The sequence below is a fragment of the Carica papaya genome, chromosome 6, assembly GCF_054855325.1.
Source record: "Carica papaya isolate Zhongbai chromosome 6, ASM5485532v1, whole genome shotgun sequence".
NCBI lineage: Eukaryota > Viridiplantae > Streptophyta > Magnoliopsida > Brassicales > Caricaceae > Carica > Carica papaya.
In genome coordinates, this window is record NC_142314.1 from 37,248,328 (window position 1) to 37,358,418 (window position 110,091).

General features: G+C 33.6%; 11 protein-coding genes and 4 long non-coding RNA genes across 25 annotated transcripts; 8 read left to right on the plus strand and 7 right to left on the minus strand.

Moving 5' to 3' along the window:
- Positions 1-4,339: 4,339 nt before the first annotated feature.
- On the plus strand, positions 4,340-5,940 carry LOC110809589 (uncharacterized). Its single transcript, XM_022035467.2, has one exon. It carries the CDS (start codon positions 4,595-4,597, stop codon positions 5,540-5,542), a length of 948 nt encoding a protein of 315 aa, XP_021891159.1. The 5' UTR covers positions 4,340-4,594; the 3' UTR covers positions 5,543-5,940.
- Positions 5,941-7,619: 1,679 nt separating this feature from the next.
- Positions 7,620-9,183, plus strand: LOC110809578 (uncharacterized). Its single transcript, XM_022035450.2, has one exon. It carries the CDS (start codon positions 7,862-7,864, stop codon positions 8,813-8,815), a length of 954 nt encoding a protein of 317 aa, XP_021891142.2. The 5' UTR covers positions 7,620-7,861; the 3' UTR covers positions 8,816-9,183.
- A 2,496-nt stretch (positions 9,184-11,679) lies between these two features.
- On the plus strand, positions 11,680-25,288 carry HUB2 (histone mono-ubiquitination 2). Of its 5 annotated transcripts, none has more exons than XM_088206693.1 (20): positions 11,682-11,923; positions 14,410-14,523; positions 14,628-14,789; positions 14,995-15,082; positions 15,197-15,427; positions 15,555-15,722; positions 15,930-16,120; positions 16,227-16,310; positions 16,405-16,524; positions 16,648-16,834; positions 16,911-17,071; positions 17,330-17,401; positions 17,825-17,901; positions 19,143-19,337; positions 20,746-20,818; positions 20,952-21,038; positions 21,173-21,310; positions 21,395-21,597; positions 24,587-24,752; positions 24,872-25,288. In XM_088206693.1, exons 1-20 carry the CDS (start codon positions 11,816-11,818, stop codon positions 25,001-25,003), a joined length of 2,757 nt encoding a protein of 918 aa, XP_088062819.1. In that variant the 5' UTR covers positions 11,682-11,815; the 3' UTR covers positions 25,004-25,288. The 5 variants fall into 5 exon arrangements, with proteins under 5 accessions (XP_088062821.1, XP_088062819.1, XP_088062820.1 ...); XM_088206694.1 differs by having other exon boundaries at positions 11,683-11,923; positions 24,590-24,752; XM_022035452.2 differs by lacking the exon at positions 14,410-14,523 and having other exon boundaries at positions 11,683-11,923.
- Positions 25,289-26,083: 795 nt separating this feature from the next.
- Positions 26,084-30,448, plus strand: LOC110809582 (6,7-dimethyl-8-ribityllumazine synthase). Its single transcript, XM_022035457.2, has 4 exons — positions 26,084-26,461; positions 26,569-26,649; positions 29,085-29,257; positions 30,134-30,448. Exons 1-4 carry the CDS (start codon positions 26,155-26,157, stop codon positions 30,326-30,328), a joined length of 756 nt encoding a protein of 251 aa, XP_021891149.2. The 5' UTR covers positions 26,084-26,154; the 3' UTR covers positions 30,329-30,448.
- A 1,754-nt stretch (positions 30,449-32,202) lies between these two features.
- On the minus strand, positions 32,203-32,991 carry LOC148253630 (uncharacterized). The gene is made up of 4 exons (XR_015812814.1): positions 32,772-32,991; positions 32,570-32,644; positions 32,417-32,480; positions 32,203-32,296 (listed from the first exon to the last, which is right to left on the minus strand). It is a non-coding gene; the product is annotated as an uncharacterized LOC148253630 (long non-coding RNA).
- Positions 32,992-38,692: 5,701 nt separating this feature from the next.
- On the minus strand, positions 38,693-39,624 carry LOC148253631 (uncharacterized). Its single transcript, XR_015812809.1, has 4 exons — positions 39,509-39,624; positions 39,295-39,375; positions 39,088-39,145; positions 38,693-38,965 (listed from the first exon to the last, which is right to left on the minus strand). It is a non-coding gene; the product is annotated as an uncharacterized LOC148253631 (long non-coding RNA).
- Positions 39,625-40,153: 529 nt separating this feature from the next.
- LOC110824902 (uncharacterized) lies at positions 40,154-57,528 on the plus strand. The gene is made up of 3 exons (XR_015821340.1): positions 40,154-40,335; positions 55,468-55,662; positions 56,572-57,528. It is a non-coding gene; the product is annotated as an uncharacterized LOC110824902 (long non-coding RNA).
- On the minus strand, positions 44,184-44,910 carry LOC110810080 (uncharacterized). The gene is made up of 4 exons (XR_015821339.1): positions 44,838-44,910; positions 44,649-44,729; positions 44,435-44,492; positions 44,184-44,299 (listed from the first exon to the last, which is right to left on the minus strand). It is a non-coding gene; the product is annotated as an uncharacterized LOC110810080 (long non-coding RNA).
- A 966-nt stretch (positions 57,529-58,494) lies between the features above and the next one.
- On the minus strand, positions 58,495-65,111 carry LOC110809126 (RNA-binding KH domain-containing protein). Of its 3 annotated transcripts, XM_088222727.1 has the most exons (9): positions 64,964-65,111; positions 63,256-63,564; positions 62,801-62,926; positions 62,627-62,666; positions 62,443-62,525; positions 61,128-61,205; positions 60,899-60,952; positions 60,600-60,734; positions 58,495-60,433 (listed from the first exon to the last, which is right to left on the minus strand). In XM_088222727.1, the coding sequence occupies exons 2-9, from the start codon at positions 63,532-63,534 to the stop codon at positions 58,667-58,669; spliced, it is 2,562 nt and encodes an 853-aa protein (XP_088078853.1). In that variant the 5' UTR covers positions 63,535-63,564; positions 64,964-65,111; the 3' UTR covers positions 58,495-58,666. The 3 variants fall into 3 exon arrangements, with proteins under 3 accessions (XP_088078853.1, XP_088078854.1, XP_088078856.1); XM_088222728.1 differs by lacking the exon at positions 64,964-65,111 and having other exon boundaries at positions 63,256-64,878; XM_088222730.1 differs by lacking the exon at positions 64,964-65,111 and having other exon boundaries at positions 62,801-62,976; positions 63,256-63,395.
- Positions 65,112-65,557: 446 nt separating this feature from the next.
- LOC110809093 (transferases, transferring hexosyl groups) lies at positions 65,558-71,575 on the minus strand. 4 transcript variants are annotated; one of them, XR_002538750.2, is made up of 9 exons: positions 71,162-71,575; positions 70,947-71,052; positions 70,042-70,134; positions 69,758-69,953; positions 68,501-68,679; positions 67,573-67,820; positions 67,116-67,288; positions 66,204-66,489; positions 65,558-65,904 (listed from the first exon to the last, which is right to left on the minus strand). XR_002538750.2 is itself a non-coding variant. In XM_022034828.2 (8 exons), the coding sequence occupies exons 1-8, from the start codon at positions 71,511-71,513 to the stop codon at positions 66,322-66,324; spliced, it is 1,503 nt and encodes a 500-aa protein (XP_021890520.1). In that variant the 5' UTR covers positions 71,514-71,575; the 3' UTR covers positions 65,558-66,321. The 4 variants fall into 4 exon arrangements, 2 of the variants coding, with proteins under 2 accessions (XP_021890520.1, XP_021890503.1); XR_002538749.2 differs by having other exon boundaries at positions 66,167-66,489; XM_022034828.2 differs by having other exon boundaries at positions 65,558-66,489; positions 68,501-68,667.
- Positions 71,576-71,834: 259 nt separating this feature from the next.
- Positions 71,835-72,978, minus strand: LOC110809117 (hevamine-A-like). The gene has a single exon (XM_022034847.2). The coding sequence runs from the start codon at positions 72,915-72,917 to the stop codon at positions 72,015-72,017; it is 903 nt and encodes a 300-aa protein (XP_021890539.1). The 5' UTR covers positions 72,918-72,978; the 3' UTR covers positions 71,835-72,014.
- A 10,826-nt stretch (positions 72,979-83,804) lies between these two features.
- LOC148253632 (Bifunctional inhibitor/lipid-transfer protein/seed storage 2S albumin superfamily protein) lies at positions 83,805-85,511 on the plus strand. Its single transcript, XM_088223437.1, has 3 exons — positions 83,805-84,287; positions 84,408-84,506; positions 85,198-85,511. Exons 1-3 carry the CDS (start codon positions 83,918-83,920, stop codon positions 85,332-85,334), a joined length of 606 nt encoding a protein of 201 aa, XP_088079563.1. The 5' UTR covers positions 83,805-83,917; the 3' UTR covers positions 85,335-85,511.
- Positions 85,512-94,991: 9,480 nt separating this feature from the next.
- Positions 94,992-97,387, plus strand: LOC110809580 (transmembrane protein, putative (Protein of unknown function, DUF538)). Its single transcript, XM_088223440.1, has 2 exons — positions 94,992-95,796; positions 97,083-97,387. The coding sequence occupies exons 1-2, from the start codon at positions 95,275-95,277 to the stop codon at positions 97,125-97,127; spliced, it is 567 nt and encodes a 188-aa protein (XP_088079566.1). The 5' UTR covers positions 94,992-95,274; the 3' UTR covers positions 97,128-97,387.
- Positions 97,388-99,199: 1,812 nt separating this feature from the next.
- Positions 99,200-102,395, plus strand: LOC110809579 (DUF538 family protein, putative (Protein of unknown function, DUF538)). 2 transcript variants are annotated; one of them, XR_015821824.1, is made up of 3 exons: positions 99,200-99,785; positions 101,507-101,560; positions 102,166-102,395. XR_015821824.1 is itself a non-coding variant. In XM_088223464.1 (2 exons), exon 1 carries the CDS (start codon positions 99,208-99,210, stop codon positions 99,781-99,783), a length of 576 nt encoding a protein of 191 aa, XP_088079590.1. In that variant the 5' UTR covers positions 99,201-99,207; the 3' UTR covers positions 99,784-99,785; positions 102,166-102,395. The 2 variants fall into 2 exon arrangements, 1 of the variants encoding a protein (XP_088079590.1); XM_088223464.1 differs by lacking the exon at positions 101,507-101,560 and having other exon boundaries at positions 99,201-99,785.
- Positions 102,396-104,940: 2,545 nt separating this feature from the next.
- LOC110809550 (Galactose oxidase/kelch repeat superfamily protein) lies at positions 104,941-108,550 on the minus strand. Its single transcript, XM_022035418.2, has 2 exons — positions 108,062-108,550; positions 104,941-106,837 (listed from the first exon to the last, which is right to left on the minus strand). The coding sequence occupies exons 1-2, from the start codon at positions 108,128-108,130 to the stop codon at positions 105,587-105,589; spliced, it is 1,320 nt and encodes a 439-aa protein (XP_021891110.2). The 5' UTR covers positions 108,131-108,550; the 3' UTR covers positions 104,941-105,586.
- Between the last annotated feature and the right edge of the window lie 1,541 nt (positions 108,551-110,091).

The following is a 110,091-nucleotide window of genomic DNA, read 5'->3' on the forward strand; positions in this document are numbered from 1 at the left end:
TGTATGCTCATTACTTATCATTTAGAGATGATGTAGTATAAGAAACTAGACTAGAATTGCATTCTTCTGAGCTTAGGGTGTAGAGGAGACTGAATGGGAAACGCAGGTAGTGAACTGGAATATTTGTATAGTTAGCGGAAAGTAGACTATTTTGAAATAAAAATTGTGAAATTGTGATCTATGATATTGATAGATATATAATGGAGAAAATTTAGACATTGAATGATTAAATTTATTTTTACTTCGTTTTGTGATTGTGTATGATTTAATGATCTATTTTCCAATATTATTCGCTGCAAGTATCTATTAATGGTATTATTACTAATTAGTTCATCCATTCTCTTTACATTCATTAAAATGTCCTGTTGTTCCCCTATATTTTTGTGCTTTGTATTAAGAGGTTGGTATGGATGATCCACCAAAAGGTGGTCAATAGCTCTTGAAAGACCTTGAGGATGGGTCGTGAAGACATCTACTACCATTGAAGCTTCTTTGAGGTTACGAATGATTTGTTGTTATTTGTCGAAGCTTCTTTGAAACAAACATGGATTATCAAAATTTGTTTTGATGCCTTATATGAGAGTTCAAGAATATGAATTAGTCTTTCTAAGTATTGTAATGTGAGTAAAGGCTTTGCTAGAAAACAAAGTGAGATTAGTACCATTTCTCATACTACTTATCTTAGGAGATTCCTCAATGTCCTTATTTTGCGTTTTATGACTAACCATCATGTTTATTGGGACTGCCTGGGTGGCAAACTCCTTGCTTATATTCGGTTGGTCATTCTACATTGGTTAAGTACATTTTGTTGGCCATCTCTTCTTTTACTATGCAAACTGATCTCTTGTTCCTCCTCGTTCACCTCAACTATAAAACATAAAATGATATGTTTAACTAAAGTTCAGCGGAGCTATCTATACATTTTTTAAATTTATTTTTTGGGTCTATTTTAAATCTCCTTCCCCTAATATGGTTAGTAAATTTAATTATTGATTTTTATTTTGAAATAGATATCACGTACTAACATTTGCATTATACTACAGAATTGGCACCTAGCACATTTTTGTTCTATAGGATTAGTAACGACTCTCGTTTTTAAATAAAAATAAAACAAAAAATTAAAATTAAAAAAGTGATCATTCTAAATTTTATAAAGTCATTTTGTCATCGGGTTCATACAAGTTGTTGCAATATAAGTTATGGTATATAATAAATTTTTAGTACATTATTATTAAAATTAAAGATATAAAATTTCGTAGATATTTGGAATACTCTCTAATGGATTTGATTTTAAATTAATCAACTATGCTGTATGGAGCACGGCGGAGCCGCCGTGCCGGAGTTGCGATTTGGGCCGAAAGAGGCCCTGGGCCCAATTTGGATTTTTTTTGGAACACGTGCAGGTACTGTTAGTGTGTTTCAGTTCCCCGGGAAAAATTCAGGGAAAATTAGGGACAGCCTGCAGGCGCACTGTGAATCGTATTCGGATCCCGAAAACAAGTAAGGACCCCTCACCCTATTTCCTATCACGGTATTAAAGTTCAAAATGATAAAACGGTATTTCTTGAATTAACGCATGTGTGAAATTGCTTAAGGTTGCTAATGGAGCCCGAGCCTAGTGTGATTGATGATTTACTGTTATTTGGCATGTTTTACACTGTTTTACAGCTTTAAATGCATTATGGGGTTTGATGTGTTCATTTTATAGTTTCGAATGCATATATTACTGTTTTATTAATTATGGGTTGAATGACTGAAGAACTGATACTGTATGTTGTCTGTTCGGCATGAATTACGATTTGCTTGTTTAAATGTGAATTGATGATGCTTATTGAGGAAAAAGGGAAATGAAACATTGTATAGACTGATAATTGTATGATGGGGTTAGCCTGACTAGATATCCTGGGAGATGGTGGACGGACCGGGTCCGTAGGGAACCCTACCGGGATTGTGGTCTCACATGCCGGACGGGGTATGGAGATCTTATGGTTTTGGCGCCCATACCGGACGGGGTATGGGGACGGCCCTGGAAACTGATTATGAATGTTAAAGATTAACGGGTAGCGGAACCCCTATGGACCCCCACGGATACTAGTAGGCTGGTAAATGAGAAAAGAGATATGTTGTACAATGATTGAATTACAAGAGGCGTGATAAGTGTTATGTTTTACAGCTTAGATTATTCAATGATTATGATGATGTTATTGTTTTTCTCATATTGTTTTCATGAATTCCACCAAAGTAAGTGGATGGTAAAGGTTTTCATGTTAATAAACGAGTTTGTTGTAAATTATGCTCCATTGGTCTTTTTGTGGTTTTCTACCCACCTTTATCTCCGTGACGGTGAGATATCGTGATGTTCTTACTGGGCTAGTGTAGCTCACTCCTTAATTAACCATTTCAGATCAGGAAGACATGGTTCCCGAGCCCGTTCCGCAGGAGGACGACGAAGGGGATGCCTAGAGACTCTGTAGTCATACGCATAGTTTATTTTCGAGTTTTCTTTCTTAGTTAGTTTAACCTTTTATATTTTAAGTACGTTTTTTTTTTGTTTTTTCGTGTAAGGGATGTTAACTGAAATTTTGATATCGCTTCCGCATTCGATATATTTAAATACTCATTTCTTTTTTAATATTTTCCGGGGCCGTTACACTGTATAATATTTTTTATTAATTAAATTAATTACTATATAATCTGATGTAAATTTTTTAATTTTAAAAAAAATCATCGTAGATTATAACTATTATTATATTTTTAATTATTTAAAAAATTTATTGAGATTTTTAATTAAATAAAAATGTAACTTATATTTATATATTTAAAATTATTTAAAAAATAAGAATATAACATGTGGTACTTGTGATTATTAGATAATAAATAAATTAAATTGATTTTTAATTTTAGTTTTTCAATTTCTTCTAGTAAACATAAACCAAAATAGAAGAGAGAGTTGCGTGCAAGAATAAGCAAAATTAAAAAAATTAAATAAAATAAAATCACATGGATAGTGGAATCAAATTTGTATATTTCTTTGTTAATATAATAATAATGTAATATTAAAGATAATTTTGTTTAATTAATTAATTAATTAGATTAAATTAGAAGTTAATCAAATAAGTTGGAGCCTACAATGCGTATCAATGAAGTGAAATTCCCACTAAGCCATCATCACCATCGCCATATATATTGGAGTTTGAACATGTCAAAAGATATATATATATATATATATATATATACATATAAATCTATTCATTTGTGTGTATTACAACTAATTAACCATAATCTAATTCATTGTGAAAATTAAGTTATACTGAATTATTTTATTAAAAAAATAATTTTACATGTTACAATTTTTTTTTAAAAAATTATAATTTATTTTTTTAAAAGGTAAATAAAGAATTAATACGGTTAGACCTTCCTATTCGGGACGAGAGATCATTGTAGGAGTTCCCTTAAAGCTCCGAGCCCAGATGGTCTCCGTACCAACTTCTTCAAGAAATATTAGAAGATTGTCGGGGATAGTGTTAAATCGTTTGTTAAATAAGTCTTTGAGGAATTCAATGACATTATTTTTATTAACTTTATTGACTCTTATTGCTAAAAAAAATAATTTTAATACTTTTATTGATATATTAATCTGTATAACATATTGTAATAATTTTATTTATTTTTTAAAATTAAATTGATGATTTACATTGCAAATCATCCGGGGGGTGAACCACCCCTACCATGTCGTGATGAATCCACGTAGCAGTATTCAAAGGCAACTCATCCACAATATGGACACTAAAGTGCGGGCACTAGCCATAAGCGGCGAGATGGTCCGCAACATAATTAGTTTTAGGGTAAACATGGGCGAGATGGTCCTGCCAATTCAGGGATAAGAGCTGTTTGACATTCTTTGTCAATGGAGAGTATTTCTTATTCTGACCGCTATCACAATTAACTAAATCAACGATGTATAAACTATCGACTTCGACAATGAACGTTCTGATACTTAGACTCCACGTAACGGCGAGGCCCTCAAATAGGCCGCGGAGCTCAGCTTTCGTGATGGTACAACTACATAGATTAATAGTTAGGCCTTTTATCCAATTACCTCTGGCGTCTCCGATCACGCCCCTTGTGGAGGCACGGTTACCGGGGCTCTTACAAGTACCACCACCGGTGCTCAAAATAATTCAAATATGTTATAAATGCATTTTTTTTTATTTGTAGAAGAAATTAATTGAAAAGAATGTGGAAAAATTAAAATAAGAAGGGCATAATTAAGTTGTTTATTAAATTTTGTAGATTTGGGTATTTTAGTTTGATTAAGCTGCCATTAGATTAAGAAGTTACAACTCAAACTTTAGAAATCTTTTATGGAAGAAGTCACTAGAGTACTCCTAGGTAATTAATTTAATTCCATCCAAACATGTCCCATTATAAGAACCCTTCCCCATCTCTGTCGATCTCCATCAAGTCATCAAAAGTTTCTCTCTCACTCTCTCTTCTTCCTCTTGCTCTTCTTTCTCCTCTAAGTACAAAACATACCCAAGAACCTACTTAGAGGGTCTTTTTGAGGAAATTCTTTTAGGTTAAAAAAGAGTAAATGGGTTCATTAGTGGGTCATGTTGCACCAGGAGTTGCCATCTTTTTACTTGGTTTTTGGCACTTACTTAACAACATAAGGCTCCATTATCTCCACCCAAATTCATACACTTCATCTCCATGGTTTCCCACTTCTAAATTCAGATATGCAGAACTATGTTTTATCATGGTTGGCACATCAATCTCCATAGCCATGGAGCTTTTCATTGGACCTTCAAGACACCAACCCTTTGACCCAGACGGCACCATCCCTTCTTATCACCTCCATAACTTTGAACACTCCTCTATCTCTCTCACCTTTTTTGTTTATGCAGTCCTTGCCATCCTCCTTGACAGAACCCCTAATCACCCTGCTAGAGACATTAATCTCATCAAAGGTCTAACCCAGTTGATTGGAGCTATAGCTTTTGCTCAACAACTCTTTCTTTTCCACCTCCACTCAACTGACCACATGAGTGTGGAAGGACAATACCATTTACTCCTCCAATTTATAATTGCAGTGTCCTTAGCCACAACCCTAATGGGAATAAGGTACCCTAAAAGTTTTCTGATCAGTTTTGTGAGGTCCATTAGCATAACTTTCCAAGGAATATGGCTTATAGTCCTGGGTTACATGCTTTGGACTCCTGGGTTGGTTCCTAAAGGCTGTTTTCTCAACTTTGAAGAAGGGCACCAAGTGGTCAGATGCTCAAGCCAAGAGGCTCTAGATAGGGCTAAGGCTCTGGTCAACATTGAGTTCAGCTTGTTTTTGGTGGGTATCACCATTTTTGCAGTGTCCTTTTACCTGGGTTTGGGTAGGATGTATGGTCTGAAAATTGTGGAGTATTCAACTGTCCAAGAAAATGATGAAGGGGAAGAAAGTGATAGTGATGTGGAGTCACAGAAGAGATCAAACAAGTTACTTCAGGATTCTAAGAGTTTAATTCATATGGGAAAAGCATCTAATTAAGCCAATTGGCACTGAAAGGTAAAAGAATGCATATATATATATATGGTGGTAAACGATATATTGGTTAGTGGACATGATTAGGTGTATGTTGGGCACAGGTTGGTGGGATTGAGTTTGTGTTTCATCTTATTTAAGCCTGCATATTCTATACATACATATATTTATATATATATATATATATTTCTGATTAATCATGAAAAACCAAAATATAAAATTTGGGGGTTTTTCTTTTCTTAAGTTGAAAAAAAAAAAAAAAATTGTGATAGTTCATTAATTGTATTTGTAATTGTTTGTAATTAATCTTGAACTTGTGCAAATTCCCACTTGCATATTTTCATTCTTAATTTCTTCTTCTTTATAAAAATTATGCAGAGATTAGCAGCAAAGTTTAAGATAAACTCTGTATGTATATGTGTATATATTTGTATTTTAGTAGCTAATTAAACTAATTAATCAATCAATTAAGATGGTGATAATTAGCTATATCCTCATGATATATATAATATTATTTTAGTTGTATATATATCTACATATATATATATATATAATTTTTAGTAAATTATTATTAGTTTACCAAAACCAAAATGAAATAAGGTGGCAAAATAGTAGAGAGAGTTGTGTGCAAGAAAAAAGCAAAATTTAAAAAGAATCAAATTTGTATTTTAGTTTAAGAATTTTCTTGGAAGTTGACTCTCGCAAATCTTTCTGTCTTAATATAATAATATAATACTAGGAATAATTTTAATTAATTAATTAGATTAGATTAAATTAAAAATATATATATCTATTGGTGTGTGGATATGTACAACTAATTAGTCATAATCCAATTCATTGTGAAAATCAAGTTATACTGAATTATTTTATTTAAAAAATAATAATTTTATACATGTGACATTATTTTTAAAACGATCGTACGAGTTTCCTTAAAGTTCCGAGCCCAGATGGCCTCCGTACCAACTTCTTCGAGAAGCATTAAGAAGTTGTCGAAAATAGTGTTAAATCGTTTGTTAAAAAAGATTTTCGAGAGATTCGTTGAAGTTACTTTTATTAACATTATCAGCCTTTATTACTTCAAAAAAAAAAATAATAATCTCGATACTTTTACTAATGTTTGGCGTATTGATCTCTGTAATATAACTTATAAAATAGTTGTTGAAGTTCTCAAAGTAAAATACGTACGAGAGTGTAATTTAATTCGAATTTTTAACCTGACGTAGAGAAAGAGATGTATTTAGGATTATCGAAAAAAGAAAAAAGATTAGTGACTTCGTAAATGAGAAGCGCGTGAAATTACATGCCATGTTTTCTTTGTGACTAAGAGAATTCGCCAAATTACTTCCTATGACAACAAAAGCCATAAAAACAGAAGATAAAAGCAAATCAATTTTGGGTTTTTGTTCTTTTGGTTTTTTATTTTTTATTCTTTCCCTAATTTTATAAAAGCAATTCAATTGATTTGGACATGGGCATGTAAATTACCAATTTGATCAAATTCTTTTTCAAGTCTTGGTGTATAAATCTTATCCTTCAAGCCACCAAACAAAGAAAGAGACATGTTCTTCACATGATTTATGGGTTTTTTTTTTTTTTTTTTTTTTTTCTAAAGTCAAAATTGTAATGATTTTTTTTTTTAATTTTAAAAATAAATTGATGAGAAAAATAATTTAAATATGTTGTAAATGCATTTAATTGAGTAATTAAGAAGTTGGGTTGTTCAAAATTTTTTTTTTTTTATTTGTAATTGAAGTTAATTGAAAAGAAAGTGGAAAAATTAAAATTAGAAGGGCTTAATTAAGTAAGTTAATTATATTTTGTAGGCATGAAGCTTGATCCCCAAGGCATTAAACAAATGAAAGGCATAGTTTTGTCATTTGGGTATCTTCCTTTCATTAATTTTGGGGGCAAAAGGAAAATGAAAATTGGGTAACTTATTAACTTTTTTGAACATAGCCAAATAACCCTATTTTGTCAACACATACAATATACAAAGACCCATATGCATATATATATATATATATATATATACACATATATAATAGTCATAAGTCTTGATTCCCAAGCTGCCATTAGACTAAGAAGTTAGAATTCAAACTTAGAAATGTTTTATGGAAGTCTCTAGAGTACACCTAAGTAATTGATTTAATTCTATCCAAACAAATCCCATTATAAGAGCCTTTCCTCGTTTCTCACAATCTCCATCAACTCTCTCTCTCTCTCTCTCTCTCTCTCTCTGTGTTCTTCCTCACCTTCCTCCTCCAATTACAAAACATACCCAAGAAATTACTTTGAAGAAATTCTTTTAGGTTAAAAAAAAATTAAATGGGTTCATTGGTGGGTCATGTTGCACCAGGATTTGCCTTCTTTTTACTTGGTTTTTGGCACTTATTCAACCACATGAGGCTCCATTATCTCCACCCAAATTCGTACACTTCAACTCCATGGTTTCCCACTTCTAAATTCAGATACGCAGAGCTATTTTTCATCATGGTTGGCACATCAATCTCCATAGCCATGGAGCTGTTCGTTGGACCAGAAAGACACCAACCCTTTGACCCAGATGGTACCATCCCTTCATATCACCTCCATAACTTCGAACACTCCTCTATCTCTCTCACCTTTTTTGTCTATGCAGTCTTTGCAATCCTCCTTGACAAATACCCTAATCACCCTGCTCAAAACATTAATCTCATCAAAGGTCTAACCCAGTTGATTGGAGCTATAGCTTTTGCTCAACAACTCCTTCTTTTCCACCTCCACTCAGCTGACCACATGGGTGTTGAAGGACAGTACCATTTACTCCTCCAATATGTAATTGCAGTGTCATTAGCCACAACCCTAATAGGAATAAGGTACCCTAAAAGTTTTCTAATCAGCTTTGTAAGGTCCGTTAGTATAACCTTCCAAGGAATATGGCTTGTGGTTATGGGTTACATGCTTTGGACTCCTGGGTTGATCCCTAAAGGCTGTTTTATAAACCTTGAAGAAGGGCATGAAGTGGTCAGATGCTCAAGTCAAGAGGCTCTACATAGGGCTAAGTCTTTGGTTAACATTGAGTTCAGCTGGTATTTGGTGGGTATCACCATTTTTGCAGTGTCCTTTTACTTGGGTTTGGGTAGGGTATATGGCTTGAAAATGGTGGAGTATTCTACTGTACAAGAAAATGATGAAGGGGGAGAAAGTGATGGTGATCATCATGATGTGGAGTCACAGAAGAGATCAAACAAGTTACTTGAAGATTCTAAGAGTTTTAAGCCAATTGACATTGAAAGGTAAAAGAATAAATACATATGTGTGTGTGTATACATGTATATATATATATATATATATATATATATATGGTGGTAAATGATGAATTGATTAGTGGACATGATTAGGTGTATGTTGGGTACAGGTTGGTGGGATTGAATTTAGGTTTAATCTTAATTAAGCCTGCATATTATATATATATATATATGTATATGTTTCTGATTAATCATGAATTCTTAAAGTGAACAAAGAAGTTGTGATAGTTCATTCCATGGGTCTGTAATTGTTGATAATTAATCTTGAATTTGTGCAGATTCCCACTTGTATATTTTCATTCTTAATTTCTTCTTCTTTATAAAAATTATGCAGAGATTAGCAGCAAAGTTTAAGATAAACTCTGTATGTACATGTGTATATATTTGTATTTTAGTAGCTAATTAAAGTCATTAATCAATAGATTAACATGGGGAGGGATAATTAGCTATATCCATATGATATGTTATATATATAATATTATTTTAGTTGTATATTATATATATATATATATATATATATATCTAATTGCTTGTTCTCTCAAGAAAGATGGCTGCGCTGTATATGCTTCATCAGCAACCTGAAGCAGCCCTGCAACTCGGCTTCAACTCAAACAATTAATTCATGGGTTGACTAAGCAATCTAATCCTAGAAAATGACATTATACACATATATATATATATATTATAGTTTATATATAACACATCCTTTCGTAATTACAAGAAAAAAATTGTTCCCTTTGATTTTTATTAATTTTATTATTATTAATTTTTTTATATTTTATGTTACTAATTATGTAATTATTATAATAATAAAATATATATATAACTTATTCAAAAACATATTAATTAATTTAAAAGTGATGAATTACGAATAACAATTGACGGGAGAGACCAAAGCCACGAGGACCACGTGAACGGGATTACAAGACGTATTTAGAGTTTTGTTTCGTGCATTATTTAATCCTCGGTTTATGATAAAATTAATATTATTAATTTATAATATTTGATTTATTATAATTATAAATTTAATTTATTAATATATTAATAAAAATATAATAAATAAATTATATTAAATTTATCATATTTTTAATAAAAATTATTTTATTATATATAAAATTTTTAGTCATAAGATATTAAAAATTCGATTTAAATTCTTTTACAATGAAATAATTCTCATATTAAACCTAATCTAATTTGTATAAATTAATTTTTTATCGCAATAATTTTATATTTTTTATAATTATAATATTTATTAAATATATATATATATATATAGTACATATAATTAATACTATATATAGGTTAATGACGAACTCGGGCTAATTAAACATCACAAACCAAACACCTAATCTAATTAAATTGCAATTTGGCCCTAAACCAACTCTTAATTAATGAAATATTTCTTTATAATTAATCTCTATTATTCTATATATATATAGCGTACGGGCCATGAGGTCCCAATTCGACGTCGTTTCGTTTCTAACCACTTACTAATCTATAGACCATTAGGCCCTCAACCTATCTTAATTAATAATAATACGATTATATAAATTTATGACCTTATTAAGTAGATGTTTGGGGCATTTATAAATTTTATTATAAGTTTTTAAAGTATCATTAAAATAATTATTAATTAAAATTATTATTAGTCAATTATTATATAGTATTTGAAAAAAAATAATATTTTAAAAAAATAAAAATTGTGTATTTGATGAAAATAATTTTTAAATTTCGATTATAATTTTTTTATAAAAATCGATAATGTTTTCTAAAAATTATATATAAATAGTTTTTTTGTATTTAAAAGTGCATTTTAATTTTAACTATTGCTAAAAATATGTTATCTTTTATATGTTTGATTCTAAAAAAATACTTTTAAAATATTAAATTTAAAATTAAAAGTTGAATAAAATATCTTTTAACTATCTGTTAATTCGATGGTCGGTACTTCACTTTATTTTTATAAAATATAATTAATACGTGTTGGAATTTTTTTTTACGTGAAGAAAACTTAAATTTTCATTAAATTTACTCATTCAAAACTTAACAACTTAAAGTATTTTTAAATAGGTTTATATCAAATTCAAATTTTTTAAAAATAATTTATTACTATTTAAAAGATAAATATAAATTAAATATTTTAAAAAATAAATTATCACTGATGACATAATTTTTTAAAAATAAATATGTTCTAAATTTAAATAAAGATAAATTTTATTTGAATTCAAATTAATAAATAAAATAATTTATAATTTTTACATTTATTTTCAACAATATATTTAACGAGTGTATTCGTTATTTTGTGTTTGTCTTATAATGTAAATTAATAAATTAGCCCTAAGCCTCGTGTCATGCATGAAAAATCGTTCATCTTTTTCTCAATTTATAACTTATAAATTGCTAAAATATTATTTTTTGATCCTATTTTTGTCTTTATAAACATTGTTTGTTTAATGATGTATACATATGCACATATATATATGTATATATATATATATAATATGGCATCATATTCATATAGTATAAATACATCGTACCACGTTAGTTAATGAAGATTCTGGCAAATTAAGGTTGTCCCGTTCAATAATATCAAATATAATATTTTAAAAACACACAAGAACATATAATTTAGCGAATGGAACTATTGAGGGTTGGCTTAACCGCTTAGCAAACCGGCTCGTGGATTTTGGACCGGACCGGGCCGTTTTGGCGGGTTCGTCAACGGCAAGTCTAGGTCCCAATTTCCACGGCGTCGTTTTATGAGGATCTTGGAACGGTGTCGTTTGTCTCTTTTAATTCCCCCCAGGCTCTGACAAGCTGCTTAATTTTCACGGTGGGATCATAAGTTATATAAACAGACACCATCTCTCTCTCTCTCTCTCTGCGTCTTTTCTCACTTCAGTCACTTTCCCTCTAGGGTTTGACAGAGGCGGAGATCAAGAGGTTCTCTTCTTGAGGGTTTATCACTTGTCGTTGGGTTCCATTTCAGTAAATGGAAGACTCGGAGCCTGGAAAACCAGACAAGAAGAGGCCTCACTTGAGTTCTGTCTCTCCAACCATGGCTCGTAACTCCCCCGCTTCTCCTCCCTTGAGCAAAAACGTAATCTCCTTTCTCTCTCTCTATATGTCCCTGTATATCTAATCGCTTATGTTTAGATGTTTTATCTTTTTATGCATTTATGTAGAGAATTGTGTTTGTAAGTATATATTCTGTTTAATTAATCTTTTCGTTTTCTTTTTGATTCTTGGAAATGAATTAATCAAGTTTTAGCGAGTTTAGGTGTTTGGGAGCGATCTTTTCTTTTTCTTGATAAGCAGTTGTTTGGTTTAATCGGGCTTGATGTGGTGTGTTAGAATATCGCTAGGAGATAAGAGATTAAATGGTTTTCTTAGATTAAACGTGTCTTGATTCATTCGTTCATTTGAAGATATATGTGAATAGATTTTGGTGAAGTATGTTTTTAATTTTGAATATGATTTTGTTTTTAAGGAGAATTAGTGTTGCAGTTCCTTGTTGGTTGGACGGTGGGGAAGTGGAGCAAAAGAAAAGTTAAACTTGGAAAAAGTTGTTTGGAATGCTTGTAGGGTTTTTATTAAGTAAATGAATATTTATTATAATCTGTTTGCATTTATTTGTGGTGTAGTAAAAATCAAGTTGACACGTCTCGATAGCAAATGAATAAAATCGATGGTTTAATGACATAATGAAGTGACGAAATCCATATTGCATGCACTAGTTATGTGTAGGTGGATTGCTAAAAGTGAGTATTTTTTTGTTTGTTGAGATGGTTTCGTTTAATACTATGTGGTAAATTGATTAAGTTTATAATTTGAAAGATTTCTTTGGAATGTTGACTTCTTTTCTACATTGCTCTATATTGAAATTGAGGGTACACTCTTATGGAAAGTGATTAAAATCTTCCAAACAACTAAATAAGGGAGGTATAAAGTCTTTACTGTTTTAAAAGTTTGGTTATAAGTGGATAACAAAGAAGTAATAGATTTGCATTTTCATTGTAATCTCTTGTTTTAGTAACATCATGACCTTTTTGAAGAAAATCATAACATAAAATAGTAAAATTTATAAATGGAAAATTGTTTAGAATGTTTGGTAATTATTACTTCCATAATGAGAATAAGGCTATATTGGTACACTTTGATATTAATGGAATAAAATGGGAAATCTAAGGAAATAATGATGCCACAAGGTTGGTATTGCATCTGCAACAAGTGTAGTTAGTAATAGGAAAATAGAAATTCTATGTATTTCGTTTTAGTGGAACATCTTTTTAAATTAATATTCGGATATGACGACATTTTAAATTTCTAATGAATTTTCCCCTAAATGCCCTTGTTTGAAATATTTTTTCTCCATAATTAGCCTCGTGCCCTAGGAACATCACTACTTATTCTTCTCATTGTCACTTCTTGAGAAAGTTTATGCGGCACCGATCTGGTTCTTCTTCACCAAACACAAGGATTGCAGCTTTTTATGCTCATCCATGTTCGTCAAAACTTCTGATCCCTTGTCTCCACATTGTCAACTAAAAGCCCCTTCTCAATATGCTGAAATGCACTCCTCTACATAAAGTTTCTTCCACTTTTTCGTGGAAATAAAAAGAGAAGACAATCTAGGAAACCCTTATAAGTTAGAGACTGTGACTCCCTCTATGAAGATCCGAGGGATCTTTCACCTGTGGAGCTCCTAAAATCTAACCTGTCTCCTTCTTAAAAAACAGAGAGAAGAGGGTTTCTTGTCTTGCTGACTTCCCTTGGTTGCATTGAAGGTCTGTGCGATAACCGAAATCTTCTTATGGAGAACCTGAGTGGTTGATTCTGTACATGTGTTTTCTTAGTCGATATGAGTTAGTTGGCCACAGTGGCGACTCAAAAGGTCACAGAATCTGTTGAGGTAAAATTGTTTGACATAACGTAGATGGGTATGTAATGCAATGATGATTACATTGTTTAGTTAAGAAATTGACATGTAATTATGAACGCTTTATAATGTTCTCTCTTCTTTTTTTTTTTCTGTACAAAACAAACTGATAAAGAATAGAATGTAAATTTTGTCTCCATTAGGAAGTTCATTAAAACATGCCAAACATGCTGTTAGATGCTTGATTCTCAATTTATAGAGAAAGATTGAAGTGGTATTCCACATTAATCTGGTTTATTTTAGGCTGTCCCCTAGCTTCTCTTATAAATTTGAATTGTGTGTATGGTAATTTACTTATATTCAGCTGTTCGTTACTGATTTCTTATGTTCTCTATATCTAATGAATGAGGGAGGTCTAAGTTTGTAGTCATGTCGTTTTTATTCTCTTGACAAGCACACAAATAACAGCTGGCCTTTACCACAAGTTGATCTCAGTGCCTTCTGCATAATCGAAAGGGTCTTTCCTGGTCTTACCATTATGAGTGTCAAGAACTGTCTTCGGCCAGTGCTATTGTGTGAATGGTCTATTTGAAAGAGGATTTCAGCCAGAAACTTCACTTGAGAGGAAATATTACAGCTATCATGATCAGAGGCCTTTCATCTACTCAAATAATTTTGATATAAGTTCTGTGTTTTGTGTGGTTAAGGTTCGGTATAAATGTGTGGCAGAGAGATTGATAAAGAATGAAAGTATTTTGTTATGCATCTTCACACCAAAACGTTTGCACAGACTCAAAACAATGGCGTGTATGCTTTGCGTGGTAGCTCATCACTTTCAGTTACAACTCTAGTTTCAGTTTTCGTTCTGTAGTTTCTGATACTGGTTTGTGACTACATATAGCAAAGATGATTTTGTTTTCACCAGGTTGATGCAGCAGTGCTCCAGCATCAGAATCAAAAGCTTGTTCAGCAATTGGAGCTTCAGAAGCAAGAGTTGCATGATCTTGAAACCAAAATTAGAGAACTACAAGACAATCAAATGGCTTATGATGACATGCTGATTATTGTCAATCAACTTTGGAATCAGGTCAATTGTCGTTTCTGCTTTTCTCTGTGCAACTTTAAGTGTTCTCTATTTAGCTCTTTTAGGATTTCCTTTGCCTTTTATTTTCTGTACCTCTGGTGGCATGTGTTATTTTTTGGTTATACGGACATGGGCGGTACCCCCTTAATGCCCTTTTTTAATACATCTACTAACTTCTATCTCAAAATTTTTTTTTTTGGTTATATAGTTGGTTGATGATTTGATCTTGCTTGGGGTTCGTGTTGGGGCTGGTCGAAATGTGATGCGAAACTTAGATCACAAGGACCATTATCAAGGTTTACTAGTTCTTTCTTCAGATAAAATGTCTTTTATAATTGAGTTATATGATCATTGCATTCAAATAGAGTTCCTCTCATGCGAGGAAAAAACTAACTGTATGGAAGCTTCAGGTTCAATTCCATCATGCGCTGCAGAGCAGATGTTTCTTTGTAGACTGCTAGAAGCTGATTCTATTGAAATTGCTGATAATGAGGAGATTGTTAAATATGTTGGAGAGGCCCTTGCTTCACGCCATTCATCTACGAGGGGCTTGGTGAAATGTCTGGAAGATACTATTTCTGTTCAGAGGGCAAAAACTGAGAACATAGCTGAGGCTTTACGTGGAGAGCTATCTGGAGAAGGTCAGGAGATAATTTGATGATGAGTTCAATTATTAATTCATTGACTTCAATATTTGGTGTGTATAACTTGGTTAACATTCTGTTGCTATAAATGTATTGATTTTGTTTACATGTTTTGAGTTATTAGGTGTTATCTTTCGGCTGTCTAAGATTGATTTTATGATGGAAGAGGAGGCAAAAAATTTGCGAGAGATGATTGATAATCTTCACCTGAAGCATAAAGAATATGCTGATGGAATCCAGGCTTACATAACCCGCGATTCAGTTGATCAGTCTGAGATTAAACGGCTTGCAGGTTTTTGAGAATGTTCTGCCATATTTTTTTTAAACCCAAGTTTTATTAGGATAGAATATTACATAGGTGCATGTGATGCTTGCAATTGCAAACATATGCGAACACTATCGAGTCTTTTGACAGCAATACAGTAGCTTGTCAATTTTTTGGTTGGTGTCTTGTAATGGTTCTGTACTTATCATGCATATATTTTCTTAATGCTGGAAGGTCAATTGGAAGAGAGCATGGCTGAACTTGAAGAAAGTAGAAGAAAGTTGATCAACCTGAAAATGCAGAAGGATGCAGCATCTGCGGTGCATTCACCTACTCCAATTGCCGGAAATGGAAATTTATCTCCTGAAAAACCTATTGATAAGACAAGCTTGCGGGAGTTGAAAGAAGCTATTGAAGAAACAAAGGTATTTATTCTTATGATAAAGATAATGCCCGTTTTCATCTCTCTCTCTCTCTTTGCTTCTGTTAGTGGCTAACCTGCCAGGTGATGTTACTGAATAAATTTCATAGATACTAGCAGCAGATCGTCTCTCTGAGCTTCAGGAAGCCCAAGATTACAATCTAGTCCTGTCCAACCAGTTGCAGGATCTTCAGGTTTATATGTATTTTTGAAATTTAAATCCTATTCAAAGGTTTTCATTCATTCTGCTTCTTTGTAAATCTAAGTTTTTGGACAATGTTAATGTAGAATGAAATCTATAGTGACAAGTATGTGGAATGTTCACGGCTGTATAATCTGCTCGTTGATAAGCTCCAAAATGCTGATGCTGAACTTGAAAGATATCGTACTCTAACTGATTCACTTGAGGTGATATTTTCATTGTGCTATTTTTCACATTCTTCACCGTTCCTTAGAAGCTTCCACGACAGGATTGCAAAAATTTTGCACTTGTACACTTTGTTTGGGTCTATTTTAAAACTATTATTTCAGGCTGACAGGCCCCATGTTATGCGAAGGGAGAAAGAACTGAATCTAAAAGCTGAGTCTTCAGATGCTGCTAGGAAAGTTGTTGACAATCCTGAGTCTAGAATTCAAGAGCTAGAGCTTCAGCTGCAGAGATGTATGCTTGAAAGAAACGAGCTAGAGATAAGAATGGAGGAAGCTATTCAAGATTCAGGTAAAAAAAATTTACGAAGTATGTTTTTTCTTGATTTGTGGGATTGTGGAGATTTAACGGGTGAAAGTTGTATCAGGGAGGAAGGATATTAAAACAGAGTTCCAAATCATGGCCTCAGCATTGTCCAAGGAAATGGGGATGATGGAATCCCAGGTGAAGCGATGGAAGGATACAGCACATGAAGCAGTTGCCTTGCGTGAAGAAGCCCAGTCAATTGAAGCTTTGTTAAGAAACAAGGTTTCCTGTTTCCTGCTTCCTGCATTTTCATTCTTATTATGGACAAGATAAATAAATTTAAAAATCGATAGTTTACAATTTTATTTACCTGGGTAATGGGATTGGATTCTTGGAATTTGGATGGTTTTAGATGTCATAAGCCTTGTGTATTGTCTCCACAGATATTAGTATTAAATCCCAGTTATTAATTTTTTTAGTAGAGTTGTTAGTATCACGATCTTTTTGTTGAAATTTTCATTTATCTTTCTGTTGAGGTAGATGAATGAAAAGAACCGATTAGAAGAAGAATGTGCAGCACAGGATCTGGAAATCAAACTCCTGAATGCTCAGGTGTGTTCTTATATTGTTTGCAGGAACATTTCTCCTTCCTAGTTATGACTATATAAACCAACCTTTTTCTTTTTCTTGGTGTTTTTCCCTGTCTATGTAGATCTTTTTTTTTTCTTTTGGCGTTAAGTACCTGCTTCCATTAATTCTCAAATGTCTTTGACTAAAATATCCATATTACTTTTAATGCTTCAACTTGGCACTTGGCTTTTAGTAGGTTACTTTGATATTTTTTAATATTTCCTCTGAAGTTAATAATATCCTGCCTTTACTATCTTGTTTTTGTATTCCTCTTAGAATGCATCAGTATATTAAAATAAGACAATCCTCAAATGTACTCAGAATTTTATTAAAACCTTTTAGAATATGGTGGTGACTTGAATGGCTGAATTACATTGGTAACTTGAGAGTGCTTTCATCGTGTAGATTGAGAAGTTGCAGAAGGAGAACTTGGAAACACAGATGATGGTAGACATGTACGCCCGTGGTGGTGATGATAACAGGTATTGGATGAACATGTAATTTTGCAGTCCATGGGCATTGGTGCCTTACATATCTTAAATTGGTTATTAGATAGTGTGGTTGGTGGAAGTTATATTTTGCTGATGTTTCAACAAATTATAATATGGGTTTCTTGAATTGCCATGTAACTGAATAAAGTTTGTTAAACAGTATTCTGACCTGCCTCTCCTTGGCCAAGAATTTTTTGCCCAGGGATTGTGGGTCTTGATATTAATTTTCAGAGCTTTTTTTACATGTTATGTTATTTTGATGTAGCTTGAGGGAGTTTAGGTCCAAAGCTATTGAATTTGAAAAGGATAAGGAAGATGATTTATTCCTTTTTTTTTGGCAGAGAAGAAATATTACTAAAGATGGAAAGAAGAAGATGATTTATTTTAATATTTAATGATCCGAAATATTTATGTCTTCTAGGCTGGATTCTAAATTTCTTTGCTCAGGAAATATATTCTTCATCCCAATTTAATAGGTTGCATTTATTTTTCTTTGTTGGCAAATTTGAGAGGTTTTTGTTATACCTGTCTAAAGTACTTAAGAGGGGAACAAGGGTTAATGTGCTGACTAGGTTTAGCATGCTTTTATGTGTCGTTTGCAAAATGATGTGCTGACTGATTGTCGTGCAGAATGAATGTGAATTAAGTTCTGTAATGGATTAGGAATTATGTTCCTTTTAAATTTAGAGTTTGTTGTAGTAGTCCGGAGTCTATTATTGTAATTTTAATTGTACAAAGATTTTGTTTATAGTTTTAATTGATTTAGGTTTTTAGTTTCGTATCGGGATTCCTTAATTATAGTTATATTAGAATTATCAATATCTTTGTAATACTCTTACAAGATCAGCTATTGATCCATATCAATTATGGTGAGAAATCTCGCTGTGTAATATATTTGTTTAACCCTATTTTCTAGCAGGCAAATTAATCCCTAATTTGTTTTACATCAAGGTGGATCTTTAGTAGTTTGCCACTTTCAGATTAAGACTGGAGATCTTGCAATTTTGCAATTCATTGGTTATAGTGGTGGTTAGATTGGGTGTCAGAAGCATGTTTGTGACTTGGTTTATGTGTGATTTGAGGTTACAAGTTATAGATATAAACAATCTTGATCCAGATATTGGTACTGATGTTTTTTCTTTTTTTTTATGCTTGAGTTTGGTTAACACCTCTGTTGAGATTGAGATATAACTCCCTAGTTAGTGTCACCTCTTGTTAACTCTTGGTTTCAGAGATGTGATGGAAATAAGAGAATCAGAACGGCGAGCGCATTTACAAGCTGAAGTCTTGAAAAATGCGCTCGACGAACATAGCTTGGAATTGAGAGTGAAAGCTGCTAATGAGACTGAAGCTGCTTGCCAAAACAGGCTTTCCGCTGCTGAGGCTGAAATAGCTCAACTAAGGGCTGAACTGGAAGCTTCTCAGAGGTTTGTTTTTCAGTTTCATGTTCCTTTGTTGTATTTAACTTCAAGGTTTTTAAATTTTGAGGGCATGTGATTCTTTTTTCCGCTTGCTTTATGGGGAGTTTGGACGGGTGTGGGCTATTGCAATTTTTTTGAACTAAAGTGAAATCCTAATTTTGATTGTCTATGCCTCTTTTTTTGGTCGTTTGCAATGAGTGTATTTTTCACTTCATAAAAAAAAAGGAATTGCTGATATTGCTTGCAACAAGGATGCCAAGGTGGAGGAGATGTATGACATTGTGGGGGAGGGAAGGGTGTGGGATGTGAAGGTGAAGAGAAGACTACAAGATTGGGAAATAGATAAGTATAGCAGCCTGTTATCGTGCTCGAATGATATGAAGTTGAACAATGAAAGAGATAAAAGGCTTTGGAAGCTGGATGAGAAGAAAGGGTTCTCAGTGAAATCCTTCTACAGCTTTCTAACTAAGAATGATAACAGCCGCAGCAAGCTAGCCCCCTTATAAGCAGATATGGAAGTCTAAAGCCTCTCCTAGAATGGCTTTTTTTTTTTTTTTGCGTGGGAAGCGGCCAATGAATGTATTTTGACTTTAGATAAGCTAAAAAGGAAGGGGAATGTTCTGGTTAATAGATGCTATTTATGCCATGCTGTTGAGGAAACATGCAACCATTTATTCTCTTGCCCAGTGACTTACAGCATATGGACCTCTCTGTTTTTGGGCTTCTAGGGTTAAATTGGGTTATGGCTGGTAGTGTGAGTAATGAGCTGTGGGCATGGATGGGCTTTTGTAAAAAGAAAAAACATTTATTCCTTATTCCACTTACTATATTTCGGGTGGTGTGGAAGAAAAGAAATGAGAGAGCTTTTGAGGGTATAAAGACTAACTTTACAATAATTAAAAATAGATGGATTCATACTTTTAACTCTATTTTGTTGGGTCATGACATCAAAGATTTGGATGACTTTGGTGTTGTCATGGACCAATTGATTTACATGTAACTATTTTTGTATATGGGTGGTACCCCCTTGGTACCTTGTGCTTAATAATACTTTCCTTGTATTTCGGGGAAAAAAAAAAAAAGAATTGCTACCAGCTGGACCTAGGTCGTTGAGAACAAAATCAAACAATCAGGTCGTCAAGGTAAAACGTTGGACTGAAAGTCATTGTTATTTAATGCTTGGCTATTATATAGCAGGGGAGCAATCTAGCTGTGGTTCATAAGAAGTGAGCATTATTCCAGGAGTGAACATCTGTCAGAACATAATTCCATTTAAAAGATTCCTGCTTATTCATATTTCTAAAAAGATACCAGTTTTTATTTGTTTGAAGTTTGGATATTTTCTCATTTGTTTTCATTCTAGAACTGTTCTTGCAATTATGTTATTTCTTGACAGTCCATTCTTTACCTTCAGGGGCGTATTAGAACTTACAGAGGCTATTAAATATAAAGAGAGGGAGTCGGAGGCATACATATCTGAAATTGAGGTGGTTTATTTACTTTGATTTTGTTTATTTTTTCTCCCCCTTGTTTTGGACGAGAGATGATTTTCAGTTATAGTGCTCAAGTTTTTCTGTGTTGGTGGTAATTTCTGGTTGACATCTTCACTTTTTCTTCCAGACCATTGGACAAGCATATGAAGACATGCAGACACAGAACCAAAGACTGTTGGAGCAGGTGGCAGATAGGGATCAGTACAATATCAAGGTCTCTGTTATAGGATTTTAACCCATCTTGATTCTTTGCTGTTAGACTCTGTTCTTCATTTGTTTCCTTCAAATTGTAGTTCAATGATGTATGCTTGGAATGGTTTTTCTAATTTGGGTCAAGGTGTTTATTAGCTTGTTTCTGAGAGTGTCAAGACGAAGCAAGCGCAGAGCTCTCTACTATCTGAGAAACAAGCTTTGGCAAAGCAACTTCAACAAATTAATGCATCTGCAGAAGCACTAAAAGCAAGGATTGCCCATGATGAGGAGCAGGCAAGGCACTCTTATGGTCTTAAAGCATTGTGGCCTGTTTTTTTTTTTTTTGTTCCTTTATCAATTGACTGTTTAATATTGCAGATGAAAGCTTGTTTAGCAGAGGGTTTTAAATTTATTCAAGAAGACAGACATCTAGCAATCAGCCTTGAAACTGCGAAATGGGATTTGGCAGATGCTGAGAAGGAGTTTAAGTGGCTTAAATCTGCTGTTTCATCTTCTGAGAAGGATTATGAGCAGATTCAGAGGAAGACGAATGATATCCAAACAGAATTACATGATGAAAAGTCAGTCTTTTCTCTATAAATTTTTTCCTAAGCAAATTATTATTGTTTTTATACAGCATTTGTCTACCCGCATTGAAATTATAGTTAGAATGCTGCCAACATTTTGCTGATTCTCACATACGCAATTTTGTTTGAATTTCTGGTGCTATGAATGAATTAGCAAAATTAGATTTCTGTTTTATTATATGTTGCTATATGCATTCTGCTGATTGGCACCCAGAGCAGCAGGTGGTGGCTGAGAACATGAAACTTTCGGCTGATTACTGTGTCTCCCTTTTAAAACTGATCTTCTCTACAGTTCCTCGAAATGGTCTCTATTGTTCAATTTTTTATTTATGCACAGAGGAAGGTTTTTTTTTTTTCAAATAAAAAATGTGAATTATATATTAATAAGGTACCAATAGGGGGTACCACCCATGTATAAAGATTTACAAGTCTGTTAGGGCATTAATAACATTCCGAAAATTCTCATCTCTAATGATGTCATGACCCAACACAAAAGATCCAAAAAGTTAAACCATTTATCTCAAAAGCTATATGTCCCTACTTCTATTCTCTCAAAAGGTCTTAAATTTCTTTCTTTTCAAATAATCCAAAAAATAGTCAAAGGAATTAATTTAGCAATTTCTTTTTTCAAGCCTAAATCACCCCACACCCAAATCTCTTCTTTTACAGAACCCGCTGCCACCCAGCTGAGACCTAAAAGACTATAAATCATGCACCACAAATCATAAACAGCAGGGCACCTTTCGCTTGGGAAGCCTGTTGGGAGTTGATTCTTACAATTGATAAGCTTAGAACTAGAGGACAGATTCTTGTGAATAGGTGTTACTTGTGTCTGAAGGCTGAGGAGTCCTGCAATCATCTGCTGCTTTGGTGCCCTGTCGCTCATGATCTTTAGTGCATGATTTATGGCTTATAGGGGATCTATGGGATCGTGGCGAGTTCAATCTGCGAGGAAATTTGGGATTGGGATGGGTTATATGTAAAAAGAAACATTGTAAACATTATTTTATTAACTGTTTTTTGGGTTATTTAGAAAGAATGAAATTCGAGAACTTTTGAGGGCAAAGTTAGTAGTTCTAATAGTATTAAAGATAGATGAGTGTATTCTTTTGAGACTATTTTGTTAGGTCATGGCATTATCAGTGATGTGGATTTTGGGAATGTTATTGATACTCTAACTCTTTTGTAAATCTTTTGTACATGGACGGTATCCCTGTTTTAATACCCTGTTAATACAATACTTCATATTTTTTATTTCAACAAAAAAAAAAAAAAACAGCAGGGCACCAAAGGAGCAAATGATTGCAGGATTCTGCCGCATTCATGCAAAGATAGCATCCATTAATCAATATCTGGCCTCTTGCCATCAATTTGTCAATGGTCAAAATACTCTACCTACTAGCCTCCCACGCAAAAAATTCTATTCTGCGCGGCACTTTCGATTTCCAGATATGAGTATATGGGAGATTGGGTGTGCTAACAGAGTCCTCCCACACAATATGCTTGTAAAACTATCTTACAAAAAATTACCCACTCGGACTTAGCTTCCATAGCAATCAATCTGGCTCAGTATTAATCTGTTTTTGGGACACAAGTGAGAACAGCTCTTCATATTCTCTGCTTTCCCAATCATTCAAATTTCTGACCATGTCTACTGAGCCCACATGTGCCTCCTCCACCATCTTATTTATGGATTGGGCAATAGCAAAGATCCTGGAAAACAGCTCCTCAGGCAACCACCCTCCATCCATTCATCCAACCAAAGTCTAATTTTATTTCCTCTTCCCAGTTTCCATTTTTAGTGCATTCTTTAAATCTTGCCCAGCCCAACAGGATTTTCTTCCATAAGCCTAAGCCGTGGCCCCTTATATTCAGACCAACAGCCCCAGTCGTCTCAAAGCAGCCCATCTCGCCTCAATGACCCTCCTCCAAAGCCTTCCATCTTCCTTCACAAATCTCCACAACCATTTCGCTTTCGGTGCAACATTCATTTCCACCAAGGATCCAATACCCAACCACCACTGTTTAGAGGTTTTTTGTTTCATCCCACTTAACCAAATGGTACCGTTTTCTCCCTTCCTCATCACCTCGCATGTGTGCAGAGGAAGCTTTTTGAAGTTATAGCCCCTCAGAAGAGTGTATGTTTCAATTTGACTCTTTTTAGACCCAGGAAGGTTGTTAGAAGTTTGCGGGACATTTGTTGATATATAGAGGAGTCCTTGGTTTTTGCTTCTGGAGGAGCTTGTGATTGAGTGCTAGCACTGCTACTTATTTAGGCTCCCAATTGTTATGATAATGGAGCTCTTTACCTTGTTCATAAAAAATGACTAGTCAGTGTCTTGGACTAGTTAGCGTCTTGAGGTTCTGCTGTACCAGCATTTTGAGTTATCTGTCTTATTGTTATGCTCAATTCCGGAATATCTGTGCTTGGCTTAGTGTTTTTTTTTTTTTAAATAAAAGCTTGGCCTAGTGTTTATGGCTTGATAATCTTCTTTGGCTGCGGATATTGTTCCTTGAGATTCTTCTTTGGTCAGGTGGATATGTAGCAATTAGCATTGTTGAATTGCATTTTACGGGCTTTATAATTTTTGACTTGGTTGCTGAGGGGTTATGCATCATGTAGCAAATAGATTTCAGACATTTAAGGTGCTTTTTTCCCTGGAAGAGTGGTTCCACCTGGTTGATATTTAGTGGAAGTTTTTTTTTTTGGTTTGCCTCAGAGATTGTAATTAGAGTCAAACTCCTGACCTTAAACTTCGTATTAGAGACTGATGCGACTGTGTCACAAAGACTTTGGCGTGCCCAATACACTTTGTTCTTCCAAGATGTAGACCTACTTGTATCATTGCAGGCCTCCAAGCTGTCAAACTGGAATATATTTTCATAGGCATACAGTTTATTTTATATGAATCAGCTTTATATTTTCCCCTTATTCGACACAAGTGAACTTGATTGTATCTTATCAAAATCATCTATGTTAAAGCAGGGGTGAGAGACAGAAGCTTGAGGAAGAGCTCATGAAATTGAATGCCCAACTTGCTGAGCTGACATCTGAGACTGGAGAGGCTGCAATACTAAGGCTCCAGGACGAAATAAAGAACTGCAAAAACATTCTCAAATGTGGGGTCTGTTTCGACAGGCCAAAAGAGGTTTGTTCTTCTAGTTCAAATGCATGTTACTTCCTTGCATCTCATTTTAGAATCTCAGGTTATTGGACTATCTTGTTGAAATATGCACCAACAGATTTTTCACACCTTAAATTTGGCAGGTTGTAATTCTCAAGTGTTATCACCTGTTTTGTAATCAATGCATCCAAAGAAATTTAGAGATTCGCCATCGGAAGTGCCCTGGATGTGGAACTGCTTTTGGTCAGAATGATGTTCGCTTTGTGAAGATATGAATTGAGTTTTCAGTTTCGATTGAGGAGGGAATCAAAAAATCAAACTACTCCAGTTTCTTTTGGGCAAAAAAATAATGGCATTTATGGTATCCTGAGGTTATCGGTTCTGTATATATCTGTATATACACACATATATATATGTATAAGTTCACAGTATTTACCTGTGAATATTTACACGGTAAATAGCTCACCCAGGTAAATTATCAGTCTTTTAATGAAAATAGTAAATATATATAAACTGTATACCAAACAGAATATAGTGTATTTTCTTGTGTATCGTCGTAATTTGAGTTTGTTTCGATTTGTTTTCGGAAACAAAAGTTAACAACAGGTGTCTGCTGTCTTTGAGCTTAATAATGTTCAGTTTTGATGTTGCGTAAACAGGATTTCGGTCGATATAAGGAATTTGTGTTGTAATGTTTAGGGTTTAGTATTTTCGGTTCATGTTTTATTAATTTTGTGAGAGAGGCTTCGTTCATTATTTTCTTATGCTTGTGTTTCGAGTTATGTATTTTTTATTGGTTATTTACAAATGAAGAGTTCGAAATTTTTTTATAGTTCTAAGTTTTTTTGAATGGGTTTGAATGTTTACGAATGAGTTATAATTATTGATGTCGGAGGAATGAGTTTTGACTCGATGGTTACTTGAGTTCGGGTTATTGTTCGAGATGTAACTTTTATGTTTTCTTAGTGCAAGATTGGGACTATTATTATTATTATTCAATTCTATTTTGGTCTGTGTCGGAAGTTGGAAATCAATCTTTACTTCAAAAAAACTCAAGAACTGATCTCACTCCAAAAATTTCAAGGTGGGTATAGTAAATATATATATATATATATATATAAATATAATAGTTCGTTTGATTATGTTTTGACTGTTATATTATTTCTTTTGCATCAACAAATATGGGGGAAATAGTAGTCAATTGGATTTCTGAAATTTCTGAAGATATATATCTGAAACATGATCTTCATTATTATCTAATATCATTATCTGGAACGGTGCGTTTTGCCATCAGCAATTGAAACGACGACGTTTTCAAGGCAGCTCAAAGGCTGCAGCTGAGTTACCCCGTAAAAGCATCATCATCCTTCGTCGGGTTCTTATGATTCCTGAGACACTTCCGCCATTTTCAGTGAAAAGCTAAGCAATGCTACTCTCTCTTGTGCACGCGACTTTTACACCCCTCCAATCCACAGCTCACTCCACATATTTCCTCCCAAAATCTCTCTTCCCTTCCTTCGAACATGAACCCACAACCACCCTCCGTCGATTGTTCTCTCTGACCGAGAAAAAATCACCCGATGAGCCCAACTCCAAGAAGCTCAATGTCTCCACTTCTGCCGTCAATGCTTCCTTGCTTGAGGCTCCTGTCTTGTGGGTCGGTAGGACTTGCGTCTTTTATGCGCTCTTGAAGGCTGGCTTAGCTGGATCTCCGGCTAACCCATTAGTCTCTGGTATTTTCACTTCGATTTTGTCTTGTTAAGATTTTCTAATCTGTTTCAAATTCTGATTTTTGAGACAAGGTTTTGGTTTATATTTGGAATGTTGATTGTTTGTTTAGATTTGGGAAGTGGTGCTATTGGAAGTGAGGATGGTGATTTGGGCTTCTCTAAGTGGCTTGAGAACATACGAGGAAAACCAGGTTTGTAAGGCTTTGTTTCTTTTGTAGATTTTAAGAATCACATTTAAAAAAAAAAAAAAAAAATTCTGATGGATTATTGAGTATAATTTCTACTTGTAATTAGTGGTGGATACATGAAGTGAATGAAGTTTAGTGGAATCCTCTGGAATTTATCATGACTTTTTGTGCGTTGTTTGGCTTTTCTCGACTCTTTGCAATCAACTTATTCAACTTCCATTATTAATTTTGATTGGCTTAATCAGGCTTATGGCAGTCAATGTTCTTTTTTATATGGGGTACTTTTGGGAACTGCCATGTTTGTTTTTTGAATAAGCAAAAACATGATTACTAAGTATTTACAATGCCGGAGGTTGATGCCTGTTTATTGTTTATCCTACTCAAGGAGGAGATAAAGCAATAAGGGTGTTTCTTTTTTATATAGATAGTTTAAAGTTTTAGGGTAAAGTATTCATCATTTTTCACCTTTTTTTTTCTATAAGAAAAATTTAAGCAATAGTCAGTTTACAAGGCTAAGCACGAAGGATGTTTTCCCTCGTTTGACTGCTTAGAGCAAAATCGAATTCAAGATTCACTTTATGATGTGCCGAAACAACTTATATCTTTGCAATTGTTTAAGGATGTTTTTGCCTGGAACATAAATTTTCCTCATCGGGAAAGAATAGCGAGTGTTTTCATTAAACCTTGAAGCATGTTCTCTCTTCACTTTGTTTGGAAAATTTTATATCTTGGAATTGCATGATATCCGAGTCTCCATGATTAGGACAACTCGGAGTTATATATGGATGATTTTCACTTAAGTTTTTTACTTGGAATGTAAATTTTCCTCGTCGGTAAAGAATTGTTGGTGTTCTCATTAAGCCTTCCAGCATGTTTTCTCTTTGCTTTGTTTGGAAAATTTACATCTTGGAATCGCATAATATCCCCATTTCCATAATTAGGACAAATTGGAGACATATATGGATGACTTTCACTTAAGTTTGATATTTAATAATGAGTTTGACTCAATATTAATCTGTCAATATACAGTTAAATTTTTGTGTAATAGGATGGTTTAAATTTTTTTTTTTTCTTTTGGAAAGAAACTTATTGATGGTTTAGTTATTAGAGAGAATCTTGATGCTTTAAGAGTTTGGCTTATTTCAAGTGATCAATCCTTCTATACTATAATAACTATGGCTCTTTTCAACTATGCCAAACACTCGACTTGATGCTAGCTTGGGATTTATGTCCAATACTTATGATGCAGATTAGAAACTTGAAGGTCTAGAACAAAGGTTTGATGATTTTGGTGATTTGAATAAAATGATAAGACTCATAGGCAAGAAATTGAAATATAATGGTTAGTTCTTGAATGCCTAAAAAAACTAAAACTGAAGATCTTGGTATAAAAAATAGCTTTTTTCCCTTCTCTTTTTGAGAGGTACTTGTTAATCATTTTTGTAGTAGTAGTTAGTATCAAACTTTTTCGTTTTCACTCTCACTACCGAAATGTAACCGTTCTCTTTTTGTGCTAAAGGTTGTATTTTGTTATTTATGACGGTGGTTTAGCTTCCTTATAGGCTTATATTAACTTCATCTTTCTATATCATGAATAAAAAAACCTATACCAAAACTTTGGACTTTTAGCTCTGAAATTGTTTAGTTTGTTAGAAACTTGATCCGTACTCGTATTGGACACCTGCACTCAATTGGAGCAATGGAAATCACAATTAGATTTTTGCCACCTTAGCAACATTAACGATGTAATATTTTAAGCGACAAATAACGGCTCAATTATTCGGTAAGATGAAGATCTTGGCATTTTAAGAGTTGCACTAATTTTCTGGGATCGGTCCCTCAACTGGGAATCAGACTTTTCCCACGGTCATAGCGGAGAATTGGGAATTCAATTACTGGAGACTGGAACTGATCTTTTCCTTCAAAATTTGTCATGGAATATTGGTGACACCAAATAGAAGTAATAACCTCCATCCAGGTTTGAATTCAGTTATCAATTAAAATTCATAGCCTTCCTAATTTCTTCAAGCATCAACTCTTGCACCATTACTTCAAGAGTTACCATAGCGTGTGGAATTGATGTTCATGTTACACAAGGATTCTTTAAGAAATATATATATTATGTACATATAATCATTTTCAGTAGGTTGTCAAGTTGATCAATCTTAATATATTAGTTGCTGATCTAGAAATTGTGGATCATAAGAAAAGTAACCATAATGAACTATCTTTTGCCTGCGGATCAGTGGGGTAGGTTGAGAAATTATTAGGCAAAAGGAAGTAATTAATGATCAACTTATTGGTTGGCATGCCCTAGTCGAGATGCATATGAAATTTACTGTGTGCTTGCGAAGCATGAACTTTTGTTAGTTAGAGCATCTTTTTTTTTGGCATATGAAAAAAGTGGTTGTAAGAGAACTTTTCTTCTGTACTATCAGATAAAGATGCCGCTGAGAAAAGGAAGCTAGTGAGCAAATGGCATCCGACAACAAAAGGGACACTCAAGAGAAACTACAGGGTACCTTCCAAGGCTGAAGGACGTCGCCTTCTCAAAGCTATTGCTTCCCTGCTTTCTGATGATGATCACTTCACAGATGCCACTTCCCACAAGGTAATACAACCCTATAGTTTCTTTTTTTTTTTTTTGAAGAATTCTCCATAATATATGTGATCCATGCGTAGTATTATGAAAAGTGGATACAAATTTTTGATTGCTACTTAATATCGGTAGTAGGTTTGAAAAAGTATCTAACAATATCAAATTTAAATATTTGTCCTCCGGTGAGGTAAGGAATCATGACATATATGTTTGGACAAATTCTATTTTGAGAGCGTTGAAAAAATACTATCTCGTTGAAAGGTTCTATCCATCTGTCTTTTTTCAAACAGGCACAAGAATTAGTTTGTCAACCTCTTGAACAATGAATGCTATAAGAATCGGTATTAAACATCCATTCTGTAATTGTACACGCTCCCATGGCAATAATATACTTAGGTTCGGGTATTTATTCATACGATCTCACTAAAGAATGAGCCATTTCCATTGTTATTGTGCCGGTTGTTAAAATTGGGTATACATTTTGTTGATATGTTTCTTAAGACAGAGACTCCATTTTTCCTTTTTTTCGGATAGTAAATATTTTTCAGAACATGAAATGTAAATATTGACAAATGACAAGATAATTGGTAATGGATAACACTGTTGCACTTATTTTTGCCATGAAAAACTGTTACGTGCTCTAGGAGCATAAATGAGTTAGAAGATCCGATAAACATGACTCTTACACTTTAACTTTTAATTTAATTTTCTTACAAATATTTAAAACGAATTAATCACATTTATGAGATCATTGAACTGATTTTTGCATCCGAATCACATGATAGTTAATCTTTTGTCGCTTTCAAGATTTTCCTTGCATTCTGTTCAGCTGATTTTTTGAGTCTCTTTTACAAAGTTAAGCAACATTATTCCTTTCCTATTCTCTAGGGTTGTCAAATTAGGAGGGAGAGTGCTCATGGCGAAAGTGTATGCTGCAACAATGTGAGGGCTCTTTTCGATGAACTTCCCACTCCACATTTAGTAGTCGAAATCACACCTTTTCCTTCTGGGCCTCTTACAGACAAGGATTACCTCAAGGCTGAGAAACTAGAGAGGGTACTTAGGTCTGGTCCTTCTGTTTGAATTCTCTTAAGATCCTGTATTGCTCGTTCTATTCAGTCATCCTGTACATATTGCACTCATGGATTCGGTAATATATCTGCCATTATTGTTATGTTTCAACAAGTTTTCTTAACTTGGCTATTCCCTTCTTCTCTGAGATTTTGCTACCATAGTTCTTGTTTCTCGTAGCGGATTCAAGTATGTTTCTAATAATGGGTTTGGTAAAGCATTGAAGATTAACATTAAGGTCGCACTTGGTTTATTTTGATTAAATAATTGATCAATTTCTACGTTTAGTTTTTATCTTTGCTAGTTTTGAATACATAATTACAACAAAAATTTGCTCTGTTGAGTTATAATCAGTCACATGTTATATTCGTAGGATCAGAAATTCGTATCCTACACGAAGTAATGAAATGAATTTCCAATCTCTAGAAATTTAAGGTGGGATGAACAGCTCAAATACAGGAAAATTTTGTTGTAGTTATGCATATAACTAGCACTAACAAAATTAGGATTATGAATTGGTACAAAATTTAATGAAAATCGAACCAAATGAACAGTAATAAATACGGGTTAACAATTTGCATGATATTTGTGTGAAATATTCTATCGCAGCCAGTGATATAGTATTTGGCCACGACTTATACTGTGTTTCATGTTAGATTTGTAAAGATTAGAAATTATTTTCTCGAGATAAGAAAAGTACGATATCAAGTTATATATTTAAAAAATATGCGATTTCTGAATTTTATATAAAGATTTAAGTCACTTATTAATAATATTTTATTGAACTCTTGAAAACTAATAATTTGAGTTTAAGAAGTACTCAAATCTATGATATTTATAAAGGTACTAGGGTAAGAATTGATTGAATGATTCTACGTTGAAATTATGAAAATGTAAAATTGACAAAAGTTTAAAGATTTAAGTAACGGAAATCGTAATATCAAAAATTTGTATTATTTCAGAAGAAAAAGATATAAATTTTTTTACTAGCTATCATAAATTACGATCTCAAACTAGTTTACGGTTAGGGTAACTCTATATAGATACCAATCAATATCTTAAATTATAAATTCGTAACTTAGAAATATATTTCATCAATATCTAACCATTTGTATAAGAAAATATATCTCTTTTATATATATATACTACGATCGTTACAATAACTCTCATGTACATTTGATCCTAGTCAAAAAGTCGAGACTAAGTACATAACAATTCTCATTTAGATAGACGAAAGAAGCTTATATGAAATAAACTTGAACATTAAAGGGGAAAAAAAAAGAATTCACACAATTCAAAATATTACTCTTTAATAGTAGAGTATTATATTATAACGGATAAATTAAAGCATAAGTTGCATGAAAATTTTAAAATTGAATTCAAAACGTACTTGAATTGAATATATATATTCACTAAATTATTATTTTTTTATAAAAGAAATATAAGAATTATTTGCTTGTTTATTTTATATGATCGAATTGGGAAAAAGAAAAAAAATAATTTTGTTGGTAACTTAGTTAAATTTTACCACTCCATTTTTTTTGTTTGTAAATTGTTTTACATGATTCTTAATTTTTGTACTCCCATGGAAGATTTTGGTGATGTGATGGATATGATAATTGATTTATAAATATTTTTTGTACATGGTGTAAATGAAATCATTGGACAAACATATATATATATATGTATATATGTGTGACTAATACATTCAAGCATGTGAAATTTGGATTTGAAAAGAGATCACTTCTCATTCATGTTCTTGACCATATATTACATATTCATATATCATATATATATATATAACGAAACGATAATGTAAAGCAGATACTCTGGTAGATCTTCTAGCTTGAACTCATGATTCATCTATAATATATCTCTCTGTGATCTTTTCCATGTGTCTCATTCATGCCGATGAAGAGCCTGGACCAGGCTCCTTGTCCTTGGACGAGTCAGGGTCTTTCCTGTTACGCTTGGCAGTCTCTGTAAATCCAATCACTCATTATCTCAATCCATTTATCAAACAAATATACATATACATATATGTATCTATATATCTACTTATGTATTTACTGAACAAGTTAAAACTTAAGCAGAACTTACCCTCATCCAGCTTCAGGGCGGCTTCAATGGCCATTTTCATTCGCAGTTCCAACATGGCAAAGAACTTCATAAACACACACACACACACACATATATGTTAGTTAGTGATGCGGGAATACTTTAATTGCTAGAACTTATTAATTAATCAGATACCCGCGGGAGGCTCAGGACGGGGTAAGACTCTCCATTCTCATTGCTTGTCATCCCTTCTTTCTTCTCCTTTGGATCCTGAAAAAGTGGAAAACAAGGACAGAATTAATGGGTTTTTCTTATATATATATATATTTGCACACACATGTATGATATACAACCAAAGCAAGAGAGGTCAGAGAGAGAGAGGGAGAGAGATCTTCACCTTGTTGCCATTTGGTTGCTGTGGTGGTTTGTCAGCCATTGTTGTCAAGCACTGTTTGGATACCTAGAAGAGACTGTTGGGTTTCTTGGAGAGTCTAGGGCTGTACACTTATATATAGATGTATGGTATATGTATATATGGAAAATTTAAAACTATGAGCGCCCAAGAGAAGCAAAAACATACAACTATAACTAGAAAGGAGCAAATCTGGTTTTGAAGCTTTTATGGAAGGAAAAAATTATACAGCTAGCATTGACTCATGAGATAAACGTTACGTAACATTTTGAGATTAACATTATGTAATGTCTCTGTTTGGTATAATATCTGTTATAATGGTAAAATTTAAGACTATTTTGAATATAGAAAAACTAAATATGCTATAATATTTTTATAAGACAAAGTATCTACTTCAGAAATTGTATGTATCTCAAAGAAGATATTGTACTATTTTAAAGATGCATTTCTCTCGTAAAATAAAGTTCATTATATTTTAAGATAGATACACCAACTTTTCAATTGTCAAAATGCATTCACTATCCTCTTCCCAAGCAAAAAAAAAAAAAAAAAAAACTATTCTTGAGAAGATTTTCACTTTCCAAATTCGGCTCACTATGAAGTGTCTTAAGTCCTGTTCTCCTCTTCAAATTATATGTTTTTAATAAGATTTGACAATAAGTTCTCCGTGCTTCTTTAGCTTCGACATGTTCTGATAACTAGAATCATTGAATTGAACATTGGATAAGAGCTGTGGCATGATCTTATCGACAAATGACAAGAGTATATCGACAAATAACAAGATTATTGGAATAGAATAATACTGACTTATTTTTTTTATGAAAAATAGAATAATATCATCCAACTTATAAATGTTATGACCCAGAATTATAGACAAAAAATGTATAACCATCTATCCTGGATTTTTGACATCTCCACATCACTCCCCACAAAAGTCATAACATCCATCTCCTTCTACACCATTTAAAAGATAGTCAAATGAATAATATTAAGATAATTTTTCTTTTTACAAATTCTTTTCCATGCCTAAAGCTCTTTTTTCACTGTGCCTCCACCCTCGTCCCCCCCCCCCCCCCCCCATTGACCCAATAGAGTCCTCGAAGACCATACACCATATTTCAAATATTACACGCCATCAGATACCAAAAAAGATTATGATTACAAGATTCAATAGCTCTCTTGCATAGGTAGCACCAATTCACCATAGTTCTTCCATTCTCATCAACTTATTAATTATCAAATTGTATTCTCTATTCGCTTTATTAGTGAGAAAAAAATATTTTTGAGGGAACCTTCGCCTTCCAAATTTGAGTTATCGTGGAGTGCCTCAAGCCCTCCTCTCTGTTTCCAATTAGATGCTTGTAATAAGACTTGACAATAGGTTCTCCATGCTTCTTTAGCTTCCACATGATATGATCACTAGAATCATTTAATTGAACAGTAGACAAAAGCTGTAGTGTGACCTTATACTCATCAACCTCCCAATAATTGAATAATTGAGATTCCTTATTATATTCATAATCAATTCTCCATTACCATTCCCCCCTGTATATGTATCCTCCACCACCATGTTTTTAGAGTGAACAATGGCAAAGACCCTCTAGGTTCTTATGAAGATCTAAAATGAACTAATCACATTTATGAGACTATTCGACTTATTTTTGCATGTGAATCACATGATAGTGAATCTCTTTCTACTTTCAAGATTTTTCTTGCATTTTGCTCAACTGATTTTTTGAATCTTTTTATAAAGTAAAACAACATTATTGCTTTTGTATTCTCTAAGATTGTCAATTTGGGAGGAAGAGTGCTCACGGTGAAAGTGTATACTACACCAATGGCGAGACTCTTTTCGATGAATTTCTTACTTCACATTCGTAAATCACACTTTTCTCCTTCCGAGCCTCTTATAGACAAGGATTACCTCAAGGTTGAGAAACTAGAGAGGGTACTGAAGTATGGTTCTTCTGTTTGAATTCCCTTAAGATCTCGTATGGCTCGTTTTATTCAGTCATCCTGCACATATTGTACTCATGGATTAGGTAGTATATCTGTTATTGTTGTTATGCTTCAACAAATATTCTTAACTTGGCTATTTTCTTTTTTTTTTTCTTATAGTAATGGGTTTGGTAAAGCATTGAAGAATAACATTAAGATCAAACTTGGTTCATTTTGATTTAATTAATGGTCAATTTCTACTTCTAATTTTTATCTTAGTTTTGAGTATATAATTACGACGAAAATTTGTTCTATTGAGTTATAATGAGTCATACTTCATAGTTATAGGGTCATGAATTCATTTCTGATACAAAGTATGAAATGAATTTCCAATCTCTAACTCATATACAAGAAAGTTATGTTGTAGCTATGTATAAAAATTAGATTTATGAATTAATGAAAAATAAACTAGATGAACTTAATAAATTCGGGTTAACAATTCACGTAATATTTGTTTGAAATATTCTATCATGACTATTGAGATAGCACTTTGCGATGATTTATATTGTCCTACATGTTAAATTTGTTAAAATAATTTTAGAAATTACTTTTATAGAGTTGATGACATATGATTAAAAAAAGTACAATATTAAATTATATATTTGAAAAATACGTGATTATTAAATTCTATATAAATATTTAAGTCACTCGTTAATAATATTTTATTAAACTTTTGAAAGTTAGTAATTTGAGTTTAAGAAGTATCTAGATCTATGATATTAAAAGGTGCTTGATTAAGTATTGATTTGGTGATTTTATGTTGGCACAACGGGAATATAAAATTAAAAAAAAAAATTAGAAATTCAAATAGTAAAAATTGTAATATTAAAAACTTATATTATTTTAATAGAAAAAGATTTAGTAATTATCATAAACCACAATCTCAAACTAGTTTAGGGTTCGGGTAGTCCTATATAGTTACCAACCAAAATCTAAAATTACAAATTCGTAATTTAAAAATATATCCCATTAACATTCAACTGTTTGTAGAAAAAAATATATATGTATATACTATGATTGTTATAATAACTCTCATGTATGTTTGATCTCGGTGAAAAACTTGAGAAAAGTACATAATAACTCTTTTGTAAGACGACGAACGAAATTTATATAGAACAAGCTTAAATATTAAAGAAAAAAAGGAGTTTACAGGATTCAAAATGTTACTCCTTAATATTAGGTATTATATTATAGTAGGTGAATTAATGCATACGATGCATGAAAAATTTAGTACTTAATTTAACACGTACTCGAACTAAGTGTATATATATTTACTAAATTATTATTTATTTTTTTTTTAAAAAAAGAGAGATAAGAATTATCATCGTGTTTATTTTTTATGAACATTATATGATGGAACATAAAAGAACAAAGAAAGGTAGAAAAAATGAGTAATAATTTTGCTTTGTAATTCTAGAGTAGGTTAAATTTTTACCTCTTCATTTTTCTTGTTTATAAATCATTGTATATGATTCTAAATTCTTGTCTAAGTACAGACATATATATATATATATATATATATATATATTATACCATATTACGATTCTTACAATTTTTACTTCAAGTTTTTCTGTAATGGGTCAACTTTTGTAATTCTATGAAAAATTTTGGTAACCATGATTAATTTATAAGTATTTTTTGTAGATAAAAATTTGCATCTCATCGGTGTTTATAGTTAATGATTATTTACATATATATATATATATATATATTTCAAAAATGATGTTAAATAAAATCATTGCAGACAAACATATGTATATATATATATATATATAGCTGATAGATTCAAATGATTAGAAAAGAGATCACTTATCATTCATGTTGTTCACCATTATTACAGATTCATATAGCGCATATATATACATATAACAAAAAGATGATGTAAGTAAGAAACTCTGGTAAATTTTCTAGCTCCACTCTATGATTCATCCATAAATATTGCTGTATGTGATCTCTTCAATATCGGTGTATGTGATCTCCTCATGCCGATGAAGAGCCTGGACCAGGCTCCTTGTCCTTGGACGAGTCAGGGTCTTTCCTGTTACGCTTAGCAGTCTCTGTAAATCCAATCACTCATTATCTCAATCCATTTATCAAACAAATATACGTATACATATATGTATCTATATATCTACTTATGTATTTACTCAACAAATTAAGACTTAAGCACAACTTACCTTCGTTGAGTTTATCAACGGCGTCACAAGCCATTTTCATGCGAAGTTCCAGCAAGGCAAAGAACTTCATAGACACATGAATACACATACACACACATATATATACATGAGAGTTAGTGATATGAGAATACTTTAATGGGTAAAACTTATTAATTAATCAGATACCTGTGGGAGGGTCAGGGCGGGGTAAGATTCTCCATTCTCATTGCTTGTTCCCCCTTCTTTCTGCTCTTTTGTGTCCTGAACAAGTGGAAAACAAGAACAAGATCAATGGGTTTTTCTTATATTGCTTAAAGACTATATATATATATACACACACACACAACCAAAGCAAGAGAGATCATATAGAGAGAAATTGAGAGATCTTCACCTTGTTGCCACTTGGTTCCTGTGGTGGTTTGTCAGCCATTGTTGTCAAGCACTGTTTGAATACCTAGAAGGGAGATTGTTGGGTTTCTTGGAGAGATTAGGGCCTTACAATTATATATAGAGATTTGGTATATGTATATATGGAAAATTGAAAACTATGAGTGCCCATAAGGGAAGCAAAATCATACTATCAGAAAGAATGAAATTGGTTTTTGAAGCTTTTATGGAAAGAAAACATTATACAGCTAGCGCTGAATCACGAAATAAACGTTATGAAAAGTTTTGAGATTAACATTATGTAATATCTAGTTTTGGTATAATATCTGCAATAATGATAAAATTTAAGACCGTTATGAATATTTAAAAATTAGATATGATTCAATGTTCTTTTAAGATAATGTATTTATTTCAATAAAATGTACTTATTTCAGAGAAGATATTGTACCATTTTAAAGATGTATTCCTTACATGAAATGAAATCCACTGTATTTGAAGTAGATACATTATTTTTTAAAATTATTCCTTTTTCGGGACAAATATCATTAATTTTATAACATATTATAAATTTTTTAAACATATTATGATTTTTCTTAAAAAAGATATAGTATTCAACCATCTTTTTTGTATGATAATTTAGTATTGATCGTAATTTTAGAAAAAAAAAATGTATATGTTTATACTAATAAAAAAATTAAGAGTCGATATAAAAGAATTATATCATAATTTTAAAGTAATATTTAATATCTAAATTATCTAAAATCTCGATCGACTTTTGATAAGAATTCGTCATAATCCATCTCTATATATAACTAATGAAGTTATACCAAATATAATTTTATATATTACTTTATCGATTATACAATAAGAATATATTTTTTAGGTTTAAGAAGTCTAACGTTCTATACGTACGTATGTATAATCATTTCTCGACTTCTAAATTACATCATGATATTTGAGTGTCTTGAAGTTTTAGATTTTGAGAGAGAAAAAGTGATATACATTGTAATTTTTAGTTGAATCAATGTCTAAGTTGTATTAATTAACTTATTGGTTGAATAAATGATATTATTAGTCGAATAACGTAAGAGCTTGTCTTCAATAATTCGCTCTTTTCTTTGTATGAGCTAGGTTTTCGAAATCTAAGTGTAATAGATTTTCGAAATCTAAGTGTAAAAGGTTTTATTACGTCGAGCATGCACGTCTTATTTTATTACGTCGAGCAAAAATATAGGTGCAGAATTTTACTATATCGAGTATGCATGGTTTGTTGTTTTATTACGACGAGAGAAAATATAGGTGCAAAGTTTTATTTTATGGAATATATTTTATAAATGATATAAAAAAAATATATGAGATAAAATATACTGAAAATAAAGATAGATTTTTCATTAATGTTCATAAACGACTACAGAAATATCTTATTGATAATCACCATATATATGTAAACATATATATGAGATTGAACAGGAAAAGCAAAAAAGACACTAGATTATATATATATATATATATAATCATAAACTCGAGCAATCTTTAAGATCTATTTGGCTGATCAGACCACGGTAGGTGGCCCTTGATCCGGCTTCCCATCTCCATTATCCTTGTCCTTACCATTGTATTCATCCTTTATTTGCTCATCTGTGTGCAATGAAAGTTGAGAGTAATAATAATTAGTTATCCAAACAAACCCAAAATAACTACATACATACATACATACATACATACATATTATATATATATATATATATATATAGACTTACAGTAGCTCCTCATAAGTTGCTTAACAATTCTCAGCTTAAATTCCAGGATGGCAGCAAGCTTTTTTTTTTTTGTTTTTTTCATAATCAACAACATAAATATTAGTCAAAGAGTTAGATATAACGAGTAGAAGACGAAACAGAAATGGATCTATATATATATATATATGTATATGTATCCAATATTTTATTAGTTTATATTTTACATACCAGGTCGAGACTCATGAGGGTATTTTCAATTTCCCTCCGTCTCGATGCAGAAATGGGTTGCTGTTGGATCCTGCCAGTACTCTTAAATGCAAAAAATGAAATACAGTGAGATGATTACTCTAACGTGTGTGTATATACATATACATATACATATACATATATATATAAGAGGTGGAGATAGAGAGAGAGAGAGAAAGAGAGTGAGATTTTGTACCTTGTGATTAGTGTTTCTCTCTTTTGGGGGTTGCCTCTTCACCATTGTTTGATATGCAGGTTGGTATATGGTGGATCTTGTTTTGATGGTTTAGGGGGGTGTATGTATATGCGTATATATAGGCGTATATGTATATGTGTACACGTGTAGAGCGTGCCTGGTATACATCTATCATATCTGGCAAGTAATTTAATGGGTTGACAGAAAAAGATTATAGTTGTATTTTACAAAACAAGGTTTGAGGATTGTATTAAAAAATAATTAATTCTGTGTATAGATTTAGAACTACTTTAATGATATACCCACATATAGATACATTCAATAATTCAAAAAATATGGTCTATATTTTTTGGAAATTTATTTTATATGGAATTAAATTTTTTTTTAAAGTAAATATTATATATTTTCTGAAATAAATTTTAAAAATAATAAAATTACCCATATTTATTTGTGGTTCTAAGAAGAAGATTATAAAAATTTCATTGTTAATTTTAATTTTTTAAAAAAATATTATTTTTGAATTATTATGAATTTATATTGATATAGTGGAAATTAAAAGTAATTATAAGACAAATTTATTTTAATATAAAAAGATTTACACATGGGAATGTAAGTATATATTTTTATATAAAAAAAAAAGAACACCTTTTTCTTTTGACAGGAAAAAAGAGAAACTTTTTTTTTTAACTTTTCTACCTACCAAAATCTTGGAACTTGTTTGCTAACAAGAGTCAATTTCTCTCTTTGAATGGGAACTCATAATAATCTTCACCATTGTTATCGCATCTATGATCTGTTCTCTCCCGCGGGCTGGTCATTTGTCTCTGGTATTATGTTTTTTTTTTTTTTTAATTTTTCTCTCTTTTATCATTTGTCTCTAGTATGATCTATTTTGATCTTTCGTTTCTGAGGTAATTTGTTCTGGGTAGTTCTTTGTTTCTTAAAAGTTTGCCACTTTGTTTCAAATATGGAGAGTGATCGTGTTGATTCCGAAGCTGGTTATTAGGGTTGTTTATCATTTCTTTGTTATATTTTACTTGCTAATTCTGGTTATTTGCTTCCCTAGATTTCAATTCTTTCTTGTTTTTCCCCTTGTGGAGTATGCTTTCCTTTTCATTAATTGTTCTGAATTCTGCCTAGTGGATGTAAATTTTAATGAAGTTTATTGGAAATTTGAGGAAATTCAGGCCACTGCATCAGCAATTTGTTTAAAATGAAGTTTATTGGCTTTGGTTTCATTCATAGAAGCTATAAATGTTTTTCAAATAATAAACTAGATAATTGTATTCAAGTTATGCAATCAGATATCCTGACCTGTGATGGTCTTAATTGGGGTTCACTAGCCACTAGATTTCTTCTATATATTCTAGTTGCTTGACTGATTGGAGTAGAAACAAAATCTGTATTGACGTAATTGCATGCAGAAGCATTTCGTTTCAATTGCGGGTAAATAAGAACATTTCACTTATGGACTGTCATTCCTACTTACGAAGGATCGCTAGTGTTCTTTTAAGAAGGATCACTTATTTTTCTGTTGATATCTTGAAATCCAGGAATATTTCTGTTGCCATATTTGTAACAACTTGGAGTTATATATTCATTATAGAATAAGAGAACATTTAGAGCTCTTTCTCCCTTATTGTCAGACTCTTATGTAGTTAGTCTTCTACTCTTAGTTCTATATTCTGTCTATTTATGAATACCCATCTACCAATTTCTTCGGTTTAATGACAAGATCAATACATAGTAATATTTTATTTTGTTCTTTTGTATGATATCAAGTATAGTGTTCTTTTTAGCCATCTATAATGAAAAGGAAGAAAAAAAAACTATCTCATTATCAACTTTGTCTTTCAGAACCCGTATTCCTTCATCTCTTTCCTTAAAGACAATCCTCCAAGACAAATATTTTCGTCTAGGAAGCATGGTTTTAAAAGAAAAAAAGAAAAAGAGTTACTACTCTTCATAAAAGAAATGCCAGTTATTTTCTATTTGACCCTTCAATTCCCCACAAAAATCTGATTTCACTTTACACAAACGAACTTGTTTAAGAGTACTTTCCTTGGTCATTAACTTAAGATTTTCCTCCATTGTTGGTGGCTTGTTTGCCTGAGATCCCATCAATGGGAATTTTCTCATGTGCGGCTAATCTTTGGCACATGAATTCCTTTTGCTTACGAAGTTACTTTGTCTGCGGCAAGTATATAATTTAATAACTGAGTTGTGTAGGTTTTGAGGTTCATTGTTGAGGCTATAGGGTGATTTCTATATTAGTTCATGTTTCTGCTGTTGTTAATCTGGCTTTACTGGTTATGTTCAGTGAAGCTGCACAAATTCTAGGAATGATATGGGACAGAGTTGTTTTGTCTATTGAGAGAGTGTATGAGATTTAGTTGTTCGGAAAGAACTATCTCAGTGAAGGAGGGCTAGTTGCCACAACAATTTTAAAAAAAACAGATGCCATAAATTATTGCTATCCAACTCACAATTGCTTCTTGTTCACTGGAATTGGCAAAATATTTGCCAAAGTTTCCAGTTCTTTGTTGCTCAGTAATTGAGCCTGTTGTTTTTCTTTTGATGTCTGTAGTTGAATCTTTGTTTGGTGATCCCATTGCTAGTCCGTGGTTGAGTTTGTTGATAGCGGCATTTTGTGAACTCGTCAAGTTATTACTTATTGTTTCATTGTTACTGATTTTATCGATGTTGGAAATTCTTTATTTACTTTAGGTTATTTGTAGTAAGATGAGAGCTTGTGTAGACTCTAGCTGCAGAGAGAATTGCAGCATAAGAGGATATATCCTATATGATCTTTTTTTTATGTAGTTAGTTCTTATTGTTGTAATTGATATCTCTATAAGCATTCTCAAAGTAATTCTTCGATTTAATAGTAAAAGTGATATCAATCCTCATAATTCAATCTATTCTTCAAGGGTGTTAAGATTTTCACTTAGGTTTGATATTTAATAATGAGTTTGATTTCTCTCCAGCAGAAAATTTTGATGGAGTACTGTTGATTGAATTTCTGGATATTATCCTCATCTTCCAAGAGTTTGGATTATCCCTAGTGATTAATCCTTCAATTAGAATTAACTGCTTTTGCCACATTAGCAATTTAGATGACGTAATAAAAGTCTTACATAGTTTAGAGGCTTCAATGACCAAAGAGGTTATGTATTTGTTATAGAATATGAGAGTATTTCTTATCTACACTTTTTCCATATGAGAATATTTCTCGTCATAGGTATTGTTATAAGTATCTGTGTAACAATTTCTTCGATGGCAAGAGCAACACATAGTAGTATTTGACTTTCTTCTTTTATAGCATATAGAGCCAGTTGTGCCGTTTAGTTATCTACAATGAAAAGGAAGAAAAAAGACCAATCCCATTATCACCTTTGTCTTTTGGGACCCATCTGCCCCTCATCTCTTTAGTCTTTCCTTCCAGCTGGTCTAAAGTTGATCTTGCCAAATACAAGTTTGGAAAAAGTAATTTAATTTTTCTTCGTAAAAATTTGATTCTGTTCTATTTAACTTTTAATTCCTCATAAAACTTCCATTTCGCAAGAAAAACGCAACCCTAGTAGAGAGAGTGACAGAAAATGACATATTTTAGAGTACTTTTGCTAGTCATCAACTTCAGGTTTAATTTCACAAGTGTTGGCCCTTTGTTTGCCTGAAGCCTCGTAATGGGAAGTTAACCAATGTGCTTGCTAGTTGTTGGTGCATGAAATCCTTCCATAGGTTGCTAGGTCTGGCACATGAATCCCATGCTCAGGCACAGCTCATTTGCAGTTAATGTTTTCTACTTATTGGGTCAACTTGATGTCCTCAGTTTTTGTCTGTTTTCTGAGTAGGTCACAAGAGATTACACTGTAAAATCAAATTTTAACAAAATTTTTTGTTTTGTAATTCAGTATCAATCATAATCTTGGAAAAAAATTCTACTTGCGTACGCTAATAAAAAAAAGACAAAGGATCAAAACCATCTAAAACCTAGAAAGACTAAGGATCATAAGAACTTGTCAATTATCTATCCCTGGATAACTAATGAAGTTATACTAAATATATATTTATATATTAGTTTATTGATTATACAATAAGTATATATAATTTAGGTTTAAAAAGTTTAACGCTCTACTTGTTAGTATGTATATTTATTGTTTGCGTTCTAAATTACTTTGTGATATTTAAGTGTTTTGGAGTTTACGATTTTGAGGGAGAGACAAAATACACCGTAACTTTTAGTTGAATCAATGTCGACATTATGTTAATTAATCTATCAGTTGAATAAACGATGTCTATTAGTTGGACCAAACACACAAGCTTGTTTTTAATGCTCTGCTCTTTTTCTTTTTTTTTTTAAGATAGGTTTTCAATGAAAAAGTTTTATTACATTGAGCATGCATGTCTTGTTTTATTACGTCAAGCAAAAATGTAGGTGCAAAGTTCTATTACGTCAAATATGTCTTATTTATTTGTAAGAAAAATATAAAGCGTTATAGAATAAAATATGTTTGTTGGATATAAAGATAGAGTTCTCATTAATGTTTATGGACGATTACATATAGTTTATTTATTTTATCTTATTACTAATCACCATATATATGTAAACATATATACGATAGGCAAAGAAAAAAGATGACTAGATTATATATATAGATATAATATCATAAACTCCAGCAATCTCTATGATCTGTTTGGCTTATCAGACCACGGTAGGTGGTCCTTGATCCGGCTTCCCGTCTCCATTATCCTTGTCCTTTCCATTGTATTCATCCTTTGTTTTCTCATCTGTATGTATTGAAAATTTAAAGTAATAATAATTAGTTATCCAAACAAACCCAAGATAACCACAATATATATCTATATATATATATACACACACACATATATATATATTAAGCAAAAAGGCTTATTACAACTTACAGTGGTTCCTCATATGTTTCTGGAGCATCTTCAACTTCAATTCAACAAAGGCAGCAAGCTTTTTTCGTAATTAACAACATAAACATATATAAATATTAATCAAAGAGTTAGATATATCAAGCAGAAGACGAAACAGAAACGGATCTATACATGTATATGTATGTAGATCTAATATTTTATTAGTCTATATATATATATATATATATATATATACCAGGTCGAGATTCATGATGGTATTTTCAATTTCTCTCTGTCTCGATGCAGAATTAGGTTGACGTTGGATCCTGCCGTTACCCTTAAAAGCAAAAATGAAAAACACTAGATGATTACTTTAATATGTTGATCTGATATATATATATAAGAGATGTGGAGAGAGAGAGAGAGAGAGAGAGAGATTATGTACCTTCTGATGAGGGTTTTGTTCTTTTGGGGGTTGTCTGTTTGCCATTGTTTGATATGTTGGTTGGTATTGTGGATCTTGTTTGCATAGGTTGGGGGTGTATGTATGCATATATATAGGTGTACATGTAAGTATGAACATATCCTTGGGTATCTAGAGCGTATCTGGGATACATCTATGATATCTGAAAAGTAATTTAATGGGGTGAAAGATTATCTCAAAAAAAAAAAAATTGGGTGAAAGAAGAGGATTACAGCTAGATTTAACAAAACATTTGAAGCTTATAAAAAAAATAGTTATGTTTGTGTATAGATTTAGAACTATTTAATGATATACCACATAAAGGTAGATTCAATTATTAAAAAGGATATGCTCTCTATTTTTCAAAATTTACTATATATGTGATTAAAATATTTTTAAGTAAATATAATGTATTTTCTGAAATAAATTTTAGAAATACTAGATTACCTATATTTATTTGTGCCTTCTAGAAGAAAATTATCATATTTTCATTATTATTTTTATATTTTAAAAAATATATTAAAGTTTATTTAATAATAAAACATTAAATTTGAATTATTATGAATGACATATATTTTTCTTTTAATAGGAAAAAAGAAAAAAAATTAACTTCTATTACCAAAAAACTCGTTTCTTCCTTTTAATGGAAACTCATAATCATCTTCGCCATGTTACTGCATCTATGATCTGTTCTCTCTTGCAGGCTGGTTACTGATACAATTTGCGTCTTCTATGGTCTTCAGCCTTTCTTACTTGTCTTTGGTATTGTTTTTTTTTTTAAAAATCTCTCTTTTTTCCATCTGTTATATTTTTAGTGTCCTTTTCTGATTTTGATTTTTCATTTCTGAGGTTATTTGTTCCTGGGTAGTTCTTTGTTTCATAAAAATTTGTCACTTTGTTTCAAATATGGAGAGTGATCGTGTTGATTCCGAAGCTGGTAATTAGGGTTGTTTATCATTTCTTTGTTATATTTTACTTGCTAATTCTGGTTATTTGCTTCCCTAGATTTCAGTTCTTTCATGTTTTTCCCCTTAAGGTTTTTCCCTTTGTGGAGTATGCTTTCCTTTTCATTAATTGTTCTGAATTCTGCCTAGTGGATGTAAATTTTGAATGAAGTTTATTGGAAATTTGAGGAAATTCTGGACACTGCATCAACAATTTGTTTAAAAGAATTTTCATGAGATGGCTTTGTTTTCGTTCGTAGAAGCTAGAAATGCTTTGCAAATAGTAAACTAGATAATTGAATTCAAGTTTATGCAATCAGATATCCTGACATGTGATGGTCTTAATTGGGGTTCATTAACCACTAGGTTTCTTCTATATATTCTAATTGCTTGACTGATTGAAGTAGAAACAAATTCTGGATTCACATAATTGCATGCAGAAGCATTTTGTTTCAATTGCGGGTAGTTATGAACGTCATTTGCCTGATGGCCTGTTTTCCTTATCAAGATCACTGATGTTCTTTTTAATATTTTTCTAGTTCCGTCTTTGCTTATTTTTGAAATGTTGAGATCATGGAATCCAGGAATATTGCTGTTGCCACAGTTATAGCAACTTGGAATTATATATTCGTTATAGAATAAGAGAATATTTATACCGCTTTCTCCCTTATTGTCAGATTCTTATGTGGTTAGTCTTCTACTCTTAGTCCATATTCTGTCTACTTATGAATACCAATCTACCAATATCTTCGGTTTACTGACAAGATCAATACATAATAATATTTTACTTTGATCTTTTGTATGGTATCAAGTATAGTGTTCTTTGTAGCCATCTACAATGAAAAGGAAAAAAGTGAAAACTATCTCCTTATCAACTTTGTCTTTCTATATCCATATTCCTTCATCTCTTTCCTTCAAGGCAATCCTCCAAGACAAAAAAGTTTTTTTTCTAAAAAGCATGGTTTAAAAGAAGAAAAAAAAGCAGAATTACTATTCTTCATAAAAGAAATGCCAGTTATTGTCTATTTGACCCTTCAATTCCCCACAAAAATCTGATTTCGCTTTACACAAACGAACTTGTTTAAGAGTACTTTCCTTGATCATTAACTTAAGATTTTCCTCAACTGTTGGTGGCTTGTTTGCCTGAGATCCCATCAATAGGAGTTTTCTCATGTGCGGCTAATCTTTGGCACATGAATCCCCTGTGCTGATGAAGTTACTTTGTCTGTGGAAAGTATATAATTAATGACTGAGTTGTGTAGGTTTTGAGGCTCATTGTTGAGGTTATAGGGTGATTTCTATATTTCTTCATGTTTCTGCTGTTGTTATTCTGGTTTTAGTGGTTATGTTAAGCAACACGAATTCTACGAATGATATGGGACAGAGTTGTTTTGTATATTCAGAGAGTTTATGAGATGTAGTTGTTTGGAAAGAACAAAAAAGCGAAAAGCTTGTTCATTAATTATAAACTGCTCTTAGTGTTTGTTGCTAAGTGGACGGAAGTTTAATTACAACCAAAGTAGTCTGTGAAAATTTGGGAATAACCTTTAAAAGTTCTTGCTCAGGAAGAGTGAGGACTAGTTGCTCTAGGCATAAGTATGTAATAAGTTGTGAAAGATAGTGAGGGAGGGCTAGTTGCCACAACAATTTTAAAAAAACATGTGCCATAAATTGTTGCTATCCAACTAACAATTGCTTCTTGTTCACTGGAATTGGCAAAATATTTCTGCCACAGTTTCCAGTTCTTTGTTGCTCATTAATTGAGCCCATTGTTTTTCTTTTGATATATGTAGTTGAATTTTTTTTGGTGATCTCATTGCAAGTTGGTGGTTGAGTTTGTTGATGGTGGCAGTTTGTGAACTCATCAAGTTATTACTTATTGTTTCATTGTTACTGATTTTATCGATGTTGGAAATTCTTTATTTACTGTAGGTTATTTGTAATAAGCTGAGAGCTTGTGTAGACTTTAGCTTCAGGGAGAATGTTGCAGCAGAAGAGGATATATGCTAGATGATCTTTTTCTTATGTAGTTAGTTCTTATTGTTGTAATTGATATCTCTATAAGCACTCACAAAATAATTTTTTGATTTAATAGGTAATATCAATCCTCATAATTCAATCTGTTCTTCAAGAGTGTCAAGATTTTCACTTATCTTTGATATTTAATAATGAGTTTGATTTCTCTCCAGTAGAAAATTTTGATGGAGTATTGTTGATTGAATTTCTGGATATTATCCTGATAATCCAAGAGTTTGGCTTATCCCTAGTGATTAATCCTTCAATTACAATTAACTTTTTTGCCATATTAGCAATATAAAGGACATAATAAAAGTCTTACATAGTTTAGAGGCTTCAATTACCAAAGAGGTTATATATTTGCTATAGAGTATGATAATATATCTTATCTACACTTTTTCCGTATGAGAATATTTCTTCGTCATAGGTATTGTTATAAGTATCCATGTAGCAATTTCTTCGATGGCAAGAGCAACCCATGGTAATATTTGACTTTCTTCTGTTATAGCATATAGAGCCAGTTGTGCCTTTTAGTTATCCATCTACCAATCCCATTATCACCTTTGTCTTTTGGGACCCATCTGTCCCTCATCTCTTTAGTCTGTCCTTCCAGCCGGTGTAAAATTGATCTTGCAAAAAAGTACTTAATATCTAATTTTTCTTCATAAAAAATTTGATTCTGTTCTATTTAACCTTTAATTCCCCAGAAAAATTCCATTTCGCAAGAAAAACTCAACCCTAGTAGAGAGTGACAAAAAATGGCACGTTTTAGAGTACTTTTGCAAGTTATCTACTTCAGGTTTAACTTCACTAGTGTTGGCCCCTTGTTTGCCCGAAGTCTCGTAATGAGAAGTTGACCAATGTGCTTGTTAGTTGTTGGTGCATGAAATCCTTCCATATGTCGCTAGGTCTGGCACATGAATCCCATGCTCAGGCACAGTTCATTTGCAGTTAATGTTTTCTACTTATTGAGTCAACTTGATGTCCTCAGTTTTTTCTGTTTTCTGAATAGGTTGTAAGTGCTTACACTGTAAAATCAAATTTTAACAAATTTTTTGTTTTTTAATTCAGTATCAATCATAATCTTGGAAGAAAAAAATTGTACTTATGTACACCAGTAAAAAAAACCAAGGATCAAAACCATCTAAAACCTTGAAAGACCCATAAGAACTCATTGATTATCTATCACTGGATAACTAATGAAGTTATACTAAATATATATTTATGCATTACTTTATTGATTATACAATAGGTATATATAGCTTTGGTTTTAAAAGTTCAACGCTCTGCGTGTAAGTATGTATATGTATTTTTTGACTTCTAAATTACTTCGTAATGTTTAAGTGTCTTGGAGTTTAAGATTGGGAGAGAGATACATTGTAGTTTTTAGTTGAATCAATGTCCACATGATGTTAATTAATCTATTAGTTGAATAAATGGTATCTATTGGTTGGATCAAACAGACAAGCTTGTTTTTAATGCTTCACTCTTCTTCTTTTCGAAGTATAGATGCAAAAGTTTTATTACGTTGAGCATGCATGTCTTATTTTATTACGTCGAGCAAAAATATTGGTGCAAAGTTTTATTACGTCGAGCATGTCTTATTTATCTGTATGAAAGATATAAAGCGATATAGAAAAAAAAAAATGTCTGCTTGATATAAAGATAGACTTTTCATTAATGTTTTTGGGCAACTAAATATAGTTTATTTATTTTATCGATTAATAAGCACCATACATATATATGATAGGCAAAGAAAAAAGACAATTAGATTACATATATAATATCATAAACTCCAGCAATCTCTAAGATCTGTTTGGCTGATCAGACAATGGCAGGTGGCCCTTGATCTTGATCCGGCTTCCCATCTCCATTATCCTTGTCCTTACCTTGGTATTCATCCTTTGTTTTCTCACCTGTGTGCATTGAAAATTTAAAGTAATAATAATTAGTTATCCATACAAACAGAAAATAACCACATAATATGTGTGTGGGTGTGTGTGTGTGTGTGTTTATATATTAACTAGCTCAGCAAAACGTACTTATTACAACTTACAGAAATTCTTCCGAAGTTGCTGGACAGTCCTTAACATCAATTCTAGTCGGGTAGCAACCTTTTCCATAATTAACAACAAAAACATATATAAATATTAGTCAAGGAGTTAGATATAACCAGTAGAAATCGAAACAGAAGTGGATCTATACATGTGTATATATATATCTCCGATATTTTATTAGTTTATATATACATATACCAGGTCGAGCCTCATGATAGTATTCTCGATTTCCCTCCGTCTTGATGCAGAATTAGCTTGACGTTGGATCCTGTCATTACCCTTAAAGGCAAAAATGAAAAACTGTAAGATGATTACTCCAATATGTCGATCTGATATAATACAGATATATAAGAGATGGAGAGAGAGAGAGAGAGAGAGAGATTTTCCACCTTCTGATGAGGGTTTGTGTCTTTTGGGGGTTGCCTGCTTACCATTGTTTGATATGTAGGTTGGTATATGGTGGAAGTTGTTTGGATAGTTTAGGGGGTGTATGTATGTGTATATATATAGGTGTGTTTGTATGCATGAACATGTTTAGAGTGTATCTAGGATACATCCATTATATCTGGCAAGTAATTTAATAGGGTGAAAGAAAAGGATTACAGGTAGATTTAGCAAAACAAGGTTTGAAGCTTATAGAAAGAAATAATTATTTTTGTGTATACATTTATAACTACTTTAATGCTATACCACATAAGGATAGATGCATTTATTAAAAAAGATATACTCTATATTTATCAAAATTTACCATATATGTAAGTAAAATTTTTTTTAAGTAAACATAACGTATTTTCTGAAATTAATTTTAAAAATACTTAGTTACTCATATTTATTTATATGTTCTAGAAAAATATTACCATATTTTCATTATTAATTTTGTGTTTTAAAAAATATAATATAAAGTTTATTTAATAATAAAACATTAAATTTAAATTATTATGAACATTTATTGATATGGTCAAAATTATAAGTAATTATAAGACTAATTTATTTTAATGTAAAAATGTTTATACATGTAATATGAATGTAAATAATTCTTTTGTCTTAAAAAAAAAAAGAAAAATAATTTTTTTCTTCTGACAGAAAAAAAAATTAAACTTCTTCTACCTACCAAAATCTTGAACTTGTTTGCTGCCAAAAACTCATTTCTCCCTTTGAATAGAAACTCATAATCATCTTCACATTATTACTGCATTTATGATCTGTTCTCTTGCGGGCTGCTTATTGGTAGGATTTGCTTCTTCTATGGTCTGCAGCCTTTCTCACTTGTCTCGAGTATTGTGTTTTTCTTTTTAATTTTTCTCTCTTTTCCATCTTTTACCTTTTTGATGTCCTTTTCTGAATTTAATTATTCATTTCTGAGGTAATTTTTTCCTGAGTAGTTCTTTGTTCCATAAAAGTTTGCGACTTTGTTTTATCATGTTGATTATGAAGCTGGTGATTAGGGTTGTTTATCATTTCGTTGTTATATTTTACTTGCTAATTCTGCTTATTGCTTCCCTAGATTTCAATTCTATCATGTCTTTTCCCTTAAGGATTTCTTTCCATTGTGGAGTATGCTTTCCTTTTCGTGAATTGTTCTGAGTTCTGACTAGTGGATGTAAATTGTGATTGAACTTAATTGGAAATTTGAGGAAATTCAGGCCACTACATCAGCAATTTGTTTAAAATGAAATTTTCAGTCATTGGCTTTTTTTTTTCATATGTAGAACCTAGAAATGTTCTTCAAATAGTAAACAATATAGTTGCATTCAAGTTTTTGCAATCAGATATCCTGACCTGTGATGATCTTAATTGGGGTTCAGTAACCACTACAGTTCTTCTATATATCCTAATTGCATGACTGATTGGAATAGAAAGAAATTCTGAATTAAATAATTGCATGCAGACGCATTTCCTTTCAATTGCGAGTAGTTAAGAACGTCATTTGGCTGATGGCCTGTTACTCCTTATTAAGAAGGATCACCGGTGTTCCTTTTAATATTTTTCTAAATTCTATCTTTGCTTATTTTTTAATGTTGATATCTTGGAATCCATGAATATCTCTGTTCCCATATTTATAACAACTTGGAATTATATATTCATTATAGGATAAGGGAATATTAATCGTGCTTTCTCCCTTATTATCAGATTCTTATGTAGTTAGTCTTCTACTCTTAGTTCTATATTCTGTCTATTTAGGAATACCTATCTACCAATTTCTTTGTTTTAAATGATAAGACTAATACATAGTCATATTTTACTTTGTTCTTTTATATGGTACCAAAGTATAGTGTGCTGTCTGGCCATCGACAATGAGAAGGAAGAAAGAAAAAACTATCTCATTATCAAATTTGTCTTTCGAAGCCCATATTCCTTCATTCCTTTCTTTTGAGGCAATCCTCCAAAACAAAAATTTGTTCTTGTAAAAAACATGGTTTAAAACCAAAAAGAGTTACTATTCTTCATAAAAGAAATTCCAGTACTTTTCTATTTTACCCTTCAATTCCCTGCAAAGATCTGATTTCGTTTTCCACAAACGGACCTGTTTAAGATTACTTTCCTTGATCATTAACTTAAGATTTTCCTCCACTGTTGGTGGCTTGTTTGCCTGAGGTCCTGTCAATGTAGTTAGTTCTATATGATCTTTTTCTTATGTAGTTAGTTCTTATTGTTGTAATTGGTATCTCTATAAGCACTCTCAAAGTAATTCTTCGATTTAATAGTAAAAGTAATATCAATCCTCATAATTCAATCTATTCTTCAAGAGTGTTAAGATTTTCACTTACCTTTGATATTTAATAATGAGTTTGACTTCTTTCCAGCAGAAAATTTTGATGGAGTATTGTTGATTGAATTTCTGGATGTTATCCTGATCTTTCAAGAGTTTGGATTATCCATAGTGATTAATCCTTCAATAAAAATTAATTTTTTTTGCCACATTAGCAATATAGATGACATAATAAAAGTCTTGCATAGTTTAGAGGCTTCAATTACCAAAGAGATTATGTATTTGGTATAGAATATGAGAATATTTCTTTACAGTTTTTCCATAGAGAATATTTCTTTGTTACAGGTATTGTTATAAGTATCCATGTAACAATTTTTCCGATGGCAAGAGCAACACATGGTAATATTTGACTTTCTTCTTTTATAGCATATAGAGCCAGGTGTGCTTTTTAGTTATCTACAACTAATAGGAATAAAAAAAAAAACGATCCCATGATCGTTTATCTTTTGGAACCCATCTATCCCTCATCTGTTTAGTCTTTTCTTCCTGCCAGTCGAAAATTGATCTTGCAAAATACAAGGTTGCAAAAAAGTAATGGTCCAATTTTTTTTCATAAAAATTTTGTTCTGTTTTATTTAACCTTTAATTCCCAGAATATTCCATTTCGCAAGAAAACCTCAACCCTAGTAGGGAGGGTGACAGAAAATGACATGCTTTAGAGTACTTTTGCTAGTCATCAACTTGAGGTTTAACTTCACTAATGCTGGCCCTTTGTTTGCCTGAGGTTTTGTAATGTGAAGTTGACCACTGTTGTTAGTTGGTGCATGAAATCCTTCCACGTCTCCCGGTCTGGCGCATGAATCCCATGCTCAGGGCATAGTTCATTTGCAGTTAATGTTTTCTAGTTATTGGATCAACTTGATGTCCTCAGTTTTTTTCTGTTTTCTGAGTAGGTCATAAAAGTATACCCTGTAAAATCAAACTTTAACAAAATAAAAAGACAAATTATAGGCCCATAACCATAGAACGCTGCCCTAGTTGAGATGCATAGGTTTATCCCACACACTATTGGGATGCCATCATTTCTAGCATAGAATCTCCTAGCGAAATGAGAAATTTCCTACCTACAAGTGCTGTTTGCTTTTGTTTGGCTTCAATTACCTTTATTATGTTTCAGACCTGCCCCTGAATTATTTAACCAACTAAAGTTGAGGTTCAGTTGGAATCCATCTAATCCAGTACGTTTTGACCATTAAGATCCTTGTTTTTAATAGATAGCTTACTAAATTGACAATTTTCTTTTACGGCCCAGGGCTCACATACAACTCTACCAACATATTTCTGTAGGTTTTTCAGTTCCTTTGTTGAGGCTACAGTGGTTGCTTCATTCATGCACGTATCTGCTAAGCTCATTTGATTTTGGTGCTTTTTTTGGTTCAGTGAAGCAACATGAGTTCATTTGATCTTCCCTTGTCTGCAAAAACAAAGAAATAAAAAGTTTTTGATAAGTTGAGAACCAACCTTGGACGTGTTTTTTGGAGTAGAAGGTTTGATTTTTTTTGGAAGGAAAAAGAATCGAAGGCTAGTTACCTGTAAAGACATTTGTGATAAATTGTGAACCACTTTTCGAGCTTATTGCTCAGAGAGCATGATGGTTAGCTGGTCGCTAAATGAGATCGTGATAAATTGTGAAAGACTAGGAGTGAGGCTAGTTATCAACCAAGAAAAAAAAAACAATGTATGGATAAGTTGTTGCTAAAGTCTGCATTGTTAGTAGTTGCTTCTTGTTTACAGTTGCTTAATGGAAAGTAGCTCTTCATTTGAGGCTGTCCGCTCGTTCATTTGATATGCTGTTCAAGTCTTTGCTCATTGACCTCATTGGAAGTTCTTAGTTGGTCTGTTAATAATGCCAGTTCGTTGAACTTGCAAAGTTATAAGTTGTTACAATTGTTGTCATGGACTTCTGTTTCTCTGGAGTTTAAGTTTCTTATGAGCTTATATTGTGTAGCGATATGAGATTCAGCTTGAAGCGAAAGTTGAGAACATGAGATATTCTCTAGTCTTTTCCAATTAGTTTGCTTTTTATCTAGTTAGTTTCTTTTTTTGTCACTGGTATCTCTACAGACAGTTTAATAATACAAGTAATACCATGATGATATCTCGATCAATTATTCAAGAGCATTAAAAATTTTCACTTACACCTAATATGTAAATAATGAGTTTGTAGTCTCGAGTAAAAAAAATTTAATGGATTGTTTATGGTTGATTTACCGGATAAGATCCTGACACTTAGTGAGTTAGAAATTTTCCCAAGTGATTAATTCCTCAATATAATTTGTTCCATATTTGCAACTTTTATGATGTCATGGAGTAGTAAGTTCAATTTAATTTAGAAGATCATGGCAGTTTTGGGTCCTGCTCAATGATTAGTCGTTCAATACATAATTAAATCTTTGCCATGTTAGCGACATTATTGATGTTACAAAAGTCAAAAGGAGTATTGAGAGTTCAATTATTGAAGAGTAATGTTAGTTCAGGATATTATATGGAATGTTGTTATGAGAAATATAGAATTAGTAGTGAGACTTCCTTCCGTTTGAGTTCAGATCCATACTTAGGAAAAATGAAGCGATGCATTTTTGGAACAATGAATTATTTTGTGGAATTTATTTAGAAATATTTGTTCATACTTGATTTAAATGAAGAAACGTGAGAATTCGGAACATATAGCCAAGAAGAAGCAAAAGAGCCTATCTTGCTCATTCTTCTACCCATCTTCTGGGTCATTAAGAGGGAGGAATAAGATAGCATTTGACGGCGTTTGTTCCTCTTTCCTATATTCTCTTATAGTTTTTTTGTTCAACTACTGTCCTTTTTTCTTTCAGGAAGACTTGGGGAACGTGCTTGATGTAATGAATCGCTGAATATGTAAGATGCATGGACTTCCTACTATTTACAGCAAAAATTGGTTCATTTAAAAGAGTCGGAAATTAGAAAGTTTTCCTTTTGTATAATTACATAACAAAGAATACTCAGCAAATGGTATTCAACAACAAATGAGACACTCGAGGAACTACAAGGTACCTTCCGAGGCTCAAAGAATGCTGCCTTATTGACGCACTAAATCTCTGATGCTTTTTTTATGATGATCATTGTGTAGATGCCAAATCCATATTTTATGCATTGGGTTATTGCAAACCATGAAATTCAGGTTTTACTTTGCATGTTCTTCATCTTCTCTGCTGTTTGTTCTACGTAGAATATGGGTATCTTTTGCTGCCTATTGGATTTATAGTATTTTAACTTCTGTCCTCTTGTTCCGTAACCGTTTATCTATAAAATCTTTTGTATTTTAAAAAGAACTGTAGGGTTCTTTTCATAGAAAATGAACTTGAGAGTGTAAGGCTTGAATTATGTTATGTGTTCGTGTTTTTTCACGTGTTGTGATTTAATTGAATTTCAAAAAATATTTAAAAATATCGTTGTTCTTTTCAGCATGGAAATCCATTTGCAAATGAATTCTTTATTCAATGAAATGAGGTTTTATTATTCATTTGTTCCTATCAAAGCCTTACAGGCAAGAATTAGGTCAACTCTGAAAATTTTTGAGAGGATACTCAGATCGGTCTCTTTCTTGTATCATTCGTTTGTGTTTGAATTGTCTTAGATATCCTGTATCACAGGTAAGTTTATCCCGTCTGTGATCTATTGTTCTTGCTTCTGGTAGCAGATTCATGTGCACACACATCCTCTATTTGTTTGGGTAGAAAGAAAACGATTTTTTCATTGATGTTACTGAGGATTACATTATTCATTGTCTGATACGACTTGACTGGAGCATAATACGACTTGACTGGGACATAAGGAAAAGGAAAAGACATAAACGAAACTCTAAACCAGCAAAAATGAAAACAGATTAAACCCTAATCCATCTGTGGATCTTTTTCTTTGTCTATCCCTGACAAAGGTTCTAACTTGCATTCATGCAGATGAGGAGCTTCCGGTTCCTGGATCTTGATTGCCATCTTTCGAGTGATCTCCATTTCCTGGACAAACCTTTGATGCCTGCTTGGCAGCTGCAAATTGGAATCATACAAACAGAGTTAGGTCCTTTAACTTCTTTTTTCGAGAAAAAAATTTAGTTAAATTTATGAAATCCATGCAGTATGCTAGATCTTGTTATTAAACGAGAGTCTATTCACCTTGCTTCCTCTCGTCCCTCTTAATCTGTTGGTAAGTCCTGAGGTAAATGTTTATTACCTCCGCAGCCTATAGGTAGAAAAATCAGTAAAAGATAGTGAATCCGATAAGACAAGATGAGCAGGAAAAACAAGTTAGTGAAGTAGGTCTAAGTTTACGAATATATATGGACATATTACCATCCTTGTTTTGTCCAAGTTTTGTTCCTCTAGGCGCCTTATCTCACGCTCCATTCTCTCTATATATGGCTGAAAACCACAAAAGGAAAAAGGGTCAGTATTTTCTTTTCATGTGTGTTCATATGTACATAGATATACATACATACACATACATATACATATCATATATTAGTACAGAAAGCAAGACAAAGAGAGACTCTGCAACCTGATGCTCCTGTGGCTCCTTTGATGATTTGCCTGCCATTGTTTCTGGGGAGAAGAAGAGAGAATGGCTATACTGCTAATGGATGGTTTAGTGGTGGGGTGGTTTGGTGGGTGTCTATGCATGCTTATATATGCTTGACTGTATGTATAGTATATGGAAAAACATTAGATGTGCCAAAATTGGAAAGAAAGTTTGCAAAAACAGATTGAATACTCCTGGAGGAAAAATTACAGGTTACTCACAGTTGTATCCCAAGAGGATTTCATCCAAGTCCAAGGTACAATGAGTTGTATGGTTTTGTTTGGTGGATTTACCTTGTAAGTTTTTTATATTGATTGCTATATATTTAACTTTGATTTAAATTCTGCAAGTTTTTTGTGATAATTCAGTGTATATGATCTGCTTTTCTTTGGTTATTTTATATAAAATCATTAGTTTTTTACTATAATTTCTAGAAATCTTCTTGTTTTTGTGTTTTTACCAACATAGCAAATGTGTATTCTGCATTATTATATTCCCCAGATTAACTACATGCAGACAATCTGCCATTGAAATTTTTTGGAAACAGATTGACAGAGGTGGAGAAAATAGGGTAAGAAAATTAATTTTAATGTATTTTAAAATTTCACAATTTTGTAAAGAAGAAGTATATAGAAGTTTTGAATTAAAAATATTTCAAAAATGGGTGTATTTTATTTTAATTTTTGAAATTTTGGAATATTTTTTTTATGTGATATAGAAGCATATAGTAATTTAAAATATACTTGACATAAATATGAAAGTGCATTAAATTTAAAAATTATGATCCCTCATTTTTATTTTTCTACTACTATATATTTTCATACAGAAGGAAATATGAAATTAAATAATTAAAACTAAAAATATAATATTATTGGGAAAATTTTGATTAAAAAAATAAATTTGTCAGACCATATTTATATACAAAAATATGCAATTATAAGGAAAAAAGAATTATCAATTCAAACTTAATAATAAATCTTCATATGATACAAATTTATTTACTGCCATGAAGAACCCTAAGAAGTTCTTGTGATAACTTTTTAATATTTCATAGCAGTACAGAAATTTTCGTATGGTAATAACTTAATAATGTGAAGTTATTAAATTATTATATAATTATTGAATGTAACATGCCATTATAATTTAATAATTTCATGCAATATTAAAGCTCTAGATATATATATATATATATCTAGAGCTACATGTAACCAGATTCTACAGTTTGGTGTTTGGATGGAGTTAACCAAATCTCAGCAATCAATATGGGATGTGTACGAGGATAAACTTATAAATATGTGATGAACAGATGGCAAAAATAAAAATATTGAATATGGAAGAGCTGTTGATATCAGAGCAGCCATTAAAGACCATGGCAAAAACTATAGATTCCAACCTTCAAATTTTTCATCCACACATTATTTTCATAAGTTTCAGCAAATCTGTGAATTTCAGTTCCTCATTTGGTTTTTCCTGGGAAAATCACTTCACTCCAACTGCAGCCATCAGATCTTCGTACTCTGGATCATTTTCCTGCTTTCTCGCATTTGACAGATTACCTCCTTGTTGCTGGATAGGGACAACCGGTGTAGAAGTGGGCGAGAACGGGTCGTAAATTTGCTGTCCACCGGGATGAGTGGGTACCTGCTTCCCCGGGAAATGTTGATTCTGATTCACCGGGTTTTGCAGACGGGGATTTGGAAGATAGTTTTGCTGGGACTGCATTTGATTTCCTTGCCTGGGAGGGAAAGGAGCAGGAATGTTGAGCATTTGGGGAGCTGAACCGTAATTCCTGGGTCCCAGTAATGACACAGGATTTCCTAGCGGAGGACCTGCATTTTGATAAGCAGGGAATCTGGGCGGAATTGACATGACAGCTGGATTACTGGCATATGGAGTGGAAGATAATTGATGTCGCGGCTGACCCATCTGGTTGCTAAGCTGCGGCCTTGGGAAGACAGGAATGGCGGTTTGAGAAGTTGCACTGGGCATGGGCATCCCGATAGATGGTGCCTGATGTGCTGGAGCCTGCACCATTGGCCGAGAGGGTGGAGCAATTGGAGATGCTGGCTGAATGCTTGGCCTTGGAGCCATTTGAGAGGCTACATTCTGGGTCTGCTGAGTTTGAAATGTGAAATCCACAGAATTTGGGAGTGGCTGAGCTGCTGCTGCTGCTGGCGATGGATTTACAGAAGTGAAATTTGTCATAGTTCCATAAACAGAATTAGAACTTGCATGCAAAGGTGATGGTTGTGATCTGGAAGGCACTGGATTCAATCCTGTTACAGAATTGGCAGATGGATTTAGAGAAGAATGGCCCATATTAGTAGCAGGCCTGGGAACTGAGAGTGGTATTTGGTGCAAAGGAGCTGAATGATTATGGGAAGGCCCTATCGAGGACGGACCAGGAATAAAAACCGGAGCTGCAGGATGATTCAAAGGAGCACCAGACAACTGGGGGTTCGATAACCCAGATGGAAAGGTTGCAGGAGACACCATATTGGCTGCTGATATAGTTGAAGGGAGTGCCATAGCGCCATTGCCTGGCTGAAGAGTTAAAGGTCGAGGTCCCAAGGAAGGAACAATTGGTGGGGGTAATTGCCCCATATTGCTTGGACCTACTGACGCTACTGGACGTGCAGAAGGTCCTGACCTCCCTGTAGGGGTTAATGACTGGTCAGACAGTCTTGGAAGGAGACCAGACATGGTTTGGGCAAATGGTGGTGGCCTCATAGTGGGAACTGGCCCTATTGGTTGGGGTTGGTTACCAGAAAACGGGAGTGGACCTGACATGCTAGCCTGACCGGAGGAAGGCAGAGGAGAATGCATGGGAAAATTTCTTGAGGGGCCACCATGGCTCAAAGGGGATGTCTGAGGCATATATGGATGAGGCAAAACTTGCATGGGTGGCTGTGAACTTGGAGGCAATGAAGTATTTGGAAGAATTGAATTAAATCCAGGGGCTGGTCGAGGCCCAAAAAGTGAAGGCATATTTGAAGAATTGATTAATGATGGCTGTATAGGCATAGGATTGTTGAGAATTGGTGCTGAAGAATTCAGGAGTTGATACACTGGATTTTGATTTGGGCCAGCAGGGAACCATGCCCCAGGAAATTGAAATGGTCCATGAGGGGAAGCTTGTGAAGAACCAATTTGTTGAGCCATTGCATGATCAATAGCAGCACTAGAAGAAACACTTGAATGAACTCCAGAAACTGAAGGAGATGCAGAAGTAGCTCCTAAATTTCCCTGCATAGAAGGTGATTATAGTTATTTCTTAACTTTGGCAATACTCAGTGTAATAACTCCACTTAAAATTAAACAAAAAAAAAAACACTGAAAAACATAACAGGAACAGAAAATATAAATAACATAAAATATATTAGTGAATGACCCAAGTAAAATTGAGACTCACTGATACTGAAGTGACAAGCAATTCAATTACAGTAACCGCTGCATCAACTTTCTCAAATGTTTCAGCTGATACACTTACATACAGCTCTTCATAAGCACCTATGATCTCATTTCCATCACGTGGAGAAATTTCAACCTGGAAGTTAACAAGAATAAAAGCTTAACACCCGAGAAAATCCTATTGAATCTTTAATTAGCATTTCAAGATCTTTCTTGGTTAAAGAAAGTTCAAAGGAAAACCAGTTACTCCTCAATTATTCATAAATTTAATCATGGTATCGTATCAAATCAATGAATCACCTTCTCCCCTGTATTTGCTCTAGTACCACAAACTTTTATTTTGGCTCCAGTTTCCTGGTTCAGAGAATGAAAAATAAATTATTCAGACGAAATATCACATAACCCTTTCTAAACCAAAAGTGCTGAAGGAGTGAGTGAAAGAATCAGAGAATCATAATTAATAATTTAATATTGCCTATAAGCATCCTCTATAAGAGATCGCATTCACCGGATGAACAAGACTGCTTACTTTTTCCAATCGCTTCTGAGTGTCACCTCCAGGCCCAAGTATGAGCCCGAGAAAGTTGTATCCAGAATATTCTTTGATCTGTAAAGGCAATAAACCATGGAAGGTGTAATTATCAACTTATTTTTATAATTAAAACGACTATAGAAATAACGTGGAGAACTATAATCAACATTAGAGAATTATAATCAGGCACTAGACTATATTACCAAGCACATAAATCTTTAATCTATCCTCCAGCATTTAAAAATGTCCAAACTATTCAACAAACTCCTAATGTCTAGAAACAATCTGACAGTTCCTCTAAATTTCTTTGGGGTAAAGGGAAAAAAAAAAGATCACTTCACAGGCAAATAAAGGATGGTCATCCATATACAAAAAGCATTTACAAAACATATGCTACAATGTCTAACTGGTTCTCTAGATCTCATCAGACAGAAGATGAACCTATAACAAAATATTGAGGGACAAGAACCATAGATCTCTGGTCCTATAAAAACGAGAGCAAAGAATCCCCAAAAGCTCTTATTTTTCATTCTCTCCATATGAACTAAATATTGATAACAGAAATGAAAGAAGTCCTTAAGTTCCCATCTAAAGGGCCCTTCTGAGCACAAAATTTAGAAGCCACAGAACCCCCTATACTTTTTCTTAAGAATTCCAGTGTTGAACTAATTCAAAATGCATATCTAATGCAATGGAACTCAATTCTTCCCTCCTTAAATATGTGCAAGGTGGCCAGAGGTTCAACAGCGGATGAATTCTAGGCACTCTCTCCACAATGCCATTATGGCAACTGCCATTACGTGACCTTTTTCTAGTACGGATCGTCGATGTTATAACACTCAGTTCCATCTTCATCTTATTTCATAATGCCTTTAGATCATGCTTCAAACCCCAATCTATGTTTCAATGCAAACTATTAAAACACTATTCAAATTAAAATCTCAAAATTTTTTTTTGAGAAGATTAAAATCTCAATATATACATTACCCAAATCATGGTTGACATGTAGACAACCAATAGAGAGAGCTACCTAAAGATCATACCAGATTAGATCCCACTATAGATGTAGAGAAACTTGTTTGCAGACATTAAACCTTTGGTATTCCAGTCACACTCTCACAGATGATGGACAGCTTGTTGATCTTTGTAGGAAATTAAAAGGATCCTAGTTTTCCTACCAGGCATTAACAATCTATTTCCTATGCCATAGCCATCATCTTGATAAGCAATATATTCTTTCACTATGTGCCATAATCAAAACATACAAAATTGACCAAGTATGACAGAATTCCAGTACCCGAACAGTACTTACAGGGATAGCAACTGTGGCCTCTTTCATCAAAGGCTTATAATCAGATGGGGCCTTGTACCCCGGATTTAGCTTTATTATTTCACCTAGAAATGCAAGAGAAACATAATTAGACAAAAATTATGTGCTGGGAGGGGGGGGGAGGGAGGGCAGGCAGAGAATATATTAGGAAATCTGCAAATCATACCAATAATTTCCCGTCTTTCAAGCTCCAAAAGATTCAACTTCTACATCCACAAATTGCATTACAAGCAATTAGAAACTTCAAATTTTAATTAAGATGCATAATCGAGAAACTTTTCCTACAAATTTATCTGGTGTAAAGAAAATGAAAGAAATGTAGCAATAAATTATCATTAACCTCATTGTCTAGTTGAGAATACAAAGAAGTATCATTCTCGTCCTGCACATCTGAGAGTGAGTGTTGATCTGCCGCAGCATCCAGAGTTCCAGATTTCAGCTGTTTTGCAATTTGATCCACCCGAGTCTGCTCAAAATTGGTACCACCACACAGGCAGTAATATCACTTAGTAGCACCTGGAATTGGAAGTTTCCATGTGAACCATTCACATGGTAGACACTGACATTTTTAGCACCCAAGGGGAAAAGGGAAATCTTCAATTCCCAGTAGCTGAGCAATATACATATCCCTCCCACAAAATGGGGCTACAAATGCCTCCAACCCATTAAACATTAAGAATATTTAAAACAAACCAAAATCATGGCGAACTACCTTGGCATTCCCAAGAGCCAAGATTTTGATTCAAATTTTATGTGAACAAGATAATGGTATACTATGAAATTAGTGTCTATTACCTGGTAAGCTAATGCTCTTCCCCTTCTCACAGCAGCATCGTGTGTCAAATCAGGTCCCCATTTTGTTTTTCTCTGCACCTGATTGGTGCTTTCGTCATTGGCAGCATCACTGCCTCCAGACTTTTTCACTCCTCGCAATACTGGAACAAGTGAACCAGACAATTTGTTTTTCGGAATAACAAATCCAGACTTTGCAGCGAACATAGAAATCTTAGGACCAATAGTTGACACTGTGGATGACGTCTTAGAATTCCGAGGTTCGTCAACTTTTGAACTCATCCTTTCCTGCAAACACTTTCCTGCTTTGCCCTAACCCAGATTCGATATATTTCCAGAATAAGAGATAGTTCAAGGAATCCTTAAAGGTTTTTAAGTTAAAAAATGTCAAAAAGATGTAAGGAATTGCAAATGTTCAAAGTTTTAGCTATTTATCTCAAGCATAATCTGCCTTTAAAAGTTGTTAAAATTGTTGAAATGTAGTATTAAACACTACTCATTGTTTCAATGAGATTTCAAAAACTGCCCGACAGAATCAAAATGTTAACAATATGCATAAACTGCTTTGGAAAGCTGTTAAAACCGATGAATGGCAGTATTAAACAACACTCAAGGTTTAAACAACATTCCATAAAACAAAAAATGATAATAATAATAATAATATGCCATAAACATTTGTTCCTTTCAACATCTGGATAAAACCTTACCTCTAAACAAAGACAAACATATAGCAAATATGGACGAATAAAATTGGCAAGCTTACCAACAATTTCCACCTATTCTGACATAAAGAATCCAGTACTCTTATTTGCTAATCCCGTGTGTATCACAAACCATGGAGTAGGCAATTTAGGTATAAAAGTATATACACTACTTGATATGGTAAAAGAAGATTATTGGAACCATATAGAACGAACCGGGCAGCAAATTTCTTACCTTCTATAAGTCAAATTTTATTTCCCATATCAAGTAGTGTATATACTTGATCTTTTTTAGTGGTCGAGATACATTAATAAGAGGCTTACTCTAGTCTTTAGCTTCAGAAAAATAGACTCTCAAACTAGGCCCGCCCGCCATTTTATAGCATAGGATATTCCCTGAACAATAACAATATCAACCCTTCACGGCAAATGACCGAAAAACATATTCAACCTTTCTTGCCAAATGATCCAACCCCACACAAAATCCAAGCACTACTGAAGTAAAATAGACATAAAACTAAGAAAAGAAGATGCATATCTAACATATTAAGCAAAAACAATTGCATGAAAAAATGAAATAAAAAAAACGCAATAAACACGTTAGGTAATCATCAGGTATTCACTTTCGAATTCTGTAGTTAAGATACACATTTATCATATATATACATTTAAAAAATCGAAAAAAACGTTCACAAAACTCATTCAATTATACAATTGATACTTCTCGTTTTCAAGGTTATTACTGTCGTCACACGTTCAATCAATAACAAAGAAGCAAAAACAATCGGATTGACCAAACAAAGCGTTATCTAAGTACGGCCTAGTAGAGATAGTCTTTCTCCTAGCAAAAATAATAATAATCAACAAAATGAAAATTTACAGTTCTCCCCTCCATTTCGTCGGATTCTCTCGCCAAAAATCAGGGCTTTAAAAAACACGACCAAGTGTTATCAGTGGAAAATTACACAGATGACTACCCCACTACCACTATAGAGGCACAGAGAAGATACCTAGGGTTTCACAGGAGTGCATAGGACAAGGAGACGACTTTAAAACGGTGCGTTTTTGGCGGAGCACGAAACACTGCTGCTGCGTGCAGAGGCAGCATAATAACCAAGCAAGCATCAACTGTTCTTTTTGTAAGCATGAAATTGATAAAGAAGGAAAGTAGATATAATGGGCCAAATTATCCGACCCGTTTACACTCAAATGGGCCAAATTATCCGACCCGTTAACACAAATAGGCAAATATCCGACCCGCTAACACTCGAAATGAATTCAATATCCCCGAACCGAAGACCGAACCAAATATTATTTAGTTAATTTATTCTAATTTTTCAATTCCAACCCAAGAAACCTACACTTCTAAATCAAACCATGTATTTTATGTATTCTCGTTAGAATATTATATTATGACTAACGATACATATATTCTTTTTGAATATATAAATTTTTACTATAAAAAAAATTAATTTTTATCAAAAATTAAACTAATCGAGCTCGAATAAGTAAAATATATTTTTTTTAAATTAAATTTCAATAAAGAAATTATAAATTATATAATATACATGATACATTCTTTTAATAAAATATTGACAAATTAATCGAATAAATAAAATCTTTACTTCTATTCATGCTTTTTAACAGAAGATTCATAATTTACAGATTTATATTAAACATGTTAAATAAATGCATCTATATGTAAATTTAAACTAAAATCTTGACCTTCCTAATACAAATGTTTGGAAGTGAAGAACAAAGAATATCATCAAAGTTGACAAAGAAGAAATGGTGAATGCATGAACTCATCCATCGACAAATTCTACATCGAACATGATAAAAGACAGGCTAAAGCGAATCTGGTTGCTCTGGTCGCTACGCAATGCATCTACGAAGCCGTTTTGCTTGAACCAATCGTAGAGCTCCCACCAAATGCATATGCTTTTAGTATCTGCGAAAACACAAATTCGCTATTGCATTTGATTCAATTCTCGTTCGATTGTTCAGGTGCATAATTATAATATAATTTATTATGTTAGAATTATCACCAACGTATCTAAAATTTTTAACGATAAGAATTGAACCCTAAACTCGAAAGTTAAGGATTTAATTCTTATTATCAAGACATTCAAGATAAGATGGTAGTAACTCAAACACGACAAATTATTTTTTAATCATGCATATTAAGACTAATGGCAATTGGAACTCGTAACTGAATAGGAACTAGATGAGAATTGAACCAAACGAAACTTAAAGTATTTTTGGTTTGGGTAGAGGCGGCGATCTGGTGCCAGAAAATGTTGCAAGACCAAGATGCAAGAGAAGGATCGTTGCATGTCACAAAAACGACACAATCAGCCAGGTATTGTCACGTGAAAGGGTAGAAGTTCGAAAAGAGCAGACTGCCAAGGAGAATGTAGGCTGCACAGTATGTCCAGATCATATATCCCCGTCGCTTACCCATACCGGGAGATACCATCAAATATGAAGCAAACCAATAAAGAGGAGGGCTGGATGACAGAAACCGTGTTGCAACCTGTCAATTATCAAGTATCAGAGGTTCAGAAATCAGGATATGTCATGATACACAATTAATCAGCCATTTGGTGGAAAGAAATGAAGCAGTAATTAATTAACATGCCATTCTTAAAAGTCACTAAAATATCTCCGGAAATTTTAATGATAAGCCAAGCTGAAAACATGCTCATATCCGAAGACAAAATTCAGAAAAGAAAAAGGAAAAAATCACCCTTATTAATAATGAAATTGTGATAACTTGGAAATTTATCAGGGGAAGTAGTTTGAGAATAGATGATTCAAATTTTAGTGTTTTACCAATTATAGACAAACAGAAAAAGGCATAAGCTAAGTTCCTTTAAGAACTTTTTGAACTACAAGTTTATTTAGAAGGCAACATCAGTTTCAGATGTTAGCATGTTTTAATCGGTAAAGTAATCAGATTCTGCTTTGAATGTTAGAAATAAAAATTAGTCCTAAAATGTTGTCAAAGTACATGGTTCCAATTCACAGATGTTAACTACATGCAAGGAAAAACAAAAATGTTAGTATAAAGTAAATAAATATAAAAACAATCTTAAAGCACGGAGTTTGCTGACTTCGTATTCCTTAAAGGAAATTACAAAACCAACAAGAAAGTCTAACCTGCACGTGCATGACGAAGAAAGCTGTAGCTACCATGATACCCAAGTGTATAACGAATGGAAGAATGGAAGGTGATAAATATCCTGACTTGGCTGGTGATTCATATTCTACATGCAGTTCAGCAGGATCCCCTGCCTTACTTGTTTGTTTCCTCTGCCTCAGATCGTGCTTTTCTATTTCAAAAATAATAAATGACTAAATCACCACCAATACGCTGCCAACAAATGGTAAAAAGATGAAATCCTTCTAAATTTAGTGTGTAAGCTGCTACTAGGAAAGGTAAATCTATAATGCCCAACAAGAAAGGTAGTTTATATATGACAATAGAAAGCACCAAAAAGCATGTAGTTCAGCAAGGCATAGCTTAATGCATATGCATGTAAGCTGGTTCGAGTCTGTGCCAAAGCATTGATAAAAATAAGTAACTAGAACCTAATTTATTTTTCAAGGTAAATACCTAGTACAACAGAAGATGGTTTCTCCAGAATGTGGCCATCTTTTGATTTTGGGACAGTCTCCAGGGAATAAAGCCAAGCTGCAGAATTCTTTTCCTCACTGCTAAGTTGAAAACCCAGTGAAAGTGAAAGTTCTGTCCGTGACTTCACGTAATGTACAATTGACCAAACCGACAAAGACAGTATTGGTGATGCAAGCAGAAAGTTTGGTAGCTGTTTTAATTGGAAGTATCTCAAGAAACCAACTCCCCTGGGATCAAAAGAAACCATCAATGAAACGAAGGTTTCAACATCGGATAACCACTTCCAAGTGTTTATATATTCTACCTCTTCTAGATAAGATAAGGCAAAATGGAAACTATAAGTGCATGAAGATCATGCTTTAAATACTTATGCAATCTGCGCTCCTAAATCCTGATAAGCTGCTTCCTCGCTTGTGGTCTAACAAGCTTAAAAAGCAAAAGACAATTTTCACCCTCAAAAGCAGGCATGGGGAGACATAGCTGTAAGTAGCCTTATCTCTAACAGGTAGGTCAGTAAAACTAATTGGAGCCTAAGGGAATCGCATAAGCATGTCAATGCTCCTCCTCCCTTCACTCCCCACGTCTCAAGTCCCACATAGTTCACTTTTACCGAAAGCTAGAAATGAAAAATCAATGGCAGATCAGAAACTAAATTAAATGCTTGCCCAAGTTTGGATCCCACTAAATTCACATATTAATTAACTAAATAAATAGATAAATTCCCACTGGCAATCAGGATGGCAAGTAATGCTTTATATTATTAAAAAGGCACCAAACAAGTACTTATTCCCAAATTTTGCTCTTGAATAATTGTTTACCTACCATGATTTTATTATATGGAAATTTTGACAAAATCAGCGACAGTCTCTCAGCATTGAAGAATCACAAGTTAATGGAGAGAACATACCAATAATGGCTTTGAATAAAATTGTACAGCAGAGGTATTCTTGCTCTGCACCAGGGCCTCAGTTCATCTAAACACCGTCCAAGACAAATGTTGTAGTATCCATATGCTTGAAAAGCAACAAAAGGAATACAAATGCATAAGCAGCGAAAAGCTCCAGTTATAAGAACCTGCATTGCCAACTGCCATGCCAACAGTCACAGAGCTAATATTTTTAGCTATGCCAAGACATAATAGCGACTAGGTACCTAAACGAGGCTTTATTTTGATTGTTAGGAAAATTAAAAAGTAAAAGTTGCCAACCAATGAAACTTAACTGATCAGGTGCCACGCCAACTAAACCTCACAGAATAATATTAGAGATGAACAGATAGTCATGAACCTATAAAGTTACTTTTCATTTTGACTGATAGCAAAGTTAAACACAAGGAAAAATCTAAAATAGTGTAGTTCATACCTAATGATATAGACAGCATCATAAGTAGAAGAGTTTTAGGAGAAAAATAATATGGATCACAAAAATAGTTCACAGGAAATCATCTGATGCTATTCCAGTTAATCATTCCATGTAGATTAAAAATGAATGCATACAATGAAAAAAAAAGGTTAAAACTTAGAAAGACAAAAGAATGTTATATACAACAAAAATCCAATGCAAGTATAAAGTATATGTTGCTCATGCATTTTTGAAACTGAATATTCTTTGGAGTAGAAATCCATATATTTCAATAGTTGAATGACACCTATACAACAATAATAATAAAGTCATTAATATCACAACCTCCTAGAAAGACACATGAGCTCGATTTGCGGGATAGAAGTACCAACCATTCAACCAATGGATAGTTAGTTGAGTTTAATATTTAAGCAGCACAAACATAGTAACATTAGGAGCTCCTAACAGAAATTCCATGTTTATTTCTATGTTTCACTCAAAAAAATGTTATAACTTACATATTATGAGATTTTCCCAGCAACTATTAAAATCATAACGTCCTATTTCTTGCCACTTAACTTAAAAGTCCTCTAATGTGAAGGCAAGTCTATAACACACCATGGTAAACAGATTAGATCAAGCAAATAGCAAAAATTTCCACTGTATAAACCGTTTCTCTAAATCATGCAGCTTTACTGTCCAACGTATGTAACTTCCAAGCAATAACTCACTGCTGTCCAATTAAAGCAATGATGGTTCCTTACAAACAGAAATAATATTTCCACCATAACAGACCATGTCAATAAAGAATAATAATAACTTACAGAAACACGCTTTTTCAGAAATAAAGCTTCATATGCCCAATGCATTGTCTGAAAACAGAAATAGCCAGCATTAAGCACTCCATTAGACCTTGCCAAACCAGAGAGAGCAAACCAAAGGACAGCAGTATTGTTTGCACCAGATATTAAGTGGTACATTCCTCCAATTGAAAATAGAGCATACAAACTCTCTGAATATCTGCAATTGCAAGTAAAAGATAAATATTCTCTGGTCACCTTCATTTAGTCTTTACTGGACATCAACTCAATATGTATGAGAAGATTACATTGAGGAATAAAATATGGAAGCTGGGTTGAAGCAGAACAGTACAGAAGCTCGAAACGCTGTCTCTGGGTCCTCCAAGATATTAACTGAAAGCCTGTTAGAATGACAACAATCAGAAGTCCTAAATCAAAAGAAATGTGATATATTACATTCAAAGGATAGATTAAAGCGAAATTTATCAATCTTCCATACTCAAGAGTCTGGTCAAACAATTTGATGAATAATTCCAAGTTCCAACATGATCATCATTGATAATCATATATCTAAAAGAAATTGCATCATAACTTCAAAAACACAGTTAAATTATGGCTACAATCCAAGCGACGTAATGACAACAACAAACAATGGCAATATTTCATTTATGACAAAATTGGTCACCAATGATCATAAAAGGTCATATTATTCCAACATGTATCTTGCTCACTCCATTTAGTATGAGCTACCACCCCCACCCCCAAAAAGAGAGAGAAAAAAAAGCAGTTGTCTCATTTTGATCTCCTCCTAATCAGAATAGTCTGATCAAAACTTTTCATCCCAAGTTTTTGCAGATCACAAGTGACTCCACCAACCAACCCATGTATTAGCTGACCTGAAGTACCTAACAGCAAATATAAACTTAGGGGAATGGCTAAATATCTAAGTTCCAAATTTGTGCCAGCTACTTTACATGAAGTTAATATATATTCCATTCACACTCCAATAGAAGAAACTATTTAAAGGGAGAAAGTTAATATTGTATGCCATTACCCTCCAAACCAAAACAAGAAAGAACTGCCAGAACTATGAAGTTTAGATATCCAAAAGAAAAAAACTTTACTTTTTAGCAGATTACTGCATTTGGCTCTAACCCAATATCACAAACCTCACCAAATGCAAAGTTATTAACAGTGAATCAATTCTTGTTACCTGTAAAAGTAAACAGCTGCCAACACAAATGCAACATTGTTAACAAAGTAACCTGCCAAAGCCAGCACTGCCCTGTACCCAATCACGGGAATCAACGGTGCAAAAACTGGAGCAGAACCCAAGAAGAACACAAAATCAACAAACAACCCATAAAAAGAAAAACACCTAATCGAAATCAGATACTGATGATTCTAGCTTATAAGATGGAGTCAAACCCGTGCGCGATAAGATGGAAATGCAAATGGGAAGCAGCGGCAGGAACGCGTAGGTTTGCTCGTACTCGTAGCCGCACTGCGCGATGCGGACGAAGTAGACGCTGTCCCAGACGACGCCGTTTTCGATGGCAGAACCGAGCGATGGAAAGAGAGGAGGATGAGGAGGGGAAGAGGAGCGGTTGCGGGCGGTGGCTAGGCAAGTGGGATTGATGGAAGCGGAGGTGTCATAAGGGGAGACAAGGCTGCGCCATAGGACGATTAGGGTTAGCAGGAGGAGTCTGGAAAATATTGCTGATTTGATAATTAGGGTTTCGTGGGTTTCTTTGGCCGTCGGTTTCATGTTTCCGGCCATTCTTTTGGAGGGAGCTTGAGATTTGATGGTGCGTACTCTTTTGACTTTGAACTGAAGAAGACGAAGAAGAAGAAGAAGAAAAAAAAAACGTTTCTTTTTCCAAATAAATTAATTAATTAATTTTCTTTTTATTAAAAAATAATTAAAGCTTAGAAAATCTAAAAATAATTTTATATTTTTAAATTATATTTTTTCACAATATATTCAATAATAATAAGAGACGTATATATATATATATATATTATTTAATTAATAATATATATATATACACACACACACATTAACATAAGAAATGAAAAGAGAAATTAACGGCAAAAGGTGACCGTCATTAAACAGTAGAAATCAATGTGTAAATACAACATATTGCAGATATGCATGAAAAATACATTCCATGCTCATGCAACATCAAATCGTCAAAACAAGATAAAACACAGGCGCACACACACACATATATATATATATAATCCGACCATATACATATACAAAAATGTATATGATCATCTAAACATGGCTCTTGATCTTAGAACTATACCCACTTTGATCATCATAATACTTGGACCACAACATAACCCCACCGTATTTCCCAGAATTCTTGATCGCCGGAAGAACTTCCGAAACAAGATCATCGACGGGGATGAACCCACTGCCGGCGGCTTCAGGAGACGCCGGAAGTCCCAACAGAATCTTATCAGCCGGAATATCAGCCACCCATTGTTCCCATGACTTCTTCAAATTCTCATCACCGCCAGACGTGTACTGACACGGAGGATTATTATAAAACTGCACCCAGACATAATCAAACACGCCGGTTTTCAGAGCTTTTCCGATCCAAGCATCGGGGAACGGACACTGAGGAGCTGCACCCAGATAAACTTTCTTCCCCCTCTTGCTGAATCTCGAAAGATATTTGGCTAAATCGTCGAAGTACTCTCCAGTTCCGCCTTCGATATCGAAGTCGATCCCGTCGAGAACCGCCGCACCGAGCGGCCGGGAAGATGATTTTCCACCCAAGAAATTGTTCCAGATATAGTTTGCAACGTCCCTCGCGTCTTCCGGCGAGGAGAGGGAGTAGCTGCCGGCAGCACCTCCGAGGGAAAGCAAGACCTTAACGCCTTGTTTCTGGCACGACTCGATTTCAGAGCTGAGCTTGGTGCAGCCATTGGAGTAAGGATCACAGTGGCCGGCGAGGTTGATCATGGGTTTCTGACCATTACCAAAGGTGGCGAGAAAAGCTAGGTTGACGTACTGGTAATTTCCGGTGGCACAAGTCTCTGCCAAAGTTCCTTCGTTGCCGTTTTGGCCCCAGTAGATGGCGATTCCGCCGGCGTGGGAACCTTTTGCGAGGATTAGCAGCGTCGCTAGAGCTGCGAAAATGGAGGCCGAGATGATTGTCTGCAATGCCATTGTGGGTAACGATTAAATCTGTATATTCTGCTGATTTTGTTTTTCTGTGAGAAAAATCTTTGAATGGAAAGGGTTTTTATAGAAGAAGCTCTTCTGGGTTCATACAAAATTGAAGCTTTTTTTTTTCTCCTTCGATGAATGAATTTCCTTGGCGGATAATTTGTCTTGTCTTTTGATCTTGGCATTGCCTTGACGCAGAGTGTAAGTTAATTGTATATTGATCTTTAATTTGTCACTTCTTTACTATCTATATATACACACACACACACACACACACACGTATATATAAACCCCTTCTTAGAGGAAGATATATAATTTAAATACAATAAAGTATTTTTAATAATATAAATTAATTCAAAAATTAAAATTATTCACTTAAATGGTTGATACGGAGATTCATTTATAAGATTTTATTAATTTGATTCGGAGTTACGCTTTGTTCGAAGTTGTCTACTAATAAATATATAAATATTTTGTAACGGCCCCGGAAATGTTAAAATGAAATGAGTATTTAAATATATCAAATGCGGAAGCGATATCAAAATTTCATTTAACATCCTTTACACGAAAAATCAAAAACGTGCTTAAAATATAAAAGATTAAACTAACTAAAAGAGAAACTCGAAAATAAATCTATGAGTATGACTACAGAGTCTCTAGGCATTCCTTTCGTCGTCCTCCTGCGGAACGGGCTCGGGAACCATGTCTTCCTGATCTGAAATGGTTAAATAAAGAGTGAGCTACACTAACCCAGTAAGAACATCACGATATCTCACTGTCACGGAGGTAAAGGTGGGTAGAAAACACAAAAAGACCAATGGAGCATAATTCACAATAAACTCATTTATCAGTAATAAAACCCTTTACCATCCACTTATCTCGGTGGAATTTATGAAACAATATAAGAAAAACAATAACATTATCATAATCATGGAATAATATAAGCTGTAAAACATAACACTTATCACGCCTCTTGTAATTCAATCATTATACAACATATCTTTTTCTCATTTACCAGCCTACTAGTATCCGTGGGGGTCCATAGGGGTCCCGCTACCCGTTAACCTTTAACATTCATAATCAGTTTCCAGGGCCGTCCCCATACCCCGTCCGGTATGAGCGCCAAAACCATAAACCTCAATACTCCGTCCGGTATGAGGGTGAAACGGGCCGTCTCCATACTCCGTCCGGTATGGGTGCCAAAACCATAAACCTCAATACCCCGTCCGGTATGAGGGTGAAACGGGCCGTCCCCATACCCCGTCCGGTATGGGCGCCAAAACCATAAGATCTCCATACCCCGTCCGGCATGTGAGACCACAATCCCGGTAGGGTTCCCTACGGACCCGGTCCGTCCACCATCTCCCAGGATATCTAGTCAGGCTGACCCCATTACACAATTATCAATTTATACAATCTTTCATTCTTCTTTCCCTCAATCAGCATCGTCAATTCACATTTAAACAAGCAAATCGTAATTCATGTCAAACAGACAACATACAGTATCAGTTTTTCAGTCATTCAACCCATAATTAATTAAAACGTAGTATATGCACACAAATCTGTAAAATGAACACATCAAACCTCATTTTGCATTTAAAGCTGTAAACAGGCCAAATAACAGTAAATCACCAATCACACTAGACTCGGGCTCCATTAGCCACCTTAAGCAATTTCACACATTCGTTAATTCAAGAAATACTGTTTTATCATTTTGAACTTTAATACCGTGATAGGAAATAGGGTGAGGGGTCTTTACTCGTTTCGGAGTCCGAACACGGCTTCACAGTGCGCTTGCAGGCTGTCCCTAATTTTTCCTGAATTTTCCTCGGGGAACTGAAACGCACTACTGATACCTGCACGTGTTCCAAAAAAAATCCCAAATTAGGCCCAGGGCCCCTTTCGGCCCAAATCGCAACTCCGGCACGGCGGCTCTGCCGTGCTCCGGCGACGGCGCCGCCAGCGAGTCGCCTCGGGTTGGCTGTTTCCGGCCGAATTCGGCCACACTCGCATCGGTCCCTGTGAGAAAACAACCCTAGGGCCCTCGGGGAGCCAAAAAATTACAGAAAAACGGAGCTTACCGGCGGCGGCGCTCTCGGGTGCGGCGGCTCTCCGGTGATGTTCGTGTTTTGGTGAATCGGCTCCGGTCAACCTGTAGAGAAAAGAATGGTGATCACGGTGATATAAAAATTGCATCAAACGGAGGCCGGGAAGGGCCTCATCGGAGGCAAAAATCGAGAAGGGGCGCGACGGCGCCGCTGGGCTTCGGCCGTGTATTCCGGCCGTTTGGCCGGGATTTTGGCTCCGATTTGGCCACAGGAGGAATCAGCATGGAAAAACGAGTCGGGGGTACGAAATTTACCTCGATCGGCGGTCGGAAGTTCCTCCGGTGTGGCGGCGGGTGGCGGCGGCCGGCTTCTGGTTCGTCTTCTCCGGCGAGCGGCAGGCGGCTAGGGTTTGTGGTCTGGTGTGGGGGTTCTATTTATAACCCCTTGCCATTTGATCTCAGCCGTCCATTTTGTTTTAATCTTTGCCGTCCATTTTTGATTGAATCTGGGCCGTCCGTGCGATTGCATCTGGGCCGTCCGATCGCGCGATTGATCTGGGCCGTCCGATCGCGCTCACGCGGATCGCCAACGTGGCCCGTTCCGGAGTGACGTGGTCTTGCCACATGGCAGGCCCCGGTTGGCCGGGATTGCTGACCGGGCCTGCTGACGTGGCTGCCGACGTGGCTTTTTTTTTTTTTTTTCGACCCCTTTTCTCCGGGCGCTACATATTTACTTTAAAAAACTTAAAAGATCGATACAAATTCGAGATGAATTCTAAATATGATCTTTTTTAAAAAATATTATTTCATTATATTTATTACAACTAAATAATTTAATTATCATAAAATATACATTTAATCCGAATATATCATGACTCATTGAGAATATAGTCAAACAGTCTTACAAACAGAGTAATGATATAAATTTTTGGTCTCAATGAATTAAATATTATAAATCGACTACCACTAATTCATAACATACTCACAAAAAATTATATGTTCTCAATAAAATTTTGACTTGTAAAGTTTCAAGTAAAATGCTAAAATTTATGTTATCATATTACAATGTTGACAATATATCACATTAAAATTTGATACTAAATATATATTTCTTTTAATAATTATAGATTTAGAGATTCCTTTATTATTATATTATATTATGGCTTACTCAAACCCATGATTTAAATTTTGTCTATTATAGATTAAATTATTAAAAAAATAAATAAATAAATAAATATCACAAATATAATATATGAAACTTTAATGTTATATATTTAACTTCTTTGTAGATGTCAATAGATCCATTCAACATTAAAGAAACTGTAAAATAAGTTTAATCTTTTACTATTCTGACTTTATCATAGTTAATTATTATTTTTTTATAGTTTTTTATCATATATTACATTTTAATTTGATTTTTTTATATGTAATTCTGATTTTAAAAAAAAATTATAATTTTATTATATTTAGTCATAACCCAATATTTGTTTTTATTTGAAAATTCAGATAAAATATAAATATTATATAAAAAATAAAAAAAAATATGTAGAATTATAAAATTTAATGTAATTTATTGTAATTTTTATAATATATTCTTGTTGTTGTTCTTGTTTTGATGATTGTACTTGGTATGCCTTTTGTTTTTAACCTTACAATTATTTTATTTTATTTTATTTTATTTTTTATTATTATTATTTTTAATTATTTTTATCTCGATATACTCAGAAATTATTTAATTTAAATATTCATATAACTAATTATAATTGGATGTTCTTTAATTTATCTTTTTACATGCTCTTTTGAAATAATTTATATCTAAAAACTAAAGAAATTTATCAATCATTTAGATTTTATTTCAAACAATTACGACTACTAATAACAAATTTTCATGTTGCTTTATAGATAAATTAAATGAATTTTTTTTCTTTTAAAAAATATGTAATTTTTAAATTTTATGTAAAAGTCTTTATCAAATATTACTATTAATTTGAGCTCGAATTTTTGATAGCCAAAGGTTTAAGTCTAAGTATTGTTTGATTAGTGGTGTTTGGACTCGGCGCATGCGTTAATTCTGTAATTAAATTGTGATTTGTGATTATTTTATGTGTGATATTGATGAATATATTAAAATTTTAAATAGTTTATATTATGATATTACAACCTTACATTTAAAATATTCGTGATTGTTAAATTTCATATAAGAATTTAAGTCAAACAATACCAATAATTTACGTTTAAGTTATTGAGAATAGAGATTTAGGTTCAAAATATTATTAGATAGTTGTGATTGTTTAATGTGTGACATTAATGATAACGTTAATGATTTAAGTAATCGATATTATGATATTTTAGTTTTACATCGGGAATATATGTAGCACCCGGAAAGGAGGAAAAAAAAAAAAAAAAGGGCCACATCAGCAGCCACGTCAGCAGGCCCGGTCAGCAGTCCCGCCCAACCGGGGCCTGCCACGTGGCAAGACAGCGTCACTCCGAAAGGAGCCACGTTGGCGATCCGCGTGGGTGCGATCCGACGGCCCAGATCAATCGCGCGATCGGACGGCCCAGATTCAATCGCACGGACGGCCCAGATTCAATCAAAAACGAACGGCCCAGATTAAAACGAAATGAACGGCTGTGATCAAAAGGCAAGGGGTTATAAATAGAACCCCCACACCAGACCACAAACCCTAGCCGCCCGCCGCTCGCCGGAGAAGACGAACCAGAGGCCGACCGCCGCCACCCGCCGCCGCACCGGGGAAATTTCCGACCGCCGATCGAGGTAAATTTCATACTCCCGACTCGTTTTTCTCCGCTGATTCCTCCTATGGCCAAATTGAGGCCGAAATCCCGGCCAAACGGCTGGAATACGCGGCTGAAACCCAGCGGCGCCGCCGCGCCCCTCTCGGTTTTTGCCTCCGACGAGGTCCTTCCCGGCCTCCGTTCGATGCAATTTTTATATCACCGTGATCACCATTCTTTTCTCTACAGGTTGACCGAAGCCGAATCACCAAAACACGAACCTCGCCGGAGAGCCGCCGTACCCGAGAGCGCCGCCGCCGGTAAGCTCCGCTTTTCCGTGATTTTTGGCCCCCCCGGGGGCCCTAGGGTTGTTTTCTGACAAGGACCAATGCGAGTGTGGCTGAATTCGGCCGAAAACGGCCGAAAACAGCTAACCCGAGGCGACTCGCCGTCGCCGGAGCACGGCGGAGCCGCCGTGCCGGAGTTGCGATTTGGTCCGAAAGGGGCCCTGGGCCTAATTTGGATTTTTTTGGAACACGTGCAGGTACTGTTAGTGTGTTTCAGTTCCCCGGAAAAAATTCAGGGAAAATTAGGGACGGCCTGCAGGCGCACTGTGAATCGTATTCGGATCCCGAAAACAAGTAAGGACCCCTCACCCTATTTCCTATCACGGTATTAAAGTTCAAAATGATAAAACGGTATTTCTTGAATTAACGCATGTGTGAAATTGCTTAAGGTTGCTAATGGAGCCCGAGTCTAGTGTGATTGATGATTTACTGTTATTTGGCCTGTTTTACACTGTTTTACAGCTTTAAATGCATTATGGGGTTTGATGTGTTCATTTTATAATTTCGAATGCATATATTACTGTTTTATTAATTATGGGTTGAATGACTGAAGAACTGATACTGTATGTTGTCTGTTCGGCATGAATTACGATTTGCTTGTTTAAATGTGAATTGATGATGCTTATTGAGGAAAAGGGAAATGAAACATTGTATAGACTGATAATTGTATGATGGGGTCAGCCTGACTAGATATCCTGGGAGATGGTGGACGGACCGGGTCCGTAGGGAACCCTACCGGGATTGTGGTCTCACATGCCGGACGGGGTATGGAGATCTTATGGTTTTGGCGCCCATACCGGACGGGATATGGGGACGGCCCGTTTTACCCTCATACCGGACGGGGTATTGAGGTTTATGGTTTTGGCGCCCATACCGGACGGGGTATGGGGACGGCCCTGGAAACTGATTATGAATGTTAAAGGTTAACGGGTAGCGGGACCCCCATGGATACTAGTAGGCTGGTAAATGAGAAAAGGATATGTTGTATAATGATTGAATTACAAAAGGCGTGATAAGTGCTATGTTTTACAGCTTATATTATTTCATGATTGTGATAATGTTATTATTTTTCTTATATTGTTTTCATAAATTCCACCGAGGTAAGTGGATGGTAAAGGTTTTCATGTTAATAAACGAGTTTATTGTAAATTATGCTCCATTGGTCTTTTTGTGTTTTTCTACCCACCTTTACCTCCGTGACGGTGAGATATCGTGATGTTCTTACTGGGCTAGTGTAACTCACTCCTTATTTAACCATTTCAGATCAAGAAGACATGGTTCCCGAGCCCGTTCCGCAGGAGGACGACGAAGGGGATACCTAGAGACTCTGTAGTCATACTCATAGTTTTATTTTCGAGTTTCTCTCTTAGTTAGTTTAATCTTTTATATTTTAAGTACGTTTCTAGTTTTTCGTGTAAGGGATGTTAACTGAAATTTTGATCTCGCTTCCGCATTTGATATATTTAAATACTCATTTCATTTTAATATTTCCGGGGCCGTTACAATATATATGATTATTAACTTTTCAGATAACAGTAAGTCGTACATTATCAATAACTTTTGAAGACTAATAGTTTAAGTATATAAAATTATTAAACTATTAGGGCATGAAATGAACTCTTAGATATAAAATTTAATTTGACTATTTAAAAAAAAATAAATATGTATAAGAATAAATTGTCCCAACCCGACGCATGACGAGTCGAGCCCAAGGCTTGGACCTTGGACTCAGGCCAGGCAAGCCCATCAACCATATTTTTTAATTTTCGTTCGTTAATTAATATCTGACTAATTTTTATTAGCTTAATCAATTTTATCATTAATATTGTTATTGTCTATTATTTATTTTACCCATAAATTTTTAGAATTTATCGAGTTCGAGATGGATTGGAGCCAAAAACAAGCTGACTTTACGTGATATAATAAATTTTAAAATTACCCACTTCAATAATGTATATTTTTTTTATAACGGTTATTTATTATTTTATGTGTCATTTCAGTTGACTTCAATCGTTATAAGTAAATGAAAAAAATAAAAAATTATATTAGTCGATAATCCACTTAATTATTAAAATTAATAAAATATAATTTTTTTATATACAAATTATTTTGATATATCTATATGCAAATTTAATATTAAATAAATTTGGAGTATGGTATAATTAAATACCAATGATGCAAGTAGGACCATCACATGTAATGCAAGAGAGGACAAATGGTTTTTATGTCAAATTAAATTCCCTTCTACACATCTGCCCTCCACAATAATTAATTAATTAAATCAACCATATCACAATAATATTTATAATTAAAAATAAATAAAAAATATGTTATTTTTTTAAATTATTTAATTTTAAATATATTTAAAAAATATTATTTGTGTACTTTAGCATATATGTTTATTGGTATACAATGCATTTTTTTTAATAAATTATCCAAATTAGTTTAAAATTTTATATTTTTTAAGAATAAAATTTGAAATATGTTGAAAAATGTATTCTTAATTTTTTATTTAAAAAAATTAGTAATATTTTTTTTTTATAATTAATTGAAAATTATATTTTTTTTAAAAGAAAATTCAAGAAAAAAAAAAACAGAATTTGGTAGGCAAACTGTCCCCTTACTTCACCTAACATTAATGGAATATTTATTAACAATGGCATTAATTTTATAATAGGATATAAGTAATTATATTGATTTATTAATTTTTTTCTAACAATTTAATAAAATAATAAATTATTTTTAAAGTTTTTAAATAAATTAATACATATAAAATTTATAATTATAATACGACATACATAATATTCTAACTGATAACATATATGATAAGATAGTACAGTCTTATTTGAAATGACAAATTTTTATATATACAATAATTGATAGTTAATTATTTTAAATAATAATAAATTATATAAAATAAATAAATAATAATAATGAATTTAATGAATAGTATTTTATAAGGTTAGAGTTGCAATAAATGTTTTTGGATGATGGAGGTAGATAAAGCCTTTATTTTGAGACAATCTTTACCACATCTTCAATGAAGAACCTAGAACACAATTCAATTTCATGTATATATACATGTATGTATATTTATATTCCAAAAAAAATTATTAGTCTATAGATAAATATTTTTTTGAATAATTTTTTAAATAATAATAATAATTTTATCTATATAATAGAAGCCGAAGAATATTTCGCTATCCATCCCAATAATCGAGCATAATAAGTGTTAGGTTTCGCAAATAAATGACCAATTGATCAAATGGGTATTACTTTTTTTAACATATTGTAAGTTTAAATTGAATTATACATTTTTATGTATTGTATTTAAAATTTTTTTGTCATAATTTATAAATATTTATATGGTTAATATATTTTTAGTAATAAAGATATTGCAAATAAACGAAGGCAATAACGTGAACCACATGTATAATTCTCAAATTAGTAAGTTATAACTTCATGTGATTGTCATATCTTACGTTGTCTTTCTCATAGACTATAATCGAGCGTTACACCATTTTATACGCAACTTCGAATTAAATAATAATCAAGTAACATAAAAATTAGAAATCATTATATTGATTTTATTGAAATCTTAAAATAAATTATAATTATGTTTAATTTTTTAAAAAATTATATATGATTTATTCGTACGAGAATTCTTTAAAATGATAAAATTTATTTTATTATAAGAAATAATAAATTTAATAATACATAATTTGTATTTATAATTATTAAGAGATAATGCGTTTGCCGAAATTATTTTGTTTTTTATTATTTTAAAATAAACATGTTAAATAATTAAATTATTTTATTAGGTGTTTTAGCCGTGCGGATAAAATATTTAATTTTAATAATTATTTTCAAAAAAAATTTATGTGATGAGGCGATGATAAATTAATGTGAATATGTGAATGAATATTAATTGATAATTAAAGTTAAAAAAATTTTATCCTATGGTTTTATTAAAAGAATAACTTTATATTATAAAACTATTATTGTGGGTCCCACGATATAATTTTACTTTATTTATGACTAATCACGGATGAATCCAAAGTATCACGGATGCACTTAAAAACTATATGTGCTCCAAATTTTTGTCACGGGTTGTCAATACAATATTAAAAATTATACATATATATTATAAGAGAATTATATATCAAGATTACAACTTCCAACTCTAACTAAAAATATATAATTTATTATTTTATAAATATATTAAAAATTAAAAATTTATTTTTAAATATTTTATTTAAAAATTACATATTCAAATTTTATTAAACACGTAAAATTTACTTTCTGAATATCACAATTTAAATTTCGTTAAAACCAAATTGACCCAGTAACATAAGTTTTTATTTCATTTAGTTACATCTTACATAAATTTTAAAACAATTTAATTTTATAATAATGTATTTTAAATTTTATATTTTCGCTAATTTTGTTATAAGATATGCACGTATTTACTAAATTTAATAATAAAAATAATAATAATAATTTAATGAGATATGAAATTCCCACAAATTGTATAATATATTATATATACTAAAATGTGAATTATTATTTTTTTTTCAAAAATTTATATTTTTTTCTCAAATAAATATAAATTTTATTTTATTATAATTTTCATACAAATACAACAATACAATTACTTACATAATTTTTACATGACAAATCAATATTCACCACATATGAAGTCCCACAAATAAAAGTCATTTATAGTATAACTCATATAATTATTTCCACCCACCCCATTTCCAATCCAAGAAGTGAATTATTTATCGGTCAAGCATTTTTCTTCAGTCTATACCTAATTTTTTGATCGATGTGAGAAGAAACAAAATTCATGTTAGTCATTTCAAGAAGGCGAATTAGAAAAATTTTATTAATCGTAATACTTTTTAAATATATGAAAAAATCATTAAAAAAATAATTGAACGGTACGAATTTTTTATCACCTTATAACGAAAGTGATAATCTATCTAGTAGTTATTTGTAATGTTTATTTTTAATTATTATAATTTAAAAGTTGTTTAATGGGTAAGATGAAAATTATATTATTTATAATATGATTAAAACATTTGTGAGAAATTTTCTTATAAATTTATTTTTTTAAAAATCAAACTTATATTTTATATTATAAAAAATTCAATGAACCACTAACATACTTTGAATTATTTACTTGAACTATATAGAATAAAATTATAATTTTTAAGAAACAAAATCTTAAATTTTAAAACCAAATAAAATAAATAGAATAAGATCTTGAAAGTTAAAATCAATATTTTAGTAATTTAATTGTAAAATTTTTACTCTTGATTGAGATATTATATTTAATGAGTACAAAAGCATCAAATTAAATAAATAAAATCTCGAATCGAAAATAAAATTTGTATTTATTTAATTATTAATACAATAATTTATGCATTTTTAAAAAAATTATAAATTTAAATTTTATTAAAAACGTAAAATTTATTATTATATATATATATTATGGAGTGACCAAAGTAGTTATATAATTCATAGTTTAATGAGATTAATAAATTAATTTATTATTATATTTATATAATTATAATGAATAAATTGAATTTTATTCATAAAAAAATAAGGTTAGTATTAGTATTGACTAAAAAAAATTAATTTTTATTTACTTAACGAAAGCCACCATGTAGTCTCATTAGAGTCATTGAAAGTCTAGACACATCATAGAATATATATATATACACGCGCATACATATATATATATATATATACATACACACACACAAACACACTACCATCACAGAACCAGAGCATCAGAACCCTAAACAGGCAAATCCCACCCCTCAGTCTACAAATTCAAATTCTCTTTCTCTCTCTCCAACATGGAGTATTTCTCCTCGAAAACCAGCGGAAGGCCGCTAAAATTTCTTGTGATTTCATGGCGGATTCTGGGTTTGACGACGATGATGATGATCGGATCTGCGAGATCTGATATCAACCAGGACAAACAAGAATGTGCGAGTAAATTGGTGGGTTTAGCCACGTGTCTGCCCTACGTTGGAGGAAATGCAAAGGCTCCCACCATTGATTGCTGCTCTGGATTGAAGCAAGTTCTTGGTACCAGCAGAAAGTGTCTCTGTATTTTGATCAAGGACAGGGATGACCCTAGCCTTGATCTTAAAATCAATGCTACTCTTGCTGCAACTCTCCCTTCTTCTTGCCATGCTCCCGCCAATATTACAGAGTGTATCAGTGAGTTGTTCTTTTCATTCTACATACACATAAACACACACACACACACACACATGTATATATCTGCAAATACTTTTAAAGTACTCAATTCCATTGTAACTTGTGTTTTGTGATGAACAGCTCTGTTACATTTAGCACCCAATTCATCAGATGCTAAGCTGTTTGAAGGATTTGCAAAGATTTTAGGCAACAGCAGTGCCCCTGCACCACCTGCCAAAGGTATTATATACACTAATTCAATATTCAATATCATATATTTGATTCAATTTCCTAAATATGGTGAAATTAGTGTTTTTTTTTTGTGGGTATAGGGTTGGTTTCTAAATAAATTAATACCCATTTGAATCAAAGTATTGATAGTATAGATTTGATTTAATTTTATACATTAAGCATATTTTTAATCTAATCACATGTAATAATTAATTAATTAATATGGTGAAAGTAATGTTTTTTTTGGTGGGTGTGAGTTGATTTATAAATAAATTAATACCCATTTTGAATCAAAGTATAGATAGTGTACATTTGACATAATTTTGTAAATTATACATATTATTACATATAATAATTAATTAATTAATATGGTGAAAGTAATGTTTTTTTTTGGTGGGTATGAGTTGATTTATAAATAAATTAATACCCATTTTGAATCAAAGTATAGAAAGTATACATTTGGTTTAATTTTATACATTAAGCATATTTTAATCTAATCACATATAATAATTAATTAATTAATTAATATGGTGAAAGTAATGTTTTTTTTGGTGGGTGTGAGTTGATTTATAAATAAATTAATACCCATTTTGAGTCAAAGGTATATTTCATTTAATTTTTATAACTTAATTAGCTTAATTATGGGTTGATTAATTAATTAATTAATTAAATTTTAATTTTTTTAATGGGTGCCATGAAGGAAGCCCAAGTGGTGCTGCAAAAGCTGATGAGAAAAGTGATGGTGGGAATGGGAGGAGGTGGTTGATAGCAGAAATGATTTATGGAGTTTTATTATGGTCTCTCACATCCTATATAATTTTTGGTTTTGTTTTTTAATTATTAATTATTTTAATTTTGTTTTGTTTATATAAATTCTTAATTTAAATATTATCTTTTTGTATTATCAATTCATCAACATTTAGTTCTCTGTATCTCGGCTGAAAATTGTATTATGGTTTGTCTGAATGATTTATAATATTTGATTTATAAAAACGGGAACTTAATTTATCAGTATATTGACGGAACTGTGATGACTAAATTTGGTTAAATTTTAATAAATTTATGATGTTTCTAAACAAAACGATGATATAAGTACCAATTAAGTTCTCTTAACCTACAACATATTAAAATTCACAAATATAGTATTTTATGATTAAAAACCATATTAATTAGTAAAATGTACAAATATTAGATTTGTGAGTTAACATGATTAAATATAAGGAAATGTGACCGGTCTTGGTGATACGAAAAAGGATGCCCAAACTATGTTACGGGCCATATCGTCCAGGATTGCTAATAACTATGAATTTAGTTATATCATCGACGATTGAAGAAATATGTTGGTAAGGCGGTCGGATGTGTAACACCCATTAATTTTATTATTATTATTATTATTATTATTAATTTTTAATTTATTTTATTTAGTTTATTTTATAATTTTTGAATTTTAATTGATTTATTTAATTTAATTTAATTTAATAAAAAAAATAATGATAAAATTGGGTAAAAATATTAGTTGGATTTAATTGAAATTAATTTTGAAAAAAAGGGGTGAAAATTTAGATTCTGGGGGTATTTTTGAAAAGAAAATCGGAAACCGGGGGTCAAAACGCAATTTAGAAAATTAAATCAGAAACCGGACGGCTCAGATGCACGCGCACGGACGGCCCAGATTTAATCGCGACGGACGGCTCAGATTTAATCCAAATTAAATCGCGATCGAACGGTCCAGATTAAATCAAGATGGACGGCTGTGATTAAAAGGCAAAGGGTATAAATAAACCCCCTACACCTGACCACAAAAACCCTAACCGCCAGCCCTCGCCGGAGAAGACGAACCAGACGCCGGAGGAGCCGGTCGCCGCCACCCGCCGCTGCACCGGGGAGTTTTCCGACCGCCGATCGAGGTAAATTTCATAACCTCGGCTTGTTTTTCAATGCTGAGTTCCCCTGTGGCCAAATCGGAGCCAAAATCCCGGCCAAATGGCCGGAAAATATGGCCGAAACCCAGCGGCGCCACTGCGCCCCTCCTCGATTTTTGCCTCCGATGAGGCCCTTCCCGGCCTCCGTTTGATATAATTTTTATATCACCGTGATCACCATTCTTTTCTCTACAGGCTGATCGGAGCCAAATCACCAAAACACGAACCTCGCCGGAGAGCCGCCGCACCCGAGAGCACCGCCGCCGGTAAGCTTCGGTTTTTCGTAATTTTTTGGCCCCCCAAGGGCTTTAGGGTTGTTTTATCGCAGGGACCGATGCAAGTGTGGCCGAATTCGGCCGAAAACGGCCAACCCGAGGCGAATCGCCGGAGCATGGCGGAGCCACCGTGCCAGAATTACGATATTGGCCGAAAGGGGTCCCGGGTCTAATTTGGAATTTTTTGGGACACGTGCAGGTACCAGTAGTGCGTTTCAGTTCCCCGGAAAAAATTCAAGGAAAATTAGGGACAGCCTGTAGGCGCACTGTAGAGCCGTATTCAGACCCCAAAAACAAGTAAGGACCCCTCACCCTATTTCCTATCACGGTATTAAAGTTCAATAAATGCTAAAACGGTATTTCATGAATCAATAGATGTGTGAGATTATTTAAGGTCGCTAATGGAGCCCGAGTCTGGTGTATTTGTCGGTCAGCTGTTGTTCGACCTATTTTACAGTTTTAAATGCAGTATGAGGTCTGATGTTTTTATTTCATAGTTTCGTGTGCATATATCACTGTTTTATTGATTATGGGTTGAATGACTGAGAACCAGATGTTGTATGTTGTCTTGTTTGGCACGAATTACTGGTTTGTTTGTTTGTGTGTGATTTGATGATGCTGACTGAGGAAAAGGGGAATGAAAGGTTATGTAAATTGATAATTGTATAATGTGATCAACCTGACTAGATATCCTAGGAGATGGTGGACGGACCGGGTCCGTAGGGAACCCTACCGGGATTGTGGTCTCTCATACCGGATGGGGTATGGAGACCTTATGTGTTTTGGCGCCCATACCGGACGGGGTATGGGGACGACCCGTTTCACCCTCATACCAGACGGGGTATTGAGGTTTATAGTTTTTGCGCCTATACTGGACAGGGTATGGGGACGGCCCTGGAATCTGATTACAAGTGTTAAGGGTTCACGGGTAGCGGGACCCCTGTGGATCCCCATGGATACTAGTAGGCTGGTAAATGAGGAAAAATATGTTGTGTAATGATTGAAATGCAAAAGGCGTGATAAGTATTATGTTACATAGTTCATATGATTTCATGATGATGATAATGTTATTGCTTTCATATGTTGTTTTATGAACTTTACCGAGGTAAGTGGATAGTAAAAGATTTTATTATTGATAAAAGAATTTGTTGTAAATTATGCTCCATTGGTCTTTCTGTGTTTTCTACCCACCTTTACATCCGTGATGGTGAAATAGTGTGATGTCTTTACTAGGCTGGTGTAGCTCATTCCTTGTTTAATCATTTCAGATCAGGAAGACATTGTTCCCGAGCCCGTTCCGCAGGAAGACGGCGAAAGGGACGCCTGAAGACTCCGTAGTTATATTTATAGCTTTTATTTTCGAGTTTCTCTTTTAGTTAGTTTATTCTTTTATACTTTGAGCACGTTTTTGGTTTTAGTGTAAGGGATGTTAATCAAAATTTTTATTACGCTTCCGCATTTGACATTTTTAATACACATATTGTAGCACCCGAAAAAAAAAAAAAAAAAAAAAAAAAAGGGGGGGCCACGTCAGCAGCCACGTCAGCAGGCCCGGTCAGCAGTCTCGGCCAACCGGGGCCTGCCACGTGGCAAGATCGCGTCACTCCGAAAGGAGCCACGTTGGCGATCCGCGTGGGTGCGATCCGACGGCCCAGATCAATCACGCGATCGGACGGCCCAGATTCAAACGCACGGACGGCCCAGATTCAATCAAAAACGAACGGCCCAGATTAAAACGAAACGAACGGCTGTGATCAAAAGGCAAGGGGTTATAAATAGAACCCCCACACCAGACCAAAAACCCTAGCCGCCAGCCGCTCGCCGGAGAAGACGAACCAGAGGCCGACCGCCGCCACCCGCCGCCACTCGCCGCCGCACCGGGGAAATTTCCGACCGCCGATCGAGGTAAATTTCATACCCCCGACTCATTTTTCCCCACTGATTCCTCCTATGGCCAAATCGAAGCCGAAATCCCGGCCAAACGGCCGGAATACGCGGCCGAAGCCCAGCGGCACCGCCGCGCCCCCTCTCGGTTTTTGCCTCCGACGAGGCCCTTCCCGGCCTCCGTTCGATGCAATTTTTTATATCACCGTGATCACCATTCTTTTCTCTACAGGTTGACCGAAGCCAAATCACCAAAACACGAACTTCGCCGGAGAGTCGCCGTACCCGAGAGCGCCGCCGCCGGTAAGCTCCGTTTTTCCGTGATTTTTTGGCCCCCCGAGGGCCCTAGGGTTGTTTTCTGACAAGGACCAATGCGAGTGTGGCCGAATTCGGCCAAAAACGGCCGAAAACAGTCAACCCGAGGCGACTCGCCGCCGCCAGCGGCGGCGCCGTCGCCGGAGCACGGCGGAGCCGCCGTGCCGGAGTTGCGATTTGGGCCGAAAGAGGCCCTGGGCCTAATTTGGATTTTTTTTGGAACCTGTGCAGGTACTGTTAGCGTGTTTCAGTTCCCCGGGAAAAATTCAGGGGAAAATTAGGGACAGCCTGCAGGCGCACTGTGAATCGTATTCGGATCCCGAAAACAAGTAAGGACCCCTCACCCTATTTCCTATCACGGTATTAAAGTTCAAAATGATAAAACAGTATTTCTTGAATTAACGCATGTGTGAAATTGCTTAAGGTTGCTAATGGAGCCCGAGTCTAGTGTGATTGATGATTTACTGTTATTTGGCCTGTTTACAGCTTTAAATGCAAAATGAGGTTTGATGTGTTCATTTTACAGATTTGTGTGCATGTACTACGTTTTTATTAATTATGGGTTGAATGACTGAAAAACTGATACTGTATGTTGTCTGTTTGGTATGAATTACGATTTGCTTGTTTAAATGTGAATTGATGATGCTGATTGAGGAAAAGGAAAAATGAAAGATTGTGTAGATTGATAATTGTATTATGGGGGTCAGCCTGACTAGATATCCTGGGAGATGGTGGACGGACAGGGTCCGTAGGGAACCCTACCGGGATTGTGGTCTCACATGCCGGACGGGGTATGGAGATCTTATGGTTTTGGCGCCCATACCGGACGGGGTATGGGGACGGCCCGTTTCACCCTCATACCGGACGGGGTATTGAGGTTTATGGTTTTGGCGCCCATACCGGACGGGGTATGGGGACGGCCCGTTTCACCCTCATACCGGACGGGGTATTGAGGTTCATGGTTTTGGCGCCCATACCGGACGGGGTATGGGGACGGCCCTGGAAACTGATTATGAATGTTAAAGGTTAACGGGTAGCGGAACCCCTATGGACCCCCACGGATACTAGTAGGCTGGTAAATGAGAAAAAAAGATATGTTGTACAATGATTGAATTACAAGAGGCGTGATAAGTGTTATGTTTTACAGCTTAGATTATTCAATGATTATGATAATGTTATTGTTTTTCGTATATTGTCTTATGAATTCCACCAAGGTAAGTGGATGGTAAAAGATTTATTATTGATAAAAGGTTTTGTTGTTAATAAACGAGTTTATTGTAAATTATGCTCCATTGGTCTTTTTGTGGTTTTCTACCCACCTTTATCTCCGTGACGGTGAGATATCGTGATGTTCTTACTGGGCTAGTGTAGCTCACTCCTTAATTAACCATTTCAGATCAGGAAGACATGGTTCCCGAGCCCGTTCCGCAGGAGGACGACGAAGGGGATGCCTAGAGACTCTGTAGTCATACGCATAGTTTATTTTCGAGTTTTCTTTCTTAGTTAGTTTAACCTTTTATATTTTAAGTACGTTTGTTTGGTTTTTCGTGTAAGGGATGTTAACTGAAATTTTGATCTCGCTTCCGCATTCGATATATTTAAATACTCATTTCATTTTTATATTTTCCGGGGTCGTTACACATATTTCATTTTAAAATTCCGGGGCCGTTACAGGATGTTTTGTTGAACTGGGTTCGCCGCGAATATTATGGCCCATCGACTTGCGACAGAGACTTGTTCTTGTTCTGTGTCAAGTGCACGGGAGAGTTTTTCTCTTAGCTAATGTTGTTCCTCTTTCTCATTAAGCAATATATTTGGTTTTCTCTAAAAAAAAGTATAAAGAAATATATTATCTGTAATTGCTTAACATAGGTGAAGAAGGGAGAGAGAACATGAGAGAAATATAGAGAGATGGTGTAATGATTCGGAACTTAAAGGAAATAAATTTGTATTTTTAAATGCGGAAGCAAACAATAATATTAAGGTTTACATTTCTTACACAATAAATTAAAATGCCTAATAAGACTATGAGAATATCTCTACTATAACAACTTATGAAAAGAAGCAAATAAATGATTTAAAACAAATAGATAAATGTTTCAGGGGTTAACCTCTACTAGCTCTTGAAAGGGTCCGAGAGATAAATTACTCACAACATTCTTCCTGATCGGGATGTAGATCTTGGTCCTCTTGATATGAAATATTTAATAGAAGAGTGAACTACATTATCTCGATAAGAATATCACGCTAATAATTGATATGAAAAATAAAGATTGGAATTACAAAACAACTAATAGAGTCCTTAATATAAGTAAATTCATTTAATATCAAAACGTTATTTCTATACTTACCATTATGAGTTTTTCAAAACCAACATATAAAACAAACACTCACATAACATTTATAATTTCATGTACAAGTGAGTAAAGTCGGTCATTCTCCATTTTTACTTGTTTATTGGGACTCCTGGGGGTCAATAGGGATATCCTACTACTCGTGAACCCAATATCTAGATTTGTCAATTTATCCGATCGTCTTCATACCCCGTATGGTAATAGGCACCAAACACACTATCGTCTCGATATTTCGTCCAATATGAGAGTGAACCATATCTCCTAACCCTTCCAGTATGGGACCCCTTAGCCCTGTCCGACTGAGATATTGTCTACGGTAAGATTTTTTCTATGTACCGAGTCCATCCACTATTTCCTAGGGTATTCAGTAAACCTTTCATATACAGATTTCCATCAACAAGCAATTACTAATTGACTACTAACATCTTATTTTATATTCACATATCAATCAAATGACATTTAAGCAAACAATATATTTTGATACATTAATAATTAATAAAGATAATTAGGATTTTTATTTCAAATCAGTCAATCAGATAAAAATCACAATCAGACAATCAATAATGAAAAAGTAATTAAACATAATAATTTAAATCATACAGGAGAACAATATACAATTGAAGCAGTATAGAAAAATAAATAGACATACAGACAGTGATGATGCACATCAGCTTGACTGATTTTTGTCAGTTTTGGCCAGTTTTACACATATCCCTGCAAAAAAATACTTTAGGAAGCCTCTGTTGGCTAGAAAAATAAAAAAATCGTACTTACCAGCTGAGGATGGGTGTCTCTAGGTGCGGCGGCTTCGCTAGTTTTCCTTCGCAGTTGGGTTTCTTTTTCGACTAACCTGCATAGAAAGGAACTATGAACACAATAGTCAAAGAATCATATGAAACGGAAAACGGGAAGGGAATCATCAGAGAGGGTTTACAATTTTGGTCGTGGCGACTCTGCTGGGCTTTATTACTCGCCGTCCCTTTTACTCCGATATGGTTACAGGGAGGCTCGGAATTGAATTCCGAGCAGCGAGAAATTTTTTTTACCTTTTTTGACGGTCGACAGTGGTTCCGGTGCAGCAGTGGCCATTGGTCGATCTCCTTATCCAAAGTCTGATTCTTCTTATTCGACGAGGGCATGTGCGGCTAGGGTTAAGGTTCCATAGAACGTGATGTTTAAATGCTCATCTCGTGTTGATCTGGACCGTCCGTTTGAGAATACGTAGTTCTCTCTCGTCCGTTAGATCTATCTTATTCAGAAAATGAATCTCGATCGCACGATCGAATTGAATATGACCGTTCGATTGCACCTAAAGAAAAAACGTATCTGGTCCGTTCACGTGCGCGGGATGAGATCCGGACCGTCGAATCGTCGGGCACATGGATCACTCGCATGGCTTCCTATGTGGTGCCGATGTCAGCAAGGTTGCCCATGCGGCGTGCTCTAGTTTGCTGACGCTGCTGACAAGGGCCGTCTCACTTGACCAAATTTTCTTATTACGTTTTAATCTCCTGTTTTCAAAATTTTTTAAAAAAATACATTTTGAATTCAAAATTTTATCATTTTTTCTCAAAATTAATTTCAGTTTCGTCCTTAATTCTTTTTTTTTAAATTCAACAAAATTAAAGTAAAACAAATTTAATTAATTATTTTTATAAATAAATAAAATAAAAAAAATTATTCTAAATTAATTTTCGATCTCGAATATTACAGATAGAATGAACGGTAGATATTAGGATAGGGATTTTCAACGGGTAGGATTTGAGGTTGGTTGGCTATAAAAGGGGGATTCTGGATTAAAAAAAAAAAGGAAAAAGAAAAGGCAAAAGGGTAAAATAGAAAGAGGAAGAGGAGAGAGTCCGAGAAGACAGAGGGAGAGGGAAGGAGACAAACTGGTGTGAAATCGTTGGGAGAGTTCGAGGAAGAGGAAGATTTGAGTGAACGGTTGCTGAAGAATAGGAAATGAAGGCCAAATCCCTACTTTTTTGGCCTTCAGTGTCGAATGAGTCCTATCATCAGGAGAGAGTCGTGTGAGGGACACGGAACTGAACTAGAGACACCAGGCTGATATCGATTGGGAGTAGGATTAGTTAGGCAGGAAGGTAGGAGATGACCAATCGGATGAATGTGGGTGAGGAGCTGGAGGTGAGTGCGCACCAGGTAGGCTAGGACGAAGTCACGGAAATTGAAGAGAAAAGTGAGGCTGTGTGGTAGGAGGGCAACGACTGTCGGTGTATGTGTTCCGGAGGGGTCAAAGTCGGTGAGAAGTTAGTGTGTGCGTGGCCTTCACAGGTCGGTGTGGGTAATTGTATGGCGTGCTTATGTACGTGTGTGGCTTTTACAGGCGGTGTATATCGTTCGGGGTGGTCTCCACAGACCGTGATGATAGATTACTATGTGGTATGCCTTGTGTGTGTGGCCGGCCCTCACAGGTCAGGTTTTCTTGCAGGTTCGGTGTGGATTGGGGAAAGGCCTCACCGGTCGGGTGTATGTACGGCCTTCACAGGCCGTTATTTCCAGTGTTGAAACGAATGTTGAACTGGTTGTTGTGTGTGGGTGGCCTCTCCATGCCGGAACGGCAGTGTGGCCTTCACAGGCCGTTATTTCAAGTTCTGAAAGGAACGGTGGACTCGTTGACGTTTGCGGGTGGCCCCTCCAGGCCGAAGTGGCACTGTGGTGTGTGGCCCGAAGAGGCTGGATATCATTAAAACTGATGTAGTGTAATGGTTGTGTGCGTGAGTGGTCAATTAATGGTCGGTGTATGTGTGTTGTCGGTTGTGATGATGCGGTCATTCGGTGGCCGCGGATGGCCGGACTGAGTGCTGGGGACGCTCGACGTCCGATGGGAGCACCTGGTAAGGAGTGCGGTTAAGCAGTCTGTCTGGTTGACCGGAATGGGGGAAGGGAATCGGCACAGCAACTGAAAGTGGAAGGGGTAGGGGTATCGGCATAAGTTCTAAACTTCGAACACTTAACATAGTTTTAGTTTCTAAGTTCTAAATTTATTTTAACCGATTTATTTATACTCGTTACTTTTATTTCTAGACGTAATAATAAAACACATTACTTAACGGAAGAACGATTGTTAGTATAAATATAAATGTATACATCCTATTATACGAAAATTAAAAATATATAACGTAGTGTCATCTTTATTGATCACGTATTCTTTAAGCATTATTTAAGAATAACATCGAATTGAGATAACAAAGTACGTCAACGTTTTTTTAATCAGGATGGAACGTTATATCATCCGTTACGGATAAAATAAAATAATAAAAATAAAAATATTATAATTAGTAGATAAACTTTTTTTAATTAATATTTAGAAATAAAAATATGACATAAAAAATAAAGATAAGGTTTTATTTATTAAAAAATTGTTATAAATAAAAAATTAGGATTTTTATATAATATTTCATTAAAATTTCAAAATTTTTAAATATATTCAATATGTATATGTATGAGATTGATGAAATAAATTACAAAAAATATATACTTACAAAAATCCATAATTAATAAAATAATAAATTAAGTATATTGGTTTGTTTGCATACTAAAAAAATATGTATTTTAATTAAGAAAATTTAATTATTATATTATATATATATATATATTTTTTTTGTATATAAAATAATATATCAGAGAGGATAAGGTTTTTATTTATTTTATTAATAAATTGACTAAATTAAGATAGATACAACAAACTGTAAATATAAGTTTAAAAACTTACAACTTGGATTTGGAATTCTTAATTTTCCACGCAAGTTTTTGAAAGCACCAGTCTTTTTCTTTCGCCTGATAATCAAAGATTTTCTCTTTCTTATTTTCTTGTTCTAATCAGTTTCTTGAAATCAAGTCGTTACCTTTCTATTAACGGTAGGATTATTATGATTAACCCAGAAATCATCGTCCAATAAATTTTCCATCGATCACGGATTTCTTTGTTTCAGCCGTCTTCAAATCCGTTTTCCCGGCTTGCTAATCCCGAGTTTTTCTACTTCTCACTGTCTCTTCCTGTTCGAAAATGGTGGAAAACCCAAAATCCCATCTGGGTTTCTCTTCGTTTCTTCTCTTCTTCTTCGCGATTGCTTCGCTTTCTCTCTGCAAACCCGCACTTTCCGTCCCCGAAAGAGGACCCGACCCGAGTCCGCCAACAGTCTACGAAATCCTCGCCCAATACGGACTCCCAAGCGGGTTATTACCCGACTCGGTCACCGGCTACACACTCTCCGACGACGGCCGGTTCGTCGTCGAGTTGGCGAAACCGTGTTACGTGCAGTTCGACTACTTGGTCTACTACGAGAAAAAAATCACGGGGGAGCTCGGGTACGGGTACATCAAGGACCTGGAAGGGATTCAGGTGCAGCGATTCTTCTTCTGGCTCAATGTGAACGAGATCAAGACCGATTTGCCGCCGTCCGATTCGATTTACTTTCAGGTTGGGATCATCAACAAGAAGCTCAGAGCAGATCAGTTCAAGACTGTACATTCCTGCCGTAAAGGTGTCTCCGGCTCTTGCCAAAATTCATGGAAACGGTTTGTTGAGGTATGGGGTTTCACTGATTTTGTTTTATGTTGATGGATTCATCGCTGGTTTTCATATTTTTCGTGGAATTGCTTTGCGAATATGAATTAGTTCTGTAATTTTATCTGGATTTTTTTGCAGCTAAACCCTTATTTATTAGTGTTGGGGTTTTTAGTTATAGCATTTCTTGCTGTGGTTTTTACAGCTAAAACCCTAATTTTGTTACAGGATTGAATTATGTATGAATCAAATTCACTTTTACCTTTGAATTTCTTGGAGCAGAACTTCAATTTCTATTTTATCTAGCTAGGGATTAGAAACCCATTGTTTGAAATATGAAAAAGCATAGCCCAACTCTACAAATCAAGAATGTTTATTTATTAATCTAGCAATTAAGTGAAAGGAATGAGAAAGGTTGTTATAGGAATTAAACCAAATGAGCTGTTAATTTAGTTCTAAACACTCAGTTAGATTAAATTAATCATTGTATTAGATTCATAGCTTCAAAGTTCTTTCTTTTTCGTTGTTGTATATTATATGATGGAGACGATTATGTGCATTAGTTTTCGGAAACACAGGTATTTTGTTTGTAGGTTACAGTTGGAAGATTATGAAATCAACTAGACATGGTTTCCAAATGTTGTAATATTTCGAATTTTATTAAGCTACCTCGCTATTCTCAAAGAAGCCGAAAGCTTGCTTTCTTACATGTTTGATTGCAGATTTAGAAGGTTTGTTTTAGATTTTGATGGGTGATTTACTACGGAAGTATATTGGCGAAGTTTAATTTGACAAGATCATGGAGCTATTGGCAAAGATGTTATGCTTGATTTGTTCTTCTCAGCTTTAAGCTTTCCCTTGGATTTTTGCAACTTCTCCCCACTTTCTCTCTCGGTCACGTTGAAGTTAGTTCGACTTCTTTCTTTGATATATAAAGTGTAAAGTATAGTATTAAAAAGGGAACAAAAGGGGTTGTCAACTCATGTGCAAATGATAAGTTAGTTCGACCTTCTTGGATTCCACTGTTAGGTCATTTTGAGGGAGGCGGGGATGACTCAAACTTGCTCCCAATTCCATTTAGGTTTACCTCTACAACATGAGAAAAGTATTTGTTTTTGAGAAAGTCTTTGTGTTAGTTCAAAAGATTGATTGACCTCTTGCTCTTTCAACGCCATCATTTCAAAACGAAATGATCCTACCCACCATCCGGACTCTCGGTAGAATTTTATTTCATTTGTTGACCTTCTCTCCTCAATATGCCTCAAGGGATTTACTCTTTTTCGTTTTCGTTTTCGTTTTTTCTGCAGCTCCCAGCTGGTAAGAATGAAATCGAGGTGCTACTTACAGAGTAGATTTGAACACGATTGCCTCTGCTTTACAGAAGAATGGTAGAGCCTGGTGCTGGTTATCCATCTTTCTCAAACTGAAAAAACTGTCTGATCTGAGAAATCCTTATCTCTCAACCAAAGTTGTACAAGTATGTTATATATGTAATATGTATAAGGGAGATATATACACATTTTAGCACTGGTTTTTTACCGTGCTAATATATTTTCTCTATAAACTCTACTTAAGCATCATATATGAAAAGACAACAGACAATTATCCTGTATGGTGATGGTTTGGATACATGGTACTTTCTGTTGAATTGTCGAAGCGTTCTTGCCAAGTATTATTTCTTTCTATCTTGTCGTTTTCTATTTCTATGTTTCGGGCATGTCTGGTTCAGTATAACCTCGTAATATAATCAAACATGGAATCAATTTTGATGTTATTGTTTGCTGTACAAAAGGGATGTAGTTAAGGCGTATAGGCCATGTTTGGTTCGGTATAATCTCGCAATATAATCAAATATGGAATCGAATTTTGATTCTATTGCTTGCTCTACAAAAGGGTTGTAGTTAAGACGCATAGGACATGTTTGGTTCAATATAATCTCGCAATATAATCGAAAATGGAATCGAATTTTGATTATATTGTTTGCTACACAAAAGGGTTGTAGTTAAAATATTTAGATCATATTTGATTCAGTACAGTCTCGCAATATAATTAAATATGAAATCTTTAATATTTACAATAGACGAAAAGACCTCATGTACCGTAGAACGTTAATGAGAATACTCGTAATATCTAGAAATACATTCAAATACTTAAAATATCAAGAAGTATATGCTCGGAAAGTGTTTCATAAGCGTTTTACTATACGATAAATACAAAGAGTATTTATAAATATTTCAAGTACTCGAGATCTTTTATAAGTACTTAAAATATAATTATTTTAATGTACCTAAAATGTTCATAAGGTAATAAAATACGAGAAATGTTTAAATAACGTCACGTTTCAGATTAAAAATAATAAATTTATTATTTATTATATATAAAATTAAATTAAATGTAATTTAAAATTAATGATGTATTAGTGATAATTTATTTATATTTATTTATCTTAATTTAGAAAAAAAATAAAATGATAAAAAAATTTAATTTTAGAAATTGAAAAATTAAAGAATAAAATTAAGAAAAAAAAAGAGTGACATGTTAATGACCATTTTTACAATTAAATTTAATAGCATTTCATAAATACTCATATTTCTTGTACTTGAAATATAATAATATATAGAAAACATATGCATGAATGTTATTATAAAATATGATTATTTTCTCGAGTATGAAATGATAATACGTCCTTCTCTTGTTACGTTAATGATATCGACGCGTCGATTAAAATCCTTATTTTTTATTTTTTCGAGTTTGAATTTTATTGAGAACGTAAATTTTATCGCGTTATTGTTATATTATGAGTTGATAACTACTGGTTTGTAATATTTTATTTAATAAAATTGAAAATTTTAACTTATTAGTATATTAATGAGTTACGTGACTGAGTTAAGTTAAATTTTAACCGATTTACGTTTATGAGTGAAATGAATATTTTATGATGATTAGATTCTTCTAATTGAAATTACGAGAATGACTTACAAACCCGATTTAACATTTTTTATAGAAAATGATATTGATGTGTGGATTAAAATTCTTATTTTTAATTTTTTCGAGTTTGAATTTTATCGAGAACGTAAATTTTATCGTGTTATTGTTATATTATAAGTTGATAACTACTGGTTTATAATACTAAAAATTTAACTTATTAATATATTATTGAGTTACGTGATTAAATCGAGTTAAATCTTAACCGATCTATAACGTTTAAGAGTGAAGTGAATATTCTACGATCATTAGACTATTTTAGTTGAAATTACGAGAATGACTTACAAACTCGACTTGATATTTTTTTATAAGATAATAATATTAATAATGTTTTAATCTATAGATTCATTGAATTTAGATGTTTATTTTTTTAAAAAAAATAAATTAATTATTATTTACTTAATATAAAATGAATTTAATTAAATTATAAATTATTTAAATTTAAGCATGTTATCGTCATCCACTAAGCTTTTCTCCCTCCAGAAGTCGTCGCGGTCGCGCCTGCGTCTTGTGAGTCCATCAATGGCGTTTCCTTCGACTGCCGTACTCTTCTTATTCTTCTTCCTCTGCCTCATTCTCCTCCCTCTCTCCCTCGCAGATTCGTCTCTCGATCCCGGCCTTCCATCACCGTCGTCATCAGATATCCACGATATTCTCCCAAAGTACGGATTCCCGAAAGGTCTGCTACCGGCCAATGTTAAATCCTACAATCTCTCGACTGAAAGCGTCTTCACCATCGAGCTTGAAGAGCCGTGTTATGTTAATTTCGAGAAGTTGGTTTTCTATGATCGGAAGATCACCGGTAAGCTCAGGTATGGTTCGGTGAGTGAGGTCAGTGGGATTCAAGCGAAATTGGCCTTTATCTGGGTTTCGGTGAGCGCGATCGAGGTGGATTCTAACTCGGATATGCTTGAGTTCTTTGTTGGTTTCATATCGAAGAAGTTTCCGGCTAAGGAGTTCGAGAAGATCCCGTCTTGCAGGCGCAATGCTGATCCGCTCATTGATTTGATGGATTCCATGTGAAGGTAAATTACCAATCTGTTTTCTCTTTTGTTCATTTTCTTGTAATTGAATTACAATTTGTGGATTTCTGATCGTTTTTTGATTGAGTTATAAATTACACTTTAGTTTTTACACTGAGTAGATGGAGATTTATGATTGATATTCTTTACTTTCTCTCAATTGAGTTAAATGTGGTTCTTATCTGGATTAGATTAGATGGTTTTTTTTTTTCATCATTATAGGGTTAAATTCTATACCATTTACAGAGAATTTGGGGGAGTGAGTATGAACATGAAAAAACCAAAGCAAAGAACCAAAATGGTTTGGCTTTTGATTCTCTACATTTTACTTTGGGATTAATTGTGAGGTTATGCTTGGGTTATCCTTGTTTTTTGATTTATCTGTTGGTTGTTACCATAACTTAAATTTCTTGGCCTTGTTTCAAGTTGATCTGTTAACATATTTCATGTTTCATTCTTATGGGTTCTCATTATACTTCATTAATATTATTATCTTTTGGAAATGCTTGTGAATTTCTACTGAGTCTTTTGTATTTTTAAGAGTCTAATTTTTATTGTTTGTTTACGTTTAGTTAGACGTGGTTCATGAATATGTAAGGATGAATTTTTACAAAAGTATGAAACTTTTAAACCAAACCAAAACGAACTGAACTATTGGTTGGTTTGATTTGGTAGAAGTTTTAAAAATATATCAAAAGATTATTTCAAACCAAAACCAAACCAAACCGAATTATTTAGTTGGTTTGATTTGGTTTTTATGGTGAAATGGTATGTTTGGTTTGATATTCTTAGAAACCAAATTTAGTAGTTTGCTTTGGGTATAAGGTTTAAACCAAACCAAACTAATTGATCATTTTTTAAAAATAAAAACTCAATATGTAGAGTAAAATTGAATGGAAGAGTCTAACTATAATATCAAGATTGGGTTTGGTTTAATTCCTAACTTTTTCTTTGAAATATTAAGTTAGGTTTAATTCCTAACTTAATCACTCGTCAATATTTTATCTTAAATTTCATACAAAGGCTTAATCTGAAATTAGAAAAATACATTCCAAATTTAATTAGAAGAAAACCAATTTCTAATGAAATTTAGGATGTATTCATCCAATTCCACTTATGAAATTCCACGAGTTCAAATTTTTTTTTTTTGGAAGAGTGTTTAATTTTTATTATTTTGCAAAGTATATTCATCATCTTGTAGTTAAACTGGATATAGATCCAATATGAATATTGCAAACATAGTCTCAGTGTTCTTATGCATAATTTAAATACAACAAATTGTATTTAAGTTGGTGTTCGTTTTTTCCTATAAATTTTTTTTAAGGTGGTGCTATGGGAAGTCAAATACGCTGTATGCATATTATATGAAATTTGAACTTAACATTCACTGAGAATGGAGCAGAAACTATGCTGGTTATGTATCATTATCCCCAGGCTGCAATCTTATGATTGCATCAGCTAGTTGTCCCTTGAAGTAAGTATTCTAGTTGCTACTCTATCCGGTGCTGTTAAACGGGTATTTCCTAGTGGGCTCTGAAAACACCATTATGGAATGAGCACTTTCAATAGGAGTCAACTAATTGCTGTAAATAACTAAAAAAGTTGTTTTGAATCATTTGACATTTGAAGTTTATTTCAAATAAAAATATAATTGTTATCTACCAAAAGCAGTGTTCTTTAATTGCATCGTTCTTTCTTTTTTGGTTTTCTGGTTGTTCTGGTAGAATGGAATTGTGGATCTTGAAGTTGCTACATTCTTACAGAAGCTGAAAATAATGGTTGTGAATTTCTTTTTGTCAAATTTTACTGTCTCTATGATTCATTTTTAATTCAATTTCTACTTTTACCAATCATCTGAGCAAAAATCTTGATAGGTAGAGTTGCATTATAATTCTCATGTTTAAACCACCTTTTTTCCATCTTGGGTTATAGAGGATTTTTACTTATAAAAGTAGGAGTTGAGAATATATTCTTGAGAAATTCAAGAAAAGGAGGTGGTGGTTGACATCTGAAAAGTCCTACGCAATTCTATCCGTTATGATTAATCTGGTAATTAAAAGGAAATGAGGTAAGGATTAAAGTGATTAAATAAACTTGAGCTTCAAAGATGTCTATAATGAAAATAAGGTAATGGATAGTCCTGTTTGGTCCAGAGGTATGTTTCCTAAATTGATTATTTACATTGATTCTTCTTGGTACCTCTTCACGAGGAAAATCGTAAATGCATTAGGACATTGAGGAATGCATCCCTAAGATCATCTCGGAGAGGTTTACTCTCGGTGTGGGGAAACCACCCCGAGAATACTTTCCGCAAAAAATCTAAAACAAACAATTGTTCTGACTGTTTTTCTGAGGATTAATAAAGCTGCCTTGAAAATTTCAGGTGGTAAAGAAGCTTATGCTTGGAAAGTGTTGGCAATCCATTCTACTGTATGATAGTTACCACGAACCACCTGTAGGTACTTTGTTATTTTTACGGAATATGTTGGATACTGTGAATAAATTGTATGTATGTTAAGAGTTATACTCACCCTTCTTTATGGGTATTCATAGAGAAGCTTACTAGACCTTGAGTAAATACAAAGAGAGTGATAAAAGTTTCTGATGGATGAACTTCAGAATTTCTTTTTCAGTTGCTCATTTTCCATTCATTTTACATTTTAGAATAACTTTATTTCATGAAGCTATTTGGTTTTGGGGTCTATAGTGGAGGGATATTTGATTCTTCAATCGAAATTTTTGAGAAAATTATATTGTTGTCGTTGTTATTTTCATTATATTAAGAAAAAACAGTTGAGGCATAATAGAAAATTGAATAATATGAGACGAAATACCAATATTTATATAGGATGAAAGAGTGTTCGAAATTTTCTTAATTGAAATAGTTAAAATGGGTTAAAAATTCCGAACTATCTTCTCTCTAAAAAGAATTCCCTTCAAAGAAAGTTTCCAACCCGGAATTCTGAGTTGATAAATAAAAAAAAGAATGAAATGAAAGACAATCGAGACGACCAGAATACTATATATATGATCAAGAACACTATATATATATATATAATCAAGAACTGCTGGGAAATTTTATTACACAAGGATTCTGAAAATTAACATTAACAATATCAAATTTTTAATTAATCAAAGTCTGTAATTACACCTTTTGCCCCATCATCTTCCCCTGAAAATGATTGAATGATTCTGCACACTGAACTCTGAGCTGATTCCGAAATTTCTTGATGAAAGCATCAGCTAATTTGTTAACATCACCTTCTTCTTCCTCCACAGCAACATTCCACCTTCTCATCGTCTTCTCTTTCCACTTTAATTCAGTCATCTTCTCATTCTTCTCCTGCCCATGAATTGTAATCTCCCTGAACTTATCCATTCAAGATTTTCTTGCCAGCCAAACAAGGATAGAAAAAACTCAAGAATTGACCCTGCACTTGTTACTGAATTCATGGGTTGGATTCAGTTTATGTATATAGGGTATAAAGATAATGGGAAATTTCTTTAAAAAATTAAAGATGATGTGAACGTATATATTCTATACAATAAAAGCATGTGTTTTTTCGTAACCCATGTAAATATATATATAAATATATGTGGGTGGCAAGTTTAGCATTGTTTATAGGTAAACATAAAAAACAGAAAAAGACATTTTTATCAGCAACTTGGGAGGAGCTGTTTGGTTCTTGTAATTTTCATGCAGAATCATCAATGAAAATGGTCATTAAATTATTTTGATTCTCATGCAGGAACAAACACTGCTGATGGCAATCTCACGATTCATTATAATATATATATATACACACACACACACACACACGCACATATATATATAACACGTTTTCAATGAGTAATTTATAGTATTCAATTCATTTGTCAAGAGTACTGCAAATCTTGGAACAAAAACATGGTGATAATCATTATTTATACTCATCTTTATAGTCTTTACTTAGTATGTAAGAGATCAATCTTTATTTCATAGTTTTATGAATTTTTTTTGATAAATAGTGAATGATTTAAATATCTATATAAAATTCAAGACTCAATATTTTCAACGTATTCGTACTCGTCAAATTTACACACGTTAGTAATTTTTAGACCCGAAACACTAATTTTTAAAAAATTTAAATTCAAATTACTATTGATAAGTAACTTGAAATCCTTATATAAAGTTCAAAAATTATACAAATATGATGTTGGAGGATCAAAATAATGAATATTCTTAGCATCAAATACACATATGTTAATGACTTTCGGACCCAAGACACTGACTCGAGAAAAATTTAGATTCAAATTGTTATTAACTCGTATGAAATTCAAGGATTATATAAGTCGAAAATGTAGACATAAACATGATCTTGTAGGATCAAAATAATGGCATCCTTGGTGGAAGTGTACTGTGTTGAGAACTGTGGGAGATGCTTATTGTCTCCAAACTTCATAGTCCAGACTAGGTTAATTCCAATCACTAAATAAATACACATTGCTTTATGCCTTTGGAATAAACCAAATGGCATACAAGTAAAGAACCAATGTATATACAAGCCAATATATATACACATATATGCATATTGTGCCTATGAATAGCTTATAGCTTTCATAGTGCATCATTTCATCACAAAACAATTCAACAAAACCTACCTTCTTTCTCTCCTTCTCTCCGTCCTGCTCTACTCGAGTCAAAGCTCGTAAACTATACCCAGAAAAAATCTGTGACAGACGTCAAAAATGGAGAATCGTAAAGAGACTCCTATGTATGTCAGCAGCAAGGAGATAACCGAGAAAAAGAGTCGTGTACAGCATAAAGGAAGACAACTCACTAGCGATAATGAGGGGGAGACATCAACGATCTGGCTAATGTTTTCATCAAGAAATACCACAATCAGCTTAAGATTCAGCTTGGCAAGTTGGTGAAATTCTGGCAGGAGGCGAAAACCTGAGTAGCTTAAACCTGCCTGTGTCTGCATCTGCTTCAAATGTTTCTGCATAAAGAAAGGCAGTGTACTGCTAACAGGAAAATAACTATTCATTATGGAAATTATCATATATATTCGTGTACTACTCTATCAACATATATACTTAATTCATGATTACTCGAACATAGTCCAATATGCAGGTCTTTATGCTTCTAAACAACATTCAAAAACAACGAACAAAATTTAGGTAATAATGATGAATTGTAAATTATGTTATACAGAAAGATTACACCTTTGATTTCATTCTCACATTTGCTTTCGTATGGTCTGTAAGGACGAAATCCGAAATGTAATCTAACAAAGCACCATCCACCAGAGTATATACCTACTTGCCTTAAATAACCCATGTACATTCACAAACCTTCCAGATATTACAAACTACCACCAAGAGGAGACCAAAAGAAAAGCTACATCCTAGAGCCAACAACAAGATTTACATGTATGCTGCTCTCTCTGCATAACTTCAAAGAAAGTATCTCATAACCCTAATCCCGAAATCATCAACGAATCATCCTCACCTTGTAAATACAGCTTTATAACCTTGAAAACTCATCAGTTCCCGTACCAAATTCCCTGGGTACGATGTTGGTTGGTTGGTAGGCATTATCTTCTTGTTTAGTACTTCAAACACGGTAATGTCTACACATTAATCCACGCCACAGCAGATTACTTTTGATTCAATCTCCGCAAAAAGTATAAACATCAGAACAGTCACCGAGTATAGTGCAGAGATCCAAAATTGGCAAAGTGCAACGTTTTTGTATGGAATTACCACATCAAGAAAATTGAAAATTTCCATGGCAAGCATAAACAGAATTATTTCCATTCTCAGGCTTGAAGCACCTGACAGTGCACGATATGACTTTTTAACCCACTTCGGCCTGCTATACTCGACCATATGTTAGTGAAAAGAGTCCTTAAATGACCTCTGAGAGCAATATTTTCCCACAGATGAGGGTTACTTTCGACATGCTTGTCAGGACTGGAAACATCAACCAGACTTATGCTCATGTTGTTACGGATTATGCAAAGCTTTCCATTGAGGGGAACTAGAGCAGCAGCCTCCAGAGCACGGGAACTTCCTAGGTGAAGCTTACTATCCATAAATTTGTTCCATGCATCCGTGGCACTATCATAGACCCTAAGTTTGCAACCATCCCTGCAATCCAAAGCATAGAGCCTTCCATTTAGAGAGATGCTGGGGTTGCGCCAACCAGCAACCATCCCATCACTGACTGGGGTCCAGGTATTAGTTTCGGGATTGTAGGCTTCACTCATGACCTCACGGTGGGATCCAAGACCTTTGAGAAACCACTTCCCATCATAAACGACCCCAATAAAAGGAACCATAGCAGTGCTCATATCTGAAATGAAACTCCACCTATTTTTGTTAGGATCATAAACTTCAGCAGATCGGAGAGTCCTTTGGATTCCTTCACATTCCCCACCAGCAACATAAAGGCAGTTGTTTATGACACAAGAACCAAAAAAATGGCGTTTCCTGAGCATATCCGGTGCCCTGTGCCACTTATTTGTCCTTGCACTGTAGAATATAACACGTCTCATAGACCCCCTCAGTGGGTCCTTCCCACCAAATAAGTACAGGTGGCAACCACTCAGAACAGCACAACCAAAACCAAGGGCCTCAGAGTATTCCCTGGGCACAGGTGGAAGTGGCTGCCAGAGCTGATAAACTGGGTCAAATGCATTCCATGAAATCTTTCCATCACGATCTCGTTTGAAGACATAAACCCACTCTTCTGCCATCCCTAGACTCTTCCTAAGAGAATAGAAAAAGTTCCCAGCAAGAAGGCGGTACCATCTCTTACACACTAGGCGAAGTTTTCTATGTTCAGCACGAGGAACTCGAATCAGACATGCAATGGCAAGATCATCTGGAAGGCCAGGAAGGAGAGGTGGCTGGACTCGAGTCCTTTCCCTTCGCGAGTTTTTGGTCTTGTGTGCATTAGGATTGATATCAGGCTGAATGCAAAGTTTTGACCCAGGGACGAATTTTCTTGCTTCCACAACCGTCTTTAGGCCTGAATCAACTTTGCAATAGCACGATACAGAGTCAACCTGCAAAATTCCCCATGTTGAAAAGCAAGAAATAACAAAATCCACACACCAAAATCAGAACAAAGGAACAGTCATAGTAGCATCATTTTGATGTAATCTTTCGAAAGATTTGGATCTCAAGTGTGCTTCAAGTATGCAAGACATCAAAACATGATTTTGCAAACCACATTTTAGAAGGGAAAAGGACCAGGAAAAGAAATCAGGTATAGACAGAAACGATGGTACATCCAAATTCAATCAACATAGAGGCTAATAAAGTCCACTTTATATGATTAATAATAAATTTTAATGATGATTAAATTACCAATTCCTGAGTTTGGAAAGATTAGCAGATAATAAGATCACTTTAAACTCCGGATTATAAGGCAATAAAATTCACGTTTGCGTGTCAAAATAGCCAAACCTAAATGAAAATGTCTAACATGCACCGAAAGATGAGATAACAAGAATTAGAAAATCACACGATAATTCAAAGGCAGAGGCATCTAAACCAATTCTATAACTCCCAAATCAATAAACAAACATAAACTTATAAACACATAAATGACCATCCAAATTTTACATTATCAAAAACAAAATTCCTACATAAGAAAATAAATATGCAGAAAGCAGTTGTTCAACTGTAAAAGTCAGAACCAAAAGGTGCCAATTAGAGGATCAAGCAAGCAAATTTTCAAGTTAAAAAGTGAAAAGAGTCAAGGTCTCCACAACGCCCATCAAATTCCAAAGGCTTCCAAACTAGAATCTGATTTAGATATCTCTAAAATGCATAAAAAGAAAGAACCTTCAAAAAAGTGCAAAGAAATCAATTTTGAGTTTTCCTCAAACATATATCTAACCTAAAACCTCTGAAAAATTCCCCAAAAGCAGCCCAAAGAAGTAGCCTTTTTTATCAGGTATATTCCAAACTCAGAAGGACAGGACAAGTACTAGAAAACAATTACAAGAGGTAAAAGAAAAAAATCATTCAATTCTTCCAAACCACAACAAAATTCCAAGGAATCATCCTTTGGATTGAGCAAAAACAATTAGCCCTTTTTCCCCAAATGAGCATTTTCAAAAACACACACACCAAATACCCACTAAGCAAAGAATGAGACAAGTGATGAAAAACCGTTCCAGCCCTCTCAAAAATTGCACATTTAACAGCCAATTCGTCAACTGAAAAACTCATGATTTTAACAAAAATGAGAAGAGAAGTGTGTAGAAACCACATGAGCTTACCAATGGAGCTCGAACTCGAAACCCTCTTGGAACATTTGAAGACTGATGATGTTGAACAGATTGGTCCATGTTTAGAAACAGAGATTCATAGACAGAAAGAGAAATTCACCAAAAGGGAGAGAGAAAAGAGAGACCCAGAATCCAAATCGGGCTTGAAACAAAGCTCAGATCGAGGACCCAATTAAGATTTCATTACTCAAATCTGATCCACGAAAGCTTAAAAAAATTAAAAAAAAAAAAAGATAAATAATATCACACCATATCATGTATACAAATATATCTTAAAGACGAGAGCTTTATTGTTGCCCTCTTGTCTTTTTTAACCTCTCCGCTGCAAATGCAAACAAACAACACCAAAAGCGAGCTCTTTTACAAGTTACAACATCAAAACGTGAATCCCCCCCCAACCCCTCTCTCCTTCTCTCTCTTTCTCTCTCCATAACCGAGTCATCTGTTTTCACCAACTTTCTTAATTTTCTTTAGAAAATACGGAAAAATCAAAACTTTTTTAATGATGGTTGATTTTCATCTGATTACAATTAATGGGTATGTTTTTTTTAATAAATGCTTTCTTGTTTTCCCATTGAAAATGACAAACAAGCTGAACAAAACTAGGTATTCTTTGATTGTTTACTACCACTCTGAGGTCAAACCCCTTTTAAATAGACAGATTGTATATATATATATATATATTTAACTTTTTAGTGGTAATATAGTCAATAACATTATATATATATATATAAATAGATTGATTAAAGACAGGATCTTTTTTTTATTACCTCATTTCATTTGAGAATACGAACTATATACATATATTATATCATGAGATCTACCTATTTTTCTCTTGTAAAAAAAAGTATACTACTTTATTAAGTACCATAATCTTCACATAAAAGATCAAATCTTCACCTCAAAATAAATTGAAAGACAACTTTTTTTTTTAACTTAACACAAATATGAATCTTGCAATTGCAACATGATAAAAATAAAATACTTTTTAGAGAACATATCATGACTTATAATATATAAAAAAATATGAAATTTTTGTGGTCAAATATGTATATATATATATATATGTATGTGTGTCAAAGAGATCAACAAGATATCTTCATCAATATGTCAACTTTACCTCTCTTCTTTTTTTCACGAGATACCCTTTTATTTTCCTCATTGTCCCTTTATTTCTCTCTTTCTATATACACACACGAGTGTGTGTGTGTGTATACTTATACATATATATATATGTGTGTGTGTGTATAATTGGTGTTGAATGAAGTATTTTCTTGTGTTTTCAAGTTGTATTTTTTGACCCATTTTGTGAAAGAACGAGTGGTTTCTCTTCCACCTCCATATGTGATTTGGTTTTGAAGCTTGTCTTATTAGGTGATGCATTTTAAATCATTCGTTTCACTTTCTCAAAATTCTCATCTCTCACAACATTCCCATGTGCCTTTGTTTTTTTAAATTGTATTTACCTTTCGAGTTTTTAGTTCATCGACTTTTGTATTTTAATTATATTAACAACACATTAATACTTACAACGTAATTTTTTTTTAAAAAACGTAACTAATCATCATTAAATTCATACATACAGTACGACGATATTAGAATATAGCCTATTTCAAATATAAAAACTACGATAAACATAAATCGATCTCGTAATATAGTAGAATACCCTATTGTATTGTCTATTGACTCAAAAAATAGGTACATCCGGTACGAGTATCATCAGTATTTTACAGTTCTCAATAAAATTATCCCGTAACTCCAAGTGGTGTTCCTTATATGAAATCAGTACCGTACTGGCAACATAAGTTATTATCGCTCAAACACTCACTTAATATTATGAATTTTAACAATAATTTATTAAATGTATAGACAATTTATTTATTTTTTATAATATATTATAAATTTAAATTAAACCGTACATCTTATATATTTTTTTAAAAAATTATGTTATAATTAATGTGTATACTTTATTTGATTAATGAAATTTATAAAATTTTAATTATATAAAATATGAATGATAA

Bases quoted from the DNA above. Each gene is read 5' to 3' on its own strand.
- LOC110809126 (XM_088222727.1), bottom strand. From the start codon at position 63,534: ATGAGTTCAAAAGTTGACGAACCTCGGAATTCTAAGACGTCATCCACA. The intron at 62,667-62,800 runs GTTAATGATAAT...TTGTGGATGTAG, and splicing joins ATTCTCAACTAGACAATGAG to AAGTTGAATCTTTTGGAGCT. The intron at 60,434-60,599 runs GTGAGTCTCAAT...CCTTCTATGCAG, and splicing joins TGCTTGTCACTTCAGTATCA to GGAAATTTAGGAGCTACTTC.
- LOC148253632 (XM_088223437.1), top strand. From the start codon at position 83,918: ATGGAGTATTTCTCCTCGAAAACCAGCGGAAGGCCGCTAAAATTTCTT. The intron at 84,288-84,407 runs GTGAGTTGTTCT...TGTGATGAACAG, and splicing joins CAATATTACAGAGTGTATCA to CTCTGTTACATTTAGCACCC. The intron at 84,507-85,197 runs GTATTATATACA...GGTGCCATGAAG, and splicing joins CCCTGCACCACCTGCCAAAG to GAAGCCCAAGTGGTGCTGCA.
- LOC110809579 (XM_088223464.1), top strand. From the start codon at position 99,208: ATGTTATCGTCATCCACTAAGCTTTTCTCCCTCCAGAAGTCGTCGCGG.
- LOC110809093 (XM_022034811.2), bottom strand. From the start codon at position 71,513: ATGGCCGGAAACATGAAACCGACGGCCAAAGAAACCCACGAAACCCTA. The intron at 67,821-68,500 runs GTATGTTCTCTC...TTTTGATCCCAG, and splicing joins TTTATTCAAAGCCATTATTG to GGGAGTTGGTTTCTTGAGAT. The intron at 67,289-67,572 runs GTATTTACCTTG...TTTTTGAAATAG, and splicing joins ACCATCTTCTGTTGTACTAG to AAAAGCACGATCTGAGGCAG.
- LOC110809578 (XM_022035450.2), top strand. From the start codon at position 7,862: ATGGGTTCATTGGTGGGTCATGTTGCACCAGGATTTGCCTTCTTTTTA.
- LOC110809550 (XM_022035418.2), bottom strand. From the start codon at position 108,130: ATGGACCAATCTGTTCAACATCATCAGTCTTCAAATGTTCCAAGAGGG. The intron at 106,838-108,061 runs GTAAGCTCATGT...GGAATTTTGCAG, and splicing joins TTCGAGTTCGAGCTCCATTG to GTTGACTCTGTATCGTGCTA.
- LOC110809582 (XM_022035457.2), top strand. From the start codon at position 26,155: ATGCTACTCTCTCTTGTGCACGCGACTTTTACACCCCTCCAATCCACA. The intron at 26,650-29,084 runs GTTTGTAAGGCT...CTGTACTATCAG, and splicing joins GAACATACGAGGAAAACCAG to ATAAAGATGCCGCTGAGAAA. The intron at 29,258-30,133 runs GTAATACAACCC...CCTATTCTCTAG, and splicing joins CAGATGCCACTTCCCACAAG to GGTTGTCAAATTAGGAGGGA.
- LOC110809580 (XM_088223440.1), top strand. From the start codon at position 95,275: ATGGTGGAAAACCCAAAATCCCATCTGGGTTTCTCTTCGTTTCTTCTC. The intron at 95,797-97,082 runs GTATGGGGTTTC...TTTTTTCTGCAG, and splicing joins CATGGAAACGGTTTGTTGAG to CTCCCAGCTGGTAAGAATGA.
- HUB2 (XM_088206693.1), top strand. From the start codon at position 11,816: ATGGAAGACTCGGAGCCTGGAAAACCAGACAAGAAGAGGCCTCACTTG. The intron at 14,790-14,994 runs GTCAATTGTCGT...TTGGTTATATAG, and splicing joins TCAATCAACTTTGGAATCAG to TTGGTTGATGATTTGATCTT. The intron at 16,311-16,404 runs GTTTATATGTAT...ATGTTAATGTAG, and splicing joins ACCAGTTGCAGGATCTTCAG to AATGAAATCTATAGTGACAA.
- LOC110809589 (XM_022035467.2), top strand. From the start codon at position 4,595: ATGGGTTCATTAGTGGGTCATGTTGCACCAGGAGTTGCCATCTTTTTA.
- LOC110809117 (XM_022034847.2), bottom strand. From the start codon at position 72,917: ATGGCATTGCAGACAATCATCTCGGCCTCCATTTTCGCAGCTCTAGCG.